Genomic DNA, 144179 nt, shown 5'->3' on the forward strand with positions numbered 1-144179 from the left:
CGAAACACTGTACTTCGAATCCCAATCCTGACTCAGGTCCCAAGTAGACAAATCCTGTTCTAGCTAAAATATGCGAAGAAGGTAATCTTTTCCAATCCGTAGGCCATGCTTGAAACGTGTCCAATCGACGGGCACAATCACAATAGTCAGGCAAGAAAACCGTTAAATGGTATGGTTTGAACTTGGAGTTGTCATCGGTTTTCTCACTCGATTCTTGCTGTGACGAAGTCATCCTTCTGGTGGGTGGCTATCCGCTTACAACCAATGTTTTATACCAACATGTTCATACGGCAAAGTAAAGTGGTTGGGCAGTCGTACTCGCTTCTGGTACACGATTTGATAGACTTTTTCCAAGGGTCGACTGACGATGTGGTGAGTGGGTAAACGTACAATCTTGTTGGGTTGATAGGTGGTCACTTTAAAGTGTTCATCCTCTCCAGATTGCAAGGCTTCTTTCAATACCCCAAAGTTGACCACACGACTGATACGATAATTCAGAGTCAATCCTTTCACTTTACACTGCGTGTGCACTTCTCCTTGTGGGTCCCGGTATTCGTAACCGTAATTTTTAGGACCACCACTGACGAAACTTAGAATCTTGTCGTCGGGATGCTCGTCTGTCCAGGCTCCTAAACGGTCTCCTTCGATGTCAGGGTGCTGTTGACTCGGGTGATGGATGTAAATGCAACTGTCCGTGTCAAAGTACAGGACGCGTTACCCTAACAGTTCTAAAGCTTCGTACAATTTTAAGCGAACATGGGCTGTCACGAAAGCCGCAATGATGACATTTCCAAAGGGGTCGTCTTGTACAAAGTCCAGATCTTCTTCGTAATTGACCAAGATCAAATCCTCGCGAACGACGTCCACGTGTTTCATGTATTTGGTTTTGTCGTGAATCATCTGGAAGTAGCGGGAAGGTTCTGTCAAATATTCCGTCTTGGGTAAACACGGTCGTTGTGCCATTTTACCCCACAAGCAATTTAACATCACTTTGGCAAACGATCGCCTGCCTTCGTTTTTCTCGATGTGATCTAAAGTGATGACTTCTTGTTCATAGTATTTCTCTTTGAATTGTATTTGGTCTTCGGGAGTGTGACACCAGGAAGGATAGCCACTGGCTTCTTGCTTCAGTTTCAAAAAGGCATCAACGTAGTCGGCGAAAATGCCTTTCTGAGTGGGGTCACCCTTGTGATGTTGTTGTGTCTTGGGAAAGTGACAAATTTCGTACACTTCTAACAGTTGGTATCCCATGTCCAGAGCTTTTAACAATTCTACGCTGGCCCAGCTTCCCGTCAAGACCCGTTCTTCCTGGGTGTGCTGACAAGGCTGATCTTGGTTGCACGTTTCGGCACAAGTACGGCACAATGGAAACATCAGTTTGCCTTGGCAATGGTGAGGTAAGACGGGATGGTACAAGTCCGTGGGAGGCAAAACTTTACACTTGATCAGACTTTCGTATTGTCGAATGTTTTTCAGGTCGATGTGTTCCGTCAACAATTGTGGGTGCCCTACAGGAAAGCGACAATATTTGCACACGTAGGGATACAGCGAACACACGTCCAAGTATTTGATTTCTTCTCCTTTCTCTTCGTCGGCTTGGTACAGCAAACAGGTGGCATTAGTCCTTCCTCCGTACAAACTATCCCTCGGGTGCAGCGGGTCCACCCACTGGTAACTTTCCACGAGGCGTTTAAACTCGGGATCGGATTTCAAACGGTGATCGTACTCGTGTTCCCACATTTCCACCACTTGGTATCCTTCCTGTTCTAACTTTAGGCGACGCTGACAAGTGGCCTGGTACAAGTCTTCCATGGTTCGTTGTAAAAACCGATTTTTAGTGCCACAGTCAGGATAACAGACGGGACATCCGTGAAATAAGCAACCGTTAAACTCGTACACGATCTTGGGGTTTTCTAAGTCTCAGCCATCGACCGAATGCGTTCCGATGGTCTTTTCACCTCCTATGTTGCGGGCATGCTGAATCCATTTGTCTTCCTTGTCGCACAAGTAATGTAACCAACGTAGGCCTTTGACCGAGTATTGACGTTTGACATAGTTGGTCGTTTGAGGACTGATGACCGCCACGGTGTTTTCAGGCATGAATCGTTGCCGATACACTAAGGAACACGCTTTGGCAATGGTGCAAGCTTCTTTGAAAGGATCGACCCCTCCGTGTTCCATGAACAGTTCTCGAAATTTTCCACAGCAGCGCCGTAAAATGTCCACGTCGGAACGACAATACTTTAGCATTTCTTCCTGAAAGTCGAAAGGGTCCGAGGCGTGAGCCTGGTACCAAGCGTAGAAAGCTTCTCGTTGTTCGGTACGCATGTTGTCGGGGTCGTAATAATGAGCCTCAGGCAATGGGGTAGAACGGCGTGTTGATTGGCTTCCGTATTGAAAAAGTGTGGAAAGTACCCTTTAGCCATTTCTGTCATTCCAAACGTTTTAGGCATTCGACTCAAAGGCATGGCCAAATAACTCATCGAATCTTTAAACTGCACTTGTCCCACTTGCATGAAAATGATTTTGGCTCCGTTCAAAGTCACTTTAGGACGCTCGGTGCCTTGTTCCGTATAGTATCTGAGAAGAAACTGTCCATCGTATCCGGAGAAATTGTGAGCCATCACCGTGGCATGACGATGACAATCTCCGTAACGTTCGATGTCCTCTTGGCTCCACGTCTTGTCGATGGGGTCTAAGACCCATTGGGCAAAATCGGCTAGCGTGTTCGGTCCCCGAAAGATTTTTTCACGTCCTCCAGGAATCTTGCTGCAGTGAAAGCAATGACTGAAAATAGGTTCTTGAATGCACTTCTCGCACGCTCGATGAGCCACGCAGAAATTAGGAATGTGAATGCCGGTCTCTTGCATGCATTCGAAATCGAAAAAGATGAAATTGCCTTTCTTCTTGTGACCATCCTCTTTCCCTGTTGGCGGTGGTATTTTTGCACGTAGCATTGGTGTTCCAAGTCCACGATGTGATGACAAATGTGACATTTTTCTTGCCTTGACAGTATTGGTACATATGCCTTGTCCACAGGTAGGGCACAATCTCAGGTGTTGACAAGCACATTTCTGCTGTGAACCTTTCGCCTTCAGATGTTGTTGGTAACAGGCAGGGCTGACAAACATGCGCAGACAAGCAGGACAATGCATTGGTTCTTGCCATTCGCTCAGACAGGGTGGAGAGGCCAAACATCCTGAGCATTTCAATCCGCAATGTTTGTGTTGCTCTCGATTATCATAACCATGGTCACATTTCTCACAGTAATAACCGTATCCCAGGAATGCAGTGATACTGGTAATGGTATCGAAATGTTCATCGTGATAATAGACATGAATGTATTTTCCGTCCTTAAAGTCTTGGCCTCGAAAGAACAGAGGCCCAAGCACTTCTTGAGGGTGCACTTTCAAGGTTTAGCGTGGAGCTAGGACATCTTGCAATTTTTGCATTTCTGGAATGCCGCAGGGTGTGTCTTTGGATAGGTCAGCTTGTTGCAACAGGAGTTCTGCTTCGTTTCGTTGTTTGGCTCGGTCCGATTGTTGAATAGTTTTCCAGGCTCTTTTTCATTCTGTCGTATCGTTCTTGTTGGCATAGGTTCGTCCCACCACGATGGCTCGGGCTAAACACATCTGGTCTTGAGAATTGTGAATTTGGACGAGACTCTTTTTGGTGCTGCGAAGGTAGTTCACCAGTAACACCTTACTGCGTTGTCCGGTTCCTTGAGGAGGAGAGACGTAAGTCATGTCCAGTGTGGCTTTTCCATCGGTGATGTCAAACTGGTCATTAGATTGTTGCACGTGTTGAATCTTGTCCATGACTTTGGAAGCAGTTAGTTCTGCGGGTCTGCTAAACTCGATCCAAACAGGGGATTTCAAACCGTCGTGTTGTATGGAAAGTCTCAAGCGATCGTCTTCTTTGGGTTGACATTGTCGCTTGAGTGCGGTGAGCAAAGAATCCCACACCCCACTGATGAACCCTTCTGCTTTCTCTAACGGTACTTCAGCCTTGAAATCTTTAAACTTCACTGTGTATTTGTAAGCCGTGGTTCTAAATTTTCTAGAGGAGCGCTTTTCCGTCTCTCGAATGGAATAGTACTGTTCAGGGTTGACTAAGGGTGGTGAACTTTGTTTAGAGGGTTCGGATTCTGGTTCACTCATGTCCTCTTCAAAGTCACTGGCATGAATTTGTGCCAAGACTTCAGCCCTGGTACGAGGCGATAGATCACGTTTCTGCCCCTTACTTTCTTCTTCTTTCTTCTCGAATGAATAGGATCGTTTCATCTTGAGTGCAAAACGTCAAATGACTCAAGTTTAAACACCATGGGCTAATTTATAGTCATGGCAGACCAGCGTATATAAAAGGGTGTGTGTCTTGTCCTTTCACTATTCATTTCACTCTCTAACCGAGCACAACGATGGAAGAGACTAGCCAAATCGAACGTTTCATCAGAGCTTTGCGAGGGGTCATTAGAAAATTCTCTTCAGACCAGCCGACGGACTACTCTCCTTCCTTTCAAGATAAAAGTCAAGATACTTGCTATATATGTCAGAAGAAAGGGCGTTGGTCTTCAGAGTGTCCAGACCGTCAAAAAAGAAAAAAAGGGGCTAGAAAGGACAAAAGTCAAGATACCTGTTATTATTGTCAAGAAAAAGGACATTGGTCTCCAGATTGCCCAAAAAAGAAGCAAGAGGAGTCAGAAGAAAAGAGGGATTCTTCAGAAGAAGAGAGGGATTCTTCAGAAGAAGAGAGGGATCCTTCAGAGGAAGAAAGCAGCCAGGTAAAGAAAAAGAAACAGGAGAAGAAAAGAAGAAGGGAAGAAAGTGAAGAGGAAGAGGAGGAAAAGAATGTGACGGTGAAGAAATTTAAAAAACAGAGAGACTAAACAATGAGACAGAAGGAGTGTAAGAACTTTTTAAAGAGCTCTGTTGTGAATTGTGAATTGGATTGTAAATATTGATAAAAGAATAAATTAGGTATAAAAATGTAAGTGTCTTTGGGTTTTGATTTTAAAATAAGAACCTACACTCACACACTCATACACAGACACGTACTATAAGGGTAAAATGGTTATTTTTCTTTTTTTCTGTGTTATCGGCAATTGAAAGTTTATCTCTTTTCGAGAGACGTGGGTGGCCTTGAAAAGGGCCTTTTTGGTGTAGGGGTGAGTTTAAGCGATCAACTTTAACTGCCTTAAGCCTTTGCCACGGCCAAGGCCTACTTCTGGACTGCGTACTGTTGATGATGATGATTGGGTTGAAATCACTAAGGGTGGTACGGTAGGCTTAGTCACAGGGTTGACGTGTTTAGCTCGGGAAGGTCGTATTCTCTTCGGTCGTAATAAAGAAGTCTGATACATTTGTTTCAGACTTCTTAACTCCGCTAAAATGTCCAATAGTACCGTGACCGTTTGATTTTCACCCTCTTGTTTCTTTGCTGCTACTTCTTCTTCTTCTTGTTTTTTCTTACCTCTTCTTCTTGCTGCTGTTGCTGTAGGAGAAAAACTTGTTCTGCTTCCTTTTGCCGCTGTATAAATTTCTCCAATTCTTCTTTCTGTCTCTGTCTAAAATTCTCCACTTGCGGTAATGAAGAAGGAGACGAAGGTTCCGGAACAAATTCTTGCGAGGTAAGAAAATCCACAAAATCCCAATTTACCTCTTCTGAAAGTAAGTCCGGGTTCCCTTGGGCGGTCTCCACTGCTGGTGCGCCCCAATGGATCGTTTTCTGAGTTTCCGTCATGTTGAATCACTGTCTCGCATCGATTGACTGCACACAGGCGCTAGCGAATGTATATAGACCACGTGACGTCACAGACTGTTCTTTTCGGATTGGATGCGGGCTGACTGAATTTTGTAACGCGTGTTTGGATCCGTCAATGAACTCATTCCGTTTCAATCCTTCCTCTACCTATAAATAAGTGCAGTTCACTGCATTGATTCACCTGTTCTCGGTGCCTCAAGATGTGGACCGATGTGCAATCTTCTACGCTTGTGTCTTCAATGATGTTCCAGACGGACGTGCCCATGTATGTCCGATCCAAGTGGACAGTTGTCCACAGGACAGACACCAGTCTGTGGATACGTAGGATCTACGTAGAAAGACAAGGATGCCTCAAAAGAGTCCTGATTTACGGTCCTACAGTGAAACGCAGCCTAAGGACAAGAAGAAGACAAATGCGGTGCCCTTTATGTTAATGGATACATTAACATAAACCCAAAGGCCCTTTTCAGGGCCACTCATAGGTCTCGAAAAGAGATTGACTTTCAACTGCCTACCCTTTTTTTATTTCTATTTTTTTATCTTTTTTTTTATAAAAGAATCCCGTGTTAAATTTCCCTTGACGCTATACAGTCCCACCCTGTTTAAATTCCCTTGACGCTATACAGTCCCACGAGTTCTTCTAATGTTAATTTCCCTTGACGCTAAACAGTCCCACGAGTTTTCTCCATGTTAAATTTACATAGACGCTAAGCAGTCCCAGGGGTGTTTTTAATGGTAAGTCCCATTGACGCTGAATCGTCCCTATTTACTACTTATATCTTACAAATTGTTCCAATTCGGAAGCGTATCATTTTTCGTTACATTATTTCAGTTATCGTTCAGTTATTTAAGTCGGTGCGCATCACTGTTAAAACTCCAGTCTTGGAATTCATGAGCACAAGTTTGGTATGGATATTTGTAATGTCTTTAATTACCTATAAATAAACATCTTATTTTCGTTTTATCATTCTTATGTCTTCATTGTAATGTTACCCCAACCAGGTTCATCTTGGTACACACTGCTATCAGATATATCATTCGAAATTGGCCTAATTTGTGTCTGCAAAAATGATTTCATACTGAAAGATGTTTACAGGTGGGGCAATACAGCTGAACGTGCTTCAGCCGTAAGTGGCTCATTAATGGAACCTCTATAAATATCACGTATCGGTGGATAATAAACTTGTATCAAAACACGCTGTAACTCGCACAATTCGTATGCAACATTCCAAAAATATTTCCCAATTTCAATATTTCTTGTTTTCTTAACCTTCCCCCAACTTTGATAACACGAGGTGTACCCTGATTATCCTTCATGCCTACTATTGTTCATTTACAAAATAGAGGCGCCATAGCTTTATTTGTAAAGCATCACACTTCCAATCCGAAAATAGTCGATTGGGTGGCTTGGTTGGCTGCCTTAATGTGTCCTTAGTAAAGGAACTTGCCTACTATTTCTTTGTCTTCTGCTTCTGTGACAATGTACCGCCAAAGAAATACTAATTTCCCGCTACACGACAAAGGTAGGAACTCGGGTGTACCAGTTTAATATGTACACGCATACCTCTTCATTATTATATTATTGTTGGGAGCTATTTCACATAATCCTAGATCATTTTCAATACATGTCTGGTAGCTGAAGTAAATCCTTAAGGAGAAACAAAATGGCACTGCGTGTCACACGTGATCTCTGCGGTACCTTGCAAGATGTATATCTTTGTCCAACACTATTTATGAATGCTTAGCCGGAAACGACGAGTCCCGGATATGCACAAAAGGTATCTCTCCAATTTTCACAGACTCTTGTTTCCAACCAGTACAAATTTTCTGCGACCAGCGTATGCCCGGTAATAAAATAAGCGACGTATCAGTGGAGGACTCGCGATTAGTATCATGCTGATCACTTAACATGACTTAATTCTTCAACTATTTGTTAGTATTTGTCCTAGCAATTATTCCCGTCGCCGGACTTTTCCATCACGAATAAAAATACATGCTACGATGTAAACACGAGCGAAGACTCAAATCTTAGTTCAAAAAACCCAAGACGACCTATAAAGTCAGCTGGACAAAAAAATTGTATTAGATGTAAATTAAATGACAGTGTTAGTTATATTGGACAATCTTCTTGATCTATTTGTTTTATCGGGGACTAAAATTGACACTTCTTAAAACCTCGGATTTATTTAAGGTTGAAGGTTTAGATCTTGAGTTTAAAAAATTCAAATTTTAATGGTGTAGGTTTACTTATTTACATTATATCTGGCCTACCTTTTGGACGAATTGAATGCTTAGAATGTAATCAAACTAAATCAATATTCATGGGTTTCCGCCACAATGAGTCTGGGGGTTTCTTTGTTCCTTCAAATCCTCAAGGCTAGCTAATGCTGCCTTTGATTCTGATAAAGATTGCTAAAATTAAATACTATTTTTACTAAGCATTAAAATGTGTTTAATAGGCGATCTCACTATGATTATTTAAATACGGACAAAACCTTCGTAAGTCCAACTATCTGAAGCTAAAATGCATTAGTCACAGCACTAAAGGAATACTATGTTTCAAACATACGTGAGAAAATTGCGTTCAGGAGCTGAACAAATTTTGATAAGAAACATTTCGGTGATGCTTTTAATAAAATATTTTATTCACGCCATTGACGTTTTTGATGGAAAAAAACAAAAATACACCCATGATGACCCAAATCCTAACTGAACAGTGAGCTATTCAAACTCATATGTCCCATAAAAATTAAAAAATCACTAAAACATTTTGCGAAACTTACAAGCTCGGAAGAAAATCTGATTCTTTATTTCTTTGAAGGGCGTAGTAGTGGACCAAAATATGCAGACTTTTGACCTGCCATTAAATGCTTTAAAAATTCAGACTAGAGCACCATTCTGGTGGAGTGTGATGGATAACGGCAACAAGAGACTAGTCAGCATTTTACCTTGCACTTCCTTGATTTTTTTATAAGCGTCTTTGTAATTAGCTCCAATTACGTTTTGATAATATTTTCCATAGCTTTCTATCTTCTTTTAAAAAGGATATGGATGTCAAGGTCCAGTACTGGAACTGGTGGATGTCAAGGTCCAGTACGAGAACTGGAGGGACGCCCTGGACAAGGAATCCGATCGGTGTGCAATGCCAATGGACCTGCACAAGGCCTGACTGTTGAAGTGAAAACGTATAATGTTTAGCTATTGTGTAAAAACTTCGGGATTGTCTATATAAATCATTTTTACCATTATTTGAATGGGATCATATTGTTGGAGTCGTTAATCTTTGTTTCTTTAATTTTTCTCAGTGCATTTTTCGTTTGAATTGGAGCTCTTTCCAGTAAAGAACCGTTTTATTTATATCAGTTATTTAACTCGGTGCGCTTTGTTAAATGTCTAATATTTGGATCTTTTGCGCACGAGTAAGATGTAGGTATTTTTTCTAACTTTAAATCATCATTAAATAAACAACGTATTTTCGTTACCATTCTTAGTGTCTTCATTGTAATCTGACCCCATGCCGGTTCGTCTTGTTACGTGCACAAGTAAATACAATCAAGTGAGAGAAAAACAAACTTTTTGTTCTGAGATAATGTTACAATATGGAAAAGATAACACATGGCGAGAATTTTGTTTTAATACTAATCATATACATCGAATAAACGAAATATCCAAAGTGCAAGTACACTATTATTGTTTACTTGTAATGCATCACACTTCCAATACGAAAATGGTTGATTGGGCGGCTTGGTTGACTGCCTTAATGTGTCCTTGGTAAAGGAACTTGCCTATTATTTCTTTGACAATGTACCGCCAAAGAAATCTAATTTCCCGCTGCATTATCATCAACATCACCTGGCCTCCCTCACCCCTTTCTAAGTGTAACGCGAGTTATCCAATAGTCCAATATACATGATACGTTGCTTGCTCATGTTTTGACTGGTTCGTTTTGTCGTGCCTCCTAATATTTTAATCTTTTTCAATCGGTATAACTTCCACTAACCGCTATTATATACACAAGAGGTTCCAAAGGGTAAACTTTTCAATCTCTATTTTTCTTTTTTGACGTCTATTAAAATCATGCAGCTAAATTCAGTGCAGATAATCGATACATTTGACACTGCTTTAAAACCAAATTTTTAATTTCCAATTAATTCTAGTAAATTCCAGTACTAGGATGAACTTGAAATTATTTCTTAAAATACACGTTCCTTGTTATTTAGTTCTGAGTGAATCCCACATTATCCCCAATATAGTTCTCATGGGATACTTTAAATGTCTATGCAAGCATTAGCAACGTTCTGCGACTAAAAGAAAATTATGGGTAAGCTGGTTTGCTTTTAATTGACTAGCTGTTAAAATATACCAACTTATTTTGCTGCTATTTAAGTCAGCACTGCACAGCGGTTGAAAAGAAATCATTTCTGTATAAGGGAAGGCGGAACAATACTTTATAATGACGAGTAAACTTTGGGAAAACGTCCTATTCGATTCATTATTCTACTGGTACTAAATAAAGGCCAACTCTTTGTGCACATTAAAGCGGTCATTATAATTGTAATCGTGATATTTGATACCTCTCAATATTGTATAGGTTGTGGTTTACAAATATTATCTCATGATTTTATATATTTGCATTATTCACGATTTCATGATAGGTCGGATTAATGTACATTATACGTTAGCGGGAAGCCATTTTTCCGCCATGGGTGGCAGTTGCCCGTTTGTCTTTTGACCTTGCTTTAAGGTGACTGAAATTTGCGTGAAGATTTTGGTTAAAGATTTTCATTTGCAAGTATTTCCTAAATAAATTAATGGGTTCTGTTCTTAACTGAGATTAATTAAAGGCAAATCATTCAAAGATAGGCTTTCACGTCTCTTTAAACTTGGGGTCAATGATACTTAACAGAAAATCTGCGTTAAGATTTAGTTTTTAAAAAAATCTGCATTCGTTTATATTTCATCAGTACCTTGATAGATTGTGTTCATACTTGAAATGGGTTAGTTTAATTTTAAGGCGATTCATTCTATATTATGTCATTTTGCCCCCATGACCTTGATATCAATATAACAATTAAAATGTATTGCATTACTGGTTTGGATAAAGTTATATATTTTCTTAAATCTGCTAACACCTCTAATGGATTCCTGCCCGTCTTTGGGATGAAAATGATTGCAAACAAAACGTGACGATTCCTTCTGCAAAATGCTCGTTTAATCCTTTAACATTGTGATCAGGGTCACATTAATTGCTTTAAGGGTTTGGATACAATTTTTAATTTTCTTATTGTTTGCATTCTGAACATTTCTTGATGGATTTTATTCATACCAGCGATGAATCATCATAGAATCAGACCATTGACTATGCAACATAATTGCTCAATCTTTTGACAATGAGATCAAGAAAGCACGTTTGAAAGCGTTGCCTAGATTGCGAGATTGACAAGCATGCCCCTTGTCGTCTTGTTTTAAATCTATCCTTAAGCTTGCATGCGAAATCATCTGTCCGTCTGATTGTTAAAACAATTTTATTGACTTTCTATATGGAAGGGCAATAAGACTGGAGGACAAGTTTTCATAACTTATCAACTATTATTCAAAGATATCTAAGAATATAACAGGTACCAATAAACATGTGATGATAACAATAACATGCAAAAGTAAAAGTTATATCACTATACATAAACAATTGGCCAGCAATAAAATGTAAACATCACAAGAATAATAAGAGAAAGAAACTAAAGGTGAAATAAAGACGAACAATTGACAGAAGCAAATAAAAACAGAATGACGTTGAGTACACAGCAAACAATAGTGACAGCTTCAGACGAGTTTTCTAACTATAAATTCGACTTTTTTCAGGGATAAATTTAACGTCAGTGAACTATTATTTAGTGCCACCATTTGCAGGATGATAGACAGCGACAGGCAGAAACGATTTAATATATCAACACATTTTCATTCTTACTTGTTGAAGTTTCAAGCTGGAATTTGCATAAACAGGAGATGCGTGTGTTAGGTTTGCTAGTGATAGATCAACTTTGAAACTACTAAAGTTTCTATGTCAACTTGGTTAAATAATGTAAACTTCCATGTCGCTTGTAGAACAATACTGCGGTGCCTATTCAATATTCAATCGAATTTGTCTTTAACAAGCCCAAGGACTGTGATTTAAGGGATTTCAGAGGGAGGGTATCTCAGCATTTAATTGTGCTTTGTAAGAAATAAGTGAAGAGTTCAAGCGTGGACAACACAGAGTTTGTTCCTTCTATCAGGAAGAGAGTACTTTGGTAGAGATTTATAAGAGGATGCATTTAGCTCGAGGTATATCACTTACGAATTTATTGTACGTAGATAGTACTTAAAACTTTCTATATAACGCTTAAGTTCCCGACCCCGTTTCAATGTAATGGGCATTGATATCAACACAGACTGGCAAGCCTATAATTAGGGCACTTCGAGTTGAATGTTTTTATAGACCACGTGAATAAAAAAGATAGAGAGAAACAGAGTAAAAAGAAGAGAGATTATGCCACACTTCGTAATCATCTTTATGCATCAGTTTAATGAATATCCAGGTTTTCTATTTAGACTTAATCTTAATAGGGTATATTTAAACTTTCAAAACAAAGGCAGTTACTCGTTTGCATTATTGCTACGAGTATGTATATGTACTGTCCAAACAAAATTTGATCCCTGAGAGATATGCCCCACTGAGCACTGACTTCACGTTGTTTAGATCAAATTTATATTCATTTAAATAAGCCAAGTGATCTGTTTCGCCTTTTCAAACTATTCTTTGTCCCTTCCATGTTTTAATAAAGACTGGTGACGCAATTTATCGATCACTTCGGAAAATTACCTATAATCACAATAGACAAGGGCCACAGGTGTTTTAAAGTGTGTGACGACATTGATCAATATATTAAATTGCTTGAGGTTCCCCACGGGTGTACACCAATACATTTGTAAACATTTTTGCGTGCAATTTACTTGACACTAACTTGCCAGTCTGTACAATACTTCCTCGCGCTTTTAGCAAACGCAAATTTATGTATATTTCGGATATGAAAAATAAAGTACTTAAAAATACAGCTTTAGTACTTTTAGCACTAAACTCTATGAAAGAGATATTTATATTGATCAAAGATTTTAACATAACCTGTATAATCGCTTTCTCTACTGTGGTATCGATCGATCTTGTAGGCAACGATTCTAAAAGTATGTGTATTGGGGATTTTAGGATGTATTAGCCTTTGAGGTAACATTTGACATACTTTTGACAGTTAAACAATATTTTAACATTAAAACTATATTTGTAATCCTAATTAACATTATCTTCAGCACAAACATCGTTCGTATGTATGTATGTATGTATGTATGTATGTATGTATGCATGCATACATGTATGTATAAATGTATGCATGTATGTATGTATGTATTTGCATCTACTGCCCGCATTTCTGTATATGTTAGGTAAGCGTGTGTGTAAGAAAAAAGTCGGAGGATTTATTGTTGTTCTACTGTAACAGGTTTCAGCAATGATGTAACCAGTCCTACTTAACTCTGATGTGTACCTGGACAGATCAAGATGGCTGATGAAATTCCGTCGAGTAAGATTTTTTTGTTTTACTTTGGTATTTATATCAATAATTTCTATACATTTTATTCATGACTGTAAATTGTAGTGATTATCTTTTTTTGAAATTTCGTACGTGCACAGGTTCAGTTTTAAAATATCAGGAACGTAAACTTGTACAGGATCTATAAATATATGAATGTTTACAGTTACTAATAGTCAAATTATTAGTAAATATGTTGACAAGTTTAGAGCTGTTTCCCACTGGATAGGTTCGTCAGGTGGAGTCTTAGAATAATTTAATTAATTCCCTTTGGATGGGTTAGATCATGTGAATGTTTTTACGATGATTAGGTTTTGCAATTTGTCACGGTACAAGTAGGGTCAAAATGTATTTCACCTTTTATGCCTGTAAATAAGGACCTGTTGTTTGGACGATTTCGTGATTCTTATTTCTTGTGGTCTATCATCAAGTCTGCCGACATATTTTTATGTTGTATTTAGATATTACTTTTAGGAAACAATAGTTTCAATCATTCAGTGAAAATATTAAGTGATCATTGGACTATACTCTTATTCTGGGACCATTGTGAATTATTCAAAGGAGTTCTGGACAGTGTCATTTGACACGTCAGGGCTGTTGGCGGACCATTATATTCGTGGATCTGAAATTAATACGGAACATTTGACTAGTTTTGTACTTTAATAGACCTTTTTACAGGATTAGTTTAGATTCAATTCACAATACTGTAAAATCCTCTTAAACTTCATTGTTTTAAACTTTGATAATTAAATTGTTTAGTAGATTTTACAAAACCTGTTAGTTTTACTTCTTTCTGTTGCTTAGTTTATAACCAACGAGTCAGTACACCTGGTATTCAGAAACTATTTCTGCGTCATTTTTTGAAACTTTTTTAAGGAGAAGAAACCCGCAAAAATAAACATGTTTCGACAGTCAATTATGGTTAAATTTATGCTGATGCTGAGAACTCCTACGGTATTAGATAAAAATCCATATTTCTAGCATGGGTATCATAAAAAAATATTTCTTATAAACTAATTACATATATTCTCATGACATTTATAAATCAAATAATCTGTCAATTTCGACACACTAGTGTTTAATGCTTATGTAAGTTAGAGTTTAATGTTAAATTTCCTTATACATTGTGCATGCAATAAATAACATCAAATTTCTTTACTCATGAAAGTTTCAACCTTTTTCGAAAAGCATTTCTTCTTAAAAAATGTTAAATCTAGAGTTTGTATAACGATATATTATCCTGCTCCTTTGAAACATCACCATCTCTTTCGTCTTCTTTTCCTTCTTCATAATCATCTTCGTTTTTGTGAAAAGAAGAACAAATTCGTGCATGGATGACATACAGGTAGTTAGTAAGGCACAGTTAATAAATAATGAATCATAAAAATTATAAAAGATTTATCTACCTGCAACGGTAAAAATGAATTTTACATATGGCTGTATTTCAAGAAAGGTGTGTTCTGTAAATGACATACTGCCAAATGTGTGGGTGCGACAAAGCCGTATATTTCGACAAGTCGCCTGTTTCCATAGACACCTTCATGTTTTAGATTTTCTTTGCTTAATGCACACCATAATGAATTCAAGTATGAGATTGTCCCTCTAAGATCTGAATCCATCTAGGTGTGCATTAAGCAAAGAAAAACTTACGTATAGACAAAAATGTTCATAACTCTTGCATGAGAAGTCAACTTTCACCTGCTTTGACACGTGTAAATTGACATCAATTTGGTCAGATTTATTCCTGTGTATCCTACAAGTCACATAATGATACATGTTGCAAAATTATGTTGTGTTAGTCCGTAAAATATTAGGATTTGGAAATAAGATCAACTCTACTTCATTTTGCGGATGACAGTCTCTTATATCTAGTAGTTTTCTCTCATAAAGATGGCTCCAGATTACATTCTCTTCTGGACTGATCATAACATTGGCAGATGCCCTTCAGTCGCTTTACGTTGTATGTCCCGGTGACGTAAACAGCAGACAAAAGAGGTAATTTTTGACTACACAGTACTAAGATACATGTCTGAGGTAGTACAGAACATTGCATATCTCGGCGTGGAACTGTCCAGCAAGCTACCATAGGGTCAACATGTAAACACAGTTGTGAGCAAGGCAAATAAATCACTCGGCTTTAATACATGAAGAATAGTAAACAGATATAGTTGCTATACAGGCTGGGATCATGTGGCACAGTAATAACCTTCTTGAAGCCGCTGTGACTACCACTATATGAGGTCAAATGAAAAATCTCCAGAATATTTTAATTCCACACAAGACCGTGCACTATCCTATTATTATATCAATACTAAATGACATCACAAAACTAACAAAACTCTTCAATTGCACCACAGAGGGCTTGTTCTTGAAGAATCGACAGGGATTCAATGTAAGTACAAGTTCGTTAGACGACGCTCGTGGGAATGGATCAGACTGTCATGGGACATCTTTGATGTTGAGGAGATTGAGACTTTTAAGACCGGCCTGATCTCATACTTCACACAATACTTATGGAATATATTTAGTGTACACATTTTAATTCGGTTGTAAACTGCATGTAGTGGACCATCTGTAATCTAAGTACTTGTACGATGAGATAAATTCCATTTTAAAGTAAACCAGCAGACGCAGATGCACCGGATGTATGCTAAACAAAGGTGGCGGAGCAGGCTAATTCCTTTTACGATCAACAAGCAAGGTTTAAAGTAATTTCTTACCCTTATGTCTTTCAAAACGTCCACGTTTATTTCTAATGACACTAAAAGTTCATAATCTTATATATGTAACTGAATGCTAAAATTGACACTTTACTTTATGTGGCACAAAAGTTATAGATAATGCCTAATTGATAATTGCGCCTGCTTAAGTCCCGAAGATTTTCTGGATACTTGCTCTGATAAATTTCTGGACTTTTGTAATGATTTTATTTTCTTTGTGCAAAACGCTCAAAAGAATCGTGAATGTTGTAAAATTAGTGCAGGAGTAACACATTGCCAAGGAAATGTAATGCATATGTAAAAATGTGAAAATCTACCCCCACACGTACAAGAAGTTAAAGAATTTTTATTGCCACCATCCAAAAACAACTTGAAAGGGAAACTCTATTAACGTACATTGAAGAACTAATTTGAATTCAATTACAGCTCTCAAATGTCAATGTGGTGATGGTAATGGAATATTTTGAAACCTCCGAGGATAGAAGCTACAACGACATGCTATTTGCTACGGTTAAATTGCATGAGAGAGGAAAATGTCAAGACACAAAACTTCAAGTCCCTCAGCATACACTTCTGTACACTATAATTGTTTTCCTATACACATTAATTCAGAGCAACAAAATCTAATACTGTAAAGGTAAAATAGCCTTCGTTGTCATTGTTGGTCAAACACTATGTACTACAGATGCTGCTTCTCTGCTTTTCTTAATATAAAGATGCGATTATTTTGTTCAGAATGGCCTTACTGGGAAAGAGCAACGAGGCACTTTTATCAAGATCCTGTACAGGTGGTGAAATCAACAAGAGAAACATATATGGAAAAAGCAAATTCATCCGAGGTACAATTTTGGATAATATGATTGCTCTGAAAACAGATGTACGGTAAAAATCGTATTGATCATTTCCATATTACGAAATGATACATATTCCCTATTGTTTAATCAATCAATTTTAATCAAGTCATCGTTTTCTTACTTTCAAGTTCTTCGCATTACTCTCCTAAATAAATAACAAATAATATTTTGCCTATATGACACGCAAATGCGACATATTTTCTTTGATTTCTTCCAAAGCACATATCTGTAAAAAGCAGAAGATTCTATGCTAGTGGGAGAGAAGTATAATAATAGTAACATATCCTTAGCTCATTTTTTTCCAATAGAAGGAAATTAACATATTCACATACATATAGTATTTGAAACTAAATCCCCAGATGATCTTCAAAGTTCATTCATGAGTCCAAAAGTATAGACGTGTTCCGAATTAATTCCAATCTTGAATGTGCTGAGGTGCCAACAATCTTGATATATCACAATGATAATATCCAGGATATTCTTGAATGAATTCAAAATAATACCAAAACAGGGATTTACTCCTACAGTCAATGAGCACTAGTAGTTATGTGGGGCGATACAGGGTCTAGGGGTCTCACCATTACAAACCATCCTGGGGTGATGTAGGGTCGATGTAAATTTAACATGGGGAGCACAGGATATGGAATATAGGGTTTATGGGAATTTATCATGGGAAATGGGTCTGTTGAGGGTCAAGGGGAATTGAACATGGGAGAAATTGAACATGGTGGATCTGTATAGCGTCATGGGAAAAATGAACAGGGGAGAGGGATAGAACACACACACACACACACACACACACACACACACACACACACGACAATAGACATTTGTTTTAAAAAAATTAGGCTATGAAAGTCAATGACTTTTTGAGACCGATGAATGACCCTGAAAATGGCCTTTGGGTTTCTTCTTTTTCTTCTTCTAATGTCTTCTATTCCTCCGCCAGCTTCTTATTTTCTCTCCTACACTTTTTCTCTTCTTTTCTTTTCTTTCTTCCTCCTTTTTCTTCTTTTTCTCCTCTTTCTGCTTCTCCTCTTCCTCTTTCTTCCTCTTCTCATTTTCTTCTTCCTTTTTAATTTTTATTCATTCCAAGCTCTCATCCTTATCCTTACCTCTTTATCCTCCTTCTCCTCCTTTATTTCTTTCAGCAGATCACTAATTATTTCCTTTAGCTTTTTGATATTGTTGATCTCCATCTTTATTCTATGTGGACTATAAGAATAGCGATTCTCGTCCAGTCTTACTAACATTTGCTCCATTATTCCTAAATTGTCCAAAACGTCTTGCAATTTTTTCATTTTGTCAAGGTGGTTCGAAGCCATCTTCTTTATTATTCTTTGTAGAATGGTGCGAACGACGAACTTTGTGGGTTCTTATATAAAAAGCGCGGACGTGAAGGAAAACATCCCCTACTTTTCTCTTCTCATATTATCTACTATTCACACAGTAATGACTAGATAAAAGAGTGCGTGCTGGGTCCAATCCCACTCACCTCCGCCATACATCCAGATCGCTAGGAACTAAATAGTACCTCGATCTGACAGCCTAATTAACAAGTGTTCCATGAACACATAAAAGCCTGGGGGATGTGGCTCTCATTCCTTCCCCCAGGAGTAATTAAATAGCACGATGTGCGTGCATTAAACAGTGATACGTGCTCCACTAGAGCGAAAATCACTTTAATCCAAGTAAGTAAGTAAGTAAGTGACTAGATAAATAACATAACCATAATCTACTATCCACACACACACGCAAAGCAGCCAAAATCAAACCCAACCTATACTATCCACACACGCCAAGCAGCAAAAACATATCCATAATCTACTATCCACACAAACGTACTTGAGCACTTAGAAAACCCAATAATCTACTATCCACACAAACGTACGTGAGCGCTTACAAACACAAACACATACACTCACACTAGGAAAAAAGAGTCAGTGTTTATATTCACACTACTCAACATACACACATTGGCAAATCGATTACTATTTCTTTTCTAGAGTATGAGGTAGCCCTGAAAAGGGCTGTTTTTTTCAACTCCACAGACACCTGTAAGTGGTTGCACCTCCCCGGCCTGGCACCGTAAACGCATCTCCTACCCCAGTCTCCTTTCACTCTTTTCGGTGGGAGTGCAGAGGCGGGATGATCGGCTTCAGAATCCCAATCTTCTGTCTCTGGGATTCTGAAATTTCCTTGTTCTAGCTGTGGTACAGCCATTCCTCCCTCCTTTTTTTTCTCCTCTTTTTTTTTTCTTCTCTCCTCCTCTTTCATCCTTCCTTCTTCCACTATAGCCTCTGCGGCCAGCTCATTCAGTATGAGCCTGGCATATTCCAGGTGCGCATGAAGTTCAAGAAGTTTCTCTAGCCTCTGCTCATCTTGTAGTGTTGATCAATCAACAAGGGTAGCTAGACTGCCGAGCGATTTTTCAAATTATACGAAAAGCACGGACGTGAAGGAAAACATCCCCCTAAAACCCAAAACTTATATTATCTAGATCATGACCCAAAACGCGCTGACCTTAAAGAAACACTCACTCCCTTTTTTCATACTACCCATCATTATTCTAAACATTTTGACAAGCCGCTTAAAGAAAATACTTACACACACACGCACACACACACACACACACACACACACACACACACACACACACTTTCCAAGCAAGACAAAGAATTCATGTGCTTATACACGCACTTCTAATTTTTTTAACTTATTATAGGCAATCGATTGTTATTTATTTTCTAGAGGTTGGGGTAGCCTTGAAAAGGGCTATTTTTTGTGTGTGTGTGAACTTGAAGCTATGGCAATCTTTTCGGTTCTAAGTTTGCGACGTTCTCTGACGATAGGCTTTCTCCCAGGATAAGGTCTGTTTCTTCGGAAAGAGAAGAAGAACTCTTTGGTGTCGATACGACAGTCGACAAAGCCTCTGTCAGGTTCAGGTTGCTGCTGCTGCTGTTGTTGATGTTGCTGCTCTCTCTGCTGTTTCTGAAGTCTGTACTTCTCTGTCCATTCTTCTTTCTCCCTGATAATTTCTTCTCTGAAGAGCTCTTCTATCAGGTCTTCAGTGACTTTTAACATTCTCACATTCTCTATCTCTTCAGGCTTTGGTAGCAGACTGTGTCTGACCCTATGCAAATTCACGTAGGCTCCGTTTAGCTTAGCTAGTCTGGAGCACATCTTCGTAGGAGGATGAGTCGACAATGGATGGTTAGACTGGGGACGACACCCGGGTTTATGGTAAAAGCGCGGACGTGAAGAAAAACATCCTTACACGGTTTTCTAGTTGGAACGTTCAATGAGTGTCATGGGAGGGATAGTAAGAAGTCAAAGAGCATAAAGCAGGGTACCTATAGCCAAACAAATTACAAAGACATGTGTTTCTTCAAAGCACAATTTTTTTTAATTCAAAATCACCTAACACTAACAAACAACTATAACATTTTTAACAATAACCATCCAATATAACATTAAATTTTTTCTCTTCAAATAACAAAGATTTTTTTCTCAAATCACTAACACTCTATTTTGGACAGGGCTGACAACGTTGTGAATGAAATTGTGATTTCCACTGTTGGAAGTCATTAGGCCATTGATGGACACTACGTTTCCTAGCTTGAGACAAAAGATAAGTATAATGGTCACAAAACCATCGATCTACTTTCACATTGTTTCTAGAAGAAGAACGAGGATCAAAATGAGTCACTAAATGTTCTAAGGAATAGCCCAGGCTGCGATGTTGCAAAAAAACACACAATATTGTCCACACACCAAGGAATCTATCCCTTGTAATTTCACATTATTGAATCGTGTGGCATGAGCATTTCTTCTCATAAAGTCAATGATATCGTCTTCCAAAGGAAGCAATCCATACGAATCAAAATATTCCACACATCCTTCTTGAGGAAAGTAGACGGCTACCCAATGGGTTCCTGGGAGATGAATGTCGTCCGTGTTGATCACATAAGCTTGATGGTCTTGAGGTTTGCGATGAGGGAGTTCATCATTAGCACAGACGACAGGATTCCAAGAAGCAGTGTACGAACTGTGGTTCAAAAGGTAATAACATTCCCATTTATTTGTTGGTTTTTTTCTTCTTCAAAGGTAATGATAAGTGAACAATTTGATCCTGACTTTTTGCTTAAAAATGTCTGACAAGTAAAAGGCGTTTAGCTCCGACTTCTTACTCTGGTCAAAGTAAGATTCGATGCAACGGCTCTCCAGAGACGTTAATGGAGGAGAAGAATGTTTATCCAAGCCTTTATACCACTCATTCAACACGAATTCTATCTCGATGAGACCCCAAGCTTTGTCCAGATACTAGTCCAAGTTTTCTTCTTGACTCAACATCAGATATTTGTCGTGTTGAATTTGACTGGGATGATCTTTGTGACATCCATAGCACTCTTCCTTGATCAATTTTTTCATTTTATCTGCCAGGACTGTAGCAAAAGAGGAGACTGATTGGGTTTCTTGTTCTGGTCATCGGGACTTCATCATGACTTCGTGGTCTTTGTCTTGGGATTCTTCTTTTTCCATGGTCTCCTCACATTCCATGTCCAAAGTTTCTCCACTAGGTAAAGAGGGATAACAGTCTTCCATGGCTTTTAATAGTCTAGAATGACTTCTCTCAAACTGTTGATTTCTATGGTATTATCGAATTCTGTATACAGGTTGACGTTCACCGTTTTATCAGGGGCTCGGTTTGCAAACTGAATTTCCACACGAATCTGGGTAGAAATGTCCCTCGTCGCTGCCTTGGTCTGGAGTGAAATCAAAAGCCCACAAAGCATAGCCTCCTGCATAATCTTCGTACGTAATACAGTGACTGGTGTTGGTTCCTAACTGTCCGGTGGCTTCGTACAGGGACAAGTACGATCTCAAGTAATTCTTCTTGTCAAAGTTAGGTTCGAAGGGTCGGGTACACAAGGTTTTGCCATCGCGACTGACTTCAATCTTGGACACGCCAAAGTGTTGAAAGTAGAAAGGACTTTTAGTGATGGCTGCATTGAAGGTTGTATTCTCGACGATTCCAAGGATCAAACGTTTGGGTATTTGTCCTTGGAACAGATGATCATCGATCATCGATCGTTGTCCCTTGGGAATGGTGGAGTATAACGTGGTGGGACACACCTCCGTACCGTTGCTGCGTGTCATTCCTTTCAAAGTGGATTCTGCCACGCTCGCTGACGAGGAAGGTGGAAACACTTATCACGTACACCGAGAATTTGTACATCCTCATTATTTGCCTGTTAGCAAGTCTTATTTGAACACGGTCAACATTGCTATAAAAGGAGATCGGGGACAAATTATTCCATTCACCAAAGGGAAAGTCACGGTGAAACTCCATTTTCGAAAACGGTTCTCTAACCACTCGTAAGTCATGTATCCAGTGTACCGAGGCGTTGCTCGACAGCGAGGACACGGTTTAGGGGATATTTTAAAATCAGCCTTTCGTTCGGTGGCCCCGGTGTTGAAACCGATGGTGACCCGCGGATTGCACGCCTTGAAAGATTCGGCATTGACAAACGGTAAAGAATTTCTCCAAAATGTCATCATCGACAAACAAAACCCTAAAGAAGCCTTCTTGAGGGCAGGCAAAAATGTTTTGTTGCAAATGGGCAAAGACCTATTGGGTCGACGGGAAACGTCTATAAATGCCCTGCACGCTGCCGAGTCAGGCATTCCTACTTCCCTGACACCACAACAAGGACAAGGTAGAAAGAGACGAGGAAAACACCCTTTTACCAGACTTCACACTTCTAAAGCTAGAAAGACAAAGAAAAGAAGAACCGTTTTAGCCTTAGACGTCTTCGATTATCAAAGTATTGTGAAACAGAAAAATGATTCACCGAGAGTGTTGTGCCTGTTCCACGTCGGAACTGGATCTGTTTGCCTTGCCCCCCAATATGATGACCATGCAAGAATCCCAATGGGTGGAATTTTATCCCGTCTCCTCTTTGACAGCCGCAGCTCCCATCGAGTTTGAAATCAAAGGACAGCCCGGAGATTATATCGATCTGAACAATAGTTACTTGTACCTGAAAGTCAAAGTTGTAGATGAGGACAACTCGAGCCTAGATGGTGATGAGGAAATAGCTCCCATCAACAATTTCATGCATTCCTTGTTAGCGGAGTGGACTTGTACTTGAATAACAAACTAGTCAGTAGCAGCATGGATACTTACCCTTAACGAGCGTACCTGGAAAATCTCTTAACGTACGGAATAGACGCCAAGAACACTCATCTCAATGCATGTGTGGTATGGAAACATGACGATGCGGGCCAGTTTGAAGAATTGGAAATTGATACAAAGAAAGACCACAATGAGGGATTTGTAGAACGAAGAAACAAAATCATAGGAGTCAACAAAAGTTTAGAACTGATGGATCGTTTGCATTTGGACATGTTGTTGCAAGAAAAGTATTTGCTGAACGGGGTAAATGTCCGCCTGAGATTGAATCGTAGTAGTACCACTTTCCATTTGATGGCTAATGCTGCTGCTGCCACTTGGAAAACTTTCGTCTAGGAAGCCAGCCTCTACCAACGCCGTGTGGAAGTGTTACCTAAAGTGGGAAGCGACATCAGTCACACGTTGAGCAGAACGACCGTTAAGTATCCAATACGAAGCGTGGAAATGCTGGCCAACACCTTCTCCATTTTTGTTTGTTTCTTAATGAGGCACCCACTCTTCCAGGATGCTACTTTGGGCGGGACGAATGGGTGGTTTGGAAACGGATTTACATGTCCGATGGGCTACGGGAGTAGAAGTCGAAGGTAGCGGTGGAGGTGGCAATGGAATGGCTTTTCTTCTTCTTTTCTTTTTTCACTTCTGGTTTCCCTTCTTTCTTTTTCACTTCAGTCGAAGAAGGATTGGACATCATCTTTTTAACCCAAGCTTTCATTTCTTCTGGTTGGGGTGTGGGGGACGGGGTCAACAAGGACGCTGCAATCTTACTAGAAAGGGGAGTTGATGACGGTGTTTGAAACACTTCTCGTATCTCTTCTTCCTCAGACCTTCGTGGGGTAGCGTCTCTGGTGACCCCTGGGGATGGCAGTAGTGGTGGTAGTGGTAATGGTGTGGGGGATGAACTTTTCATCAAGGTCTAAAAATCTTTCAGAGTGGGAAGAGCTGTTTCGTTTATAGATTTTTGGTGAAAGAGTTGCAGTCGTTGCAAGAGTTGACTGTACCTTTGCGATTTTTCTGTTTCGGACAAATCGTGGCGATCCATCAAGGACTACAATTCGTGCTGTAACTGAGACGTCTCGGTCAAATGAGGATTGGGAGGTAAATGCGGAGTGCGTTGTTCTTGACAAAGATGATATTCAATCCATCGTTTGTAAGGCACTAAAGCTAGTTTTCGTCCTTCCATGGGATGTCAAGGGTGAATTCTGAGATCAAGGGTCTCCAGAGGTCCTTTTTATCTTGCTCCCACCAGTCCTCTCAGCATGGTTCCCAAGACTCCTTTCAGCAATGGGCCTAACAAGAGGGGTAAAATTCCTCCACGTTGGACCAACATCTTCTTCCTGTGGCGAAGGGGGATTTTCTTTTGAACCATTTGGCGAAGAACGTGACAATGTTTGCCTAAGCATTGCTTCTGGTGTTTGGACAAAGGGATCGTGCCTTTCAAAACGTTCAAACAACATTCGCACACGGTATCGATGACCTCTTTGGAGGCAGTTTGAATAATTTTTTTTCCGTAGGGGTGGAGAAGATTTGGACAGGACATATAACATGTCCCCTTGTCAGGAGGCAGTCCTTTCCTTTCCTTGGGGTTTAGAAGAGGGATGTGTTCTGGAGGGTGACATGTTTGCTTGTGGGTTTCGGGACATTCACCAAACATACATTAACGTCGATGACTTACCACGCGCCATTTTGTCATTTTTTGGGACTATCGCTTTGTCATAAAGGTGACAATGTGTTTTCCAAAATCGCCAAGAAATCCTCCCCTTTGTTCACGCCTCTTTTTCTTTGAACGACTATATCTTTTCTTAGGGTAACGCCGATTTTTGGCTAAGCGCTTTGTCGGATGACTAGTCTGCCTTTGTCTCTTTCTTTTTTTACGATAGTGACGGTGTGCACTTCTTTGACGTGACATCTTTTGGAAGTTCACTGATACCGCTACTTTGTCGCAGGCCTTTTTTATACTGGAACACATCGCCACTGATTGTCTTTACGTCGTATCAACTTGAGGACATGCATGACACGGCCTGCAGGGGTACGTAACGGACTAAATCGAGCCAGTTCTTGCTTGGACAAATCCAGTAAACTCTGTAACATGCCCGATTTTTCTTGAACTTTGATTTTGGGAGCAGGTACTTTGTAAGCAGCGGCCACTGTCACTAGATTTGAGGGTCCTGCCACTGGAGAAGTTCTTGAGGTCATCAACGGAGAAGTTCTTGGTGTGATCAACGTCTCCAAGTATTCTCAGTTCTTGGTGTCATCAACGGAGAAGTGAATGAACCTGAGGCTACTGGAGACGCGGTCACCGTCCTTGCAGGTCGTGGTTTGCGAGTGTAAGGTTGCGTCCTGGCCGAAGTACCTCTCTTGCGACTAGTTTTCTGTGGGCTTTTCTTTTTCTTGGGACTTTTTCTCTGTTTCTTTTTCTGTGGGCTTTTCTTTTTCTGGGGTGGTGACCGGTAAGAGGAGGGTCCCTCCACTGGATAAGTTCTTGGAGACACGGGTCTCCTTGGGGCCCTGGTCTTGACACCGTGGCTCTTTTTCTTCTTGGAGCCTCGTTTGGCTTTTTTCTTGGGACGAACGTTGGGAGCATTAGGATCCCATCTTAAGAGAGAGCGAAAGATGACACCTCCTAGGTACCGCTTCCTCCAGGTTTCAAAATGATTTGTTTTTTTTTGGTTTGAGTGTCGATGCGGAGATCGGCCAGTTGGGTTAAAGCGACGTTGTTTCGATCAAAGAAGCGTTTGGTTTGATGAGGAATCTGAATGATCCCTTGCAGTAATTGACGTGCGGTCACCGTGAACCATCGTAAGACTTCTTTGAGACTAGCTTCTAAGACACGAGCACGTATTTGTGGATTTTTTTCGCGACTGATGCCATACAAGGCACGAATCAGTTTGACGGGAAGATGCGACTGAAGGGACGTCATGTTGAGACTGTGTGAGACAGACGAAAAGTGCCTAAGGCTTTTATAGATTTTTTGTGGGGTTACGTCTAAGACGGAGACGTGTACAGGACAGGCCCTCCGTCTTGACACCAGTGGTGAAACATTTGGGTACGAAATCGCAAATCATCGGAGGTAGTAGGTTTTAAATCGACTAGCAAATAGGCGTGTGGAGTTTGAGTGGCATCGTCGTACGCCTGAGTAAGCCAAGGCGTTCCTAACTGTTTGGCTAAGACTTGCACTTGCGATTTATCTCTAGGACTTTTAAACAAGACAACGTAATGAGCATTGAGACTGATGGTGCGATGGGCTTTACTTTGTTGAAATAAGTTTTGGATGATGTAAACGACACTGGCATTACGATGATGCCCTTTGCGCGTAAACTAAAGTTTAATTTCTTCATCGTCTTCTTCTAACATGTCGTCGAAAATGACCAAATGGGTTTGACGGGAGTCAAACGATGCGTTGAGTTGGCCGATCGATCAAATGATGTTTATGTTCGATCAAACGTTTGACGAATTCGGTTTTACCTGAACCGCTAGGTCCAGCAATGATCATGATAAAGGGATGGCGAAGATACAAAGCCTCCCAACTGGCACCATCTAAGTGTTCGTCGATGACTTTGACAGTGGAGGAAGAAGAAGCAGAGACAGCTGAGGTAGCTATATTGTTAGGAATGTCACTTGTGACACGAAAACAGACAAAACAAGAGTTTTTATACTTTTTAAGGACACGTTTATTGAGGTTTTAAATATGATCACGAAAGTCAAAAATACATAAAATGCAAAGACTTAACTACATCGTTAAAAGGCACATGAAAACCATCAACGTGGAATAGAAACAAGTTTCTGTACAACATGTTTTGGTTAATGTTCTGACCAGTTCAACGGGGGGAAAGGTCACACAAGTGTCCTCGCGAAACGTTCTTTCAGGAATGTCCACGACAGTTCTGTCCTGAATGACGAATTCTTCTTCTGGTACGGTCAATAACACACTTTGAAAAGTGTCTTTTTTCTTTGGACGTTGAAAGGAAGGATCACAATGCTCGGGCATACTGGGCCACTTCTTGGGTCCAAGACTCAAATCCCCCCTTTTTCCAGGCATGTACATCTGTCCAATTGGGGTGTAAGTCACAAGCTACAGACACATCGTCATACACGTCTTCAGTAGCTAAAAGTTGACGAATCTGTTTTTCCCGTAGAGGTCGAGAAGTATCTAGATGAAAACGCAAGGCTTTGAGCAAAATGAGTCTTTCCTGAACATTTAAGGTCATTTGGATCGTAAGTACTGTTCGTAAAGAGTCCACAAGGAATCGGAAGGTAAACGAAATCCCAGAAAACATGTCACTAACACACACACCACTTGTCGACCAAAATTGAACGGAAACAGTTCTTGTAATAATTGATGGTAATGATCCACGGTTTGAATATGGTCACTGAGTTCCTTCCACGGAATCTGTTCAATCACATGTGATAAAAGTTGTGGCATGGCAGCTTGTTTTTATAGTCTCATTGTTTCCGAAGCAATACACATACTTTCTAGCCAGAGATCTTCGTTCTCCAGTTGGAAATTTGAATGCTCCAAACTGTAACCTACAGTTCAAACTTCGTTTAGAAATTTCCTCTTCCGCTAAGCAGATTTCACGTAATAGACCTATGTAATACTTTACCTCGTCTTCCTCAATGCGTTGCACTAGGTGAATATCGAAGTAACCAAAATGATGAACATTTCGATCATTCACTAACTCAAAGTTTTGAACAAGGTCTGACCACTGAAACAATTTCTGATCAATCAGTTCTCTTATAGCATTCATGTACCAGTGGTTTAAACACCGGTGTCGTAACGGATGCAATTCATCTTTATGTTTGACTTGTATTTTGACCGTTCTTGATAAATGCGTTCTCTCAAGTCCACAGGCAAGGCAAGAATGTTCTTTTGTAAAGTATCCATTTAAATATATTGTCCTACTAAAGGTAAATAGTGGCAACAGGGAGACCATCGATCATGTTCCAGGTAAGCTGAATCTTGCGGTTCCCAGTGATGAAGTGACACACCGCAACTGAAGCACTTGACTTTATCCCCTTCGCCCAAGTAGAAAAATCCGGCTCTGGCTATTTCTTCAGGGGTTGGTCCTCCCAGATACTTAGGCCATTTTCCTTTGAACGATTGAAAACGATTTTGATAGTTACAGTATTCAGACAAATGCACAGGAAACGAATATTCGTCTTTCACATGATCTCGATGAGGGGAGGGTGACATGAACAGGAGTCTGCTCAGGGCTGGATGGCATCCGTAGGGTGGTAGACATGAAGGTTGACATCCACATTTAAAATGAAACCCAGTAAAGTGTCCAAGAGGACGAGTGGTATCGCTATCGCATCCCTGAGGTTTGACACGCACATCATCACTTTCCATGATAGTAGTAGTGAGAACAAAGTTCCCATGATGCTTTACGGCTTCACTAAGTTCACAACGTACAGCATCACTCCCATCGCAAGACTCACAATCGCACACGTCTGCGAACTCCGTGACGCAATTACAATGGTAATCGCATGGACACTTGCAGTTTCCTTCCGGACATATTCCGTTGCAATGCATGGGTCTTATCCATCCAATATTAGTCACACTAGGGGAAGATACAACTTTTTTACAATCCCCAAACTGGAATGTTGTCTCGTTCAAAGGATTCATCTTGTTCGCTTGGACTTGGTAGTCACAATGAACTATCGATCTTGGACATTGTCCCTTTTTAGATACAGACCAATACCTACATGTCCGTACGGCAACGTAAAGTGATTGAGAAATCGCACTCGTTTCTGGTATACGATTTGATAGACTTTTTCCAAGGGTCGACTGACGATGTAGTGAGTGGGTAAACGTACAATCTTATTTGGCTGATAGGTGGTCACTTTAAAGTGTTCATCTTTTCCAGACTGCAAGGCTTCTTTCAATACTCTAAAGTTCACCCCTCGATGGTACGATAATTCAGAGTCAATCGTTTCACTTTACACTTCGTGTGCACTTCTCCTTTTTTGTCCGGTATTGGTAGCCTTAAATTTTAGGACCGCCACTTGCGAAACTTAAAATTTCTCGTCGGGGTGCTCGTCTGTCCAGGCTCCTAAACCGTCTCCTTCGATGTCAGAGTGCTGATGATTCGGGTGATCGATGTAAATGCAACTGTCCGTGTCAAAGTACAGGACGCGTTACCCTAACAGTTCTAAAGCTTCGTACAATTTTAAGCGAGCATGAGCTGTCACGTAAGCCGCAATGATGACATTTCCAAATGCGTCGGCTTCTACAAAGTCCAGATCTTCTTCGTAATTCACTAAGATCAAATCCTCACGAACGACGTCCACGTGTTTCATGTATTTGGTTTTGTCGTGAATCATCTGAAAGTAGCGAGAAGGTTCTGTCAAATACTCCGTCTTGGGTAAACACGGTCGTTCTGCCATTTTACCCCACAAGCAATTTAACATTACTTTGGCAAACGATCGCCTGCCTTCGTTTTTCTCGATGTGGTCCAAAGTAATGCCTTCTTGTGCCCAGTATTTCTCTTTGAATGTCTTTTCGTCTTCGGGAGTGTGACACCAGGATGGATAGCCACTAGCTTCTTGTTTCAGTTTCAAAAAAGCATCCACGTAGTCGGCAAAAATGCCTTTCTGCGTGGGGTCACCCTTGTGGTATTGTTGTGTTTTGGGAAAGTGACAAATTTCGTACACTTCTAACTGTTGGTATCCCATGTCCAGAGCTTAGAACAATTCTACGCTCCCCGTCAAGACACGTTCTTCCTGGGTGTGCTGACAAGACTGGTCTAGTTGCACGTTTCGGCACAAGTACGACACAAAGGAAACATCAGTTTGTCTTGACAAATGTGAGGTAACACGGGATGGTACAAGTCGGTGCGAGGTAAAACTTTGCACTTGATCAAACCTTTATATTGTCGAATGTTTTTCAGGTCGATGTGTTCCGTCAGCAATTGCGGGTGCTCTGCAGGAAAGTGACACTATTTGCACACGTAACGATACAGCGAACACACGTTCAAATGTTTGATTTCTTCCCCTTTCTCTTCGTCGGCTTGGTACAACAAACAGGTGGCATTGGTCCTTCCTCCGTATAAACTATCCCTCGGGTTCAGGGGGTCCATGAAATGGTAACTTTCCACGATAGGTTTAAACTCGGGATCGGTTTTAAAACGGCGATCGTACTCGTGTTCCCACATTTCCACCACTTGGTATCCTTGCTGTTCTAACTTCAGCCGTCGCTGACAAGTGGCCTGGTACAAATCTTCCATGGTTCGATGTAAAAACTGATTTTTAGTGTTAAGATCAGCGTGTTCGATCCTCGAAATATTTTTTGCGCCCTCCAGGAATTTTACTGCAGTGAGGACAATAACTGAAGATAGGTTCTTGAATGCACTTCTCACACACTCGTTGAGCCACGCAGAAATTAGGAATGTGAATGCCGGTCTCTTGCATGCATTCGAAATCGAAAAAGATGAAATTGCCGTTCTTCTTGTGACCATCCTCTTTCTCTTGTTAGGGTTGGTATTTTTGTATGTAGCATTGATGTTCCAGGTCCACGATTCGGTGACAAATGTGACATTTTTTCTTTCCTCGACATACGTGTGCCTTGGCATTATTGGTACATATGCCTTGTCCACAGGTAGGGCAAAATCTCAAGAGATGACAAGCACATTTCTGATGTGAACTTTGTGTCTTCAAATGTTGTTGGTAACAGGCAGGGCTGACAAACGTGCCCAGAGAAGCAGGGCAATGCACTCGTTCTTGTCCTTCGTCTAGACAGGGTTGAGAGGCCAACCACCCTGAGCATTTCGATCCACAATGTTTGTGTTGTTCTCGATTGTGATAGCCATAGACACATTTCTCACAGTAATAACTGTATCCAAGGAATCCAGTGATACTGGTAATGGTATCGAAATGTTCATCGTGATGATAAAGGTGAATGTATTTTCCATCCTTAAAATCTTGGCCTCGAAACAACAGAGGCCCGCGCACTTCTTGAGGGTGCACTTTCAATGTGTAGCGTGGAGCTAGGACATCTTGCAATTTTTGCATTTCAGGAATGTCAGATGGTGTGTCTTTGGACAGGCCAGTTTGTTGTAACAGGAGTTGTGCTTCACTTCGTTGTTTGGCTCGGTCGGATTGTCGAATGTTCTTCCAGACTCTTTTCCATTCTACCGTGTCGCTTTTGTCGTCATAGGTTCGTCCCACCACAATAGCCCTGGCTAACCACATCTGGTCTTGAGAATTGTGAATTTGGACGAGGCTACGCTTAATGCTGCGAAGACGGTTCACCAATAACACCTTTTTGCGTTGTCCGGTCCCTTGAGGAGGAGAGACATGGGTCATGTCCAGTGTGGCCTTTCCATCGGTGATGTCAAATTGGTCTTTGGATTGTTGCACGTGTTGAATCTTGTCCATGACTTTGGAAGCGGGCAATTCTGCGGGGCTACTAAACTCGATGTAAACAAGGGATTTCAAGCCGTCGTGTTGTATGGAAAGTCTCAAGCGATCGTCTTCTTTCGGTTGACATTGTCGCTTAAGCGTGGTGAGCAAAGAATCCCACATTTCGGTGATGAATCCTTCTGCTTTCTCTAACTGTTCTTCGGACTTGAAATCTTTAAACTTCACCCTGTATTTGTAAGACATGGTTCTAAATTTTCTAGAGGAGAGCTTTTCCGTCTCTCGAATGGAAAAGTACTTTTCAGGGTTGACTAAGGGTGGTGAAGTTTGTTTAGAGGAAAAGTCTCTTGGTTTGAATTCTAGTTCACTCATGTCCTCTTCAAAATCACTGGCATGAATTTGTGCCAAGACTTCAGCGATGGTACGAGGCGATAGATTACGTTTCTGTTTCTTACTTTCTTCTTGTTTCTTCTGAAATGAATTGGATCGTTTCATCTTGACTGCAAAAAGTCGAATGACTAAAGTTTAAACACCATGGGTTACTTTATAGCCATGGCAGACCAGCGTATATAAAGGGTGTGTGTCTTGTCCTGCCACTATTCATTTCACTCTCAAACTGAGCAGAACGATGGAAGAGACTACACAGATCGAACTTTTCATCAGAGCTTTGCGAGGGGTCATCCGAAAATTCTCTTCAGACCAGTCGATGGACTCCACACGCTTTTTTCGAAATAAAGGTCAAGATACTTGCTACATCTGTCAGGAGAAAGGTCATTGGTCTTCAGAGTGTCCAGACCATCAAAAAAAACAAAACAGGGGTTAAAAGAGACAAAAGTCAAGATACCAATTATCATTGTCAAGAAAAAGGACACTGGTCTCCAGATTGCCCTAATAAACAACACGAGCAAGAAGAAAAAGAGGGGAATGATGAAGAGGAAGAAGAGAAAAAAAGAAGAGAAGGAAGTGAGAATGAAGAGGAGGAAAAAGCTGTGAAAGTGAAGACATTTAGAAAAACAGAGAGATTAAGACAGACAAAGAAGAAGCCTATGAACTTTTTAAAATGCTATGTGGTGTTGTGAATTGGTTTGTAAACTTTGTACCAGAATAAACAGTCTATAAAAAGTAAGTATCTCTTGGTTTTGATTTTTAGAATAAGAATCTACACTCATACGCACTCAATCATTCACACGTACTATAGGGGTAAAAATGGTTATTTTTTTGGTTTAATTGATGTTGGCAAATTGAAATACTATCTCTTTTTGAGAGACATGGGTGGCTGTGAAAAGGACCTTTGGGGTATTTGTTGGTTTAAACAACAAAAGTTAGGAAGCAATCAACTTCAACTGTCTTAAGCCTCTGCCACGGCCAAGGCCTACTTCTGGACTGCGTCCTGTCGATGATGATGATTTGGTAGAAATTATTAAGGGTGGTATGGTAGGTGTTGTCACAGGGTTGTATTTTTTTCTCTTTGGTCGTAATAAAGAAGTCTGATACATTTGTTTCAGACTTCTTAACTCCGCTAAAATGTCGCACAGTACCGTCATGGTTCGACTTTCACCCTCTTGTTTCTTTGCTGTTGCTTCTTCTTCTTGTTTCTTTCTTACCTCTTCTTCTTGCTGCTGTTGCTGTAGGAGAAAAGCTTATTCCGCTTCCTTTTGCTGTTGTATAAATTTCTCCAATTCTTCTTTCTGTCTTTGTTTAAAATTCTCCAAGTGCGGTAATGAAGGTGACGACGGTTCCGGAACAAATTCTTGCGAAAGAAAATTCACAAAATCCCAATTTACCTCTTCTGGAAGTAAGTCCGGGTTCCCTTGTGTAGTCTCAGTGACCGGTGCACCCCAATTCATTTTCTTCTGAGTTTCCGTCATGTTTATGCTCACTGTGTCGCATGGATTGACTGCGCACAAACGCTAGTGTCTCTATATAGAGAATGTGACGTCACGGACTGCTTTCTTCCGATTGGACAAAGGGTGACTGAACTTTGTAACGCGTGGTTACTGAACTCAATTCGTTTCAATGCTCCCTCTCCCTATAAATAACCGTCGTTTGCTACATATCTTCACCTGTTCTCGTCACCAACGTGTGGACCGACGTGGAATCCTCTACTCTTGTGTCTTCCATGATGTTTAGAACGGACATACCCATGTACGTCCGATCTACCTGGACTATTGTTAGAATGACAGAAACCTGTGCGTAGAAAAGAAGAATCTACGTGGAGAGGCAAGGATGTATGTTTAAAAAGGCTTCTCATTTATGGCCCTAAAGTAAGACTAGTTTGAGGACAAGAAGAAGACCAATACGATGCCCTGTATGTTAACAGCATGTTATGTTAACATAAACCCAAATGCCCTGACTTTGATTGCCTATTTTTTAAAAACAAATATCTATTGTCTATTGTCTGTTGTGTGCGTGTGTGTGTGTGTGTTTGTTCTATCCCTCTCCCCTGTTCATTTTTCCCATGACGCTATACAGATCCATCATGTTCAATTTCCCCCATGTTCAATTCCCCTTGACCCTCAACAGACCCATTCCCCATGTTAAATTCCCATAGACCCTATATTCCATATCCTGTGCTCCCCATGTTAAATTTACATAGACCCTATATTCCATATCCTGTGCTCCCATGTTAAATTTACATAGACCCTATATCACCCCAGGGTGGTTTGTAATGGTAAGACCTCTAGACCCTATATCGCCCCACATAACTACTAGCACTGTAATTCCAAAGAACAATTAAAACATAAATCATCTCAAATTATAACTGAGCACAACCAAAAGACTGATTTTATTAGACAGATGTTATTTGATCACTCCGGTGGCCTAGTGGTCAGTGCGTCCACCTCGGATGTGGGAGGTCGTTGGTTCGATCCCAGGCCGAGTCATACCAAAGACTTACAAAAAAATGGTACTAACAGCTGCCTCGCTTGGTCCTCAGCATTAAGAGGTTAGTGTTGGGACTGGTCGGCCGGTGTCAGGATAATGTGACTGGGTGGGACATCATGCTACATGTCTGCGGCATGATGCCCCAGTGCTAGACACCACTATAAACTGGCACATTGCAGACATCGTAGCGATATGACTGAAAAATTGTTAAAGCTACGTTAAAAATCCAAATCACATCACAACACATATAAGTGTTTGACCTCTAGTCAAATAAACATTGTACTATTTAACATTTTATCTATATACGAAAAATGAAATATATAAATGTGGAATGCAATTAAGCATTACAACTATAATTTGGATATTCCAAATAGTTTTTTTTCTTCCGGAATGTCAAATTTTACAAAATATATCATCAAATTCAAACTTTAGAATAATAACAATAAAATAATGAAGACTTTGTACAGCGCCTAAACGTTAGAAGCTCTAAGCGCTTTACAACAATAGACAACACCTATAAAACACAAAAAACAACATATATAATGATATGATTAAAGAATCCCACGATGAAATTAGAGAACATAAACATGCTAAGAATATTTCAGGTAAGGAAATATTATTATCACCCTAACTACAACTTCCCGATCTATTCACCTAAGCTAAATTACGATGATCGTCGAAATGTAAGCCATTCACAAATAAATTAAACATCCTCACAAAGAAGAGAAATGTACATTTTATCATCTAAGATAATGACACAAAACACGTGCGAGTTTACTTTCCGAAAGATTCAGACATCTAATGTGATTTGATACTATCAGCGACTCGAAGTTTAATTTACATTTTGCAGGTGTATCAGATGAGGAAAAGAATACACGGTAGGTGTCTGCTGTTGATGAACGCCAAATTTCCGAAGAAACTGATACACGACTCTGGCCAAGTGGCAGATACGTACTATAATAAACGAATAGGAACTTATCCGGAATGGCAACATATGAGTCAGCTTTTCCAGCAACTTGGATTTATCGTTGTCAGCAGAGTCAATAAAACAGCGATGGTAAAAAAAACGATTTAAATTAATATATCTTACTCTTTTACATGGAAACTCCTTAATCAATGATTTTATCCTTATCTTTCAAAATTTCATTTTTCGTTTTCCTTGACGTCCAGTTGTCATCTATAGATTAATAACCGATCGTACAATATGCTAGAAATTAGAATCTATCCATATTTGTCTATATAACTGTTCATCTGTCTGTATATCAGTATTTTTATGCATGGGTGCACTAATTCAGACATGCTGGCGGACTCATCTGATCTGTGTCCAACACTTAAGGCTTTGATATTTATTATATGTTTATATCAAATATTTATTAGGAAATGAATGAGTATCTGGAAATGGAACGACACCATTCCTACCATGAAGTGGCAGAATGTTTTGTGTGTGTTATATCTACTTATGGAACTCAACGACACGTCTTTGGAACAGATGGGGGAAAGATGACATATAGGTCTATTCTGCAAAAGTTTGATGACTTTCATTGCCCTGCATTGAAAGGAAAGCCAAAGCTGTTTTTCATTCTTTCAAGTTCTGGGGGTAAGCTGAATGATTAACTTTAATAATAATAATAATAATAATACACTGTTAAAGGACAAAATATTTGTTATAAGTAATTACTGTTTGAACTATACACATCAAACTGTCTTAATATGTTCGAATGAAACCTTTCTATAATTGCAAACAAACCTAGGTGAATTTAATCGTTCAGCTACATCCATTATTTCACCTGACTTGGTTAAGAAAATCTACCCTAATATTTTATGGACAGCTACAATATGCACATTTTACCGTACTACAGCCTTATAATGTTTTAAGGAAGATATAATGAATGTTGTAATCCTATCTTGGCAAAGTATACAGTACATATATATGCTGGACAAAAAGTAAAGTGGTATTCCATTTTTAAAGTGCAATATCTCAGCAAGGATCAAAGCGCAAATGTCACTGAGGATGAAGCACAGAGATATCTTGGGTTTGTTCCCTGGATCGAATTGCCACCCGACATGTTTCTACTCCTGCCAAACATACCAGGTATTACTTACATGAAGTTTCTGAATGTCATTAACCTGTAAGCATAGCTAAAACTAACGAAACCAAAGCAAGCGATTTTCTATCGGGATTCTATAGGTAAAAGAGTTCATTTTATGGATCTTCCTTGAAGTTTTTAAACACCAATAATAGAAATAAGAACGCAAGTTCATCTTTGTAATTAACACTCGTTTATAAATCGTTACAAACTTTTATGGTATTGTTTTGTAACATTCCTGATTTGTTAGGCATCAGATAAATAGGAAAGTACCTTAATTTGAATTATGTGTTTTCCCCTTTAATCTATATGTTATTTGCATTTGATCCAGTTAGTATGAGCCGATTAATACTTCAAAGAAACATAATTTCTATTCTGATGGTCACTAATTAAGTTGTAACTGTCACAGGATGAAGCCGGGTTGGGACTGGATTAGGGAAGACACCAAAAGCAACTGCGTTTACAAGATGTTTATTTATAAACGCAATTTAAATATAACAAATCTGACACCATTATAATCAAAAGATAAGGAAAATTATAAAGTTCCCAACATGGAACTATCAACAATTAACTCAACGAAGAAAACAAAACTTCACATTAATTTAACAAATGGAATTTCAAAACAAACGTGAATTCCTATCACTGATCAACAAAATAAAAGTGACCTACACCTCAGTATAAAAAGTCTTTAAGGTATCGTTAAAATAACGATTTACAAAAGAATGTAATTAAATATCGTTCAAATAACGATTCAGAAAAGAATGTAATCATGTATCGTTCAAATAACGATTTAGAAAAGAATGTAATCATGGATCGTTCAAATAACGATTTAGAAAAGCAGTGTAAATTACTAACCTATCGTTCATAAAACGATATTGAAAAGCAGTGCAAATTACGAACCTATCGATCGTACCCAGATATTGAAATAGTAATGAATGAAATGATGAAACCTATCAATCGTTCACACAACGGCATTGCAGTAGGAATGTGCAACATTATAAACCCATCTATCTTTCATACAACGGCATTGCAATAGGAATTAACAAACCTATCGATTGTTCATATAAAAATATTTTCATATAACGATATGAATGAATAAAACTATTCGCCTATCGATCGTTCGCATAACGATATAGCAATACCTGTAATTACTCTCCTATCGATCGTTCACATAACGATATAGCAACACGTGCAATTACTCGCCTATCGATCGTTCACATAACGATATAGCAATACGTGTAATTACTCTCCTATCGATCGTTCACATAAAGATATAGCAATACGTGCAATTACTCGCCTATCGATCGTTCACATAACGATATAACAGTATGTGTAATTATGAACGTATCGATCTTTCATATAACAATTTAATAGGGATGAATGACATGAACCTATCTATCGTTCATATAACGATAGTAATGAATGGATTGATGAACCTATCGATCGTTCATATAACGACATAACAATAGGAATGAATGATATGAACCTATCGATCGTTCATATAACGACATAACAATAGGAATGAATGACATAAATGCAATTGTGGGAATAACATGGAACACTACAACTATCTTGGCGCCCATTTGACGACCAAGATGTAACTCCGGTTCCACGCGCTCTAGTAATGGTCAGAGAAGCACCCACGCATGGTCCGCTCCTCTCGGTCTGCTGAAGGATCCCTTACCTCACAGACCCGTTGGTCGCTAAGACCTGGTCCCTCGCACAGAAGAAAACCAGTCACCTCTTCCGATCCAACGTCACCAAACACAGCGCATACGTCACAGTAACCCTCACAGAGTTCTGTGACTCCACATCAAACGATGTACACGGCATGGCATTTAGGCAGCTCTACAGCTGGAGATTTGCTCCTGTAAAGGGGTGAGCGTCCTGACAAGACTTGGCGTAATGTGACAAGACTTTGCTCTATAAGTACACTAGCTGTGACAGATGCGCAGCTAGGTACTTAGTTTTCCCGCTGCAAGCCATGTGTTCGTGCAGCATGGTCTGAGTTTCGCTCAGGATTTTGAAATAACTAAGCCAAAAAAATTATACCACCCTCAGGTGACGCTGTACGCGGCAACGAAACCACAGTACATTTTTGACATCATATACATATTGATATAACTCCTACCCAATTCCGTGACAGTAACACCAGCGGATAATGCGAAAGAAAATGTTATCTGGCTTGTTTTTTGTTTTTTTATTATTTTTCTGTTTGTCTAGAGAACCAACAGTTTCCATTGGATAGCTTCAAGATGACATTTATTTAAAAAAGTCAACAGTTATTGTTCTTATCGTTTACATATATCATTTAATATTTTTACATCAAATTGAAGATGGAAAAAATTGTGGTCTGTTGTAATTAACATGTCTTTATGACTGAGGATAAAAATGATAAAGTCTAAGATTGTCATCGTAAAGTATTTCGATCTTTATGCAAGCTTCACTAAGAAATACATTTTATCGACGTGATATCATTATTAAAATGAAAGCGCACACGCAAGTATATAAAAGTTCATAAAAGTTTTATTATCTTACAGATTAAAAAAAAAGCAAGCTCGGTTTATAATGTTTAAATTAATTAAACCGCTTAATAATAATCAACAGGTTTTCATTGCAATTTGATACTGTATATATTTGTACTACATGAATCTTATTCCGAAGGGATGATCGGATGTACTGTTTCCACGAATCTATCTCACTAAGCAAAAACACACATTTATCAAGAAATCCAAGACTATGAAATATTTATTTTGTTCCCCGATCTTGATATTATTGGAGTTCGAATGTACGTAATGACAGAATTGGACGGAGATTTATATATATATATATATATATATATATATATATATATATATGGAGCAAAGTTTAAGCTTGATTAAAACTTCTGCAGCATTAACTTTTGGAGTGCTTCTTTTTCGATGATTCGAATGTTGTTCCATCTCTGAAGTGATATAATATACAACGTTGGAGTCCTAGCATTTTGTCCACGTAAAAAAATAGATCGGGGCCACATCCATCTATTCGCCCATCTTGCCATTGCATCTTATGATACTTTTAGAGTGTTATCATCTCCTCTTACAGACTGAAACGCACAATCTTGAAAATTTGTCTAATTATTACGGATATGACGGATGGTTTAGGCAGTAGGTTTATTTATGAAAACCTTTAAAACATTATTTGAATTTTGCCGTTTTCCAGCTACATCCCAATATAATATACTGTTCCTATAGTTTTCAGTACATTGCATTGAAACATTCAAGAATAATGGAAATGTATATGATGTATTATAAAAGAATTAAATGCCTTTTATTTTCCACAAGAAAAATATAATACACTGAACATTTATTTTCGTCCGTCCTTCCACCGATAATTAAACCTTCGGTTTTCGCTGTGTTACCTTGAAACCTTGTTCGGTTGTGGCACTGACAATAAAAACGTGCATGTATCATTATTCGTATGCTATATAAATTATTAAAAGATACGTTTCTAACTTGTTCACATTTAAAGTGTCAATCACATCCTAGCATCCTAGTATAAGTAGTTGGCCCTGCTTTGAACAATTTTTGCGGATATAACGAAGATGAGGTTTACGCATTTCGAAAATTATCATGATATCAACTTTCAAAAATAGGTCTTGAAACTTAGGCTTCATAATCTAAATCCATTCTTCTTTACACCTCACTTTGTTCTTTACTCGGATCACTCGAACATCCAGCTCGCATTGTCATTTCAAGCCGTTATGTAAATGGCTGATTTGATCCATTTAACCTTTATATACACACATCTATACATAGTCATACATGTAGCGTGGTCTTTGGGTGTAGGCACCTATGTCCCATGAAAACATTCTTCAATCAATTTTTATCAACTTGATCTTATCGTCTTTATATATTTATGCATATATGCTTATAGCTGTGTTTCTGCCACAGTTCTTATTTTGAATGTACACAACTTGCAAAATAAAATAAAATGGGAGGTGGGAGGTACCCATGTGTTATAGACCCATAATTTCTAGTTACCTTAGAGTTAATTTGGCATTTCTGTTCCATTTGATTATCTCTCAGGTTTCAGGATATGGAATTTTCGATATGGAGGTTTACTTGGCGAGACAGTTGTTTACATCTTTGAGAGATGGGCCCATACACATCACATACAGACTTTGATTAATGCGGTATTGTCTTTCTCTTCCTCTATTCTTGAGTAATCTTCTTCTCAAACGATATGCGCTAAAGAGAATTGTGCAAGAAAACAAATATGTTTTCTGGAACTTTTCTGAAATAATTATATAATTTATGACAAAATTAGAAAAGTAGATTCCCTTTTACATGATGATGTGCATCCCACATGAAATAAAAATGGGAACAAACATGTCACTGTACAAAGTTTGAAAGCCACTTGCAATTTGTGAGGAAATCAGATCGTTTTATACACTCATAATAATATAGTAGATTCGTTGATGGTTATAATCAAGCTAATTTCTGGAACAGGATTCTAAGAAGATTAAGTATTTGTTTACTTTCCTGGAAATATTATATTCGTACTCTGAAATCAGCGTATTGATAACATATATGTTTCATTTACAAGGTTGCAAGACTTGCAAGAAAATACGAGGATGGAGCATGGTTCCACTTTGGAAGACGCCCCTTCCAAATTCCGACATATTTTTCGACGATGAAAAGAAAACTTTATTTCTTTCCAGGGCAATATGAAACCAAGACCATCGGTATTTACCTTTATACTATTGTTTTAATACAGCAGTAATACTAAAAGGACAAAATATGCACTTTTTATCCTATGCTTGCTATTATTGATTGTAATTACAAATTGTTTCTTTCTGGATGTAGAAGCATTTAGAAATTTAAAGAAATCTGAACCTCTAGACAACACACTGTCCAATTAATAGACAGCAATTTACAACTTCTCATTAAATGAGTCTGGACTTGTCTCATAATACGGAATATATATAGCTAATATACCTGCACAAATCCGGAATTTCGTAGTAATTAAAAATACAGTCATCGATGCTTAATCTCTTACAAAAATCTTGATAATGCACGACTGAAATAATTCTATGGAAATATGCGAAGATTTATGTCACCTGGAATAGTGATCTGTTTAATTATTTTAGAGCTACACGCATCTATTCCGGAGGAGATTAGACACATGCCTCCAGATGCTGTCGATTTATATTTAAAAATTCTGGAGACAGGAGTTGAGAGAAGAAACAATATCCGCTTAATGATGGTTGGTTTGTATGCCACTGGAAAGACAAGTCTGGCTAGGCGACTGATGGGGCAAGGCATTGAAGACGTGGAGAGCACTGATGGAATCGAAATCCACAAAGGAAGATGCACAATATCGCTAGAGGATGGGGTATGGTCAACAACGATGAGCTCTGGTAAGTTTGTACGGCATTCTTTCTATTCTAGTAACGACATCATTGAAATATTAGAAAGCAAACTTTAAAAACTTTTCTGTTGAAGATAATTCATATCACAAAATTGACAATTGAATATAATATAATTATCTTTGCTTGCCGAAGGATGGTGGTGTTCTTTATATTAATGTATGCGTAAGAGAACACGGCCTTATTTCATTAATTTGGATCAACTGTTCGCCTATCATGCTTTCGTTCTGTATTCATCGAAAACGAGTGTACACCAAGTTTCACAGTAAGAACCCACTAAAAGTGACCTGTTTGAAACGAAAAGAGATCCTATTGCTCTTGACATCATATGAAGTTAAATATTTGGTCTCATCATTATGTGGGATAGTCAATGATAACAATCCGTTTTAAAATGGGCTTCTTGATTCTACTTTGCAAGAAACTTTAACTTGTAGATATCACTGAAGCTAGTGGATGGTTATTTTTGCCATATGCGTTAGTATGGTGAGATTCAATGCAACATTTTAAGTGTCGCGTTACGGTTTTTGAAATCTAAAACAGTGGTTATATACCGAGTTTACAGAGACATGTTAAAAACCTGGTTGTGTGGGACTGTAAAAAGTTATCTTTGCGTTATGTTGGAAGCTTTGTAGAATCATGCCCTTGTATTTGAAGTAAGTTAATAAGATTTTGACCAAGTACAGTAACAGGAAAATATACTGGACCAAATCATGCAATGCATCCACACTGGGAGACACATAAAGGGTACATAATAATGATCTTTCCTTTAATACCTCGCTGAGATCGACGTGTGTTGTATGTGCCACATGACATTCTATTTAACAGTTACCTCTTTGACCTGCAATTACATGAAGTCAAATGAGTATTTAATAGTTATTTCAATTGGATTAAGTATTTAAAATTTGTCAGTTAGCCGTGATTTGTCATTTAATTTTTATTTGCATTCTTTTACGTGAAGAACATTATTTTACTGGTAAATGTCGTGCATTGTTAACTACAATAAAGAACATGCCATAGTTCAGATGAATCGATTGTGATGATGTGGAATCGTTGATTTGTTGAATACGTTGTAACAAATGACTTAATGTTTATTTTATATATGGATTGAGAAATGCTGTACACAATGAAAATTTCAAAATTCACAATCTGTCAAAGATACCAAGACGAATGTTATAACAATATTCTTTCTAAGAATAGCACAGAGGGCTGATTATTCACTCCTATTTTAAATACCAATTGCCCTTCTGTATTAACTCTTTTACATATTTTGGCACATTGCTCTCGTCTTAAGTGAGTTCACTAATGTTGTGTTATAATGGACAAATACTTGAATCATTTAGTGTTCATAAACATGTTGAAAACATATTCGTGTCTTTGAAATAGAGACAGAAATAGATCCGTCATCAAGGTTAGCCGCATTAGTGAGAGAGAACCCTAAAGATGGTCATTCATCTGAGAGAGGAGCACCTGAGGGCCAAAGCAACACATTGAATGAAGAAGTGGTTCCACCCAGTGCCTCATTACCAGAAAGAAACCTGCTTGATAAAATATTTCAATATTTGGACATATACAGATTTCAATTTGCTGTTGCAACTGTACTAATCGCATGTCTGGTAATGTCGATCTTTATGCATCAGAGTACGGGTTGGTGGATTATACTTTTCCTCGGAGTGGCACTGGTTGTTGTACGTACTCGATAATTTTGTTCAATATTCTGGAACTTATATACACCACTCCCTCGATAACTCGCGAGCCCACTTTAAACCAGAAAATACCCCAAAAATTGATCCCTATTTGTTGAACTTGAAGAAAATCGCGATCAAAATTGGTAACGGAAACTTTGATATATGGCTCGTTTTATCGTCGAAAACGGTAGATAGGACCAGAAAATTTTAATCAACACTAGAAAATATCAAATTTAAAAATAGAACATACATTTTTGTTACATTTTCTTTCCAAACGACATTCCTAGTACGCCGCAATTAATGATATGTAAGGAAATTTCGATTAATGAAAATGTCACTTTCGCCAATTGGAGGCAGTACTTTAATAAATAGAAATTAAATTTAAAAAATTTGTCAATTGAAATTTGTGTTCTAGTTCTATAATTTAATTCCTTTTAAGTGTAATCGTCATAATTGCAATGTGACCTCTTGAAATTAAACGTGAAATGCGTCAATCTACCGTAACAGCTATGTCTGCGAGCGTTTCTCTGAGAACCTAGTTATGTGCCGACCGTGTTTTGATAAGTGACTTCCTGAATTATTTGTTGTATTGCTGCACTGAATTAAAAGCTGGACTCCTTTGTATTATCACGCTAATTATGTCTTTTGAATCAAATAAAGGAGGCGGAATTATATTAAAAAAAAGTTTAAAGGAACGAAAATCCAACAATTTTAAAATCTAGCGGCCACGGTGTTATATCAAGAGTAGTATATGGGGACACTTTACGTACAATGGGAATTAGCATTAAAAACACCCTTGGGACACTTTACGTACAATGGAAATTTAACATGGAGAAAAATCGTGGGACACTTTACGTACAAGGGGAATTAACATGGGAATAAATCGTGGGATACTATACGTACAAGGGGAATTTAACATGGGAATAAATCGTGGGATACTATACGTACAAGGGGAATTTAACATGGGATTTTTTTTAAAAAAAAGTTTTTTTTAAAATTTAAATTTAAATTTAAATTTAAAAAGGGGTAGGCAATTCAAAGACTATCTCTTTTCGAGAAATATGGGGGCCCTGAAAAGGGCCTTTGGGTTTTATGTTAATGTATTCATTAACATAAATGGCACCGCATTGGTCTTCTTCTTGTCCTTAGGCTGCGTCTTACTGTTGGTCCGTACATCAGCACTCTTTTCAGGCATCCTTGTCTTTCGACGTAGATCCTACGTATCCACAGGCTGGTGTTTGTCCTGTGGACAACGGTCCACTTGGATCGGACATACATGAGCAAGTCTGTCCGAAACATCATGGAAGACACAAGGGTGGATGACTCAACTGTAGTCCACATCTTGAAGCGACGAGAACAGGTGAATCAATGCATTGAACGGCGCTTATTTATAGGTACAGAAAGGATTGAAACGGATTGAGTTCATTCACCAATCCAAACACGCGTTACAGAATTCAGTCAGCTCTCATCCAATCCGAAGAGAGCAGTCTGTGACGTCACGTAGTCAATATAGATTCGCTAGCGCTTGTGTGCATTCAGTCTATGCGACAGTGATTCAACATGACGGAAACTCAGAAAACGATCCATTGGGGTGCACCAACAGGGGAGACTGCCCAAGGGAACTCGGACTTACTTTCAGAAGAGGTGAATTGGGATTTTGTGGATTTTCTCTCCTCGCAAGAATTTGTTCCTGAACCTTCGTTACCTTCTTCATTACCGCAAGTGGAGAATTTTAGACAGAGACAGAAAGAAGAATTGGAGAAATTTATACAACGACAAAAGGAAGCGGAACAGGCTTTTCTCCTACAGCAACAGCAACAAGAAGAAGAGGTAAGAAAAAAACAACAGCAAGAAGAAGTAGCAGCAAAGAAACAAGAGGGTGAAAATCAAACGGTCACGGTACTGTTGGACATTTTAGCGGAGTTAAGAAGTCTGAAACAAATGTATCAGACTTCTTTATCACGACCGAAGAGAATACGACCTTCCCGAGCTAAACACGTCAACCCTGTGACTAAGCCTACCGTACCACCCTTAGTGATTTCAACCCAATCATTATCATCATCATCAACATTACGCAGTCCAGAAGTAGGCCTTGGTCGTGGCAAAGGCTTAAGGCAGTTAAAATTGATTGCTTAAACTCACCCCTACACCATGAAGAAAAAGGCCCTTTTCAGGGCCACCCACATTTCTCGAAAAGAAATACAATTTCAATTTGCCAATAACTCAAAAAAACTCACCCATGTTACCCTTATAGTACGTGTCTGTGTATGAGTGCGTGAGTGTAGCTTCTTATTTTAAAATCAAAACTCAAAGACTCTTACCTTATATCATTCATTTATTCTTTTCTCCATTTTTTACAATCCAATTCACAATTCACAACACATCACTTTAATAAAAAGTTCATTGATTTCTTCTTTTCTCCTTGTTTAGTCTCTCTGTTTTTTGAATTTCTTCACCGTCACACTCTTTTCCTCTTCTTCCTCCTCGCTTTCTTCCCTTCTTCTTTTTTTCTCCTGTTTCTTTTTCTTCACCTGTCTTCTTTCTTCCTCAGAAGAATCCCTCTCTTCCTCTGAAGAATCCCTCTCTTCTTCTGAAGAATTCCTCTTTTCTTCTGACTCCTCTTGTTTCTTTTTTGGGCAATCTGGAGACCAATGTCCTTTTTCTTTACAATAATAACAGGTATCTTGACTTTTGTCTTTTTTATCCCCTGTTTTTTTTCTTTTTTGACGGTCTGGACACTCTGAAGACCAATGCCCTTTCTTCTGACAGATATAGCAAGTATCTTGACTTTTATCTCTAAAGGAAGGAGAGTAGTCCGTAGGCTGGTCTGAAGAGAATTTTCTAATGACCCCTCGCAAAGCTCTGACGAAACGTTCCATCTGGTCAGTCTCTTCCATCGTTGTGTTCGGCTTGAGAGTGAAATGAATAGTGAAAGGACAAAACACACACTTTTATATACGCTGGTCTGCTATGACTATAAAGTAGTTTATGGTGTTTGAACTTGAGTCATTTGACTTTTTGCTTTCAAGATGAAACGATCCCATTCATTCGAGAAGAAAGAAGAAGAAAGTAAGAGGCAGAAACGTGATCTATCGCCTCGTACCAGGGCTGAAATCTTGGCACAAATTCATGCCAGTGATTTTGAAGAGGACATGAGTGAACCAGAATCCGAACCCTCTAAAACAAGTTCACCACCCTTAGTCAACCCTGAAAAGTACTTTTCCATTCGAGAGACGGAAAAGCGCTCCTCTAGAAAATTTAGAACCACGGCTTACAAATACACGGTGAAGTTTAAAGATTTCAAGGCTGAAGTGCCGTTAGAGAAAGCAGAAGTGTTCATCACTGAGGTGTGGGATTCTTTGCTCACTGCACTCAAGCGACAATGTCAACCCAAAGAAGACGATCGTTTGAGACTTTCCATACAACACGACGGTTTGAAATCCCCTGTTTGGATCGAGTTTAGCACCCCTGCAGAATTGACTGCTTCCAAAGTCATGGACAAGATTCAACACGTACAACAATCTAATGATCAGTTTGACATCACCGATGGTAAAGCCACACTGGACATGACCCACGTCTCTCCTCCTCAAGGGACAGGACGCAAAAAGATGTTATTGGTGGACGACCTTCGCAACACCAAAAAGAGTCTCGTCCGAATTAACAACTCTCATGACCAGATGTGTTTAGCCCGTGCCATCGTGGTGGGACGAACCTATGCCGACAAGAACGACACGGTAGAATGGAAAAGAACCTGGAACACTATTCAACGTTCCCATCGAGCCAAGCAACGAAACGAAGCAGAACTTCTGTTGCAACAAGCTGGCCTGTCCAAAGACACACCCTGTGGCATTCCTGAGATGCAAAAATTGCAAGATGCCCTAGCTCCACGCTACACCTTGAAAGTGCACCCTCAAGAAGTGCGCGGACCTCTGTTGTTTCGAGGCCAAGACTTTAAGGACGGAAAATACATTCATGTCTATTATCACGATGAACATTTCGATACCATTACCAGTATCACCGGATTCCTGAAATACGGTTATTACTGTGAGAAATGTGACCATGGTTATAACAATCGAGAGCAACACAAGCATTGTGGATCGAAATGCACAGGATGTTTGGCCTCTTCACCCTGTCTGAGCGAAGAACCAGTGCCTTGTTCCACTTGTCTGCGCACGTTTGTCAGCCCTACCTGTTACCAACAACATCTGAAAACGCAAGGTTCACAGAAGAAATGCGCTTGTCAACTGCTGAGATTGTGCTCTACGTGTGGACAAGGCATACGTACCAATAGTGTCAAGGCACACGTATGTTCAGGAAAGAAAAAATGTCACATTTGTCACCACATCGTGGACTTGGAACACCAATGTTACGTGCAAAAATACCAACCCCCACCAGAGAAAGAGGACGGTCACAAGAAGAAAGGCAATTTCATCTTTTTCGATTTCGAATGCATGCAAGAAACCGGCATTCACATTCCTAATTTCTGCGTGGCTCATCGAGCGTGCGAGAAGTGCATTCAAGAACCTATCTTCAGTCATTGCCCTCACTGCAGCAAGATACCCGGAGGGCGTGAAAAAATCTTTCGGGGACCCAACACGTTAGCCGATTTTGCCCAATGGGTCTTAGACCCCATCGACAAGACATGGAGCCAAGAGGACATCGAACGTTACGGAGATTGTCATCGTCATGCCACGGTGATGGCTCACAATTTCTCCGGATACGATGGACAGTTTCTTTTGAGGTACTATACGGAACATGGCACCGAACGTCCTAAAGTCACTTTGAACGGAGCCAAAATCATTTTCATGCAAGTGGGACAAGTACAGTTTAAAGATTCGATGAGCTATTTGGCCATGCCTTTGAGTCGAATGCCTAAAACGTTTGGAATGACAGAAATGGCTAAAGGGTACTTTCCACACTTTTTCAATACGGAAGCCAATCAACACGTCGTTCTACCCCATTTACCTGAGGCTCACTATTACGACCCCGACAACATGCGTACCGAACAACGAGAAGCTTTCTACGCTTGGTACCAGATTCACGCCTCCGACCCTTTCGACTTTCAGGAAGAAATGCTAAAGTATTGTCGTTCCGACGTGGACATTTTACGACGTTGCTGTGGAAAATTTCGAGAACTGTTCATGGAACACGGAGGGGTCGATCCTTTGAAAGAAGCTTGCACCATTGCCAAAGCGTGTTCCTTAGTGTATCGACAACGATTCATGCCTGAAAACACCGTGGCTGTCATCAGCCCTCAAACTACCCACTTTGTCAAACGTCAATACTCGGTCAAAGCCCTACGTTGGTTACATTACTTGTGCGACAAGGAAGACAAGTGGATTCAGCATGCCCGCAACGGAGGGGGCGAAAAGACCATCGGAACGTATTCGGTCGATGGCTGGGACTTAGAAAACCCCAAGATCGTGTACGAGTTTAACGGTTGCTTATTTCACGGATGTCCCGTCTGCTACCCTGACCGTGACACTAAAAATCAGTTTTTGCAACGAACCATGGAAGACTTGTACCAGGACACTTGTCAGCGACGCCTAAAGTTGGAACAGGAAGGATACCAAGTGGTGGAAATGTGGGAACACGAGTACGATCACCGTATGAAAACCGATCCCGAGTTTAAACGCCTCGTGGAAAGTTACCAGTTCATGGACCCGCTGAACCCGAGGGATAGTTTGTACGGAGGAAGGACCAATGCCACCTGTTTGCTGTACCAAGCCGACGAAAAGAAAGGAGAAGAAATCAAATACTTGGACGTGTGTTCGCTGTATCCCTACGTGTGCAAATATTGTCGCTTTCCTGTAGGGCACCCGCAATTGCTGACGGAACACATCGACCTGAAAAACATTCGACAATACGAAGGCTTGATCAAGTGCAAAGTTTTGCCTCCCACGAACCTATACCATCCCGTCTTACCTCACCATTGTCAAGGCAAACTGATGTTTCCCTTGTGCCGTACTTGTGCCGAAACGTGCAACCAAGATCAGCCTTGTCAGCACACCCAGGAAGAACGGGCCTTGACGGGAACCTGGGTCAGCGTAGAATTGTTCAAAGCTATGGACATGGGATACCAACTGTTAGAAGTGTACGAAATTTGCCACTTTCCCAAGACAGAACAATACCACAAGGGTGACCCTACTCAGAAAGGCATTTTCGCCGACTACGTGGATGCCTTTTTGAAACTGAAGCAAGAAGCCAGCGGCTATCCTTCCTGGTGTCACACTCCCGAAGACCAAATACAATTCAAAGAGAAATACCGGGAACAAGAAGGCATCACTTTAGACCACATCGAGAAAAACGAAGGCAGGCGATCGTTTGCCAAAGTGATGTTAAATTGCTTGTGGGGTAAAATGGCACAACGACCGTGTTTACCCAAGACGGAATATTTGACAGAACCTTCCCGCTACTTCCAGATGATTCACGACAAAACCAAATACATGAAACACGTGGACGTCGTTCGAGAGAATTTGATCTTGGTCAATTACGAAGAAGATCTGGACTTTGTACAAGACGACCCTTTTGGAAATGTCATCATTGCGGCTTACGTGACAGCCCATGCCCGCTTAAAATTGTACGAAGCTTTAGAACTGTTAGAAGAACGCGTCCTGTACTTTGACACGGACAGTTGCATTTACATCCATCACCCGATTCAACATCACCCTAACATCGAAGGAGACCGTTTAGGAGCCTGGACAGACGAGCATCCCGACGACAAGATTCTAAGTTTCGTCAGTGGCGGTCCCAAAAATTACGGCTACGAATACCGGGACAAACAAGGAGAAATGCACACGACGTGCAAAGTGAAAGGACTGACTCTGAATTATCGTACCAGTCGAGTGGTCAACTTTGGGGTATTGAAAGAAGCCTTGCAATCGGGAGAGGATGGAAACTTTAAAGTGACCACCTACCAGCCGAACAAGATTGTACGTTTACCCACTCACCACATCGTCAGTCGACCCCTGGAAAAAGTCTATCAAATCGTGTACCAGAAGCGAGTTCGACTTCCCAATCATTTCACCTTACCGTATGGACACGTTGGTATAAAACATTGGTTGTAAGAGGATAGCCACCCACCAGAAAGATGACTTCGCCACAGCAAGAATCGAGTGAGAAACCCGATGAGAACTCCAAGTTCAAACCCTACCATTTTCCAGTCTTCTTACCTGACTATTGTGATTGTGCCCGTCGATTGGACACGTTTCAGAAATGGCCTACGGATAGGGAAGGATTACCTTCTTCGCATGTTTTAGCTAGAACAGGATTTGTCTACTTGGGACCTGAGTCAGGATTGGGATACGAGGTACAGTGTTTCGCTTGCGGACTGAAGTTACGAATGGATCTATGTATCTATAAAGATTCAGCTATTCTGGAGCATACTCGATGGTCTCCGAATTGCCCTTACCTTTCTATGGCCTTTCCACCCATCACACTACGGTACAATGTTGACGGTACCTTAGAGACGGTACCTTCCAGAACAGGACATAAAAAACGTAAAAAAGGAAAGATGTACAAGTTGGAGACTGCATTGAGACTAGTATAAAAAGGGGGCTATGGTCAAGATCGATAGTTCATTGTGACTACCAAGACCGAGCGAACAAGATGAATACTTTGAAAAAGACATCGTTTCAGTTTGGGGATTTTAAAAAAGTTGTATCTTCCTCTAGTGTGACTAATACTGGATGGATAAGACCCATGCATTGCGACGGAAAATGTCCGGAAGGAAACTGCGATTGTCCATGTGGTTACCATTGTAATTGCGTAACGGAGTTTGCAGACGAGTGCGATTGTGAGCCTTGCGATGGGACCGATGCTGTACGTTGTGACCTGAGCGATGCCGTAAAGCATCATGGGAACTTTGTTCTCACTGCCCCTGTCATGGAAAGTGATGCTGTGCGTGTCAAACCTGAGGGATGCGAAAGCGATGCCGCTCGTCCTCTTAGACATTTTACCGGGTTTAAAGGGGAATGTTCACCTTCACGTCTACCCCCCTACGGATGTCATCCAGCCCTGAGCAAACTCCTGTTCCTGTCACCCAACCCTCATCGAAACGAACCTGTGAAAAACGAATATTCGTTCCCTGTGCGTTTGTCGGAATACTGCGACTTTGAAAATCGTCTTCAATCGTTCAAAGGAAAATGGCCAAAGTATCTGGGAGGACCGACCCCCGAAGAATTAGCCAGAGCCGGATTTTTCTACTTGGGCGAAGGAGATAAAGTCAAGTGCTTCAGTTGCGGTGTGTCACTTCACCACTGGGAACCGCAAGATTCGGCCTACGTAGAACATGCTCGATGGTCACCGAATTGTCATTACTTACCTTTAGTGGGACCGAGACATTGAAGTAACTTCTTACCATAATCATCTGTTCATGGATACTTTACAAGAGAACATTCGTGCTTTGCCTGTGGAGTTGAGAGAACGCATTTATCGAGAACTGGTCAAAATACAAGTGAAACGTAAAGAACAATTGCATCCGATACGTCACCGGTGTTTGAACCACTGGCACCTGAAGGCTATACAAGGACTGATTCAATTGAAAGTGTTCCATCGGACAGACATTGATCAACGATCCTCTAGTTTTAAAAAGGATTGGTTTGGTATGGACGATTGTAGTTACATCATTGTAAACGTACTGCATCGAATTCCAGAGGAAGAGTTAACGAATTACCAACATCTTAAACACAATGTCAACTTGGTGAAAGAGGAAACTTCTGAACGAATTGTAATGTGTAGATTAGTGACTCAACGATTTAAATTCGACACTGAAGTGAAACCATGTTTGTGCAAAGAGTACATTTCTTGTGTCAGACCAAAGAGGATTTAGTATGACCTATTTATGGATACTTTACAAGAGAACATTCGTGCTTTGCCTGTGGAGTTGAGAGAACGCATTTACCGAGAGCTGGTCAAAATACAAGTGAAACGTAAAGAACAATTGCATCCGATACGTCACCAGATCTTTAACCACTGGTACCTGAATGGTATAAGAGAACTGATTCGTCAGAAATTGTTTCAGTGGTCAGACCTTGTTCAACACTTTGAGTTAGTGAATGATCGAAATGTTCATTATTTTGGTTACTTCGAGATTCACCTACAGCAATACATTGAGGAAGACAAGTTAAAGGATTATCAACATATTTTACGTGGAATCTACTTAGAGGAAGAGGAAACTTCTAAACGAACTCTGAAGTTTCGGTTACAGTATGCAAGATTTAGATTCCCTACTGGAGAACGAAGATCTCTGGCTAGAAAGTACGTGTATTGTTTCCGAAACAAAGAGACTATAAAAACAGGCTGCCATGCCACGACTTATGTCACATGTCATCCAACAGATTCCGTGGAAGGAACTCAATGACCATATTCAAACCGTGGATCATTACCATCAATTATTACAAGAACTATATCCATTCAATTTTGGACGAAAAGTGGTGTGTGTCTTAGTGACTTGTTTTCTGGGATTTCGTTTACCAGCCGATTCTTTGTGGACTCTTTACGATCAGTACTTACCACCTCCATGGCCTTAAATGGTCACGAAAAACTCCTTTTGTTCAAAGCCTTGCGTTTTCATCTGGATACTTCTCGACCTCAACAGGAAAAAAAGATTCGTCAACTTTTAGCGACCCAAGACGTGTATGACGATGTGTGTGTAGCTTGTGACTTACACCCTCATTGGACAGATGTTCGTGATTGGAAAAAGGGGGGTTTTGAGGCTTGGACCCAAGAAGTGGCCCAGTATGCACAAGAGTTGTTCAAGGAAAAAAGTTACTTTTCAACCTGTGTTAGTGACGGTGCCAGAAGAACCCGTCACCGAGAACAACCACTCGCTTCAGGACAGGACTGTCATGGACATTCCTGAAAGGTCATTCCGGGAGGACACTTGTGTGACAATACCTCATGTAGAGACTGTAAGAACATTACACACTGTCCCTAGGACATCTTGGTTACCCAAAACATGTTGTACAGACACTTGTTTATATTTCACTTTGATCGCTTTGCTGTGTTTTATATTCCTGTACATCACTATTTGGGTTGTATGTATTTTTGTCTTTCGTGTTCATATTTGAAAAAAAACCATTCAATAAACGTGTTCTGAAAAAAGTATATAAACTCTTGTCTTGTTTGTTTTTTCGTGTCACAAGTGACATTTCTCATACCATGGCTACCTCTGCTGTCTCTGCTCCCTCTTCCTCTACTGTCAAAGTCATCGACGAACACTTAGATCGTGCCAGTTGGGAGGCTTTGTATCTTCGCCATCCCTTTAACATGCTCATTGCTGGACCTAGCGGTTCGGGCAAAACCGAATTCGTCAAACGTTTGATTGAACATAAACATCATTTGATCGATCGGCCCCCTCAACGGATCGTGTGGTGTTACAAAGAGTGGCAATCGGCGTACAGCCTCTTGCGAGAAAGTCAAGGCGATTCCATCGTGTTTGTGGAAGGCATTCCTAAAGAAGACGATGGCATCGTCTCTGACTCCCGTCTAACCCATTTGGTCATTTTCGACGACATGTTAGGAGAAGACGAAGAAGAAATTAAATTGTGGTTCACGCGCAAAGGGCATCACCGTAATGCCAGTGTCGTTTACATCACCCAAAATTTGTTTCAACAAAGTAAAGCCCATCGCACCATCAGTCTCAATGCGCATTACGTGGTCTTGTTTAAAAGCCCTCGAGATAAATCGCAAGTGCAAGTTTTAGCCAAACAGTTAGGAACGCCTTGGCTGACTCAGGCGTACGACGATGCCACTCAAACGCCACACGCCTATTTACTCGTCGATTTGAAACCTACGACCCCCGAGGATTTGCGATTTCGTACCCACTTGTTTCACCACTGGTGCCAAGACGGAGGGCCTGTCCTGTACACGTCTCCGTCCTCGACTTCATTTCACTCCCCATGAAAAAAATCTATAAAAACCTCAGACCCTTTTTCGTCTGTCTCACACAGTGTGAACATGACGTCCCTTCAGTCTCATCTTCCCGTCAAATTGATTCGTGCCTTGTATGGCATCAGTCGAGAAAAAGATCCACAAACACGAGCCCGTGTCTTAGAAGCTAGTCTCAAAGAAGTCTTACGATGGTTCACGGTGACGGCACGTCAATTACTCCAAGGAATCATTCAGATTCCTCATCAAACCAAACGCTTTTTCGATCGAAACAAAGTCGCTTTGGTCCAACTGGCCGATCCCCGCATCGACACTCAAACCAAAAAACAAATCATTTTGAAACCTGGAGGGAGCGGTACTCTAGGAGGGGTCATCATTCGCTCACTCTTAAGATGGGATCCTAATGCCCCCAAAGTTATCCCCAAGACAAAAGTCCAACGAAGCCCCAAGAAGAAAAAGAAAAAGACCAGGTCCCCAAGAAGAATAACTTCTCCAGTGGCAGGACCCTCCTCTTACCAGACACCACCCCGGAAAAAGAAAAGAAGCCCCCAGAAAAAGAAACAGAGAAAAAGTCCCCAGAAAAAGAAAAGTCCACAGAAGAAAACTAGTCGCAAGAGAGGCACTTCGGCCAGGACGCAACCTTACACTCGCAAACCACGACCTGCCACAACGTCTCCGGCAGCCTCACGTTTGTCCACTTCTCCGTTGATGTCACCAGGAACTGAAGAGTACTTGGAGACGTTGATTACACCAAGAACTTCTCCGTTGATGACCCCCAAAAGAACTTCCCCAGTGGCAGGACCTTCCCATTTAGCGGCAGTGGCTGCTGCTCACAAAGTACCTTCTCCCAAAATCAAAGTTCAAGAAAGATCGGGCATGTTACAAAGTTTACTGGATTTGTCCAAGCAAGAACTGGCTCGATTTAGTCCGTTACGTACCCCTGCACGACGTGTCATGCCTGTCCTCAAACTGATAAAACGTAAAGACAATCAGTGGCGACGCGTTCCAGTATAAAAAAGGCCTGTGACCGAGTAGGGTATCAGTGTTTTTAGGTGCTCCTAAAGACTCAAAGATGTCACCCTCCAGAAAACCCCAAGGAAAGAAAAGGAAAGGACTGCCACCACGTTTAGCCAAACATGGGGACCTGTTATCTGTCCTGTCCAAAGCTTCTCCACCCCTACGAAAAAAACTCATTCAAACGGCCTCCAAAGAGGTCATCGATACCGTGTGCGAATGTTGTTTGAACGTTTTGAAAGGCACGATCCCTTTGTCCAAACACCAGAAACAATGCTTAGGCAAACATCGTCACGTTCTTCGGAAAATGGTTCAAAAGAAAATTCCCATTCGTCAAAAAAAGAAGATGTTGGTCCAACGTGGAGGCATTTTACCTCTCTTGTTAGGCCCCATACTGAAAGGAGTCTTGGGAACCATGTTGGGAGGACTGATGGGAGCAAGATAAAAAGGCCTTCGGAAGTCCCAAGATCTCAGAATTCACCCCTGACAACCCCATGGAAGGACGAAAACTAGCTTTAGTGCCTTACAAACGATGGATGGAATACCATCGGTGGCAAGAACAACGCACCCCGCATTTACCTCCCAATCCCAATTTGAGCGAAATGTCCCAGTTACAACACGAATTGCAATCCTTGCTGGATCGCCAAGATTTGTCCGAAACAGAAAAATCGCAAAAGTACGGTCAACTCTTGCAACGACTGCAACTCTTTCACCAGAAAGCTTTAGACGAAACAGCTTTACCCACTCTGAAAGATTTTAAGACCTTGATGAAAAGTCCAGCACCATCACCAGTACCAGTACCAGTACCACCAGTACCCGTGACCAAGACAGAAAAAGGGAAAGAAGAAGAAGAAGAAGGGTTTCAAACTCCACCAGAAAAAGTACGCAAGTTAACAACACCACCTACCTCCAGAATTGGATGGATTAAAAAGATGATGGCGACCCCTTCTTCCTCACAAGAGAAAAAGAAAATGAAGACAGAAGTGAAGACAGAAGTGAAACAAGAACCGATATCCCCCGCTCAGACATCCTCCTCCTCTTCGACACCTATTGCTGGCCGCACACGCAAAGCCTTGCAATCCAAGAAAATACCCCAAGAGAAAAAGAGTACCCTCTTCCAAGAGTGGGTGCCTTATTAAGACACCAATCCACACAAAAAAAAAAATGGAAAAAGTCTTAGCTAGCATTTACTACGATCCCTCCCATCCTGCAGGTTACGCAGGAGTTCAAAAATTGTATCGTGCTGCCAAAACGCGACTGAAAAGTCTCCGTTTACCTCAAGTGCAACGATGGTTACAAGAACAAGCTACCTACACTTTACACAAACCCATTCGACGCAAGTTTGCCAGAAGTCGCACCCGAGTGGAAGGCATCGATCATCAATGGCAAGCCGATTTAGCCGATGTCTCTCATTTGGCCAGCTACAATCGTGGTTACAAATATTTGTTTTGTGTCATCGACGTCTTTTCCAAATTTGCCTGGGTCGTACCCTTGACTTCCAAATCCAGCAGCGAGTTAGTGCGAGCCCTGCAACGGGTGTTGAAACAAAGCGGTCGTCGCCCTCTTCGATGGCAAACGGACAAAGGCACCGAATTTCTGAACCAAGCTTTCCAAAAAGAATTAAAGAAACGTGACATTCATTTTTTTACCACCGAGAATCCCGAAACCAAAGCCAGCATCGTGGAACGTTTTCAACGCACTTTGAAAGAACGCATGTGGAAATATTTTACGCATCACCACACTCTGAAGTACATCGACATCTTACCGCACCTGGTGCAAGCGTACAACCAATCTTACCATCGAAGCATCGGACGTGCCCCGCAAGACGTGACTCCCGACAACGAAGTGCTGGTGTTCGAGCGCCTGTTCGGTACGTCCCCGACGAGGGCTGTCCCCAAGAAAAGTGGAGAGTTGACCGTAGGAGATTGGGTGCGCATTGGCAAAACCAAACGCACTTTCGACAAAGGTTACTTACCTAACTGGACGACCGAACTGTTTCGCGTCACTGGACGAGTACATGGCCGTCATCCTGCCATCTATAAATTGGAAGACATGAACGGAGAAGTACTCAAAGGAACGTTTTATTTGCCCGAGTTACAACGTGTCACCAAAAAAGAAGACGACGTGTACGACATCGAAAGCATTCTCGAACGCAGAACCCGTAAAGTGGGCAAACGACGTGTCAAAGAAGTCAAAGTACGTTGGAAAGGATATCCACCCAGTTTCGATTCTTGGATCGACGCTTCGCAAGTCATCGACTATAAAAAGAAGAAGTGACCATCATGCCCTTTCACACATCAGACGCAGCTACGTCGACCAGTCCTTCTTCCCCTAGTTCTTCTGTGCAAGATTTACAAAAACAACCCTTGTGGGTGTGGTGTGGAGAACGTGTGCCTAAAACGCAAATCGTCTTTTTCTGCCAAATCTTCGTGGTGTATTGTGTCATCGGGGCAGCCATCGCCAATTTGAGTTTGCAACAAGGAGACAAACAATTGTGGACCATTTTATTGAGCAGTTGCATCGGTTACCTGCTTCCCAATCCCTCCCTGAAATTCTCCTCGAACGGGAACGTTGTGTCCAGTGCCAGTGTCAGTGCCAGTCACCACTCCAACCACAACCAGAACCCCATTTTGGGCGGAGACACGCCTCTGACATCCAGTAATATCCCCTCGGACAGCCACAGAACTCTAGAATTATGAGTCACCAAAACCAATTTTACTTAACCTTACCCAGTGACAGTTCCATGGAGGTGTTTCCCAACAACACGTTGTGCTGTTACACGGCCAAATTACCTCAAGCCATCCCGTTAGATCACGAAACCCATTGGGAAGTGGCTTTAGTGGAAATGATTCACCCGACCCAAGTCCTCAATGTCATTCCCAATCAAAATTGTTTTACGGTGGAAGTTCATGACTCACATTTGCAACAAGAGTTGGATAAGACTAGTAGCACATATACCAATAAAACCTATAATGAGAAAACTAAAACGTGGACCTACAACTTTCTGATTAACCCAGGCTATTATTTCAGTGGTCAACATTTGGTCAACACCATAGCTACCAAGTTTAATAGTGTGTTTGGGGAAGCTTTTAAGAATGCCAATGTCAATGCCAATGTCAGGAACAAAAGTGTCACCATGGAGTACCACAAAGTAGCTCGTCGCTTCTTGATGAAATTTGAACGGCCTAAAATCGTAACCATTGTATTTTGTCCTGGATTGTTTGACATGTTGGGTGGTGACATGGAGATGAGGAAGCAAGTAGAACAAAAAATACCACCCGAATCATCAGGCATTTTCGACAACGATTCTTTTGTTAAGTATTTTCGTACCCCGGTAGAACTGAACCAAGGACTGAATTTGATGTTCGTGTATTCCGATGTGGTGGAGTACAACGTGGTGGGACACACCTCCGTGCCGTTACTGCGTGTCATTCCTTTCAAAGTGGATTCTGCCACGAACGCTGACGAGGAAGGTGGAAACACTTACCACGTCCACCGCGAATTTGTCCATCCTCACTATTTGCCGGTCAGCAAGTCGTATTTGGACACGGTCAACATTACTATAAAAGGAGATCTGGGACAAAATATTCCATTCACCAAAGGAAAAGTCACGGTGAAACTCCATTTTCGAAAACGGTTCTCTCACGACTCGTAAGTCATGTATCCAGTGTACCAAGGGGTGGCTCGACAGCGAGGACACGGTTTAGGAGACATGTTAAAATCGGCCTTTCGTTCGGTGGCCCCAGTGTTGAAACCGATGGTGACACGCGGATTGCACGCCTTGAAAGATGCGGCACTGACACAAGGCAAAGAATTTCTCCAAAATGTCATCATCGACAAACAAAACCCTAAAGAAGCCTTCATGAGGGCTGGCAAAAATGTCTTGCTGCAAACGGGCAAAGACATTTTAGGCCGACGAGACACACCTATAAATGCCCTGCACGCTACCGAGTCAAGCATTCAGCAAGGACAAGGCAGAAAGAGACGACGAAGAAGAAAACACCCTTTCACCAGACTTCAAGCAAGAAAGGCCAAGAAAAGAAGAACCGTTCGAGACTTAGACGTTTTCGATTATTGAAACACAGAACAAAATGATGCACCGAGAGTCTTGCGCCTGTTCCAAGACGGAACTGGATCTGTTTGCCATGCCCCCCACCATGATGACCATGCAAGAATCCCAATGGGTGGAATTTAATCCCATCTCCTCATTGACCGATTCCGCTCCCATCGAGTTTGAAATCAAAGGACAGCCCGAAGATTACATCGATCTGAATAGCAGTTACTTGTACTTGAAAATCCAAGTTCTAGATAAGGATGGTAATGAAGTAAAAGACGATGACGAAATAGGTCCCGTCAACAATTTCATGCATTCCTTGTTCAGTTCAGTGGATTTGTACTTGAATAACAAACTAGTCAGCAGCAGCATGGATACATACCCTTACCGTGCCTACTTGGAAAATCTCTTGACGTACGGAATAGATGCCAAGGATAGTCATCTCAATGCCTGTGTGCTGTGGGTAGCTGACGAAGCGGGCAAGTTAGAAAAAACAGATACATCCAATTCCAGCTTTGAGGCAAGAGCAGACAAAATCATAAACAAGAAAAGTTTAGAACTGATGGATCGTTTGCATTTGGACATGTGGTTGCAAGAGAAATATTTGCTGAACGGGGTGAATGTCCGCTTGAGACTGAATCGCAGCAGTACCGCTTTCCATTTGATGGCTGCTGATCCAACTAAGCCTCCTAAAAGCATAATCCAAGAAGCCAAACTGTACGTACGACGCGTAGAAGTGTTACCCAAAGTGGCAAACGACATCAGTCAGACGTTGAGCAGAACGACCGCCAAGTATCCCATCCGACGCGTGGAAGTGAAAACGTTCACCATTTCTGCTGGACTGCAATCCATAACCGAAGATCATCTGTTCCAAGGACAGTTACCCAAACGTTTGATCCTTGGTATGGTCACGAATTCAGCCTTCAACGGAGCCTTCGATCAAAATCCTTTCAACTTTCAACACTTTTTAGTGAAGAAAGTCGAAGTCAGTCGTGATGGCAAGACCTTGTGTACCCGACCTTTCGAAACTGACTTTAGTGACAAGAACAAAAATTACTTGAGATCGTACTTGTCCCTGTACGAAGCCACCGGTCAGTTAGGAACCAACACCAGTCACGGCATTGAGTATGACGATTATGCAGGAGGCTATGCTTTGTGGGCTTTCGATTTCACTCCAGACCAAGGCAGCGACGAGGGACATTTCCACCCTATAAAATCTGGCCAGATTCGTGTGGAACTTCAGTTTGCAAATAAACTGGACAAGACAGTGAACGTCATCCTGTATGCAGAATTCGATAATACCATAGAAATCAACAGTTTGAGAGAAGTCATTCTAGATTATTAGAAAGCCATGGAAGACTGTTATCCCTCTTTACCTAGTGGAGAAACTTTGGAGATGGAATGTAAGGAGACCGTGGAAGGAGAAGAATCTCAAGACAAAGACGAAGAAGATATCATGATGAAGTCGAGATGGCCAGAACAAGAAGCCCATTTAGTCTCCTGTTTTGCCAAACACTTGGTGGACAAAATGACGGAATTGATCAAGAAAAATTGCTATGGATGTCAAAACGATCATCCCAGTCAAATTCAACACGATAAATGCCTGATGTTGAGTCAAGAAGAAAAATTGGACGAGTATCTGGACGAAGCTTGGAGTCTCATCTCGAACGAAGACGTGTTGCACCAGTGGTATAAAGACTTGCGTGAACATTCTTGTCCAGCATTAACCACTCAAGAGATCCATCGTATCGAAGCTCTCCTGAATCAGAGTGAGGAAACAGAACGAATAACCGTTTATTCGTCAGACATTTTCAAGCAAAAAGTCAGGATCGAATTGACGACGTATTATTACCTGTGAAGAAGAAAACAAACACAAAAAATGGATACCTGGGAACTTTATTACCTTTTGAACCACAGTTCGTATACGTCTTCTTGGAATCCCGTCGTCTGTGCTAAAGATGAACTCCCTCATCGCAAACCTAAAGACCATCAAGCTTACGTGATCAACACGGACGACAGTCATCTCCCAGGAACCCACTGGGTAGCCGTCTACTTTCCTCAAGAAGGATGTGTGGAATATTTCGATTCGTACGGATTGCCCCCTTTGGAAGACGATATCATAGACTTTATGAGAAGAAATGCTCAAACCACCCGATTCAATAACGTGAAATTACAAGGCACAGATTCCTTGGTGTGTGGACAATATTGTGTGTATTTTCTGCATCATCGCAGCCTGGGCTATTCCTTAGAACATTTAGTGACTCATTTCGATCCTCGTTCTTCTGCTAGAAATGATGTGAAAGTACATCGATGGTTTTGTGACCATTATGCTTATCTTTTGTCTCAAGCTAGGAAACGTAGTGTCCATCAATGGCCTAATGATTTCCAACAGTGGAAATCACAATTTCATTCACAACGTTGTCAGCCTTGTTTAAAGTAGATTGTATTTGAAGAAAAGAATGTTAGTGATTTGAAAAAAAAATTGTTTGATGTTATCATGTTGAATTATTGTTAAAAATGTTGTTGTTTAGTGTTAAGTGATTTTTTGAATAAAAAATGTTGTGTTTTGAAAAAAATGCCTTTGTGGTTTGTTTAGCTATAAGAATGTTGGATTGATGCTCTTTCATTTCTTACTATCCCTCTCATGAACGTTGCGGCTCGAAAACCGTGTGGGGGATGTTTTCCTTCACGTCCGCGCTTTCACTTTAAGAACCGGGTTGTTCCCAGTCTAGCCATCCATTGTCGACTCATCCTCCTAAGAAGATGTGCTCCAAACTAGCTAAGCTCAACGAAGCCTACGTGAATTTGCATAGGGTCAGACACAGTCTGATACCGAAGCCAGAAGAAATAGAGAATGTGAGAATGTTAAAAATCACTGAAGACCTGATAGAAGAGCTCTTCAGAGAAGAAATGAACAAGGAGAAAGAAGAATGGACAGAGAAGTACAGACTTCAGAGACAGCAGCAACAGCAACAGCAGCAGCAACAACCTGAAGCTGACAGAGGCTTTGTCGATTGTCGTATCGACACCAAAGAATTCTTCTTCTCTTTCCGAAGAAGCAGACCTATTGCCAGAAAGTCTATCCTCAGAGGACATCGCATTCTTAGAAACTAAAAAGAATGCCATAGCAAAACAAAAAAAAACAGCCCTTTTCAGGGCTACCCAATACTCTAGAAAAGAAATAACTATTAATTTGCCAATGTGTGTAGGTAGAGTAGTGTGAAAATAAACACTAACTCTTTCTTAAAAAATATGAGGGTATGTGTTAGTGTGTTTGTGTTTATAAGTGATAAAGTAGGTTGGTGTGGATAGTAGATTAAAATGATGTTTGTTTTTTGGGCTGCTTGAGGTGTATATTTGGGGTTAGATTGGATTGCTTTGAGTATGTGGATAGTGTATTGAAGTGATGGGTAGCATAAAAAAGTGAGCGAGTGTTTCTTTTAGGTCCGCGCGTTGTTGGTGTTTTTTTTGGTCATGATCTAGGTAAGATGAATTTTATGTTTTTAGGGGGATGTTTTCCTTCACGTCCGCGCTTTCAGTATAAATTGAAACTCGTTCGGCAGTCCAGCTACCCTTGTTGATTGATCAACACAGCCAGAAGAATGACTAGCAGAATAGTGAAACTGTTAGAACTCCAGATGCACCTGGAATATGCCAGGCGGATAGTAAACGAACTATCAGCGGAGGCTATAGTAGAAGAAGCAAGAATAAAGATGGAAGAAGAGGAGAGAAGACAGAGGGAAGAGAAGGAAAAGAAAAGAGAAGAGAGGATGTCGTTTAATATTCCTGAAACAGAGGATTGGGGTGCTGAAGCGAATCATCCTCCCTCTGCGCTCCCCAGAAGAAAGGTGAAAGAAGACTGGGGAAGAAGATGCGTGTGCGGCGCCAGGCCAGGAAGGTGCAACCATTAGATAGGTGCATCTGGAGTTTAAAAAAACAGCCCTTTTCAGGGCTACCCAATACTCAAGAAAAGAAATAACTATTAATTTGCCAATGTGTGTAGGTAGAGTAGTGTAAAAATAAACACTAACTCTTTATTAATAGTGGAAATGTATGTGTTTGTAAGAGCTAAGGTACGTTTGTGTGAATAGTAGATTATGGGTTTCTTAGCAAATGTGAAGAGTATAGTTAGGGTTATATTATATGAAATGAGAAAGTAGGGGGATGTTTTCCTTCACGTACGCGCGATGTTTGGTCATCATCTAGGTAAGATCCATTTTATGTTTTTAGGGGGATGTTTTCCTTCACGTTCGCGCTTTTCGTATAAGAACCCACAGTATTAGTTGTTCAAACCATTCTGCAAAGAATACAAAGAAGATGGCGTCAAACCACCTTAACAAAATGGAAAAATTGCAAAACGTCATGGACAATTTAGGAATGTTTGAGCAAATGTTGGTTAACCTAAACGAGGATCACTACTCATATAGTCCCCATAGAGTGAAGATGGAGATAAACAATTTACGAAAAATGAAGGTAATCATTAGTGATCTGTTGAAAGAAATAAAGGAGGAAAAGGAGGATGAAGAGGAAAGGATAAGGATGAGAGAATGGAATGAAAAAATTGAAAAAGAAGAAGAAAATGAAAAGAGGAAGAAAGAAGAGGAGGAAGAGAAGAAGAAAGAAGAGGAGAAGAAAAAAAAGAAAGAGAAGAAGAGTGTAGGAGATAAAATAAGAACTTGGTGGAGGAAAAGAAGAAATTAGAAGAAGAAGAAAACCCAAAGGCCCTTTTCAGGGCCCCCATATTTCTCGAAAAGAGATAGTCTTTGAATTGCCTACCCCTTTTTTAAATTAAAAAAAAAAATCCCATGTTAAATTCCCCTTGTACGTATAGTATCCCACGATTTATTCCCATGTTAAATTCCCCTTGTACGTATAGTATCCCACGATTTATTCCCATGTTAATTCCCCTTGTACGTAAAGTGTCCCACGATTTTTCTCCATGTTAAATTTCCATTGTACGTAAAGTGTCCCAAGGGTGTTTTTAATGCTAATTCCCATTGTACGTAAAGTGTCCCCATATACTACTATCAAGTGAACTCACTTTATTTGATCAATCGAACACTTATAATGTTATTGTGTATGTTACATAAACTACCTAACATTAACCGACTCCTTCATAACTGTGATCAAAGATAACAAGACAGCCAAGCGAAATAAATGCTTCATAAAATAAAGAGCTTGATTGCACAGATAGAGTTCCATTGTCGGCAAGCGAATTTCCGATAAATCTTGAACTGACACTTACACATATCCTTAAGGATGATAAGAAGTTTCATTATTACTTCCAATGAAATCACGACATCAATATTGTATTAAATGAACAATGCAAAAATTGAGTTTCGACGCAGACGATTGTCACACGAAATAAATGTCGCGTGTTTTTGAAAAAAGGGAATCTTGTTTGGTGGTGTATCAACAGTTAGTCTAGTTCCCTGCTCTGTGGACTCCTGATTTGGCAGGATAATATGAAACACCAATACTGGAACCAGACTCATCAGGAAAACAAAAAGCAGTGACATAATACACTGTTTTGTTTCGTGTACACGTGATGGTTGTTGAAACCAGTTGAAATGATTTTTCATATTTTGGACATTTTGAAAATAAATGTTATTTAAACAGAATAACGAACAACTTCATTAGAAAAGCGCGTTATTAAAATTCATTATCAACGTAATTGTAAAATGAAGATTCAGTCAATAAACAGCCCAGTTCCCTAATGCTGCTTCCTCCCCCCTCCACGGTTTTCTCGATATCAAAGCTACATTTTCCAATTTTTGGAGGTCCCTCGGTAACTCGCGCCTCGCTTATAGTGCGGTCTGTTTGTGAACCCCGTTGTGCGCGAGTTATCGAGGGAGAGGTGTATATATTTTTAAACGGAAATGAATTAATCAGTCATTTTGAAACTTCAGTCAAGTCAAGGATTAACTGATACAAAATGGTAAATCACTGCAGTAATACGTTTGCTGAATAAAGCAGCAGAATAATCTTATACTTTTACGATTGTTTAAATTTCCTACCCGTTCTTATAAGCACATAATACATTCTTTACAATGTCATTTCTGTTACAAGCGTAAACCTATACTCGGGAAAAATTTATTTAGAAAGATAAGACGAAAACAAATTTTACCTAGGCTGAATAAATATTTAGACTAGAATTTGGTCACAGGACTCACTCATAATTTGTGTTCCGCAGGTAATGGGAATTTTTGCTTGGGCACAGATTGTATATCATCAGCTTGAGAGTGAATTGGAAAAGAAGATCGAAGAATATTCGGTAAGGTTTGATTCAGATAAATAGAGCAAATACCTGTATGTAGCCGAACGATTAACCACTATTTCACAAACGAGAAAGGACAAATACAAATCTCGGCAATAATAGAAGTAGGCAACCATGAAACAGAACTTAAAATAATACTATTGAATTTATATAGAAATTTTCGTAAAACTTGAAGCGGTTGAACTTCTTTTATTTATGCTTGAAAATATTTTAATAATAATAATAATAATAATAATAATACACCAGATATTACTTGTAGAAAATTAAATTTCGAGGAAGCTGTATAATTCAAGGCACGTATAATCGATTGATTTGATTTGATTTGATTTCTCACCTTCTTCGGTGGTAATGTTTTATCCCATTTCTTCTATGCAGCAGATAGTCTTGACTCTGTCAAACTAAATGTATATCTATTTGATTTGTCTTACCATGTCACGAAAAGGTATATTCCATAGAACATGGCGAGTTGTATTTCTACTCACATCTTTTATACAGGATTACATCAAAGATGCGCTTAATAAAATACGTAAATTTTCAAGATTTTAATTGTAAACCTTTCTACAATATACCCCAGATCTTGCATTTATAAAGTAAACTGTAATACCCCGTGTGTTATTTATCGAAAATACCAGAGTTCAAGACTACAAATTATTTTTAGTAAATAATAAAGGTGATATAGAACATGATTCTCAATATGGCATAATAACTTTACATAAACACAGTGTCCATCACAACACTATCGGCTTTTGATAATATAAATCAGACTTAATTGTCTAAATGCTAAAAGAAAATAATACACGATATTATAGTAAAATGAATTCTATTATTAAATTCCTGTGTTTATTAACAGCTAAATATTGGATTTACTATGATATATTCTGACATGGTAGCGTGATCTCAATAAAAACTACAATTTAGGTACTAGTGTACTTGAGCAGTGTGGTGGGAGATAGCAGCAGCTTTATAAAGAATTATATAGTAATTCTTTAGTGTTTAAATTCAATGGCAATCATGCAATAAATCTATTTAAAACTTCTCATAACAATTTGATTCAGCTCTGGGATTTCAAAGTGCCAAAGTTAATATCGGTTGTGTAAAAATATAGATAAGTGACGGTTTGCGGAAATTCTTTTCTACTTAGACGTTCATACTTTGCCGCTCTGACAGCTATCTGCCACTGTACTGTCTGCACTCATATTTATAGACTCCTATTTAGGTCACATGACCTTAGTTAGCCAATCAATGTTTGTCCTTCTCAGTGTTAGCCATGGCGGTAACCGAGCCAACTGTTCAAGCTGCATGGAAAAATCCCTCTGCACACAAAATTTAGACAGAAGTAAGTTGTCCTCTCAATGTCCGTGGTGTGCGTTTTTACTTTTAATCTTATTTATATATTCATACCTATGATTAAGTAGAACAGAACGAAACGGACAAGTGAATTTCGATGCGAGTCGAGCGAGAGTACAACGTACTGCTGATGCAATGAGTCGTAATACGGTCGGAAATAGTCCCTATCAAATGCATACTATTTCGCACATTAAAGTAAAATGACAAATTCTACATAACCAAGAACTTACAATAATGAACAGTAACATTAGTTCTAACTCATTGTTCAAAAAAAGTCTGACAATTGTGATTCTTTGGCTGGGCACATTGATTCCGTTACTCTCCTGCATGTCCACTGTTCCGGCAATGAAACTCCTCCGGATGGTTAAGTCTCTAATTTATGGACTAGCATCATATTTTTGGCTTTGATATTCCAAAAATCATGGAAGGTAAGATAATTCATTTCCTAGACCATTTATGTGAGATTGCAGCACGACACACACATGGTCCTTCATAAAAATGAATATGGCACAATGACTACTATTATGCGAACTTCTTTCCACTTAATGTTGATATCACAGGGCTTGTAGAACTGTTGATGTCTTTAAGTGAATTTCTTGACGAATTCATTAATACTCATGAAAACAGCGTGTCATTCCGGGTACAATAGCAAGGTTTTATACTGATATTTAGTATAAAACACAGAGTACATATTTATAAGAGATGCAGATGGCGGTCTAAACAATGGTGGGTGGGTGGCATGCGTTCAGGAACGGAAGAAGGAATGTAGCTTTTAATAACATTTTGGTGTGCTGAGTTGGGTATTACAAAACTGTTATAAATAACGTTTCTTGCAGTGGAACATTTTGGTGCTATTTCAGAAAATGAGTAAGTGCGATTTGCGATCAGAAATATAGCCAGCAAGTGTGTATTTAGAACATTTTATTTTAAAAGATATAATAATTTGAAAGATATCAATGCTATTTCAGGGCAATACAGATTTAGGCTTGTATATGGAGTAAAAAAGGCTTCCTTGATTTTAGCAGCAGAAGGTCAAAGATTAAGATCATGGTGATTGAAAGAAGAAAAATGATTTTTTTTACACAGTTTGTGATTTTCTTGCATTTTGTAAAAGAAAGACGGCTTTCGATTTGAGGTCAAAAATTTAAACCCAATGTCACTTTCACTAAACGAAGAAATGTTTGTTTTGTCTATAATAACTATGGTACCATGGCCAAACGGTTGGAGGGCTTGCAGATTGGTTATTTAGGAGATCTGTTGATTTATGGGTCAAAAGATCAGGGTCTTTGTGAATCAATGAATAGAGTTCTTGCACAATACATTTTTTTCTACAATGTATTGTTCAATTGAACATTTGCGAATCATTTTCACTTATATTCATAAGAAAAACGTATAGATTCTAAAGTCTAACGGTCAGAGATGGTCATGGTAAATATATTTAAAGAGTCAATGTTTATTTTTAACAATGCATGCCTTGATCAGAGGTTGAGGTCAATGAAACCCCTTGGTCAAAACTCTTCCTAGTCAATCACACCGTACTATTGTCTACAGAAAGGAATATTAGACATAAAACGGGCGTAAATGTGCCTTTCACATTACTCTTTTTATTATTTTAGTTTGCCATATTTTGGAGTTTTAAGATAAAGCGATTTAATACAAAACTTGGTTGTAAATTGACACGAGTTTAAAGAAACACAAAATGTAACGAGTTAAAGATCATGCATTCTTCAAGTCATTAATAGCACTGACGTACAATTTGTCGAAAACCAGGTCGCAGTTCGCCTTATTTAAAAAGTGTTGTAAGTTTATCCACGCCATTTTAACTGTGTTACCTTATTACTTTTTGCTTTATATCCATGAAAATGTGAGTGTTCAAGAGAAATAAAAGATTACTTCTTTGCAAATATGAATGATATATACATGGTACATACATACATACATACATACAGACAGACAGACAGACAGACATACATACATACATACATACATACATAATCATCGTTGGTAAAATCGTTTTTTTCTTAACTCTTGAATCAGAGAAAAAATATAATAATCCAGAATGAAAAGTGGACCGATAACGTTTTCCGTTGTGACAGATTATATTTATTTATTTATTTATTTATTTATTTATTTATTTATTTATTTATTTATTTCTTTATTTATTAGACCAGGATGGTAAATATAGTACCTTAGATTGTTTCGGTGGCATCACATTTGTGTTCTAATAGTTTCAGGTACTTCATAGGAGCCATAATTACTTTTACTACTGCGACGAATTAAACATTTTAACTTTTTGTATGTAAATATTCATAGTTCTATCCTACATATTGTATAACTTCATTTCTTAAAACTACCAAACATGCTGTATTATTTAAGTATTTGTTTCAGGAATCAGCCATAACGGAAGATGATTTTGGATGCATACAATCAGTGGGCAAAAAGGACTCAGAGCAGCTAAAAAACATGAGAAGAATAATGGAAAAATCTTCATTGAAATTACCTACCACAAGAAAGAAAGTGACGGTCAGCATTTGGGATTTCGCTGGACAGTTTGTTTACTACTCAACACATCAACTTTTCCTTTCTCCACGAGCAATCTACATTGTTGCACTGAAGTTGACGAATGATCTAGTTGACTGTATTACAGACGACATCTGGTTTATGGATGCAAATGGCAAACGAGATCTCCACGTACACGGTGAGTAATATGTAACACAATTTTAACTTTACGTAATTTCTCTTTTAAGAAAACGTGGGTTATTTACCCTTGCTGAAAAATCTTCCATGCCATTGAAATGAGGTAGTTATATGCATAGCTATTTAATTTTAGCTTACCCGGCCATATGACCAAGTCAGTTGATAATATGGTCCTGCGTCTAGTGTGCCTTACCTGTTGTACATCAACCTGTGATGTTTTTATCTTCGTAGAAATACACTGGACTATTTTCCCCTAAACTTGGATTAAACTCTTCATTGAGAAAGAACTTTCAATTCTGAGCAAAGGATCCCGATTTTCCATCAAACTGGGCCACTATTACTAAAAACGGGAAAAACCTTCTCCTCAGTAAGTGCTCAACCTAATTAGACCAAATGAGACATAGTGTATTTCAGCATATCGATCTTTAAAGTTTTTTTTTTGTTTCAATAAGCGATTTTGATCATTCATCAAATATATATCGGTCGTCATAAAAATCGGTGACCTTCAAACACCCTCTAGAAAGAGACCCAACAAAACGCGACCAAACTTTACTGAAAACACTCCATCTCCAGCAAATATTTACAAATGATTCTGATTTGCTTTCAGATATGGCTGTATTGTCTGAAAGTAGAAAACCTTTAAAACTCTTATTAAAAATAAATCAATAAAACGTGACCAAATTTGACAGCAAGCATCCTGGTATCTGGTCTTTAAAATTCGCATAAAGAATGCTGATTTGTTATTTGATAAGGATGCTGTTACTAAAAATGGAAAACACAGAATGGGCTTACTCCGATAAGCCACTAGACATAATCTGAGCAATTTTGAAAGAAATATTAGAGCATAAAGGAAAGTAATGACAGTCACGTTTAAAATTATATAATTGATGCCGATCTGCCATTAAATGTGACTGCCATTACTACATATAAAAAATATTTCAACGACTTCTTCTCATAAGTGCTGAACAGAACTGAATGAGATTGTTGCTCAACATTTTCTGGCATTATGGAATTTGAAATTTGAACAATCATTAAAACTGTACACTTTTAATGAAAATAGAAAGCTCTCTGAACAGCTCCGGTTTAGATAAGTCTGAACATAATTTCGACCAAAGTTTACAGAGGTTAAAACCTCATTGCTTACACGATATTTAAACTTATGCAAAATAAAATCAACAGGCTATTAAATATGGTCAGTTGTCCTACACATTTTGTACCGCTGGACATATTATAACCAGATTTGACAGAAAATAATACTTTTATTGACTCATATGGCTGTAAGGCCAAGTGACCTATGATGTGACCTGTGTTGTGCATTTTTCGTTTCACAACATTTCCTTGTTTAAACCTTTAACAAAACAAATCCACCAATTTCAACCAAAATGTGGCAAAGAGCATTTTGAACTAAAGTTTTCAAATGTGAACAAATTATGGTCGTCTTTAAGAAAGGAAATAAAGCCTTCTAACGAATTCTCAAAATTCGAAGAACAGAATTTAACCAAATTTGACAGAATGCAACCTGAATGTAGCCTTTGAACATTGTACATGTAGTGCGGATTCACCATCAAATATGGATAATGATACCATAAGGCAACAAAACATAGATAAGTCTTGAAACAATTGATTTTATAAGCAATCAAAAGTTTGAGTATATTTTTTTAATACAGAAATCATCTAATATTCCAGCTTTCATGGTTAACTGCTACTCGGCATATGTCCGGCACACGGGCGATCTCAGGCTCACTGGAGATTCTTGTCATGTCTGATGAAATGCTATGTAAGGAAAGTATGAACATTTTGGTAATGATGTGAATAACAACACAAGCAAATATACACCTCGCTTTGTAATATATTCATCACGTAACCACTGATCATCGTTGAGTCAATATGTGAAATACCATGATGAATCGATTGTATTTTTGCATGAAATAACTACGTTGAGGTACATGTTCTGGCATTAATGGGGAGAAGTAACCCAATGTAAAAATGATTGAGATCACACTTTCCGTCAGTGACATCGTATATAATGCGAAGACCATTGTCTTTTGACTTTGGTAGACACTAGATTCCACAAACAGGAGAATATATATTTTCACTGACTTTTCAAACCACTTGTATCTGCTTCTTAGTTTGATGTGTAATCACGTGTCAATCCTCATCAAGAAGCATTTATATGTAATGTACTGAATGAAGCAAACCCAATACTTACCTGTCATTGATAAACAACATTCCGCAACACAATGGATGTTTTGTGGTTTTCACCTGTGTCAACTGGATTCTATTAAAGCTAGTCAAAGCTATAAGAAAAAATAAATGTGGCATCAAAATAGGGAACTGAGAATGAAAAATCTCTAATACAATTCATATCTTGATTGTCACTGACAACTGCCATTTCGTTTGAAAGCTGACCGCATGAAACACAAAGAACATATATCCATTTTTAGAGAATGAATTTCTTGGTAAGATGTAGATAAATATCTTCTGCTTATATTTGCCTTACGAATTGTAGGCGAAGAAAGGCATACATTTTGAAATTTCTTGGCAATATTGTTCTCCATTTCATCAAAATGAAAATCAGAAAGGGTTCAGTGCCGATGTGTGGAAGGTTGACAAGTCAATGGCTATATATTCTGTGACAAGCTTACATTATAACTGTGCACATTTACAGGAAATAATATTTGGCCAGGTATCTGGTTCTGTGTGTTTTCCAAATCCCCCGCACTCAATTTGTCCCACCAACAGTGAATCAGTGGCTTTCCCAAGCATCTGATTAATTTCAAAACTATGTTCTCTTCGATAGAAATATTTCGCAGGATATTCAACAACTGTGGCTTCTATATGGGTCAATTCTCTTGATCTATTCTTTGTTGTACTCGTAGATGTCATTAACGCCGAACAATTTGCACACATAATACATAATACAGTTTTTGTTCTTCTAAAATCTATAACTTGCATCTCAAGTGTTACAACACAGCGACGTTCCTTATTTTCCATTTTGACATGTTTTCAGCTGGATACAGATTCTGGTTACGATCTCTGTATAGTTATATTGGTGGATCTTCTGAGCATCGGAATGTAATTCTTGTTGGCACTCACAAAGACAAGATCCAAGGGGTAAGATTCTACTTTCATTTCATGCCGGAATGTGACACCTTTCCGGCTTATGGACTAATGACATCTGTCTGACTGCTTTTTATGGCTTCAAGTCTCAAGTTAGAGTTTCTATTTATGTCATTTTCTTAGACATTTGTCAATGCAGAATCACGTTAGTAGGTATTTAGATACGTCACGTAGACTACTATAATTTTCAATGAAAAGAAGATTAGATTATTTCGGGATCCAGTGATTTTTAAAAAAAACTTTTGCGTTTAACGTATTGCTTGTCAAGCCACACAACATGGCATGTTAATACGTCGTGCGGAGAACAATTAGGTCAATGTGTACATTATTTCTTGATTCAGTGATTGTACTTACTTTTTACTTTAAGCTCAGCTTCTCTATGATAGAACTTGCGCTTGAGGTTTTTTCTCAGGTACCCATAGATTCACATAACCTGGTACATATGAACCAGTTTATGCGAAAAGCGGCCTTATGACATTGAGCGAGAAACGCTGGAAAACCTCACTCAAAGTATGAGGTCAACAGTTTCGTAAGTCGCGATTACGCGGACGTGATTTGCCATTGTCTAGAGTAACCAGTACTGGACTCAAGAGAAATTCTTTGCCAGTTTTTCATGAATTCTGGAGATGACAATGAATTTATGGTTAATTTATCTCAAATATGCAAGTAAATATTTCGAAACAATGACAAAATGACTAAGTGTAAATGTTATAATTATTCCTGTATTTATCGTATCCGATCAATTTGTTTATTCTTGCTTGTAGACAAATGAATCCAAACAAGTATTAAAATGCTGGAAAACTGCGCGCCATTATCGTCGCCCCGGACGCAATTTACCCTTAGTACCCCACTGATCCAAACCTTATAAAATATATGAATATATATTATATTATATCCTATAACTCCTTAGTAAATGGAAAATTATTAAATCTAAGAATTTTTTTCATGTATTTGTTATCACTTATAGTTTTTCTGACCTTGATATAAACAACCAGACGTAAAGTTTTGTTCCGCAAAATAGTGTAAAGTGGGTACAAGAGTTAAGTAGGAGAAAGAAACGATTGTTTGCAACAATGCAGGTTCGGTGGTACAACCAGTGGAACTGTCGGTACATTTTTAATATTTTGACATGGCTATCCGAGCGATCCCAGATCAAATGCCATTGTCGCTCTTTCCGCACCATTTTTCTTTATTCCTTAAACTAAATTGTATCTTCAGAAACATGTTAATTTTAAAAGAAAAGAAGATGATGGAATTAATATGTTTATATTTGGTTTTATAATGAAGCTTTTAATGCAGTGAAAATGTATAAAAGTCCATTGAATCCTAAAAATAATGACAAGGTTTAATTTAAAAAATCCAAGAAGAAACAGAAAGACGTAATTTCAAAGTATATTTTACTATAGGAAACTGAAGTAACTTTGCAATGTAATGCAAAATTTTCAGGACACTTCAATATAAACTTTTTGAGAGTTTGCTTCAATGGGTATTTTTAGCGGGCAAAATCAAATACATTTTAGTATGTCAATCGGTATTAACTTTTTTGTCTAATGAGAAGTAGTCAATCCTATGATCTGGACTTTTGGGGGAGGGGGGAATGCCAACGACCTTATAATATAAAAATGAGAGAATCATTAACTGAACGGTGATTTTTTATATTTAACAAAATTATTTTTGGAAACCTTTTGTGTATTAAGTGTAAATTGTGTCTGTGCACATGGTGGATCCATGAAAGGTGGGTGTGGTCAATACAAGTGGGTCAACCCAATTCAGGAGAACTGTGTGCTGTCTGTACGTATGTGTGTGCAGGTATATCAGGCTGTCTGTCAGGCCGTCTGTGTGTCTATATGGGCATGGAAGACGATGTAACCGTCAAGGCCATACAAAGACGAAACCGCTAATTTGTAAACTCTTTCATTACATGAGATTATTTGAATCTTATTTTCATTCCATGTGTTGGGTTATTTGGATTTTTAACGTAACTTTAACAATATTTCAGCCATATCGCTACGATGTCTGCAGTGTGACATTTTATAGTGTTGTCTCACTTTCATTCCATGAGACTATTTGATCTTATTTTCATTCCATGAGATTATTTGAATCTCACTGTCATTACATGACATTACATGAGATTATATGAATCTTACTTTTATGATGTGAGATTATATGAATCTTGCATTCATACATTTGAATATATGAATCATTTTTTTTGTTTGTTTTCCTATTCGTGAATGTTTGGATAAAGCAATTGAATGAGACTATGTTTAGAGCGTGAAAGAATCACTGTATTTGTAGAATATATATATATATATATATATATATATATATATATATATATATATATATATATATATATATATATATATATATATATATATATATATATATATATATTAATTCATTTAATAAATTTCCATCTTTCATCACATTGTGTTGTGTTGTCATTTGATCCAAGCATCCAGGTCTATCCTGTTACAATTATTTTAACATGTATTCAAAGATATATTTGCGGAACTCATTCATGCATCGATTCTCGCTTGTTTATATGAGACGATGTTGGTGCCTCGTATAATAGGAAAGGGCAATAATATTTATTCATAATGTAGAAAATATGAACTCCGAGAACCCCGAATCCAATACTGAGGCGGAGGTCATTATTAATTACTCTGAAGACGTAGTCTTTGAAAATAATACAGAAATGGGGTCAATAAAACGATAGTGGGTAATTTTACCAGAAAGGATTACTGTTGCGAAGAAAATTGTTTATGCCATTTACAACCAGTATGCCATTTATGACCACATCTTCAGCATGAGGGGAATGCTAAAGGATGAGAAGGAAGCCGAGCTGATAGGGATACTACCTGACAGTGGAGACACTGGAAGCAATAAATCGGCCGGTTCTCGAAGCCCCTGCGAGGCAGACGGTACTCTATTTATTAAATTGTATATAATCGTTCTATATTAACACAATGCATCACAATGCCTTACATTCAATATAGCAATGCTGATATTATTCAAAATGAAGGATTATGAAATCTCTTTAATTTTTTCACAGGCAAATGTTATTGGACAGAATAAAGGTTTTAATTATTTTGCATACGCTTTTATGCAAACGTTCGTTTATTCCTTTTATTTTTCTCAGTGATTGAAGAAAAAAAGAAAATATGAAATATGACATTATTATTTAGTCATGCTCTCTTTGTGTTTGTGAATGTGCGCGCTCGTGTCTGTATGTGTGTGTGCATACAAAAACCAGTATTTCCGAGTAGTTGCCCACGCACAGGATATATCATTTGGGAGAAAGTCTCGCAGGGCCGGCCTTAGGCTGATTGGACCGATTAGGCCCATACGGACCCTGGGCTCACAGCGGCCCAGCGCGGTAGTTATTTGAAAAAAAATATATCTATATAGAGAAAGTAATTCTAAAGCGATGAAAGAAAATTTTGATTTCAGTATCACATAAAACTTATTTAAAAGTTCATTTCAAAGGACCCGCGCGTAAATCCAATTTGCCCCGCCAAAATGATCCAAATCGGGTTCCGCGTTTGCTAAGGTCGTTAGTGAAGCCTCGGATCAGGAGCAGATCCCAATTAATATTAAGAAGGTCCCGGGAAAGACGATCGAGATCGACAAGCGTCCAGACCTGATGCAGAGTGCAGAACTGAGTAGACATTATCAACAATGTTTGTTTAAGAATGTGACAGGATTTGCCAGATCCTGCTGTAAAAGCGTCACATGGTAAAGACCCCCAGTGGAGTGAGGAGTTTAATGCATGTCTTTAGCATAATTTTAGTGGTTCTATGCTATAATAATGAGGTATCATTTTTGTCATCGCCATATATTTATTGCCATCATTTGATTACGTTCATTTGCAAACAAAGTTGTTTCGCGCGGAAATATTTCACAACAACATTATTCCATCCCTAACTCGGTTAAAACTTATACATGCCGATCATAAAAGCTGCATGATAAATATTGAACACAGTTAACTAAAATTAGGTATTCAATAACAAAACATCATTTCACGCCATGAAAAAGTTTTAATGAGAAATTGCAGGTGGCTCTATTTATTTAACCAATTCAACAATTACGTTACGGTTTGTACAACGGTGCCTTAACGTCATGACGTTCCACTTTAGAAACGGTATTCATTGCGTATCAAGCCCGTGGATGCAAAAAGTAGACAAACTAAGGAACTAAAAATAGCAAATATGGAAATTTTATGTCATAGGCTGGTTTCCAGTTAACTGGCTCATATATATATATATATATATATATATATATATATATATATATATATATATATATATCCTTGGCATCCATCGGTCTGCGGGACACGATGGTGTAGCTCCAGTGTAACCTTTTGTTTCTCCTTCTTTCTAGCTCTCTTTTCAGCCTGCTTTATGTTTCATTCTTCCTCGGCTTTTTGAATGCCCTGTCTGACAGCTAGGCGCCAGGTGGAACGGTCGTTAGCACAGCTCTCTCAGTCGTTGACATTGATGTTGGCCGTCTTCATGTCCTTCTTGCAAACTTCTTTGTAGCGCGGACGTAGTCGTCCAGTCGGTCGTGTATCGTCTGCTAAACTCCCCATATAACAGGTCCTTAGGAATACAGCCTGGGTCCATTCTCTTGACATGGAGGGTGCCAGCGAAGGCGTCTCTCGCTGAGAATGGAGAACATGCTGTTCATGTTGGCACGTTCTAAAACCTCTGTGTTGGGTACTTTGTCCTGCCATTGGATGTGCAGAATGCTTCGCAGGCATCTCAGGTGCAAGCTGTTGAGTTTCATCTCGTGTCTCGCATAGGTGGTCCATGTTTCGCTGCTGTAGAAGAGTGAGCTGAGCACGCAGGCTTGGTAGACACGCAGTGTGGTCTTCTCGGTGAAGTTGGGGTTGTTCCAGACCCTCTGGTTAAGTCTGGCCATCACTGCTGATGCCTTGGCAATCCTGCCGTTCACCTCAGAATCAATGGAGAGTGAGCTGGAGATGTTGAACCCGAGGTATGTGAAGTTCTAAACTACTTCCAAGTTGTACCCATTGATGGTGACGGAGGGAGGGGAGTCTGCGTCCTGCGCCATGACGTTCGTTTTCTTCAAACTGATTGTCAGTCCAAATTCCTTACAGGCGTGGGAGAGGCGGCATACTAGCTGCTGAAGTCCATCTTCCGTGTGTGATGTCAAGGCTGCATCATCGGGGAAGAGCAATTCACGGATAAGTACCTCTGTGACTTTAGTCTTAGCACGGAGATGGGCGATGTTGAACAGCTTTCCGTCAGCCTTGGTATGGATGTACACTCCCTCGCTGCAGTCCTTGAAGGCGTACTGGAGAAGCAAGGAGAAGAAGATGGCGAAGAGCGTCGGCGCAAGGACACAGCCTTGTTTGACTCCGCTGATGACTTGGAAGGCCTCCGATGTTGAGCTATTGAAGCACGCTGTGATGTGCATGTTCTGGTGGAACGACGTGACGACAGCATGCAGTCGTGGGGGGCAGCCGATCTTCTGCAGGAGTCTGAAGAGTCTACTCCGACTGACCAGGTCAAATGCCTTCGTCAGGTCTATGAAGGCAATGTAGAGGGGCATCTGCTGCAAACGACACTTCTCCTGCAGCTGGCGTGGTGAGAAGATTATGTCTACAGTTAATCTGCCGGCTTGAAATCCACACTGGGACTCTGGGTAGACGCGGAAGGCCAGGATCTGCAAGCGCACCAAGGCAACACGGACGAAAGCCTTTCCGACGATGCTGAGTAGGGAGATGCCCCGGTATTTGTTACGGTCGCTACGGTCTCCTTTGTTCTTGTACAAAGTGACGATGTTGGCGTCACGCATGTCATGTGGGATGTATCCCTGTTCCAAGCAGAGACAGAGGGGTATGTGTAGGGGCTGAAACAGTGCTGGTTTCCCGCTCTTGAGGACTTCAGGCGGAATTTCGTCGCTTCCAGGAACCTTCCCACAGGCAAGGCAATCGATGGCTTTTCCGAGCTCTTCCAAGGTGGGCGGTTGGGTCTAGTTCCTCCATGACAGGCAGGTCTGGGATGGTGTCCAGGGCGGCGTCAGTGACGATGTTTTGGGTTGGATACAGCTCGAGATAGTGCGCAACCCATCGCTGCAGTTGTTTCCCCTGGTCTGTGATGACTTCGCCCGTTTTGGACTTGAGGGGGGCGGTCTTAGAGGTGGGGGGCCTGTCGCCTTCTTGATACCCTCATATATTCCTCTTGCATCCCCGGTGTCGGCAGCTGTCTGTATACTGGTGCAAAGGTGCAGCCAGTAGGTGTTGCCACAGCGGCAGGCGGTCTTCTGGGGGTTGTTCCTGGCAGTCCTTTGGGCTTGTAGTGTTCTGGGGCTAGGTTCAGCCTGAATGCCAGGAGGGCATTCCTCTTTGCCTCAGTCACAAGCTCCATCTCCTCCCAGTTGGCCTCCTACCAGTCGACATTTTTTCGCTCCCTCGTCCCGTAAGCAGTGATGGCTGAATTGTACACACAGTCACGGAGGTGGGACCACTTGGAGTCGATGGTGCCATCAGGTGTCCCATTTTGTGTGAGCTTCCTGCAGTTTGCTGATGAACTGCTGTGTTTTCTCTGGGTTTCTTGCATAGCAGGTGTTGATGAGTGGGCGACCCTTCTTCTTGGCGCGGTGCAGCTTCTTGGGTAATATTCGCATCTTGCTGGCCACGAGGGAATGGTCCGTGTCGCAGTCGGCACTGTGGTAGCTGCGGATGAGGAGGACACTGGCCAGTTCTGCATGCCTGGTGATGACAACGTGTAGCTGGTGCCAGTGGCATGAACATGAGTGTCTCCATGACACCTGGTGGATCTCCTTGCATTTGAAGAAAGTGTTGGTCACACATAGGCTGTGGGGGCAGCACATCTCCAGCAGTCGCTGGCCATTCTCGTTGATCTTGCTCCTTCCGAAAAAGCCGAGACAGGTGGACCAGGCCTAATGGTCAGCTCTCACTCTAGCATTGAAGTCTCCTAGTAAGTAGAGGCCTTTATTGTTGGGGATACTGGATATTGCCTGATCCAGAGCCTCATAAAACCTGTCTTTCTCCTCGTGGGTGGAGCTGAGGGTTTGGGCGTACACGCTGAAGTTGTTGACCAGGCCTAAGGATGTTGACAGCCGGAGGGCAAGGATTTTCTCAATACCTGATGACGGAGGTTCAATGAAGGCGACTAGCGTGTTCTTTACGGCAAAGCCTACACCGTGCTGCCTAGGTTCATCCGAGGGCTTTCCTTGGAAAAAGAACGTGTAATTGGCTTCCCTGATTGTGCCGCTGTCAGCCAGGCTGGTCTCCTGGAGGCAGGCACTGTCGATGTTCAGTCGGGAGAGTTCTCTGTCAATGACGGCAGTCTTCCGTGCATCGTAGATCTGCTGTAGGGCCGCGGTCAATCCAGGACACATGGTTCTGATGTTCCAGGTTGCAAAACGAAGAGCTGGAGTCTTCTTATTTCTTCTTTGAGTCTTTCCTGGTGCGGAGTTTGTAGCCCACTTGTCGAGATGGTTCTCTAAGCTCCACGCACCAAGTGAAGCAGGCGGGCCATGGCGGGCAGCACCTTACTGACTGGGGGCTGCCAAGCTTGAAGCAGGCGGTAGCTTTCCAGTGAGACATGGTGATCTCTCCCACCGTCAGAAGTAACCCCTGCCAATCAAGCTTTGACTTAGACTTAGGTTTTGACTTGTGTGTCTGTGTGTGTGTGTGTGTGTGTGTGTGTGTGTGTGTGTGTGTGTGTGTGTGTTATGTGGAACACAACAAAGGTTTAGTGAAAATTAGGTCACTATTGACTTGTATTTCATGATCCAAGGATTTTAGTTAACCTTTGCAATGAGCTCTTTTCTCAGGTAATATTGACAGTGTATTCATACAATATGGTATATGAGGAGTGTTACAATCTTCAACTAAAACTAGTCACTGTAATCTTTACTTCATGTTTCAGCGGTACTCGCCTTCTCTTTTAAGTTAAGTTAATGGTAAAGTTCTTCTTGACTGATATCAGATGGTTTAACTGCACAGCAGTATTTAAGTGCATTCCATATCTGACACAATCTGTTTGAGCTTATCGTTCTAGGCCGTTTTTACAGGAACAGAACCACGCAGGTACTGTATTTCCTTAATTTATTTGTGGCGGAAAGTCTATTTGCGTTTTTGGCATTTACAGTTTCTTGTTATAACATGTGCACGAGTTGTCAGCGATTTTCCATCTCCGCCAATACAATCCCAAAGTCGATCATACTAATTATGTTATCCTCGTTAGCCAACGAATACAATTTGCTGATTAATGATGTTACTTGGCTCCATCTACTGTGATAACCGGATATAGTTATATAAAAAAAACGATTCAGACTCCCACGCTGTTTAGATGTTAGATTTAGGTTATCAAATCAATTTCCATTAAGAAAAATAATTTGACCATTTGTTATTTTATATTCAGTTGTTTCTACTTCTTTTCTAGTCAACGGTTTTTGCTACGTTGTAAACGAACTTATTACACGTGGTGTTGCGGGCAAGTGAGCCATTTCTTCTTGCACGTATTGTCTTATTGCAATATTAGCTGCATCACCATTGCCCTTGATAAACGCAACCGACACGCCAACGTCTCTGGTCCCCCCGTTTTCCGTGATCTCACCCATGTTTTTTGCGACATGCCTTTCAAATTGACGATACTATCTTGAATGTCAACATTAGACGTTTCCAGTTTGCCAGTTTGATCTTGAAAAATCACAAGCTCACGTGGGTTGACGTCATCTACACGACAAGTAAACTCACCAAATCCGCTTTAGTGGTAAATCTGCTTATGTCTACGTAAGCAACGCGTCCTCAGTCTGAGTAATGTCGGTAAATGTTTGCATACATTTTGTATAATATTACACGTACTTTAGTGTGAAATCAATAGGTACTTGCAGAGTTGGTGAACGATCCAGTGCAAGCAACGCTTCATCGACAATATGACCACATATGGGACAATCCAATCAAGCTTGTACTGGTGTAGTCGAATAAAACTGGTTGTCGTCCGTACCAACTGATTGGTGCAAGTCCATGCGAGTCCAAATGCAAATGATACTGAGGTGACATTACGCATGCAACCCAGTGAGTGCCAGGTCCTTTTGTCAAATCCAGACTGACAATACCGGATTCGCGTGTAAGTTCATTTTGAATAAGACAGGACGAAAGTGTTCGACTGGTTTAGATTTGACAATGGACGGGTCAACGGCGTGATCTTCTGAGACCGGGTAATTAAAGGCCTCTGCCCGATGATATTGACAACTTGTTCTTGGTAATTTCAGGCCTTTTCCTTTTTTAAACGACCGCCAACTGCCTTTTTAAAAGCCATTCCTGGTGCAGTTCCGACAGGTCCTAATGCCGCCGATTTTTTAACCGCTGCTGAAAACAATGCTGGTATCGCTACAAGAAATGGATATATTCCACTAGTCTTTTTGTATTTGTGTCACCTCTTACTAAGATAATTTTAATGTTAATGAGGTGAATTTGGTTTTGGCCGAATTAAGCTGAGTGAGTTGTGTTTAGGTCAAACACACCGGGACATTTCCGGTCAAGTTTGCTAAATAAAACCTTTTAGTGTGACCCTGCAGAGTTTTATTGCATTTTTTCTTTTCGCAAGTTGATTTTCAGTACGGTCGAGCTTCACTTTATCATAGGACATTATCATTTAAATACATAATAGTTCAATTATGTATATTATGTATTTCCTCAGGTGCATTGATGACCCTTAGCGGTAATTTTCTATATCTGCATCAGCAGCGTCAGCAGCTGTTCGAGGTCGTCTAATAATATTCGGTCTTTATTCCGCGTGATCAGTTACATTTTTGACAAACATCGTTGGACCAGTGGTTCTCACTGAATCATCACTGTATCTGTTAAGTCCCAGAATACTCGTCGCAACATCGGCATGGTCAAGAATTGATTTGATTTCCTTTCCATTGATGGAATAACTTGCACTATTAGACTACGCCACGACATCCAGTACAAGGTTTCCCTCAACTTCGAAGAACGCATCACATGGAGGAAGGAACATAGACGTGTCTGCACTTGCAATTCTATTTTTAATTGATTGTGGTCTCTGACCGGTACGAGTAATACTGAAAATCTCCTTTACTTTGATCACTGACACAGGCATCCCCATGTCAACTGCAGGATCAGAAATATTTTTGAATTGGGTCATTGTTTATACATTATTAGTTTAGTCTAATACCTTTTGCGAGGCATCCGCAATCCACTTCCCATTGCCAGATCTGCAATCTCTGAATCTGACAATCGTTGCTGAACGGCTTCATCCATAATTTGTACTAACACAGGCGGCATTGTCTCTATTTATGATAGTGTAACTGGAACCATTGTTGCTTGAGTCACTAATCGCCGTAGTCGCACTAGAAGTGATTAAGCCGCCGGCGAGTCTAATTGTTTCATCCGATATCAGCACTTTTAATGCAATGAAAGACTTGTATTGCATCTTGTTTAGCGATTGGTACGGCGTGTAAATACAGAGGTCAAACACATTTGGTGATCCTGTGAATAATCCACGAACAGCGTCACCGAGGCCAGTTCCATAAAATGCGCGTAAACGGGTTTTCTTAGGTTAAGAACCCGCCCGGGTTTCACATGTACACGTACGACTGTTTTATTATATTAAATGTCAGGTCTATCTCTCATGTACATTTGTATCGTCAATGTTTCACTCCGCAGATCAACAAAGTGCGCGTCCTGAACCACAAAAGTGTTAACCGTGGATGGTATGGAAGATTTACAGTTGCCTCGGGCGTATACGATATTAAATCAATTGGTTCGACAGTTGGTGAAAATCCAAACAGTGTTTAGCCCTGAACAACTACACATGTCGTTTCGTCAGCATATATTTCACGCAAGACGCAGAATGTCTCAATCGTTTCAGAACTCATTATCGGTGTACGAACTTGGTCCGTCGTAAACACCATTGATATCTTCAAAAAGTTCATACATGCCTGCGATATGCATTTCTGTCCATGATGTGATTGGCCAGTCGCTAGGAAATCGATGTGGCTTCGTTAATGACGTATGGTACATTTCTGCCCGTACCAACTGATCCCAAAAGTGTTCTAATCGATCAACGAGGTCGTTAGGGTCACACAGTCTACCGAGGCCGCTTCCTTTCTTTTTACTTCTTCCTTTGTGGGTGTTTATTTTGGAAACTGTTTTTGATGTCACCTCTTTGCTTCTTCTTTTATCTAGTAAAGGTTGTTGTTCCTCTAATCACTTTTGATTTGTTTGTAATCTTCCTATGTGGGTACAGGTGTATGATTTGCTTATTGATTTTATTCCTCCTGAGCTTCATTACTCCATGCTTGATGTTCTTGATATTTTGTCACTTCACGTTCAAATTCATTCATCTCTTCGCCTGTTGCCCTAACCATTATTAAACCTTTCCCGATATACCCACTTGTCCCAAATGACAGCTGCTGTCTTTTTATAACGAACCATATAATTTAACCCTACATAGTTTGTCCAGTCCTTTGGAAAATTAGCTGCAAATGCTAGAATATCCTTTTCGATTTGTTGACGACATCCTCGTGAAACGTTTCAGCACACGGTAACTTAAACTTATATTTGGATAGTGTCGTTGCCTCGGCCTCCTCATCTTAGATATATGGATCTAAAGGGCACACTGGTAACTTTTTAGTAGTCTCTGCACTTTCTCTTGTTCCTTTTATGATCTTAGTGCTCTCAACTAACTTACTAATTTCACCCGGTTCTTCTTCTGTTTCCGTTCGCACAGCTTCTTCTTGAGTGGTTGTTTTAATATCATTGGTATGTTCTGCAATACCTTTACTTGCTTTAATTAATAAAGTTAATGTTTGTTCAAAACCGGCTGTGAGGTCTTCTCATGCAGTTTGTTGTGAACTGTAACACCTCTTTCACTTTTTGTGGCTTTCTACAACATTACGAATCAGTTCCTGCTATTCACGAGCATCTTTACGAAGTCGCTTTTTATACGCTTCTGTGACATCACTGGCATACATTTTATATGATTGTTATGGTTGTTACATTGACGCGTTTGTTTCCATACCCTCGCGTATTTAACCGTGCATGTTCAAGTCAAATTAATAAAGAGAAAACTATGCAGGTAATTTGTGATCCGCGCAAACATGTCACAAAATTCATTCCACGAATGATTGGCAGATCACCAAGTCCACTTAATATTTCCAAGGCCATGCACGTCAATGCCACGAAATATCATTAACATTTTACAGTTGTCTCGGATCACTTTAGGCACATGTTTGTGTCGCTGGATTCATAGATTACATCGGTGTTTATGTGCCGATAACGTGAAAATATTTGTGTGGGATTGACATGATGTCGAACATCACATCATCGTACACTACAAGATTGTTTTTGTTTGCATCCAAATCGTCAATGGTAGGTGCTTCATCGATGGTGGAAAAGAAATCGACGATGGCGCTGCCACTCTTGTCACTCAGCAATTTTCAAAGTCTTATAAAACGTCATAACAAAGCCGATATCAGCCGACGGTGCAATCACGTACAACCGATGCCACTTAAACCTTCGTAAAATCATATCCAATAAAAGTTGTTTTTCCTGATCCAGCAGGGCCAATGATGAGTGCACGAACTGAGTTTGGAAATACAGACCCTCCAGTTCCATAACCATGCTTGGACGGTTTGCGTGTTGCCTGCGCAGAGAAGTCAATGACGGTGGAAACATCTGCGAATATTCTTATTCGTGACACCATTGAATAATACAGCATTTAATACAATCAAGTCTTCATAGTGTGTACGATGTCGGGTAAAAAATACCTACCGCAAATAAAACTCGAGTTCAAACACGTAATGGACGAGCAGCGTTCGCTGAAACTTGTGGAGAAAAACGTTCACGTTTATGAAAGCTTCTAGTTCCAGACATTCCATATATATCGGTTAAACCCATAATGGATGCGAACGCGCATGGTCTGGCTTCAAATGTCGGCAGTGATATCGCGTCTGCATGAACAATGTTACCAAGAACGCCATCAGATCCTGGATTAAATATCACGGTGAAAGCACACTCCTGGATAAAATTACTGTGGGGGTGGTACACGGCTGGATATATGATTCGATTCTAACAATCAACCAAAGCCGTTTGAAGCACCAGTAAACCGAGTTGAAGCAGCTTGTAACCGAAATGACTATGCTTATAAGGCATGAAACGATATCCGTTCACCTCAATGGGGCGATTTTGGTTATCCATGATTTAAATGCGATTGCTGGACCAGGTGCTGCAGCACGAATCACAAGATTGGTCATCAAAGGAGGTATGAAAATCAAGGTTGCACTGAGAGGCTCTCACTGAAAGTAAATTATATTAATATAAACAATGGACACAACAAGTCGAACTTTATCAAATAGAATCTACAGTCTGAGTGGTTATTGGATAGGTGAAGCAGCCGTGGAAACGTTAGCAAGTGCAGTAATGGTCACACTTTGAATTGCTCAAACATGGTTGCCGAACAAGTGTTGTGGCAAATTTACTTACCAGTACCAATACAAATCTCACATGCTGGGTTGATGTCCAAGCACCAAATGTTGTTCAACTGGAAATAGTAAAGGCGGATAAAAGCCTTTATGGCTAGTAAACACATTAACACCGACACCGGGGTTAAGTGTTTCAAATTTGTTCAGAATAGCTTTTGTAATCTTCACAGGAAATTTGATATTACCAAAGGTAAGTTCACAGAGATGCTGCCGGTATTTTCGAGGTATGTATCGGTGATCGCTAGCTAAATATAACACGGCCAAAATCGCCCTTGAAGACATCGAGTGTCAAAGCTGTGTACATTTATAACTGACCGTGGCGGGACCCACTCTGGTGTTTGAATGTTACTGGACCCATGAAACGGTTGATGGTGAGACTTGTACATGGACCTGGATAGAGCTTTTGATACTAAATCCAGTTCCTACTTTTGTGTATTTCTCCAAAGTCTTAGGAATCTTTTCAATAACATTGTCAATGTCATTATTGATATCAGTTGCGTCGCTACAGTTTAGGATTGTACGAGCGCCGTTGTGAATCCACGGTGTAACATAATCGTAATGGCTGGGTTTTGTATCGGCATAACCAAATATGCATTCCGAACAATATCTACTTTAACTGCAGACTGGTCAAAGTTTTGTAACAACGATGTAATTCCTGAATATTTTGTTTTACAGTTTCCGAGAGTCTTTACCCAGTTTGTATGTACGTGGAATAATTGTCACGTGATTTCTAAGTCATCACAACGGGTATGAAGTTTCAATTCAGGTACTTGTGATTGTTGTGCTCGGTCAAGAACATACTCAGCATATGCATAACGTTTTTGTTTGCCCTTAATACGACGACAGTCTTTTTAATCCTCATCATGGCAACGGGTTTGTTCAAATGCATCTACTATCTCAAGCATGTCACCTATTGCTATTTCAATATTACGCTGACGTGCAAATTGATTCAGTTCTTGAACAGTTACTTTCGTATTAACGACCAGTGGTAGATTAGTAAGCGCTGGTGGATTCAGTGTAAGTATGGGTCTTAATAATTCAAGTATGTAGGCCTGTGGCATACAACTTAGTACGATTATTCATATGATTGTGCGATTTGCTTAAGCTGAAGCACGGTTGGCATGCTTATATAAGGGGAAACCTTCTCTAAGAAACCGTCAAAAACATGTTTTGATTTTTGTATTTTTCCATGATCAGTAACTTCAATTGATTTGATCCTAGCTATTATGTCATTTTTTTCCGTATATGTCTGTGCAATCACAAGTGTTTTTGTTTAACGCGCCTGAAAATATTCACGAACGGATCCACATGGCCGGCAAAGCTGATTACGTGATTTGATTCCGTTTAAAACATGGTGGAGTACATGGACTAGTACGTAACAATAGCATGTGTGTTTTACAGTATTTATAGTGGCATGTTATGCCGCAGTATTCATATTTTCCAAGGTATACACCAATGTCATTGGTTTAATTCCTGTAGAAACAGCCATGTAAAGGTTTGTAAACACAACAGTTTTTGTGTTTTATTTGTTTGTTAAGAATATGTTTGTATTTGCCTTTGAAAAAGACTAATAAGGAGTCCAAAGCTCTCAGACTAGTTTGCATTTATCTTTTGTCCAAGACCGATAGCTTATTGTAACTACCAGCACCAAGCCAGAAAGATGAAGCCTAACAAACAGACAAATCTTTGTGGTGTATTGTGTCATCGGTGCTGCCATTGCCAATGTGAGTTTGCAACAAGGAGACAAACGGTTGTGGACCATTTTACGGAGTAGTTGCATCGGTTACCTTCTTCCCAATCCTTCCCTGAAATAGCCCTCTAACGGCAACAACGGGACGTTTGCGCCCAACTTCAGTCACTCTCCTAACTGTCACCACCCCAAAAACAACCACAAGTACAATTCTCTTTTCGACACTCCTCTGAGCTGTGACCCCTCGGACAGAACTCTGGAATTATGGAATTATGAACAACCAATTATATTTAATGTTACCCCGTGTCAGTTCCATGGATGCGTTCTCGAATAACACATTATGTTGTTTCACGGCTAAATTACCTCTGGCCATCCAATTGAACCAGGAGGCCCATTGGGAAGTGGCTTTAGACGAAATAATTCACCCTACATAAATCAAAAACATCGTTGAAAATCAAAACACTTTCATGACGACCAATTGCAACAAAACGTAGACGAACGCGTCACTGCAGGTGACTCTATGAAAACACAGGACTCCAAAACCAAACAGTTCACTATCTTTGAACCATTCCTGCAGAGTATTATTTTAGCGGTCAACATCTGGTGAACACAGTAGCTGCCAGGATCAATGCAGTGTTTGGCAAAGCATTGGACAAAGCCAAACGAGGTGTCATCTTCGAGTACCATGCTAATAAAATTTTTGGCTATGACATTTTGTCCTGAATTGTTTGACATTTTGGGTGGAGACCCCAAGATGATCATGACTAAAAACCAAATACCAGCCATTACCGGTAACGTGAATTTTGCGAAATATTTTGGATTCCCTGTAGAAATGACCAAGGACTAAATCTGATGATTGTGTACTCCGATGTTGTGGAGTAAAATGTGATGGAACACACCTCCGTACCGTTACTGCGAGTCATTCCTTTCAAAGTGAATTCTGTCGTGAGAGCTGACGAGAAAGGTGGAAACACCTATCACATTCATCGTGAATTTGTACATCCTCACCATTTACCCGACAGTAAGTCTTATCTCGACACTTTCAACATTGCTATAAAAGGATATTTGGGACAAAATATTCCGTTCACCAAAGGAAAATGTCACAGTGAAACTCCATTTTCGAAAACGATTCTCTAACAAATCGTAAGTCATGTATCCTGGGTACCAAGGAGTCGCGGACATAGTTTAGGACATATGTTGATATCTGCCTTTCGTTCTGTGGCCCTCGTTTTGACACCGATGCTGACACGAGGGTTGCACGCCTTGAAAGATGCCGCTATGACTCAAGGTAAAGAATATCTCCTTAATGTCATCATCTACATCCTCTACAAACAAAACCCCAAACAAGCCTTCTTGAGACCAGGTAAAATTTTCTTGCTTCAAACTGGCAAAAACGTTTTGGGCCGAGGAGATACTCCTATAAATGGCATGGACGCTGCTAGGCCAGACATTCCTGCTTCCCTGACGCCACAGCAAGGACAGCGCAGAAAGAGACGCAGAAAGCACCCCTCCAGAGGACTTAATACCCCAAGAGCTAGAAATACTAAGAAAAGAAACGTCAGAGAATTAGATATCTTTGATAATTATATCAGAGAGACAGAAAAAAGTGATGCACCGAGATATCGTGCATGTTCTGAGTCGGAACTGGATTTGTTTATTATGCCACCCACTATAATGGCGATGAAAGAATTCCACTGGATATAATTTCATCCAGTCTCCCCTTTGACGGATTCAGCTTTCATCGAGTTTGAAATCTAAGGACAGCCCGAAGATTACATCGATCTGAATAGCAGTTACTTGTACCTGAAAGTCAAAGTGATCAAAATGGACGACAAGGCTCCAGGAGCCGATGCTAGGGTAGCTCCTGTCAAGAATTTCATGCATTCCTTGTTCAGTGAAGTGGATTTGTACTTGAATAACAGACTGATCAGCAGTAGCATGGATACTTACCCGTACCCAGCGTACCTGGAAAATCTCTTGACGTACGTAAAAAGAGGTCAAGAACACTCTTCTGGGTGCTTACGTGGTATGGAACCTGACACATCACTCGATAACAAGTTTAACGACACCCCCCTGACAGTAGATGACGATCCTCATAATGCGAGCTTTAACGACCGTCGAAGAAAATCCTGCAAGCAAGTAGTTTATAACTGTTGGATCGTTTGCATTTAGACATGTTGTTACAAGACAAGTATTTGCTGAACGGAATGGATATCCGCCTAAGACTGAATCTTAGCAGTTCCGTTTTCCATTTGATGGCTCATGCCAACAAGTACAAAACCATAATCCAACAAGCCAGACTTTACGTGCTCCTCGTGGAAAAGTAACGTAAGTGAGAAACGACATCAATCGCACTTTGAGCAGAATGACCGCCAAGTATCCGATACGACGCGTGAAAGTGAACACTTTCACCATTGCGGCTGGTCTCCGATCCAAGATCGAGGATCATATGTTCCAAGGACATTGATTTCACTCCAGACCAAGGCAGCGACAATGGGCATTTCCACCTGTAAAATCTGGTTAAGTGCGTGTGGAACTTCAGCTTGCAGAAACTCTACCCTTACGCGGTGAATGTCATCTTGTATGTCAAATTCGACAATACTGTAGAAATCAACAGATTGAGAGAAGTCATTCTCGACTATTAGAAGCTATGGAAGACTCTTAACCTCTTTGAATGATGGAAAATCTTTGTCAGTGGAATGGTAGGATATCATGGAAACCGTGGAAGACAAAGAAAACATAATGATGAGGTCCAGATGGTAAGATCAAGAACAATATCTGGTGTCCTGTTTTCCAAACTCCTGACAGATAAAATTACAGAATTGACAAAGTAAGATTGCTAAGAATGTCAAAACGATCACCCCAGTCAAAATCAGCATGATACATGTCCAATGTTGAGTCAAGAAGAAGAATTGGATGAGTATCGGTAGGACGCTTGGGGTCTCATCTCGAAAAAAAACGTGTTGCAGCAGTCGTGTAAAGACTTATATGATCATTCCACTCTTTCTCTGATTGCTCTAGAGATCCATCACATCGATGCTTTTGGCTCAGAGTGCAGAGACGAAGCGAAGAAACGATTACTTGTCAGAGATCTTCAAGCGAAAATTCAGGATTGAATTGATGACCTAACATTACCTTTGAAACCAGGAAAAACAAAAATTGGATACCTGGGAACGTTATTACCTTTTAAACAATAATTTGTACACTGCTTCTTGGAATCGTGTCGTGTGTGCTAAAGATGCACTGCTTCGTCGCAAGTCTAAAGACCATCAAGCTTATGTCATCAACACAGGTGACAGTCATCTCCCAGGAACCCAATGGGTATTCGTCTACTTCCCCGAAGATGATTGTGTGCAGTATTTTGATTCGTGTGGATTGCCGCCTTTAGAAGACGACATCATTGACTATATGAAAAGAAATGCCTGGACGACACTACTCAATAACGTGAAATTACAAGGCACAGATTCCATGGTGTGTGTAAAATATGTATGCATTTTCTTCATCAATTCAGACTTGGATATTCTTTAGAACATTCAGTGACTTTTTGATCGTGACTCTTCTAGAAACGACGAAAAGTTGGTCGATGATTTGTGACTATAATGAATATCTCTTGTATTTAGCTAGAAAATGTAGTGTACATCATTGGCCCAATGACCTCCCTTAGTGGAGGTCTAGCTTGACCACACAACATTGCCAACCTTGTCAAAAAATGTGCTTTTTGAAAAGTTGTTTTATTATTAGTTGTTGGTTGTTTCTTTGTTAAATAACAATGTTCTTCAATGTTATATGTTGGTTAGTTGTTGCTCTTTGGCTTCTCTCCTTCCCTCAACATGAAACCAAATATCATAGTGTTCCGACGTTAATAACCGTATGGATGTTTTCTATCGCGTCCGCGCTTGAGCAATATAAACAGTGAAGTCTCCAGTCTGACCATGTTTAAAGTTAAACAGCATAATATTGGATCCCCTGCAACATACCCAGAATTCTTGATGAACACAAATCCCAATATTAATCTAACATTCGAAAATATCATAAGTTTTATACACGAATCCAATCTAAACAAAAAAGCTAAGAAAGTAAATCAAAGACGAGTCAAAAATATTACAAATCACTGTTTGGGAATTATGACGGCCGGCTCGGTCTCGTGAGTTCACAGACTGACACAGCCGTTCATAGCCCGAATAATAAAAACCAGTTAAGGACCAATATTACAAAATCACTGTTTGGGAATTATGACGGCCGGCTCGGTCTCGTGGGTTCACAGACTGACACAGCCATTCATACCCCGAATAATAAAAACCAGTTCAGGTCGAATCTAATGAAAAAAAAACAATTTTTAAAAATAAAAAAAAATCACTGTTTGGGAATTATGACGACCCGCTAGGTCTCGTGGGTTCACAGACTGACACAGGCGTCCATAGCCCGAATAATAAAAACCAGTTAAGGATGAATATTACAAAATCACTGTTTGGGAATCATAACGACCTGCTAGGTCTCGTGGGTTCACAGACTGACACAGCCGTTCATAGCCCGAATAATAAAAACCAGTTAAGGACCAATATTACAAAATCACTGTTTGGGAATTATGACGGCCGGCTCGGTCTCGTGGGTTCACAGACTGACACAGCCATTCATACCCCGAATAATAAAAACCAGTTCAGGTCGAATCTAATAAAAAAAAAACAATTTTTAAAAATAAAAAAAAATCACTGTTTGGGAATTATGACGACCCGCTAGGTCTCGTGGGTTCACAGACTGACACAGGCGTCCATAGCCCGAATAATAAAAACCAGTTAAGGATGAATATTACAAAATCACTGTTTGGGAATCATAACGACCTGCTAGGTCTCGTGGGTTCACAGACTGACACAGCCGTTCATAGCCCGAATAATAAAAACCAATTAAGGCCACAAAAAATTAAAATAGGAAAGTATGAATTAAAACAGGACTCCATAATAACATACAAACAACCATAAAACAAGTTTTCACTCCAAACCAATAAGATAAGGAATCAAAATAAATAAGGAATTCAAGACTAAAAAAGAAAAAAGAAAATTAAAAACAAAAATTAAAAACAAAAAAACAAAAAAGAAAAAAATCTTTTTAAAAATCTTTATCTATACTGTCTTCCTGATCTATTATTAACCGTCTCCTTGTCTCTTAAACAACATCTGGCTAAAATTTTAAATCAAGCTTCCACAGCTATTTCTACATACTCAGCCAAATCCAGGCAATGTTGGCAGACGACCCGGAAGAATTTGAAACTTCCACGCTGGCAGCGGCCCTGGAAGTATCATCGTCCAGCGGCGATGAAGCTGAGGACCATGCACCACCTAAACAGAGTGGAAGAAAGGAAGGCTCTGTCTACCGGAATATGGGACTGGGAAAGGCAATTGATGAGATCAAAAAAGCGGGCCACTTCGTCAATGCAATCCAATACATTAATTGGCGCTCTATTATGAAGCTTACTCAGAGTTCTCCTTACGCCAGGTGACCGAGGCGGCTAAATACATCGCTAAACTTCATGGTTATGCCTTTCCAGGAGAAACTAACGAAGAAAGCAAACAGCCCAGCTATACAGGAAAGCAGAGGACAGACGGAGAACGTTTGCCTAAAAACAAAAGCCCTTCTTAGGGCTACTAAAATTGCCTGTAAATATCTAATAGGGATCCATTAATTTTTCAGCCATATTGCTACTATGTCTGCAGTGTGACAGTTTATAGTGATGTCTAGCACTGGGACATCATGCCGCAGACATGTAGCATGATGTCCCACCCAGCCACATTATCCTGACACCAGGCTGACCAGTCCTAACACTAAACTCTTGATGCTGATGCTAAGATCTATATCTGAGGTGAAGCCTATGGCAAGTAACCTCCACAACTACTACCAGCACCACAGCCACTACTGGCACCACAGCCACTACAAGCACAACAGCCACTGCCAGTACCTCAACCAACGAGAGCCGCTGGCCCCCAGATGGAAAAGTGGGAGGAGAAGTTAAAGGGGTTCGAAAGATAGCAACAAGAGTGTGAGCCGCAGCGCAGGCAGGAAATAAGTAGACTTCATGATCGACTTCATGATCGACGGGTGTGGAATAGAAGAAGAAGGCAGAGAGAAGCCTTGACTATTCCAAGTTTGTGTGTTTTTGTATGCTTGTATTTTATCTTAACGATAAAATTTGTTCCTACACTATGTGGATAGTATATAATGCGTTTTTTCTTCCCTTCTGTGTTGATAGTAAATAATGGGTTATTTTCTTCCCTTCTGTTTTGATATTAGATACTGGGTTATTTTCTTCCCTTCTGTGTTGATAGTAGGTAATATGTGAAGTTATTGTAATGGTTCTCTTCCTTCACGTTCGTGCTTCAGGAATATAATTCGGAGCGTTCGTCATTCGCGCGTTTAAAACTTTAAATAAACAAAGATAGCTTCTAACCACCTTGACAAAATTAACACGTTGCAAGAGCCAGTAGACGATTTGGGTATGGTGGAGGAGATATTGGTTAGTATGGAGGATGGAGCGTAAAGTCCCCACCGTCTTAACAATCAACAACATAACGATGACGAAGTAAAAACTAAGAGAGTTGTTGAAACAGGAAAAGGAGGAGAAGGAGGAGGAAGAAGATAAAAAGAGAATGAGAGTCTTGAATGAAAACAAAAATAAAGAAGAGGAGAATGAAAAGAGCAAAATAGAGGAGGATGAGAAGAAGAAAGGGGAGAAGAAAAAGAAGAAGAATGTAGTAGAGAAAATAAGAAGTTGTTGGAGGAAAAGAACAAATTAAAAGACAAAGAAAAAACTCAAAAGCTCTTTTCAGGGCCACTCCATTGCCCCGAAAAGATAGCTGTTAATTTTGCCCTTTTTGTGTTTGTGTTTGCGAATTTCTTTTGTTTGTGTGATATGTCTATGTCTCTCTCTATAAAGAAGTTTTATGTCCCGCCCCACCAAGCGTTCTATAAAGTTATCTGGCCCGCCCCGCCAGCGTTCTACCTTTTATCCGCTCTCACTGTTTGGTCCGATTGAGGTCAGCCACTTGCTGTATTGTTGCCAATGTCCAGTACCGTGACTTCACCCCACCTGTTCCGTTCCTATCGTCCCTATACAAACCCAACCTATACTCAACTTTCCCTTGTCCGTAAAGTGGCCCAGGAGGTCTTGTAATGGACATTCCCATTGTTCATATAACTTTCGTGCGTAAAGTGGCCCGGGGAGTTTAGCATGGACATTCCCATTGTCTGTAAAGTGGCCCACTTCACTACTAGCGCAATGGTATCATTTATTTCTTGCGGGAAGGAAAGTTTGAAACTTGATTACAAAATTCGGTAGGGACATGCTTCTTGGAGACAAAGTTCTTGTACAGAGAGGCATTATTCACAAATAACCCAAACATTGTCCATTATTTCTATGAAGCTGTAAAAGTACTAATATAGAAAAATGAAATTTTAAATATTATTGAATCATTAAGACGTCAAAAAGAAGAATGGTTTTATTTGATTTTAAATAGTCATCATACTTTAACTCATTTTGGAGAAAAAAATCCAAACAATACAAAACTATCTGCAATGACTTTACGTTTTCCTTTGTTCTTTATATTTCTTGCTGAGTATCATTGAGCATATTTTTTATTTGTTTGTTTCCTGGGAATGAAGACAGACTGGAATGAATATATATCACACGAAGACAGAGCAAACAATAATATATACCGCAGTAGATGCCTAATATATATATATATATATATATATATATATATATATATATATATATATATATATATATATATATATATATATATATATATATATATACTAATAAAAAAACTGCTAGTTGCATACGTGTTTAGTACACGAACGTAAATTAAAACCAAACAGTTTAAATCATAGTTTTTAGTGACATTAACTTTATCGAGGTTTGAATGTTGGCATATTGGCACGGTGTAATGTTAGCTGATTTCCATTTTGCAAATATAATTCTTATACACACCGCCTCCTAAGATTGCGGGGTATTAAAGATTACGTTTGTCTTGTTTCTGGATGATAACTAAAGTCCTTCGAAACAGAATTTACACAACTTGAGACATATATGTCCCTCAGTCCACAGAAGAACCATTTCAGATTCGGTTATATTAACTCATAAAACAAGGTCACTGATGCCTAAAAATATATTCTACCTGTGCATTACTTATTCAGACGATACTTTAAGTTATAACGAACATATCTAAATCCGAAAATTGTATGTGGATCCCATGGCGTAAATTATAACCCTCTTGACTTTGTGTCCAAAACTTCAAAGTTAAGGATTTTTCTATGCATTTCGTTTCCAGATGATAGCATAAATTCTCAGGAACGCATTCGGATGTAACTTGGTACACTTTTTCCTGTGAGTCAAAGAAAATATCCTGTTACATTTCAGAGCTCGAATGATCCAGTTAACGGTTCCTAAAATAAATATTGTGATGATAACTACTGGTGAACAGATTCAATGCAATGCCATACATGCATTTATCTTGGCATAAAAATGAACACAATTATTGCCACTTACTAAACAAAATAAAGGTTTTGCTTATGCATTTCATTTAAGTCCAGTGAAACTCCCATTGATTGTAGGATTGTTGATCAAATGACAAGGTCATTTTTCAAACTTAGATTTTGTGTTATTCGATTTCTAGATTTCAGAATTTAACAAATTTAAAATATTTGTTCTCATTTTTACCTAGGAAGAACTCCATTAATATGGGTATCATTTCCTCTAAGGTTAAGTTTTCTTTCATAAAATAGATGTATGTATTGTGTATGTATGTATTGTGTTTTGTTTTCGGTCAAATGAAATTATCACTATATAACGTAGTTTTGTCAAGATTTGTAAATGTATTCCCCTCTTCAACAGAAAGACCCCTAATAACTTTATTGTCCCGAATACTATTATTAAAAATAGACTTGAGCTTCGCATTTCATTTTGCATTAGAAGTGGAGTCCTATTTATCAAATTTTAGAAAAACTCCGTACATGTATTGTGATCCTTTTACTTCTTAAGAAGGAACCCTATCGATCTGAGAGACTGTAGCTTGAAATTCAAGGTTTGTGTTATTTAAAAAAAAATCCGTTGCATTTTATTACCGAAAAATAACTAAGCTTCTCTATAACTAAAGAAAACCTAGGACATATATTACTTTGCCGAGAAAGAATACCGAATTGCTCAGGTCTTTGGAACTTTTAGGCCAGTAGGAAATCCTAGCTGGCTGAAAATTAGCCTAGGAGTTGGACGTCTGTACTTGACTTTTCTTGTGATGCAAGTATACTGAAGACATTATATTTATCCAATTAACTTTATGCTGACGTTCGCGGTACATTTCTTGATGCAATGTTTTGCGATTTCATCTTCTTGTCTGAAAATAGAATTGAAAAAGCATGGTCCTATTTTAACAGATGTTGAGTACTTCCACAAATTGAAAATTATGAGTAGTCATAGGCGTTTGTGTTATATATTAGTAGTAAAATGTCGTCATAAAATCTGTATCGTGTTTAAAAATTTAGCAAAAATTTGTCGTCTCATTAAATTTTCTAAAATACTATGCTCGCTGAAATTTTGTGACTTAAATCATACAACAGAATACAACAAAACAACTTGAAACTACGGTAGAATGGATTCTATACTACCACTGCTACTACTGCTACTACAACAACTACTACTGCTACTACTACTACTAATAATAATAATAATTATTATTATTATTATTATGATGATGATGATGATGATGATTATTATTATTATTATTATTATTATTAGAGTGAAGAGGACAAAGCCAATCAGATTCAACGTCAATTTGATGGAATAAGTGAACTCCTTCAGGGTAACGCAGTTGCTGGGATTGTTAACGAAAAAACTTTTGCTGTCAGCAATCTTGAGGAGGATCCAAATATACCTGAACTTCGTCAGACAATTCTCAACATAGCCAAGTCACAACCTTACTGGAATGAGGAACTGCCAGCAAAATGGATTCAATTAGAAGATCGTTTAATGGAGGAACGGGAAAAGGGGAAAGTTATAATAACTTTTGATGATGTGGTCAAGATAGACAGAACCTGCCCGGCACCAATATATGACCTCAGGCAGCTCAAACTCTTTTTGACATACCAAAATAGTATCGGAAATCTGGTTTATTACGACCAACAACCGATACAGGACACAGTCGTTCTTGACCCCCAGTGGATCGTAAATGCTTTTTGTAGCCTCGTGGCGGACGTAAGATGCTCAAAAAAATTTGGAGAAATTGATGATAAGTGGATTCAAATGACAAAGACAGCCATCATGACTGATTCTTTAGCAACACAGATTTGGAAAACAAGGAAGGACGATTTGTACATCAAGTACCAGAAAGAGCTCCTCAGTTACATGGAAAAATTGGGCATGATTGCAAAAGCAAGGATAGTATCGGAAGACGGTCAAGAGGAGGAGGAATTGTCTATTTACTTCATACCATGTCTTCTGAAGACGGTTCCGGATGAGAGTTTCTTATCTTGTGGCAAGAGAAAAGATTCGACATGTTCTCCGATACTGTGCTTTACGTTTGAGAAGAACTTCCTGCCACCATCAGTTTTTCACCGCCTTCTAGCTACATGCATTGCTAAATGGCCTGTGTCCAGGCAAGGCAAAAAGTTTCTGATGTTTTGTGGATGTGGCATATTTGATATATCGACTGGGGCATCTAGACACCGACTGACAGTACTTCATCTCGGTGACGTAATTGCTATTAAAATTTCCCTGGTGTCTTCTTTTATGAAAAATCTGGATGGAAGACTTTGTGATCAAGTACGACGTTTTGTCGACAGTACGCTGAGGAAAGAATTCAGCAGATTTCTGTCACATACTGAACGAAAGGAAACAATGTCAAAAAATTATAAATGTGAAGCTGAAGAAGAGAAAAGAACTATTCCATTCAAGTGTCGAATTCTCTGCCCTGACTTTCAGGATATCTATGTCGTCTCTGAAAACGAGGGTCTCATAGACGTTGAGGAATTGTTGCTGGCCCACGAAGAAGGGCAATATAGCTGTGTTGAACATTCTGACAGGCACGAGCCACATATTATTGACACAAGAGATGTCCTGAAAGATTGGTTTCCAGACAAGGTAAGGATCGGCTAGACTTTACACACACACTCACACACACACACACACACACACACACACACACATATGTATAGTGGGCAAGTTTAACATTTGAAAATATATGCTTTACTATGCCGAGTCACTAAGTTAGTTTTAATTCTTTCCTTTTCATTTATTTTTTTATTTTGCTGTTTATTTATTGCAGTTAATTAAATGTTTCATTCTGATTTGAATAATTATGTTTCAATTAACTATTTATTTTGGCATATACATATTCCATGAACAAAACTATGTTAATCTTCATCACGTTCTGATAAAGAACATCTTACACTGAGATAAATTATTCACGGAATTTTTATTTTATTTATTGTAGATATGATAAAGATTAAGTCTCACTTTTGATTGAATCAGTGAAAACAAGTCATCGTCATAAAGAGATTATTACTATGTCTTAACATAAAATCAAACTCGTCTTTCAGGTTGGAAGTGGATGTTCACCTTTCGGTAAGAATACACATTAAATTGCTTTTCACTTGTCTGTTATAGCTAGTATGGTGTAACATTCGTATGGCTAGTACGGTGTAAAATTCTTATGGCTAATATGGTGTAAAATTCTTATGGCTAGTACGGTGTAAAATTCTTATGGCTAGTACGGTGTGAAATTCTTATGGCTAATATGGTGTAAAATTCTTATGGCTAGTACGGTGTAAAATTCTTATGGCTAATATCGTGTAAAATTCTTATGGCTAGTATGGTGTAAAATTCTTATGGCTAGTATGGTGTAAAATTATTATGGCTAGTATGGCGTAAAATTCTTATGGCTAATATGGTGTAAAATTCTTATGGCTAATATGGAGTAGAATTCTTATGGCTAATATGGTGTAAAATTCTTATGGCTAATATGGAGTAGAATTATTATGGCTAGTATGGTGTAAAATTCTTATGGCTAATATGGAGTAGAATTATTATGGCTAGTATGGTGTAAAATTCTTATGGCTAATATGGTGTAAAATTCTTATGGCTAATATGGTGTAAAATTCGTATGGCTAATATAGTGTAAAATTCTTATGGCTAGTACGGTGTAAAATTCGTATGGCTAATATGGTGTAAAATTCTTATGGCTAGTACGGTGTAAAATTCTTATGGCTAATATGGTGTAAAATTCTTATGGCTAATATGGTGTAAAATTCTTATGGCTAGTATGGTGTAAAATTCTTATGGCTAATATGGTGTCAAATTCTTATGGCTAATATGGTGTCAAATTCTTATGGCTAATATGGTGTAAAATTCGTATGGCTAATATGGTGTCAAATTCAAACTCGCTTATGAATACGAAAACATCTAGTTTATGAATTCAGACAAAATTGCTTCTGGCTGTATTGTCCGTTTGTTTAGCATTTTATTAAAACATACTGGAGATGAGTCTCTGAGTCACAAATGAAATTCTCTGGATGAAAACAATATGATGCATTTAAAAAAAGACCTGCACATAAAATCTTCTTTCATTTTCATTGCAGAAACCATGTGGGGACGGCTGGGGAATGTGACAGAACAGGAACACGACGAGCCCCTCTCAGATTTACAAATGTCTAGAATTGCAAGGTGCATCGGAATTGGGTGGAAGGAGCTGGGAATAGAACTCGGTTTGTCAAGTATAGAGATAGACCACGTCGAGGAGGATTTCCCGAAAAATGTGTGTGGTAGAATCTACCAGGTGCTGAAGATATGGGCACAAAAGTCTGGAAGGGAGGCAACTTTCGGAAAATTAATTTGCGCAATTAAAGACAGTGGGTGTAGAGTAGATGAAGAGCAATTTAAAAATGTCATGGAGGGAAATGTCTAAATTTCGATGAAATGCTTCGCTTGCTTTCTAGGGAACGGTGTATCCATGTACAAATCATGGAAACTACAGTGATCAAAATATTTTGCGAACTAGAAAAATGTTTTGTTTGCCGAGAGCATATCCCTGTATGTGTGGTTATATAAATGCAAGCGGTATATAGAGACACTCCCTGTGATAAAACTATGAAGCCTTTTCTAATGGCGTACTTTAAATGCTCAAATGATACACTAAAGCTGTTATTTATTTTAATAGACATTGAAAATAAACTTATTATCGTATAACATGCTTAACTGCAATCGGTATCCAAAACCTTTCAATATTTTAAAGGTTATGGAAAAGAGATTTACTCCTTAAAATACAAAATAGTGAAAATTACATTCAAATTAAATAACCAACTATTTCTTTTTCGAGGCTAACTGTTTCAACATTTTTCCTGCTATCATTTTCAGTCTCTTAAAATTCAGTCGTTAATGACCTAAAATATTTTTCTAGCTGAACTAGAGTAGTAACATGAGGTAGGGTAGTTGCAAAATATATGACAAATAATACAACCATAATAAGGCTTCATTCCGTTAGGAAAACGGTCATACCAAAAGACTTATAAAAATGGTACTAACAGTTGCTAGGCGCTCAGCATTAAGAGGTTAGTGTTAGGACTGGTCTGCCTTGTGTCAGGATAATGTGACTGGGTCGGACATGATGTTACGTGTCTGCGGCATGATGCCCCAGTGCTAGACATCACTATAAACTGACACACTGCAGACATCGTAGCGATATGACTGAAAAATTGTTAAACCTACATTACAAATCCAAATCACACACACACACGCTGTTCTGGAAACGGTTCAGGAGTGGTGCACGTCGAAATAGCATGGTAATTACGAATCATCGAATTGTTTTTAGGTATTTGTTGTTGTATAGTTGTAGGGTTTAACACCATTTTTCAGTACAAGATAGGCTATATATAGCGGCAAGTTTAAATGGTGGAGGAAGAACCCGGGCAGTGGACGGCAGTGATCCGTAACGGTAAGCGCTTTAGACCACTCGGCCAATCGGGGCCCCTTCCAGGTTATTGTCAACGTTTGTTGTATGTTTTTCTGAGATCAACCAAGTTTTAGGTTTCGTTTGCTTGGTTCGTTAATTGGGTATAGCAGGAAAAATATAAATGTGTCGTTCCTCGGATCATATATTGTACAGGGCCTGTTATTATAATCTTTCGCGTATATACAATTTGATTACCTTGCAGAGAAAAGAGTATAATTCTATTTGTCATCTCTGCATGGAAACTAGCTGTGGAAAAGGATTTGTCGAAAAATGAACTAATCTTCTGAAAGATTCAGTTTTAGTTGCTATATTTTAACGTGAACCTGGAAGGCACATAAGCCAATAGTTGACGATTCTGAATATTTTGAGTAGAATCTAAGGCTTCATCGCATTATAATTTCAAGTCTAATCAATTGTAATATAATTACAATTAGCTAAGCATTGAATTATGTACAGTTTCTTCCTAATTTTGATTTGTGCTTTCTTAAGTAGTTGCATAATTAGTACACGTCACCTTTCTTCACAGTTATATAATATATAATACAATATATACTGCCAAACTGTTTAGTTTAATTGTAAATTAATTACATTTATTTCCTTCAATTATTAACATTATACAAGGATACATTTGAGATCTGTCTTTGAATGGACTTCGCGCAATATCTCAACGTTAAGTAATAATTACATAGTATCTGATTTTCATATTTCAAGGAGAAATATTTGTAAAGTCACAAATTGTATCACATTCTTCTTTATGTCATGCAATATACCAATTGAATGCATATTTATGTTTTTACCATGACAGAATTAATTCCTTACTTTGATTTAAATTAATATCTTTATTAATGATTTCCTTACCCTGCTTCTTTGCACCTCCACCCAGACCATCAACCCTTTAATCTCTACAGAAAGAGCAGAGTCACACAAAACTCCAGAATGCTAAGAAAAATTGGAAACGGAACTGGCTAATCATGCAATCGCGTTCCAGATATATATATATATATATATATATATATATATATATATATATATATATATATATATATATATATATATATTCCAATATGCATGTTACTTATAGATTCAACATTTGCATTTTATTACAACTTACAGTAATTAATTTCTTTACTCATTTGACAATATGCGCATTCTTTTATCATTTTAATGATTATTTTCTCTTATTACCACTCTCTTGGTGAAGAATAATTCGCTATATACATGTATGTCTTGCTTTCAAATGTATTAATTGCTTTCTTCATATAATGTGCCACTTTTATGTTTATGATAACAGAGTAATGGTTGTGCTTATCAACATGTAGTATAAATAAAAGCATTGCGGTTATTCTCTCAAGCGGTTTTTTTTTTTTTTTTTGTTTATCTGTAAGCATGCAATACAATCACCTTCTTTAGCTGTTGAATAGGATTAATCAAACTATAAAAGTTGTCATTTTCATTTATTTTACCAACTGTCTCAAGGAACGAAATGCTGCTGCTGACGATGCTGATGATGACGACGATTCGAGTAAGACACTCAGTTTCATTTTAATTTCTTCTTCAAATAACTAGCAGCAGGGGGGGGGGGGGCGAATCGGACAACTTTTTCGACAAAATTTGATTAAGGTTTTAAAACGACAAATAGAGCCTTCCTTCGAAATCTCACTTTTCGAACAAAAAAAAAATAAAGTCTCCGTTTGGCAAATGGAGACTTAGCGTTTTTTGCTCGAAAACGCTATATTTCGCGACAACATCTCGTTGGTGTTTTCCCGTGGTAATCATCGGGCGTCCCGCGTCGATGTCATCGCCCCCCCTGCTGCTATGATCTTACAAACAGAGTGATCACTAACTCCTCCTCTTGTAGATCAATTAGGTTACTTGACTGATCGGTAAGTCTAAAATTAATTCTCGTTAAAAACCGATTATGGCATCTCATATAGACCGGATTAATCGGACTCTCAACGATTAAGAATCCCGGAGGGGCTGTTGGTGAAAATGAATAAAGGATATACCCCTGTTGAGCCTGATTTGATTGCTTGGTATCCACCTGGTAACTCCCTTCGATAGCATCACACACTAGATTGATCGCTATCACCGATGCGATATTTACGTTGTATGGAGCAATATGCCTACCATCATCTCCGTTATCGTGTTTGAGGATAGTTGATGGGGTGAGAAAATCATTAAGAGACTTTCTTAGTTCTGGTGCGTTGTATCCTGGAAACTTGAAATCGGGTAAATTGGCTTCTGTGATATTATACTCGGTTATGAATTTTTGTTTATTATCATCGCTGCTATCGGATATTGTTTTAACGATTCGTTCATTGATATATTCCATGTCTGATATAAGTTGATTTAACACCTCAACGTGTTTTTGTGCTTTTGTTTTCCGTAGCTGTTCTAGTTGTGATTGGTAAATACGATTAATCTCGGCAAACGCATCAGTGATATCATTTAAACCAACTGTGGTCGACGCGAACAATTTAGGAGTTTTCTTATACGGAAACTCCCATTGCATGGTATTCCTGTCTCGAAATATAAACTTGCTGGGTAATAACGCGCCTTTTATAATAGACCAATCAGGTCGATACCGGGGGGTAATCTCATGAAACGATTGCTTATTCGTGTGCAAGTCCGCGGGGATTTCATGAGGTGGATTCTTAGGCCATCCTAGTATGGTTCTTATTGAACTACCATAAATATCAACCATATACCCCGGTGTGCTTATTTCAATCGTCGACGATAACGTCGGTTCATGAACCGTAATAGCGATTTTTGATTCTTTTCCTGTGATCGATTTTATCCTGCGTTGAAATTCTTTATTGATTTGCTCTATTTGGTATGACCCAGTTGGTATTGTAACCTCCTTCCAGTCTGGGGTCCCATCGGGTTTATTTGTCCATGCAAAAACCAGCGAGTTATTAGGTTGTTGTCCGTTAAATGCGTCCGCTCGGATATTAGGCCAACTGTGATATATTCGCAATTTTGCCAGCGCTATTTCCTTCACTGGAACCGGTGATGGAAAGTTCACACTGAATTCGGGTTTTGTTGACGTTATCGATATCATATTTGTTTGTACCGGAGTGGTATTCTCCGCGATCCGCTGAAGTAATTGAAACCCTTCGGGGTTCAGCGACATTATTATTATTCGTTGTTTTTAGTGTCTAATTTCAACAACCAGAGCCCATTGAAGTGGTTCCGGCTTCCAGTTGAAAATCCTCAATTTTTGACATCGCGGAGCTGTACAACTGGACCATCGTGGAGAATTCAACATCGGATATGAACAAATTATCAATCGACAACGAGATCAACCCGGATAATTTCGAGTACGCGTCGGATACTATTTGATGTTTTACTGTATACTCGTCGAGTTTTTTCTGAAAACACGATGATATCTTTTTAGTGATTGCGTTGGCGACTCCAGCAATTGTTGTCATCGCGGAGATAGCGATTGGAACAGCGATCGGGGCTATCGTGGTCACCGTGGATAAAATAACACCGGTACCGGCTACTATACCCGACACCGAGTACACGACCGCGTCGATGGCGGTTATTTTTCGGCGGTATTTTTTTATTTTTGCGCGGTATTGTTCGGAAAGCGTTTTCAAATTCGCGGAGAATTCTTTTGCGGTATCGAATCGATATTGATGTGACGTCGGTGATACCTCTGATTCAATTACCCTGGTGGTCATTTTTATTTTAAAAGAGCTAGTGTTTTTAATTAATTAGATTCGCTACAAATTCCACATACCATGTGATGTTTGCCCCGGCTAAATTTCCATCAACGGCATAAATTGTAAACTGTTCAGTTGCGTTCTTGTCTATAATTGTTGATATTGTATTGTTAAACCCGGATGAACTCGACGATAATATATTAAACTGCATCATTGAAACCAGTGTCAATCGATAAATGCCCTTAACAGTTGCGGTGATATTTACTGTATTCTGTGTAGGAGTCCAATCGAATGATCCATGCCGAATTGTGTATACTGTGTTGATGATGTTCTCATGAGGGGTTTTTATTTTTTCGAATTGCTCTGCTACTCTCGGTAGTCCGTCTTTAATCGCTTCAACATCAGTTCTAATTATTTCTATTCTCAGCAAATTCGCGTCCATATTATTCTTGTTCGCTGCAACATCAAGTTTGATTGTTTCTATTTCCCGTGTATTCTCGGTCATACTTTTTTTGTTCGCTGCAACATCAAGTTTGATTGTTCCTATTTCATATGTATGCACGTCTATACCTTTTTTGTTCGCTGCAACATCAGTTTTGATTATTCCTATTCCCCGCCAATACGCGTCTATATTTTTTTTGTTCGCTTCAATATCAGTTTTGATTGTTCTTATTTCCTGTGTATGCGAGTCTACATTATTTATGATCGTTGCAACATTAGCGCCGATTATTTCTATTTCCCGTTCATGCACGTCTACACTCCTTTTGTTCGCTGCAACATCAGTTTTGATTGTTTCTATTTCCTGTCTATACGCAGTGATATCATTTATAGTTGTTGTAATCTCATCCAGCTTGGTATTTTTTTTACCAAAGAATTTATCAAAGTTGTCATCGATCCTGTTAACATTTTTTCGTAACGTGTAAAATTGGCCCGACAGCGTTGTAAACTCCGAAATAGTAGTTTTTATCCCCGCAAGATTCGGTTCGGTTACCGTCGGGGTCCCAAAAAAACTAGCGGTAGTGAGTTGTATATCGGTGACAGATTTTTTCACCTCGGTGACAGATTTTTTCACCTGCGCGTCAAGTTCGGTCACCGATTTATCCAACCTTATAAAACCGTCTTTGACTAATGTTACCGCCGATATATGTTCACCCGGTTTGAGTCGTCCGTCGCCGGTATACAACGCGATAGTGCCCTCGGCGGCGTCACGCTGTCGTATTAAAACGTCATCAAGCGACACATTACTGGATTTCAATTTACCCTGGCGGTCCTGAAATACGACTATTTCACCTGGGTCAACACTGGTTAAATTCAACGTATCAGCGATTTCATCCTCGATTAGTTTTTTTATGTCATCGGTGGCGGGCGTTTCCGTGGATTTTTTCAGCGCCGAAACCGGTCGTCCCCAAATATCAATCATCGTTATTGTAAAAAAAAACGGCGTTTCTAATTAACCCGCCGGGCCTCTACGACCCCACTAGTGTATTCGTTTACAACCACATGAGGTGGTTTCCGCGATGATGAAATCGCCGCGAGTACGTTCAATACCTCACGGCCGCATATCGGTGGGTCGCTTAATCGCTGTGTTGGCAGCGTGGAATAAAAAACCCGGGCTGAACACGCCCGGGCTGAACACGCCCGGATATACCGCATAAACTCGGTCGGCGGAGCTAACCCGTATGAATCAAAATAGACGATCGCACGCGGATCAATCGCGTATGTAACCCAATGAGTTCCCGCTCCGGAGGACCCATCGAGGTTAATTATGCCTGTTTCAATATTCCTTGGTGCCGCCGGTAATTGATCCCTCATAAAAACACCTCTGAAGTTTTTTATCGCTAACGCGTTTGCGGCGTCTATTAAATCAAAATTAGACATGGGAGTCATTAAACGGTTCCCGGTAGTCTTAGACCCTTTCCCGAGTACCATGAATACGGGGTTCCCGGTAGTCTTAGACCCTTTCCCGAGTACCATAAATACGGGGTTCCCGGTAGTCTTAGACCCTTTCCGGCTACGGGTTGTTTTTTTTATAGCCTTTCCCGGTTGCCTTTTTCAGTGCCATTCCCGCCGCGGTACCAACGGCTCCTAACGCTGCCGCCTTAGCCACTGCTGGTGCGGCCGCGGCAATCAACGCTGGAATCGCAGCTAACAGCGGAAATATCCCACCGGTCTTTTCCATGTTTTAATCGCTGCGGCCGAGAAATCTATTTGAACACCCTTTTTATTCTTCATCGCATTATTGAAATGTTTTATTTGACGCGCCGTCAACGATATCTTATGATTACCACCCGCCATCTGCGACGGCTTCAGCGTTATTGTGGTCCCGCATTGTTTAGCCGACTTTGATCGTAATTTCTTGACTTGACCATCAGTCAACTCTACACTGACGACACTATACGACATTTTATTGTAAACGCGTTTGTGCTTTCAATTACATGTTTTCTACTGGCGCATCAATGATTCTCATTCGTCCGCCAACACCTTCCAACAGCATTGATTTATCGCTGAGAATGACAGCAACCGCTCTGTAATTAACACCACCCGGGGCTATACGAGCTCGGAAGTGTATATCAACGACGGATTGTCTCGTTAAATCAAGATGTTCCAGCGAAAAATAATAAATCGGATACAGTTTTTTAAAATTAGATTGTGATATTTGCAAACCAGTGTCGACGTTTTGATCACGACCCATATATGACAGCAATCGATGATACACACGTGCGATATGGTTGTCGCCGTAATTAAGCTGTATATCCTCGGATGGTTCCTGTTGTCCGTTTATTCTCAGCGAAACATCCCTGACTCCTAATTGATCAAATATCATATGGCTGCGTTCTTGATTACCCAATCGTTCCCTATTCTGTAGCGCTATAAAAATATGACGCGGGGCCGAAACGCCTTGTTTTGACGCCAAGTGCCATGTAAACGTATCGGCGACGTTATCCTCTTTAGCATCAGTTGTTACCGCTAGCCAACTCAACAACGATTTCCCTCCCTGTTCCATAAATGATAACAATCGTGCTTCCGTGGTAACTGATGGAGTTAACACCGGCATCCACAATGCTATTTTAGTTAAAACAACCTTACCGGCAGCGACACCAGCAGCACGCCATATTGCATTGTTATCATCGCCCCTTCGCGTCAGCGCGATTGTATGCTTAGCCCCATAGATAACTTTTCTAACATTTCTGCAGAATCCAAATATGTGATGGAGTGGAATCGCGCATGAAAACTTTCGGCGTGGTCTTTGCAACATTGTTACTCGTGCTGCGAATCCCATATTGTAATTATCGTTAAGACTTTTTATAACAGTGAAATCAGCGCCTGGTTTTGCTCTGCGATCTGGATTGGCTGCTTCAGCCTGGTCAGCTGCGGTATTTTCTTTCGTCAGCACGTTAACGTACTGAAGATGATCAGCGTTATCGGTGGAGTCCTTTGCGAACATCATAGATGGCCCCGCCGATCTTGTGTAATCATCCGAGTATCTCGCTAACCCAATTATCGTCGTTGCAACATCAACCTCGCGTTCTATTGATTCAATTTCTCGCCCGTCAATAAGATATCTGGCGCTCTCAAATAACGCCATGATACCGTTGTTGACGAAGCCAACTCGAACACGATCGTCATCTGCGTATGGTGCATTATCGGCAGCATTTGTCACGAGTTCTCCCTCAATTTCGATAAACGCTTCACACGGCAAAAAATATTTACTGGTATCTTGGACTTGAAGTTCAATTCGCGATCGTAGGTCAGGTTGCGCTGCATAATAAGAATAAAATTGATAATCACGGACAGAATCATCCCTGCGCACTGGGGCATCCATATCAAACGTGGGATCAGCGGTTCGCGCAAACATTTTATTATTATTCATGTCGGTGTTTTCAATTGCGATTTTTTCGTCGTAAATTCTTTGAATTCTGTTTAAGACCACTCCCCCGCTATTGCGTTCATGGGCGCGTTGGTGGATGACTGAGCCGCCAACGACTCTAGTTTTTCTTCCACGGCGTTATTTATTACTTTACTGACATTTGCAGGCATCACTGTCGTTGATGGCATCTGTTTTCTTTTTGAAAATCCCCTGGATTTCACCAACGACATTAGTTTGTCCCGCGCGGCTGAAAGCGCCTTTCCGGCAACATCTCCAATAGCGCTGATTCCCTTATCACGAATAACATCAATAGCCTTCATTCCTAATTGTTTGGCTAACGGCACTACTTTTGGAGCCATTCTTGTAAATAACCCCGCAATGGTATTACCGAGACCATCTCCATAGTACGCGCGGTAAACATGCAATCGCGAGTTTACCACGTAGACGAGTACTGGTTTATCGTGGTTGTAATGTATAATCATCTTTATTATAAAAACACCAGTTTTCCAATTAGTGATTGATCACCCCCTTCCCACCGCCGTGTGGAAAACCGGAATAAATTTTGTCAAAATTTCCTTGGGTTTTTGCCCTCGATAAAAATCCGGTTTTTTTCTGGTTTTTTCTTGATATTTAGTCATTTTTGGTCGTTTTTTGTTGCCTATAGTCGTTTTTTTTCGATTTTTCAGCAAAAACATCGATTTTCTCTAAATGATTTCCTGGGGTTTTCACCCGTAAAAACCGACCAAAAACGAAAAAAAAAAACGACCAAAAACGACCAAAAACGACAATTTTATAATTTTTTTAATCATCCACTAACTCGTCTATGAGCGTTCGATACGCACTAATGTCCATGATACCGCCCGTAAATAACCGCTTGCAAATATCAGCGGCCTCATTGATTATTTCCGGAGAGTTATTTCCGGCTCGTTTTCCTCCGATTAGTACCTCTAGCCGTGATATATCACTGAGAACACTGTTAGGACAGGTAACGCCGTAGGATTCTTTACCAACAGAGTATCCTTTTCCTTTTTTTAGTTTTACCCTTTTTTCAACTTCCTTGTGGAATGCGTCGTAATCGGGATTACCACGATGTGGTAATGCATTCTCGTGTTTACTCGCTAAATACACTATTCTTGTCCAATCCTTTAACGTCTTTATATTTTTCTCGTAACCGCTATTGATATGCTCCTTATCTCGTATGCTCTTAGCAAAATTAGAGGCAGTAAAATCAACTAATTCTTCCCTGCTGCTGAAGCCTCTAATTTGATCTATTGTGCTCTTCTTGAGTACATTACGGGGTATATTCCCCCCTTTCTCTTTTTCTTCCGGTATTTCTTCCGGTATTTCTTCCGGTATTTCTTCTTCTGGTTCTCTTGCGGTAGCACCTAGTTCTTCTTCGTCGGCCATTGTAACATAAGGTTCTTGTGGGTCCATTATAGCGAGTGGTTGCCTCAAAGACCTTTTTGTTTGTTCGGTCTGAGCCGCTATCTTTTCAAGTACGCCAAGCAGTGACGCCTTTTTCTTTCTTTCTTCGTCGGGAATATCCCCGTATATCGCTGTTTTCACGTCTTTGGTTGCACTCGTTATCGGAGCGAAGAGTTGTTCGCTTCCAACGGTAAAATCAGTTTGTAGTTGCTGCCGCGTTTGAAGTTGTTCTCGGACCCTGTCTCGTAACGGTATGAACTTTTTAAGCGCCGCTAGCCGCTCTCTGGCTAGCCGAGTAGTAAGTGATTCGCCTACCATTATTGCAATTGCGAAGCAATTTCTAATTTCCCGCCGAGTGTACCATCGGGGGCTCCACGGAGTTTTCGTCTATAATCCTTCTAATGTTTTTGATCTTGCTAGAAATCTCCCGGCGTCGTTCATAAACACGTCCAAGTTTTTTTCGTATTATTTCAACGGCAGTAAATAGTCCAATGGATGCATTTGCGTCATTGTGGTACAAGTTTTCATTAATCGTATGTTGTAATCGTTTTATAAAAAAGTACTCGCGGGCCAGGGTAAAACGCCCCCGTTTCGATTGCTCGTTAATAATCTCATAATCGGATAATATTTTTTCACTGTCGAGACCATCAGATAATTCAATTCTTTGATTTTTTAATTTTGAAATCTCGGCTAATATATTATTGATGTCTTCGATATTCATTATTCTTATAAAACATCTTGTTTTTAAATTAAAAAAAAATTATTTTACAAAATGAACCCGCGCGGTGTGTTATTTATTACTATTGATAGTATTTAAAAATAAAAGAGGTATTACAGACAATTCGTCAGCGCCATAGGCGCCGGTGGCCTTATTTACATATGAAAATCGAATTTTGCGTCCGGTCTTTTTTGAGATCGCTGAATTCTGTATTCCTTCTGCAACAAATCGTATTGAGGCGATACAAATGTCAAAATATTTTCCTGCCTCATTCATCGACTGAAATATTTTTTCCTCGTGAGTTGTTGTATCAAATGACTTTATGGGTTTTGCTTTCTTTGGGTATTTACCAGTTTCGCCTTTTTTGGTATTCTGACTTTGCGAGATAGCTTGCAAGTTTATAAGAGAATTATCAGTCTTATTATTATTAATATGATCATCACAAGTCCATTCTCGATTAATCCGTTGAATACCTCAAATACCGCCCTATGAACATAGTACTTCTTCTTTCCGGCACCAAACATCAAATACCCCTGATTATTTACGGTACCAACCGGCTTCTTCAGTCTGCGGTTTCTGACAATGCCGTCGCGAGATGCCTCGTAATTAGCGAGCACAGGGTGAGGTCTGAACTCTTGGTCCATTTATATAATAATACTACTTGTCTAATTTATTATTTGGTTTAATTATAAATCTTTCAACGTAGTCTTGGGGGGTTTTGATGACGGAGTCAGCGGTGGGGTCAATGACAGCGTTTTTAATTCGCTTGTCATAATAGCGTTTTAGTTCCCTGTATCGCTTTCCGCCACAATTAATACACAACTGCGATTTTCCTCTTACACCAACGTGGCAAACCAAGCACGGGAGGAGGCCAAGAGAACCATTACGAACGCTTTGTAAATGATACCCGCAGAATTCACCTCTACATGATTTATTGCACGGGGTTGTCGACCCAATCATCAACCATTTGCATTTATTCATTATACTATATTCTTTCATTTAAATACTTGTTTTAATTATATGGATGAGTTCGAGAGATTAGCAGCAATTAAGCCCTGGAAAAATATTAAGTTCAATCTCGATAGAGTCCTCAAGGACGCACCAAAAGCGTTAATAAACGATAGAACCCTGTTGAGTAAAATACGCGATTGTATCAATGAATTCAAGCGTGATGGCGCATCTCATAGTTGGTCAACATTTCGAATTGATGGCGTTGTTGATGCTACCATGAACGACAAACGCGCAGCAACGATAATATCACAACTTGGCTCCAGCGAGTATTTCTTCAGAGTAAAATTCATTGTCCGGGTGGAATCAGGTGATTGGATCATACGTGATAAATTTGAACCAGTTCTCAGCGACAAGAAAACAGTCATTGTTAGCCGCGACTCCAAGCCGGGGTTGTTAACCGGAATTGACAGACCATACTATGAACGAGCGTATCCTGAAACAGCAGTTGTTTATGGAATATACCCGTTAAATAAGAAACCTGATATCGGAAAACTAGCGCCGATGAAACAGTCAACGGGGATAAATTGTGTAGCAGAACGAATAATAGAGCATTTTACAAATGCATGTCGAGGAAACAAATTGACTGATTTACGACGTAGCAAAATCAACCAGTGGGAGGAGACAGTGCGCGAGCGTGGAGCAACCATCAGCGACATAGCGAGATTAGAAACGTCGTTGAGATTTCCAATAACCGTTACAACGATAACCGGTGAAGTATTACACGAATCAAAGTACAAATCGAAGGGAGCCCCAATCAAAATTATTGATCATAACGAACACGCGTGGACGCCCGCGATCACAGTGTTTCCACGGGATAGAACAGTAAAGTATATACCCGAAGAATTTATACAGGATAGTTTTCTCGCGGAGAGGAAACTATTTGATGCTATTGCTTGTTTGTGTAAAAACGACCCTGTATCAGTGTGGTTACTTCGCAGCGCTGAAAACGATGCGGATACCTTTGATCAGTTTGTAAGACCAAACGGTGAATTATACCGCACTGAAGCGTTTCACAACAAGATGAAAAAAACCGCCATAGAATTTGAAGAGCATGATGAACAACTGCTAACAAATTGTTTTACGATTTCATCGGTTGCGGCTCATGTCGCAGCAAGGAAAAATTCGTGGAGTCCAACACGCAAGGAATTTCTACCAGATGTACAATCCAGTTGTTTGGAATATTATCACGGTGGACTATGGAACACTGAATACAGCCGCGATGCTATAATTTCCGTTGATATGGTTGCCTGTTATCCAGCGAGTTTTCTCGGGTATGGATCCGCCGCTGAGTATTTCAAACGATTTGGACACCCCAGACATGAAATGACTCGTGTTGCTATTAATGGACCACTGCCTGATTTTGATTTAACCGGATTCGCTCGCGTAGTATCATTTGAGTTCGCGGCAGGACTTCATCGCTGTTGCTATATTTGGATCGGTAGGCACATGTCTGAAAAAAAGTGGTTGCCAATAGCGCTGCTACGGTATATGATTGATTGTAAAATGCTAATTTCGTTGATTGTCAGTGACGCGATTATATCATACCGAGCGCAGACTGAAGTCTGGTTACCAGAACCGGAGCGTCTAGATAGCATAATTGACGAGTCCAGAAAACAGATTGATGCCGACGAGGAATATATCATCGAATGGTCCAAAAAGATATTCAACCAACGAAACCGCGAGGCAAAAGATCTCGGTAGAAGAATAATCGGTAAGTTCACACAAGGTGGAAAAAACTGCGACTACAAACGATATTGCTCACGGCTGATTATAGATGACGCAGAATATGATTTCGTAATCAAGGACGCAGTGGCGAAAAATAGATACGTGAACTGCGAAACAGCTTTCTTGTCCAATGGAACAAGGTTGGGTACAGTTGTTACCTACAGCGATGGAGACAGCCCGGCATACCCGCATTTGAGGGCGTCTATGCTGGGTTATGCTTGCATAAATTTATTCTCGATGATAAATAGATTTCCCGACACCGCGGTTAGAGTAGCCGTTGATTCATTTTATATTGACGTAAAGTATAAGGAAAACATAGCCGAGTTTACTAGTCCGGACGAGAGTTGGGGCACATGGAGAATTAAAAATGAAATACGACGCGATTATTCCCCGTCAGCAGATGTCACCGTTGAAAACAATTACCTACGCGGTAATGATCTATCAGAATGGTCTAATGCACCACCGTGTTCTGATCCAATTTGTAGACACAAAACAATTTATTTAAGCGGCTGTGGCGGGTCAGGAAAGACGACTCGGGCAATTGAATTATTTCGAACGCGGGCAAGTATAATCGTGCTTAGACCGACCCATAGACTAGCGCGAGAGATAAAACAACGAAATGTTGACGCCGTTACTTATCACAGCTTTTTTCGATACAGCGGCGGTGAGTGGACTCCTGATCGAATGGGTGAAAAATTTATTCCTGAGGTTATCATCTGGGATGAAATATGTACTGTTTCGTTAGACGTTTTACAAATGTTTCTTGATTGGTTGCTGCTCGCGAATACAGCGGTGATCATGTGTGGCGACCATGGCCAACCACCACCATTTGTCGGCGAGGGTCCACATGATTTTTTTTAAAGGGTTTTGTGGACTATTATGAAGAAACCGATACTGATTACCGGGCACTTGATGAACAACTGCGCGAGGTTAAAAAATTAATCAGATTACAGCCGGATAGAATTCAATGTGAAATAATCCGCGAGGTGATTCCGGAAACGCCGTTAAATGAATTTTGGGAAACATGGAGACCAAACGATTTGATTGTAGCGAGTAGAAAGATAGTCAGAGACACACTTCAGCGGAAGTTGTTTACGTTGCATAAGGAAAAGTTTCCAACGCGTCCAGTGCCGTTATGCTATAGACCCGCGGATACACGGCGGCAGAACATTGAAGTTGAAATCCCGGCCCCGACAGCGTCAGGGACAAAAAAACAAATTCTCGTGCTGAATGATATCGTGCTCGTTGATATCAGCGTCGTCGAGGACGCGCTACTTGCTGATAAATCCCCGTGGACGCTAGGATACGCAACAACAATACATTCCTCGCAGGGACTGACTATCACGGATACAATTGTTTGGATGGTTGATAATCGCATCGAATGGTCAAATCTAGTCTATCTTGCAGTGTCCAGAGTACGAAGGATAAATCAGCTTCGAAGAATTGTTGTTGACGGAGTCACTGACGAAGTCACTGACGAAGTCATCGATGCAAGCGTCATTGATAGAAAACTCTCGGGTTACCGCCAACAGGATAAAAAAACACAACGGCGTTTTGATATTGATGCCGAATTAATAATTGCGTTACGACAACAACAGAATAATCACTGCGCGAGTTGTAATTGTGTAATGCGTTGGCGTTATTCGGATAAAGACGCTCGCCAATTTACCGTGGACAGGATCGATAACAGTCTCGGTCATGTCAAAAACAATGTGAGGTTGACCTGTCTTGAGTGCAATAGACGCAACGGCGCTAGTTAAGACCACGCGGGGGTAATTGAGTATCGTCAGGTATCACTTGTAGTTGCTCGCGTGTAAACCCCCGCTGTGGGGCAGTTGGATCCAGTCTATAGATCGGTGGTCTACCAGTTGATCGTGTTATCGTTGATATGTTATGTGTGGTAACACTCCAGATAGGATCAGTAGCTCTTTTTTTACCGCCTTCAAGCTCTCCTGGTTCATATAGATATCTAACAGTGACATCGCCGAGAATCGGCTTGGAAACGCTATCTATTTTTGATCTTCCGGGTATATACTTTTTTTTAATCGCGTCGCTGGGCTTCATGTTGATTGCTCGGGTAATCTCGTTATTTAACGCGGCAATTACGCCTGGTAACCTTTTGACCCATTCACGAGATCGTTTTTCTTGGATGAATTCCTTCGCGTATTGATATCCAAATAACCGTTCAGCAACAGCCCGATTGAATCGTTCAACAATTGCCTGATCACGATGTAGCGCAGTATGACCTCGTCGTATCGCGACGCTATGATGTTTCAGCGTTGATAAAACAGCTCCGCGAAATTCACTACCAGGATCAACTTGCAATAGATTTGGCCAGCGCAGAGGACCTCTTCGATAAATTCGCCCAAACGCATCGGCTACTTCAGTTGCTGACTTTGTTTTTAATGGCTCCGCTTGTTTGTATCGACTCGCAACATCAACTACGGTTAGCGCGTATTTGTAACCGTTGTCATGCGGCAGAAATAGTATATCAGCCTGATGAACTTCATTAGGTACGCTAACATCAAAGCGCGAGAAGTTGATTTGTTTAGGCTGTGGTAGATAAATTTGCCATATAGCCTGTTTGGACAACCAATTAGCCGCAGTGGCCTTTGTTACCTTTGCAGCGCTTGCAAGCTTACCAATTGCGGCCTTCCCCTTCCAGTATCCTCTCGGAGAATAATAGATGGATTCCATGTTGTTATTATAAACGCTAGCGTTTTCAATTACCAGCGCGAGAAGCTCCGCTTCCAATCATTAATTTACCTTTCATAGCCGATTTTACCAACCATGAGGCCAATTTTTCTTTGAAGGATTTATCAGGAATAGCATTTAGCGCGTGAATTAATTTTACGTCCGCGATATGACGCTGTTGCAGATCGCTACTTTTGTAAGCAACATCATGAGCATGACACGCCTTATCGATAGCGTTTATTGGATACTCACCGGGCCGGGGTTGATTTTGATCATCGAGTCTGATATCTAATCGCGTTCCGGGGCCACAGTAGCTATATCCTGGGAGGTGTTTTTCTCCTGGATACTTTGCCCACGGGGTTCCGGGGAGTTTTGATAACTTGGCTGCAATATCACCTCCTCGCTTTTTTTTAAAACATCTCCGGGTCTAATAGAAATAAATCTAAATTTCTTTATACCGCATTGTACACACTTGCCAGTAAGTGCCGATCTGTTATTTCTTGTTGTAACGGTTGTCATATCATTTGTGCCAGTACGCACTCTACACTTTACCCAATATAGATCCATAATTTATGTATAGAGACATGAATATAATTGACTTTTCAGCGACTAAAACAAGAGAACCAGTTAAGCATGTTGCAGCGTTACCAAACTCGATCCGGATGATTATCATCGGACCATCTGGATCCGGCAAGACGCAATTGTTACTCAATTTAATAATGAGATGGATGAAATGGGATAAATTGTATTTAATCGCCCCTAGCGTAGATGATCAACGATGCTACGAGGTGTTGAAAGATTTCAACGAGAATGCATCAGCGATCGCTAAAAAAAATGTCATCGAGTTTATTACGGATATCAATGATGCACCAGGTATTGATGATATTGATGGCGACGTTAACAATCTAGTCGTGTACGATGATGTTATGTTAGACAATCAAAAAAACCCAGCTAGGATATTTTCCAGAGGCAGGCATAAAAACACTGACGTGATATATGTCACTCAACGATACACTCAGATTCCAAAAGTAATCAGAGACAACTGTAATATTCTTGCTGTATTTAACGGCGTTGATACACACACGCTACGAAATATTTGGCAGACATGGTGCGGCGGTGACATGGACTTTAATGTTTTTCGAAACTTTTTTAGTCATGCTCAGTCGACCCCACATGGATTTGTAACGATAAATTTACATGATCCTCGGACACGATATCGTATCGGACTTGACCAAATATTCGGTTAAATTGTAAATAACCACTTAGCAGCAGGGGGGGGGGCGATGACATCGACGCGGGACGCCCGATGATTACCACGGGAAAACACCAACGAGATGCTGTCGCGAAATATAGCGTTTTCGAGCAAAAAACGCTAAGTCTCCATTTGCCAAACGGAGACTTTATTTTTTTTTTTGTTCGAAAAGTGAGATTTCGAAGGAAGGCTCTATTTGTCGTTTTAAAACCTTAATCAAATTTTGTCGAAAAAGTTGTCCCATTCGCCCCCCTGCTGCTTAACTGCTTTGAATGAGACTACAGGTTGTTGCAGAGCGTTGACTGGAAATATCAGAATTTTCTGACGATTTGGATTCAAATTATGTAACACTATTCCGGATACTTACATGATTAATATAAAACAATGGAATGCAACAAAGACCCTCGCAATCCTTAAACCATCTCCAAAGTCCAAAATGAACACCCATAGTCTTGAGATGACATGTACGTGTTGCATAGTAGAATTGTATGGAACACGATGTAAAACTAGAAATGACAGCCATATTGAACTCATTAAGACACATGTTATTGATAAACAATGAATGTATTTTAAATTTGAGTATGAATTTAGGTTGTCTTTGTTAGACTGTTTCAAAACATAGGAGACAGGATCCAAGTTAGACACAGCTTCCTCCGTCTTGTAATTCGCTTTATTATTTTGCTATCACAGTACTAAACCAAAGGAGAGACAGTGAGAGAGAGAGAGAGAGAGAGAGGGTCGTCCATATACACTATGTGTTCAACTAATAGCAATTTATTTTTACAGTCCTTTTAAGTACTTATCCCATTTGAAATAAAATATCGCTTCCATTTCTTCTATTTGCATCTTTCGTCAAAGCTTTCATTTCTTTAAATAAGTGGTGGTGTCTCATAGAATATCGGATATAATTACTCTCTCTCTCTCTCTCTCTCTCTCTCTCTCTCTCTCTCTCTCTCTTAGACCAAGACAAGTCAAAACTTAGCTGCCATCTATAAAAATTGCTTATTATCGAGAACAGTTAATTAGTTACATGGCCTCGAATTCTCCTTGAGACATTGGCCGATTAAGCACGACAGCTGATTGTTTACCTATAAGTTAGTTTAAACTGGCTGTAAAGTTGTGGGGTGGGAGGTTTAGGTTATGTTGCCTACAAAGTCGTACGCTACACAAGATCAATCAATATATGTTAGGTTATTCATACTTTGCGTGAATATTGATACATATTAAAGTTGGTGAAAAAACTTTGTACATACAAGACGCAAATCATATTAAAATTTATATGAAAGTAACAAGACAGACATTTGATCGAACACTCAAAATATTGCGCTCACTACACGTAGTTTTAAACATGGCAGAATTTTACTGCTTGCTCTCTCAAATTGATTTAAATTTAAAATGCAGAAGGTTTTTCAACATGCGACCACTCTAATCCATGGAAACAAGGAGCTGTGGTGTTGTTTTCAACTCGGTTGTCGTTCTTGTTGCTATTGTATATTTTGGAACTATGTTTTGAAGAAGACTCCAGTACTGAATTCATTACTTCATGGTCTGAACTCATCTTCCTGATCCAGCGCAAATTACCTTAGGCCGAGTTTCAGATCACTCAGCAGTGATAATCAATACACCTCAAAATTGGTTACCTCCCCTCGCACATCAATAATACCGCTGAAACCACAAGTTGAGGACAACAATGATAACAACAACATGACAACTCCGTTTTCATAGACTTGAATGGCAGCATGTTGAAAGTGATGTACAAAACTTTTATATTCTAAATTATTTCAGTTTGAATGAGTAAGCAGTAATATTCTGCCATGTTTAAAACCATACTTAACACTACGTGTAGTGTGCAAAATAGATTGAGTATTCAATCAAATGTTTGTCTTTGTACTTTAATATAAATGATTATATGATCTACGTATTGTTTGTAAGAAGTTTAGTCACCAACTTTCGTATGTATCAGTATTCACAGAAAACATGAAGAACCAAACATATGTTGAATGATCTTGTGTACGATTTTTCAGACAATATAACCAGAGCCGTAGAGAGCGATCACAGGCCCTGGGGTAAGAAACATCCGGGGCTCTCCTACTTCTTGTTCCTAAAATTTTTTTTTATATAAAATTAAAAACTGTAAAGCACAACTTATATACTAGTGAGCGGTAGACAAAAACTGCCTCTCAATAGTATATAAATCGTGGTTTACAAATAGTATCTCATGATTTTATATATTTGCATTATTCACGATTTCATGATAGGTCGGATTAATGTTCATTAAATGTTAGCAGGAAGCAAGACATGACAGTACGTGGGTGGGTGTTGCCAAGAGTTTGTTAAGGCCGGTTAAACATTTTGATTTTTGTTTGCACATATTTCCTAAACCCGTCGATGGATTCCTGCCATATTTTGTATGAATCATGATGAATCTAAGGTAATTTATTCTGCGGCATGCACATTTGCCTTTTGACCTTGTTAGAAGGTGACAGTGAAAAAAATTTGCGTGAAGATTTTGCTTCAAGATTTTCATTTGCATGTAAACCCTAAACCTGTTGATGCGTTCTTTTCTAAACTTGAATGAATTTAAGGCAATAAGTTCAAAGATATGCTCTCGCACACATCTTCAAACTTGGGGTCAGAGTCACTTAACAGAAAATCTGCGTTAAGATCTCGTTAACATGTTTCTTCATTCATTTACATGCCATAAAATCAGATTGCAATAAACCGGTTTGAGCTGGCTTGATCCAGAATAATATAAATTCAGTCGGATGGAACCGGTTCGAACCGGTTCGAGCCGACTAAAGCCGGATAAAAAATGTCGAATCGAGACTTAAGCCATAAAATCGGATTGTAATGAACCATTCTGAATTGGTTTGAGAAAGGATAAACCGGTTTGAACTGGCTTGGACCGGATGGAACCGGTTTGAACCGGATTGAACCTGTTTCAACCGGTTCAAACCAATCCAATCGATTCTTAAGTCATAAAATTGTTTTGTAAGAAACCGACTTGAACTGGTTTGATTAAGGATAAGCTGGTTTGAATAGGTTGGAGACGGCATGAAGCGGTTGAAGCTGGTTAGAACCAGTTAAAACATGTCCAATCAAATCTTAAACCACAACATCGGATTGTAATTAATTCGTTTGAACTGGATTGATGCAGGATACACCGGACTAAACTGATTTGAACCGGATGGAACCGATCGGAAACGGATTGAATCAGTATGAACATAATAAAGCCTCTTCAAATGAGTGCAATTGAGTCTTAAGCCATACAATTGGCTTCTAATAAACCGGTTTGAACTGGTTTGATCAAGGATAGACCGGTTTGAACAGGATATAACCGGTTGAAACCTGTCTAACTGACTCTTAAGTCATAAACCCGTCTTGTAAAAAACCGGTCTGAACTGGTTTGAACCAGGAGAACAAACTTGCACTGATCTGAACCGGATGGAACAGGTCTGAACCCGATTGAGTTGGTACGAACATTATAAAACCGGTTGAAATCTGACCAATCGAGTATTAGGCCATAAAACTTAAAATCGCCTTCTTATTAGTAATAGCCTTCTAAACAAGCGGTTTGAACCACTTGGTCCAGAATAAACTAGTTTTCACCGAATTTAACCGGTTCGAACCGGTTTCAAGCTGTTTAAACCGGTTAAAGCTTGTCGAATCGAGTCTCAAGCCATAAATTCGGCATGTGATAAACCGGTTTAAACTGGTTTTATCCAGGATAAACCGGTTTGAACTGGTATGAACAGGCTGGAACCGATTCGAACCAAATTTAACCAGTTAAAGTCCTTTTGAATCGAGATTAAATACATAAATATTCCTTGCAATAAGCTGGTTTAAATGGTTTGATCCAGGATAAGCTGGTTTGAACCGGATGTAACCGATTGGAACCGGATTGAACCATACTAAGTAGGAGAAAACCGGTCAAAACATTTCAATCTAGTCTTAAGCTACAAAATTGGTTTGTAATAATTCGGTTTGAACTGGTTTGATCCATGATAACCGGATGGAACCGGCATGAAATGAACAACAAAACCGGTTCAAGCGAGTCTTGAGGCATCGGCTTGTAATAAACCAGTTAAAAACTGGCTTCTTCCAGGATGAACCGATTTGAAATGCGTTGAATCGGATGGCACCGGTTTTAACCGGATTCAAATGTATAAAACCTGTAAAAACCCGTCCAATCGAATCTTAAGCCATACAGTCTTCCTCTGATAAATCGGTTTGAATAGGTTTCATCCAGGGAAAACAAGTTTCAACTGGCTTGAACTTGATTTAACCTGTTAAAACCTGCCCAATCGCGCCTTAGGCCATACAATAGGCTCGTATTAAAGCGGTTTGAAGCAGTTTGACCCAGGAGAACCTGTCCAACAGAATCTGAATAATTAAAATTGGCTTGTAATAACCCGGTTTGAAATGGTTTATACAGGATAAACCGACTAGAACTAGGTTGAAACGATTGGATAGGTTTGAACCGAATCGAAGTGGCGTGAACTTGTTTAGACCGGTTAAAATACGTCCAGTCGAGTCTAAAGCCATAATAACAGTTTGAAATAAACCAGATTCATCTGGTTTGATCCAGAATAAACCTGATTGAACTGGCTTGAACCGGATCAGGCAGGTTTTTGAACTGGACTGAACTGGCGTGAGCTTGCTTAGACCGGTCGAAACCTGTCAAATCGAGTCTGAAGCCATAACATTCCTTGTACCATGATAAACCGGTTTGAGCTGTTTTGGAACCAATGGAACCGGTCTGAACGTATTGAACCGGTTTAAACCCGTTAAAACCGGTAAAATCCTGTTCAATTGAGACCTTAGACAAACAAACCGGTTTAAAATGGTTGAATCCAAGATAAAAGGTAATAAACCGGTTTGAACTGGTTTGATCCATTATAAACTGGTTTGAACGGGATGGAATCGGAAAGCTCGAATCAGATTCAACTGGACTGAACAGGTGTAAACCTGTTTAAACGAGTCTTAAACCATAAAATCGGCTTATAATATACCGTTTTGAACTGGTGTGTACCCAGGATAAATTGGTTTCCAAAGGATGGAACCGATTCAAGCCGGATTGAACCGGTTTGACCTTGTTAGAATCTGTTCAATCGAGTCTTAGGCCCAAAAATCGGCTTGAACTGGTTTGATCTAGATGGGACCGATTTGAAACCAATTGAATCAGTTTGAAGCGGTTAAAACCAGTTGAAACCTGTTCAAATGAGACTTAAACCATAAAATCTGCTTGTAATAAACCGGTTTCAGCTGCTTTGACCCAGGATACACCGGTTTGAACTGGCTCGAACTAAATGAAATCAGACTGAGCCGGTCTGAACCAGATAAAACATGTAAAAATCCGTCCAATTGAGTCTTATTCTATAATCGGATTTATCTTAAGGAGTTTAAATTGGCTTGATCCAGAATAACCTGGTTGAAACTTGATGCACGCAGCTCAAACCGGATTGAACCGGTCTGAAACAGTTAAAACCAATAAAACTTGTCCAATCGAGTCTTAAGCAATAAAAGATGCTTTTAAAAACTCGAGTTTGATATCTTTTGATCCATGATAAACTGTTTAAGCCGGATGGATCCTGTTCGAATCGGATTCAGCAAACCTTAACCTGTGACAACCGGTTACAGTTTGTCAATTCGAATCATAAGCCATTTAGTCGGTCTGTAATTATCCGGTTTTAATTAGTTTCATCCAGGATAAACAGGTTTGAACTGACATGAACTGGATGGAAGCTATTTGAACCGGTTTCAACTGGCTTGAATTGGATAAAACCGGTTAAAACCTTTCCAAAGGAGTCTTAAGAGACGAAATCGGCTTGTAATAAACCGGTTTGAACATGTTTGATCCATGATATCCTGGCCATAACCAAAAAATAGGATTGAACCAGTTTGAACCGGTTAAAACTTGTTAAAATGAGTTTTACATCACAAAATCGACTGGTAATAATCCGGTTTGAAGTGGTTTGAACCAGGAGAAATTGATTTTAAGCTGTTTATTCTAGGGGCAGTGTAAGGCTTAAGACTCAATACGGTTCGTACCCGCTTCAACTAGTTTCGAAGCGGTAATAACCGGGTTTACCTGTCCAATCGAGTATAAAGCCATAAAATCTGCTTGTAGTAATTCGTGAGTGAACCAGTTTCAACCAGGATAAACATGTTTGAACTGGTTTGAACCAGAAGGAAGCTTTAACAACCGTTTATAATCCGGTTGAATTTGATAAAAGCGGTTAAAACATGCCCAATCAAGTTTTAAGTCATAATATTGGCTTGTAATACACCGGTTAGAACTGGTTTCATCCTGGAGAATCTGGTTTGAACCGAATGGAAAAGGTTTAAACCGGGTTGATATGGTTTGAACTGGATAAAATCTGGTTAACAACTGTTTAATCCAGTTTTGAGCCATAAAATGTGATTGCATTAAACTGATTTGAACCGGAATTAACCAGTTAAAGCCAGTACAAACAAATGATTAGGCCTCAAAATCGGCTTGTAATAAACTGGTTTGAAATGGTTTTATTTAAGATAAACTAGTTTAAACAGCTTGGAACCGGTTCAAATTGGTTTGAGCCGGCTTAAACCGGTCATAACCTGTCCATTCGAGTCTTCAGCTAAAAAGTCTGCTTATAGTAGTCCTGTTTGAACTGGTTGAACCAGGGTAGATTGGTCTGACCTGGCTTGATCTGGATGGAGCATATATGGAATGGATTGAAGGGGTTAGAAACGATTAAAACTGATTAAAACCTGTCCAACTGAGTCTTAAGCCATGTCGGATTTTAACAAACTGGATTGAAACGGATGGAAAAGGTTTGGACCGGACTGAAGAGGCTGGAACCGGCTAAAATCGGTTAAACCCTGTCCAGTATTCAGCAGTAAAATCGGATTGTACTGAATCGGATAATACCTCTTAAAACCAGTGCAATCCATTCTTAAAAATTAAAATCGGATTTTAATAAGTTGGTTTGTATGCTTTGATGAAGGCGAAAGTTGTATGAACTGGCTTGAACCGGTTTGATCCGGACAGAATTGGTTAAAACCGGCTGAAACCTGTCGAATTTAGTCTTAAGCCATAAAACCGGTTTGTATTCAACAGGTTGGAACTGGATTAATCCATGTTAAACTATTTTGAATTAAATGGAACCGATTTGAACCGGTTAAGGCAAGACAAAACCTGTCCAATTGAGACTTAAGCCATAAAATCAGCTTTTAATAAACCAGATGAAACCATTTCGAACTGGCTTGCACCGGAGGGAATCGGTGTCAACTGGATTGAAGTGGTTTGAACCATCTAAAACTGGTAAAATCCTGTCCAATCTAGTATTGAAGACGAATTAGCCGGATTGAGCTGGCATGAACTGGATGAAACCGATTTGAACCTGATTGAACTGGTTTGATCTGGTTAAACTGGTTGAAACCTCTCCAATTTAGTGTTAAGCCATAAGCGCGGCTTGTAATAAAGAGGTTGGAACTAGTTGTGAAACAGGATGAACATGTTTGAACTGGTTTGCAACGGACGTAGCTGGTATGAGCCGATTGAGTCGGTTTGAACTGGTTATGACCAGTTAAAACCTGTCATATTGGGTATTAAGCCATACAATCGGCTTGTAATAAACCGGATTGAACAGGTTTTGAACCAGGATAAACAGGTTTACACTGGTTTGAAAATGATGGAACCCGTTTCAGCCAGATTGAGCTGGTCTGTACCGGTTAAAATTTGTTAAAGTCGTTTAAAACGTGCCCAATCGGGTCTTAACTCATAAAATCACGTTGTAATAAACCGGTTTGAACTGGTTTTGTACCAGGATAATGTTATGAAATGGACTGAAATGCTTGTAATATGTTTGAATCAGATGGTTCAATTGAGTCTTAAGCCTTACAATCAGCCTGGAATAAACGTGTTGTCACTGGTTTGAGCCAGGATAAACAAGACTGTTCGAACAAGACTGAACCGGTTTCAGTCGGTTAAAACCAGCTAAAACATTTTCCAATGGAGACTTAAGAAATAAAATCTGCTTGTATTAAACCGATTTGAACTCGGTTGAACCAGGATAAAAAGGTTTGAACTGCTTTGAAACGGATTGAACCAGTTTGAGTCCGTCAAAACCTGTCCAAACGAGACATCAGCCACACAATCGGCTTGTAATACACCTATTATAACTGATTGAAACCGGGATGACCGGTTTAAACAGGCTGAAACCGGTTAAAATCTATCAAATGTGTCTTAAGACATAACACCAGATTCAAATAAACCGAACTTAACTGTATTTGAACCAGGATTAAGAGGTTTTGAGCTTTATTGATAAAGTTAGAAACATTTTGAACCGGATTGATCCGGTTTGAAGTGAATAAAAGCAGTTAAAGCCAGACCAATTGAGACTTCAACCATAAAATAGACTTGAAAAAAATCAGTTTGAACTGGTTTTGAAACAGGTTAGAGAGATGTAAACTTCTTTAAAGCGGATGGAACTTCTATGTACTGGATTGAACCGGTTTGAAAGATGTAACAATTTTTAGAATCTGTCCAATGGAGTTTTAAGCCATAAAAATCAGCTTATAACATACGGGTTCGAACTGGTTTGATGCAGAATGAACTGTTTTTGGCCGAATGGAACCGGTTGGAACCAGATTTAGACGGTCTGAAGCGGTTAAAACCGCTCGGCATGAAACCTGTCCAATCGAGCCTTCAACGATAAACATGGCTGGTAATAAAACGGTATGAACTGGTTTTGAGCTAGGATAATAGGAATGAACTGATTTGAGACGGATAGAACATGCGTTTGAATAGGATTGAGCCTATGTCAGCCGGCTGAAACCGGGTAAAACCTGTACAATCGATCAGTGATCAGTAGTTACCATAAATAGGTGAGCTGTTTCGTTTGTCATATCATTTTTTTCCCCAAAAACTTACAAACTAAAAATTGTATAACGATGATTTTTTTCTATCAGTAAATCGTTTGATGAAGTAAAATCTTGAGTTGACGAGCTTGGACAATTCATGTATCCTAGCTTTATCCTTATTTTGGCACCGCAGTGTGTCACGGAAAATAAACAACATTAGGTCTACCGTTTCTTTTTTCTTCTCAGAAAGGCAACAAACACGTGACTTTTTAAAGAATAACGTGAGTGTCATTGCACTGTATAAGCCTACCTATGTTTAACTCTGAATTCTAAAACCAAAACATGCATTCAGAAACAAATTTACCAATGTTCGACCTATCTTCTCTGAGTTTAGACTGTCGATAGAGGACACACGTACTAATAGTATGGAAAAATGGGAACCAGCCTGCCTAAAATAAAGTATTTATATGGGTTAGGCTGACCAGTATTGGTTAATAATGTAAGTTATGTTGTAGGAAAAAGAACCTTTTGAGATGTTATCCTAGTTGTAAGTGAAAAAATAGAGAAGTTTTTTTATTGATGGAATATCAGACTTTTAACATTTTTGAGTTTGGATCACTCATTACTAAAATTAGCACCTGACTCTTTGCTGCAGAATTGAAAGCACATGTTTCAAACAAATGCAGGTCCAGAAAATGCCGCGGCTCATATCATTTCCTCTACACGGAAGCTGACATCCAGGTTTTATCTATACTGATAAATATAGGTTTGATCATGAGTACTCAAAAACTGTAAGTTATTGAACTTTGAAGATCATGGGGTTTGCATAGGTTTACTATGGGGACTAAATTAGTACCGTGACTCCTAGAACAGGGTGCGTTTTGGTGTTGCTTTTTTCCCCGCCCTTAGATTTGTGAAAACTCTTCAACTATCAACTACATTCTACCTACCTACCGACAGTAGCGCGTATTCAGGTCAGCCACTTGCAACACTGTTGCTATTTATCCCCTAGTGTCTAGTACAATGACGATAATTCCTGTTTTTTAAATGAACTAGCATTAATTACGTGTCTGCGGGCCTTGCTATTTTAAATTTAAATCAACAAATTTCGAAAAATAATATTTTGGCGTATTGTTGTTATTTAAACTCTTCTGAACCTACATAAATGCTAGTTAAAATTTAATTTTACACATTGTTACCAGACTATGCTCTTAAAAAAGTAACAAAAAAGAGTGAAAGTTTAGTCCCTTGAATACAAAGTGAAAATGAGAAGAATTGTCTTTCTTATTTATTTATTAAATCCCAAAACAATCCAAGAATTACTGACACAAGTCCTAATAATGTAATATCCTGAATAAAACTCAGTACAAATCCCTAAGAAATCCAAGACTGAAGGCGATGACATGTCTGTTATAAATTATTAAGTTTTTACGTGTCAACAGTCATTTGTTCAATCACATTAATATCATTTCAGGATTGAATTCAGTATAAATTGCAGTGAATGTCGATAGTCAAGGGTTTGACCAGAGCACTTTTGCATTTCCGGAGAAAATAATTACTTGAATTTAATAATTTGAAAGAAATGATTCATCCCAACTGGACACAACATAATACAACTTGAAAGTGCTAGATGTTAAAGCAAGAATTACCAAGTCCTCACAATTACAAAGCTATATAGCTGGAACCCGTGACCTCCCGTATCCGAAGCCGACGCTCTAAGTCACTTAGGCCACCGGAGCAGTCAGTATGTTAAGTAATTATAAAACTAATTTATAAGTAATTTCTATTGGCACCAGGATTACGTAATTCTTAAGGTTACACGACAATCAGAGACATCTAAACATTTTAATAAACTTATTAATTTGGCCAGTACTTTCGCATTAAAAGCAATTTGACTGTAAGGACTGCTAGGCATATGATAAAAACATAACTGGATAAAACTGTTGCATAGCTACTTCAATTAGAATATAGCATATTGTTCTCTACAGGTAGGAGCCTAAGACAGATCCGTCGCCGGCAGTTTTACACTGGTACATATATCTCCAAATGTCTTTATGTGGAGCAATTTCAATCTCGCTGAGGATTATTTAATTGCTCCATAACTTACAAATTTGAACCATACTTAGCTCCGTTCTAGCAAACTTATTATAATTTTTCGAAAAATATAGTCGACAATGGCGAGAGAAATGTTAAGTCTATGCTAATTTCCGGAGCTAGAGCAGTAGTGAATGGGGTCACCCTAGCCTCAATGGGAATTATCATTACAGAGACCCCTGGGCCACTCTAGCCTCAATGGAAAATTAACATGGAGAAAAATCGTGGGCCACTCTAGCCTCAAGGGGAATTTAACATGGGAAATAGTCTTGGGCTACTCTAGCCTCAAGGGGAATTGAACATGGAGAAAAAACCCTGGGCCACTCTAGCCTCAAGGGGAATTGAACATGGGATTTTTAATTTTTTTTAATTTTTTTAAATTTAAATTTAAATTTAAATTTAAAAATGGGGTAGGCAATGGAAAGGGTATCTCTTTTCGAGAAATATGGCTGGCCCTGAAAAGGGCCTTTGGCTTTCTTCTATTTCCTCCATTTACTCATCCAGCCCCTAATCTTTCCCCAAATTCTTTTTTTCTTCTTCTTTTCATTTTCCGGTATCCAGTCCGGGTGCCCCATGGCTCGGAACTTCTGTTGGATTTTTATCCAGTTATTGTTCAGTCTCTCATATTCTTCTTTTTTCTTTCTATTCTCTTGTTCTTTTCTATCTTTTGCCCACCTGTCCTTAATTTTCTGCACTTCTTCCTCTATTATCTTTTTCATCTTTTCTTCCGCTTTCTTTAGTTGTTCAATGCCCCTTTTCACGAACTTCCACTCTGACCATTTCTCTAGCTCTTCTAAATAGCATCTCACTGCTTTTACCTTGTCCATAGACTCTTTTATAGTCCCTACTCTTACATACTCTGGTTGAATCAATCCTCTCAATCTCTTAACTTCTTCCTCTATCATCTCCTCTATCATCTTCCTCGCTAATTGTAGTTCATTGACATAGTCAAGACTTTTTCTCAACCTCCATTCTCTTTCTATCCTTTCAATAGTATACTCTCCATCCATCATCCAAAAGTAAACATTTCTTAAGTCATTAAACAACGCCGACACTTCCATCTTGTATCTTATTCCGTAGAATGGTTTGAACGACGAATACTGTGGGTTCTTATACGAAAAGCGCGGACGTGAAGGAAAACATCCCCCAAAAACATAAAATTGATCTTACCTAGATCATGACCAAACAACGCGTGGGCGTGAAGGAAAACATCCCCTACTTTCTCATTTCATATAATAAAACCAAAACTATACTCTTCACATACGCTAATAAACAATAAACAAACCCATAATCTACTATTTACACAAACTTACGTGAGTAGTTACAAACACAAACACAAACACACAAAATAAACAATAAAGAAACCCATAATCTACTATTTACACCAACCTACGTTAACAGTTACAAACACAAACACAAACACATACATTCTCACTATTAATAAAGAGTTAGTGTTTATATTCACACTACTCTACATACACACATTGGCAAATCGATAGTTATTTCTTTTCTAGAGTACTGGGTAGCCCTGAAAAGGGCTGTTTTTGTGGAACTTCATGGACACCTGGTTAATGGTGGCACCTTCCAGGCCTGGCGCCGCATACACATGTTGTCCCCCAGTTACTTTTTACCTTTCTGGGGGAGAGAGCAGAGGCAGGATATGTGGCTTCAGAATCCCAATTTTCGGTTTCTGGGATTCTGAAATTTTTTCTTCTCTCCTTTTCCACCTCCTCCTCCTCTTCTTTGTTTCTTCTCTCCTCCTTTTTGTATCTTCTTTCTTCTTCTTCTTCTTTATATCTTCTCTCCTCTTCTTCTTTGTTTCTTCTTTCCTCCTCCTCTCTTATCCTTCCCTCCTCCACAATGGCTTCCGCGGCCAGTTCATTTAATATGCGCCTGGCATATTCCAGATGCACATGAAGTTCCAACAGTTTCGTCAGTCTCGTGTTCATTTTTGGTGTTGATCAATCAACAAGGGTAGTTGGACTGCCGAACGAGTTTCAATTTATAGTGAAAGCGCGGACGTGAAGGAAAACATCCCCCTAAAAACATAAAATTGATCTTACCTACATCATGACCAAAAGCAACAACGCGCGGACCTAAAAGAAACGCTCACTCACTTTTTATGCTACCCATCACTATTTTAAATTTTTTTTTATAAATCACTTCAATAGACTATCCACATACGCAAAGCAATCCAATCTAACCCCAAATATACAACTCAAACACCAAAAAAACATTATTTTAATCTACTATTCACACCAACTTACTTTAGCACTTACAAACACACAAACACATACCCTCACATTTTTTAAAAAAAGAGTTAGTGTTTATATTCACACTACTCTACCTACACACATTGGCAAATTAATAGTTATTTCTTTTCTAGAGTATTGGGTAGCCCTGAAAAGGGCTGTTTTTTTTTCTTGTTTGCTATGGCATTCTTTTTTTAGTTTCTAAGAATGCGATGTCCTCTGAGGATAGACTTTCTGGCGATAGATCTGCTTCTTCGGCAAGAGAAGAAGAACTCTTTGGTGTCGATACGACAATCGATAAAGCCTCTGTCAGCTTCAGGTTGCTGCTGCTGTTGTTGTTGTTGCTGTTGTTGCTGATGTTGCTGCTGTCTCTGAAGTCTGTACTTCTCTGTCCATTCTTCTTTCTCCCTGTTCATTTCTTCTCTGAAGAGCTCTTCTATCAGGTCTTCAGTGACTTTTAACATTCTCACATTCTCTATTTCTTCTGGCTTTGGTATCAGACTGTGTCTGACCCTATGCAAATTCACGTATGCTTCGTTGAGCTTAGCTAGTTTGGAGCACATCTTCTTAGGAGGATGAGTCGACAATGGATGGTTAGACTGGAAACAACCCCGGTTCTTGAAGTGAAAGCGCGGACGTGAAGGAAAACATCCCCCACACGGTTTTCGAGCCGCAACGTTCAGTGAGTGTCATGAGAGGGATAGTAAGAAATGAAAGAGCATCAATCCAACATTCTTATAGCTAAACAAAAGACAAAGGCATTTTTTTCAAAACACAACATTTTTTATTCAAAAATCACTTAACACTAAACAACAACTCTAACATTTTTAACAGTAATCCAACACTATAACATCAAACATTTTTTTTCAAATCACTAACATCTTTTTTCTTAATTTTGCAATCTACTTTAAACAGGGCTGACAACGTTGTGAATGAAATTGTGATTTCCACTTTTGGAAATCATTAGGCCATTGATGGACACTACGTTTCCTAGCTTGAGATAAAAGATAAGCATAATGGTCACAAAACCATCGATCTACTTTCACATCGTTTCTAGTAGAAGAACGAGGATCAAAATGAGTCACTAAATGTTCTAAGGAATAGCCCAGGCTGCGATGATGCAGAAAATACACACAGTACTGTCCACACACCAAGGAATCTGTGCCTTGTAATTTCACGTTATTGAATCGGGTGGTCTGAGCATTTCTTCTCATAAAGTCGATGATATCGTCTTCCAAAAAGGGTAATCCGTACGAATCGAAATATTCCACACATCCTTCTTGAGGAAAGTAGACGGCTACCCAGTGGGTTCCTGGGAGATGACTTTCGTCCGTGTTGATCACGTAAGCTTGATGGTCTTTAGGTTTGCGATGAGGGAGTTCATCTTTAGCACAGACGACAGGATTCCAAGAAGCCGTATACGAACTGTGGTTCAAAAGGTAATAAAGTTCCCATGTATCCATTGATTTGTGTGTGTGTTTTCTTCTTCTTCACAGGTAATAATAAGTCGTCATTTCGATCCTGACTTTTTGCTTGAAAATGTCTGACGAATAAACGGTTATTCGTTCTGTTTCCTCTGATTCAGGAGAGCTTCGATACGATGGATCTCTTGAGTGGTTAATGGTGGACAAGAATGTTCACGCAAGTCTTTATACCACTGGTGCAACACGTCGTTGTTCGAGATGAGACTCCAAGCTTCGTCCAGATATTCGTCCAATTTTTCTTCTTGACTTAACATCAGGCATTTATCGTGTTGAATTTGACTGGGATGATCGTTTTGACATCCATAACAATTTTTCTTGATCAATTCCGTCATTTTTTCGACCAAGTGTTTGGCAAAACAGGAGACTAAATGGGCTTCTTGTTCTGGCCATCTTGACTTCATCATGATCACTTCTTCTTCCACAGTCTCCTCACATTTCATGTCTAAAGTTTCTCCACTAGGTAAAGAGGGATAACAGTCTTCCATGGTTTCTAGTAATCTAGGATGACTTCTCTCAAACTGTTGATTTCTATCTCATTATCGAATTCTGCATACAGGAGGACGTTCACCGTTTCATCAGGGATTCGGTTTGCAAATTGAATTTCCACACGAATCTGGCCAGATTTTATAGGGTGGAAATGTCCCTCGTCGCTGCCTTGGTCTGGAGTGAAATCGAAAGCCCACAAAGCGTAGCCTCCTGCGTAATCTTCGTACGTAATGCCGTGACTGGTGTTGGTTCCTAACTGACCCGTGGCTTCGTACAGGGACAAGTACGAACTCAAGTAATTCTTCTTGGCAAAGTCAGGTTCAAAAGGTCTGGTACACAAGGTCTTGCCATCGCGACTGACTTCGATCTTGGACACGCCAAAGTGTTGAAAGTAGAAAGGATTTTTACCCAAATCTCCGTTGAAGGCTGTATTCTCGACGATACCAACGATCAAACGTTTCGGTAGCTGTCCTTGGAACAGATGATCTTCGATCATGGATCGCTGTCCCTTGGGAATGGTGAAGGTTTTCACTTCCACGCGTCGTATGGGATACTTGGCGGTCGTTCTGCTCAACGTCTGACTGATGTCGTTTCCCACTTTAGGTAACACTTCCACACGGCGTACGTAGAGTCTGGCTTCTAGGATTTTGGTTTTGTAACCGTCACTATCAGCCAATAAATGGAAAGCGGCACTGCTACGATTCAGTCTCAGGCGGACATCCACCCCGCTCAGCAAATACTTTTCTTGCAACCACATGTCCAAATGCAAACGATCCATCAGTTCTAAACTTGTGTCGACTCCCGTGATTCTCTTTCTTCGTTCTAGAAATCCATCATTGTTGTCTTTCTTTTCATCAGTTTCCAAATTTTCAAACTTGGTAGGTTCGTCAGCTTCCCATACCACACAGGCATTGAGATGAGTGTTCTTGGCATCTATTCCGTACGTCAAGAGATTTTCCAGGTAGGCACGATAAGGGTAAGTATCCATGCTGCTACTGACCAGTTTGTTATTCAAGTACAAGTCCACTCCACTGAACAAGGAATGCATGAAATTGTTGACGGGAGCTACTGCTTCATCGTCTATAGGACCTCCAGTCTTATCTAGAATTTTGACTTTCAGGTACAAGTAACTGCTATTCAGATCGATGTAATCTTCGGGCTGTACTTTGATTTCAAACTCGATGGGAGCGGAATCGGTCAGTGAGGAGACGGGGTGAAATTCCACCCATTGGGATTCTTGCATCGTCATCATCGTGGGGGGGGGGGGCATGGCAAACAGGTCCAGTTCCGTCTTGGAACAAGCGCAAGATTCTCGGTGCATCATTTTTTCTCTGGGTCTCAATAATCGAAAACGTCTAAGTCTCGAACGGTTCTTTTTTTCTTGGCCTTTCTCGCTTGAAGTCTGGTGAAAGGGTGTTTTCTTCGTCGTCTCTTTCTGCCTTGTCCTTGCTGAATGCCTGACTCGGTAGCGTGCAGGGCATTTATAGGTGTGTCTTGTCGGCCTAAAATGTCTTTACCCGTTTGCAGCAAGACATTTTTGCCTGCCCTCATGAAGGCTTCTTTAGGGTTTTGTTTGTCGATGATGACATTTTGGAGAAATTCTTTGCCTTGCGTCAGTGCCGCATCTTTCAAGGCGTGCAATCCGCGTGTCACCATCGGTTTCAACACCGGGGCCACCGAACGAAAGGCCGATTTTAACATATCTCCTAAACCGTGTCCTCGCTGTCGAGCAACCCCTCGGTACACTGGATACATGACTTACTTACGAGTCGTGAGAGAACCGTTTTCGAAAATGGAGTTTCACCGTGACCTTTCCTTTGGTGAATGGAATATTTTGTCCCAGATCTCCTTTTATAGCAGTGTTGACCGTGTCCAAATACGACTTGCTGACCGGCAAATAGTGAGGATGGACAAATTCGCGGTGAGCGTGGTAAGTGTTTCCACCTTCCTCGTCAGCGTTCGTGGCAGAATCCACTTTGAAAGGAATGACACGCAGTAACGGCACGGAGGTGTGTCCCACCACGTTGTACTCCACCACATCGGAGTACACAAACATCAAATTCAGTCCTTGGTTCAGTTCTACTGGGGAACGAAAGAACTTGCTAAAAGAATCGTTGTCGGAAATGATGGGTAATTAGTTTTTCTTGAGCATGGCCTTTCTCATGTCCATGTCTCCGCCCAACATGTCAAACAATTCAGGACAAAATAAAATGGACATGATTTTACTCCGTTCAAATTTCATCAAGAAGCGACGAGCTGCTTTGTGGTACTCCATGGTGACACTTTTGTTGACATGCTCCAAAGCTTTCAGAAACACGACATTAAACCTGGAGGTTATGGTGCTGACCAAATGTTGACCACTAAAATAATAGCCTGGGGGAATGAACAAGTGATAGGTGGTGTACTTTTGTGTACGGGTTTTCTTGTCATATTTGACATTGCTATCCATCCACTGTTGCATTTGCTCGTCATGAACTTCCACATCAAAAAATTTTGATTGGGAAGGACATTGAGGACTTGGGTCGGGTGAATGATTTCTACTAAAGCCACTTCCCAATGGGCTTCGTGATCTAAGGGGATGGGTTGAGGTAATTTGGCCGTGTAACAGCACAACGTGTTGTTGGGAAACACCTCCATGGAACTGTCACTGGGTAAAGTTAAGTAAAATTGGTTTTGGTGACTCATAATTCCAGAGTTCTGTGGCTGTCTGAGGGGTTACTGGACGTCAGAGGCGTGTCTCCGTCTAAAATGGGGTTCTGATTGTGGTTGAAGTGGTTACTGGCACTGGCACTGGACACAAGGTTCCCGGTGTTCCCGTTCGAGGAGAATTTCAGGGAGGGATTAGGAAGCAGGTAACCGATGCAACTGCTCAATAAAATGGTCCACAATTGTTTGTCTCCTTGTTGCAAACTCAAATTGGCAATGGCTGCCCCGATGACACAATACACCACGAAGATTTGGCAGAAAAAGACGATTTGCGTTTTAGGCACACGTTCTCCACACCACACCCACAAGGGTTGTTTTTCTAAATCTTGCACAGAAGAACTGGGTGAAGAAGGAGTGGTCGACGTAGCTGCGTCTGCTGTGTGAAAGGGCATGATGGTCACTTCTTTTTATAGTCGATGACTTGGGAAGCGTCGATCCAAGAATCAAAACTGGGTGGATATCCTTTCCAACGTCCTTTGACTTCTTTGACACGTCGTTTGCCCACTTTACGGGTTCTGCGTTCGAGAATGCTTTCGATGTCGTACACGTCGTCTTCTTTTTTGGTGACACGTTGTAACTCGGGCAAATAAAACGTTCCTTTGAGCACTTCTCCGTTCATGTCTTCCAATTTATAGACGGCAGGATGACGGCCATGCACTCGTCCAGTGACGCGAAACAATTCGGTCGTCCAGTTAGGTAAGTAACCTTTGTCGAAAGTGCGTTTGGTTTTGCCAATGCGCACCCAATCTCCTACGGCCAACTCTCCACTTTTCTCGGGGACAGCCCTCGTCGGGGACGTACCAAACAGACGCTCAAACACCAGCACTTTGTTCTCGGGAGTCATGTCTTGCGGGGCACGTCCGATGCTTCGATGATAAGATTGGTTGTACGCTTGCACCAGGTGTGGTAAGATGTCGATGTACTTCAGAGTGTGGTGATGCGTAAAATATTTCCACATGCGTTCTTTCAAAGTGCGTTGAAAACGTTCCACGATGCTGGCTTTGGTTTCGGGATTCTCGGTGGTAAAAAAATGAATGTCACGTTTCTTTAATTCTTTTTGGAAAGCTTGGTTCAGAAATTCGGTGCCTTTGTCCGTTTGCCATCGAAGAGGGTGACGACCGCTTTGTTTCAACACCCGTTGCAGGGCTCGCACTAACTCGCTGCTCGATTTGGAAGTCAAGGGCACGACCCAGGCAAATTTGGAAAAGACGTCGATGACACAAAACAAATATTTGTAGCCACGATTGTAGCTGCCAAATGAGAGACATCGGCTAAATCGGCTTGCCATTGATGATCGATGCCTTCCACTCGGGTGCGACTTCTGGCAAACTTGGGTCGAATGGGTTTGTGTAAAGTGTAGGTAGCTTGTTCTTGTAACCATCGTTGCACTTGAGGTAAACGGAGACTTTTCAGTTGAGTTTTGGCAGCACGATACAAGTTTTGAACTCCTGCGTAACCTGCAGGATGCGAGGGATCGTAGTAAATGCTGGCTAAGACTTTTTCCATTTTTATTTTTTGTGTTAATAAGACACCCACTCTTGGAGGATGCTACTCTTTTTCTCTTGGGGTACTTTTTTGGATTGCAATGTTTTGCGTGTGCGGCCGGCAATTGGTGTCGAAGAGGAGGATGTCTGAGCGGGGGATATCGGTTCTTGTTTCATTTCTGTCTTCACTTCTGTCTTCACTTTCTTTTTCTCTTGTGACGAAGAAGGGGTGGCCATCATCTTTTTAATCCATCCAATTCTGGAGGTAGGTGGTGTTGTTAACTTGCGTACTTTTTCTGGTGGAGTTTGAAACCCTTCTTCTTCTTCTTTTTCTGTCTTGGTCACTGGTACTGGTGGTACTGGTACTGGTACTGGTGATGGTGCTGGACTTTTCATCAAGGTCTTAAAATCTTTCAGAGTGGGTAGAGCTGTTTCGTCTAAAGCTTTCTGGTGAAAGAGTTGCAGTCGTTGCAAGAGTTGACCGTACTTTTGCGATTTTTCTGTTTCGGACAAATCTTATCGATCCATCAAGGACTGCAATTCGTGTTGTAACTGGGACATCTCGCTCAAATTGGGATTGGGAGGTAAATGCGGGGTGCGTTGTTCTTGCCACCGATGGTATTCCATCCATCGTTTGTAAGGCACTAAAGCTAGTTTTCGTCCTTCCATGGGGTTGTCAGGGGTCGATTCTGAGATCTTGGGACTTCCGAGGGCCTTTTTATCTTGCTCCCACCAGTCCTCCCAACATGGTTCCCAAGACTCCTTTCAGTATGGGACCTAACAAGAGAGGCAAAATGCCTCCACGTTGGACCAACATCTTCTTTTTTTGACAAATGGGAATTTTCTTTCGAACCATTTGGCGAAGAACGTGACGATGCTTGCTTAAGCATTGTTTCTGGTGTTTGGACAAAGGGATCGTGCCTTTCAAAACGTTCAAACAACATTCGCACACGGTATCGATGACCTCTTTGGAGGCCGTTTGAATGAGTTTTTTTCGTAGGGGTGGAGAAGCTTTGGATAGGACAGATAACATGTCCCCATATTTGGCTAAACGTGGTGGCAGTCCTTTCCTTTTCTTTCCTTTGGGTTTTCTGGAGGGTGACATCTTTGAGTCTTCAGGAGCACCAAAAAAACACTGATACCCTACTTGGTCACAGGCCTTTTTTATACTGGAACGCGCCGCCACTGATTGTCTTTACGTCGTATCAGTTTGAGGACAGGCATGACACGTCGTGCAGGGGTACGCAACGGACTAAATCGAGCCAGTTCTTGCTTGGACAAATCCAGTAAACTTTGTAACATGCCCGATCTTTCTTGGACTTTGATTTTGGGAGAAGGTACTTTGTGAGCAGCAGCCACTGCCACTAAATTGGAGGGTCCTGCCACTGGGGAAGTTCTTTTGGGGGTCATCAACGGAGAAGTTCTTGGTGTAATCAACGTCTCCAAGTACTCTTCAGTTCCTGTGTCATCAACGGAGAAGTGGACAAACGTGAGGATGCCGGAGACGCAGTCACTGCCGTGGCAGATCGTGGTTTGCGAGTGTAAGGTTGCGTCCTGGCCGAAGTACCTCTCTTGCGACTAGTTTTCTGTGGACTTTTCTTTTTCTGGGGACTTTTTTCTGTTTCTTTTTCTGGGGGCTTCTTTTCTTTTTCCGGGGTGGTGTCTGGTAAGAGGAGGGTCCTGCCACTGGAGAAGTTCTCCTTGGGGACCTGGTCTTTTTCTTCTTGGGGCTTCGTTGGACTTTTGTCTTGGGTATAACTTTGGGGGCATTAGGATCCCATCTTAAGAGTGAGCGAATGATGACCCCTCCTAGAGTACCGCTCCCTCCAGGTTTCAAAATGATTTGTTTTTTGGTTTGAGTGTCGATGAGGGGATCGGCCAGTTGGACCAAAGCGACTTTGTTTCGATCAAAAAAGCGTTTGGTTTGATGAGGAATCTGAATGATTGCTTGGAGTAATTGACGTGCCGTCACCGTGAATCATCGTAAGACTTCTTTGAGACTAGCTTCTAAGACACGAGCTCGTGTTTGTGGATCTTTTTCTCGACTGATGCCATACAAGGCACGAATCAATTTGACGGGAAGATGCAACTGAAGGGACGTCATGTTCACACTGTGTGAGACAGACGAAAAAGGGTCTGAGGTTTTTATAGATTTTTTTATGGGGAGTGAAATGAAGTCGAGGACGGGGACGTGTACAGGACAGGCCCTCCGTCTTGGCACCAGTGGTGAAACAAGTGGGTTCGAAATCGCAAATCCTCGGGAGTCGTAGGTTTCAAATCGACGAGTAAATAGGCGTGTGGCGTTTGAGTGGCATCGTCGTACGCCTGAGTCAGCCAAGGCGTTCCTAACTGTCTGGCAAAGACTTGCACTTGCGATTTATCTCGAGGGCTTTTAAAGAAGACCACGTAATGCGCATTGAGACTGATGGTGCGATGGGCTTTACTTTGTTGAAACAAATTTTGGGTGATGTAAACGACACTGGCATTACGGTGATGCCCTTTGCGCGTGAACCACAGTTTAATTTCTTCTTCGTCTTCTCCTAACATGTCGTCGAAAATGACCAAATGGGTTTGACGGGAGTCAGAGACGATGCCGTCGTCTTCTTTAGGAATGCCTTCCACAAACACGATAGAATCGCCTTGACTTTCTCGCAAGAGGTTGTACGCCGATTGCCACTCTTTGCAACACCACACGATCCGTTGAGGTGGCCGATCTATCAAATGATGTTTATGTTCGATCAAACGTTTGACGAATTCGGTTTTGCCTGAACCGCTAGGTCCAGCAATGAGCATGTTAAAGGGATGGCGAAGATACAAAGCCTCCCAACTGGCACGATCTAAGTGTTCGTCGATGACTTTGACAGTAGAGGAAGAGGGAGCAGAGACAGCAGAGGTAGCCATTGTGTGAGAAATGTCACTTGTGACACGAAAAACAAACAAGACAAGAGTTTATATACTTTTTCAGAGCACGTTTATTGAATTTTTTTTCAAACATGAATACGAAAGACAAAAATACATAAAAGCCAAAGGCTTAAGTACAAGAATAAAAGGCACATGATAACCATGAACGTGGAATAAAAACAAGTGTCTGTACAACAACCACATGTTTTGGGTAAAGTTCTAACCAGTTGTATAGTAGGGGGTAAGGTCACACAAGTGTCCTCCCGAAAGGGTCTTTCAGGCCTGTCCACGACAGTCCTGTCCTGGGTGACGGGTTCTTCTGGCACCGTCACTAACACAGGTTGAAAAGTAACATTTTTCCTTGGATAACTCTCGTGCATACTGGGCCACCTCTTGTGTCCAAGCCTCAAAACTCTGGTCTCGGTGATGTCCAACATTTGACTCCTAACCAATCTGGTTTCTTCTTCGTCAACGACATGGTAAGTTACTTCAATGAACAATGAACTATCGATCTTGCCTAGGGTTCCTTTTTATATACAGACCAATACCGACGTGACCGTACGGCAACGTAAAGTGATTGGGAAGTCGCACTCGCTTCTGGTATACAATTTGATAGACTTTTTCCAAGGGTCGACTGACGATGTGGTGAGTGGGTATACGTACAATTTTGTTCGGTTGATAGGTGGTCACTTTAAAGTATCCATCCTCTCCCGATTGCAAGGCTTCTTTCAATACCCCAAAGTTGACCACTCGACTGGTACGATAATTCAGAGTCAGTCCTTTCACTTTGCACGTCGTGTGCACTTCTTGTTTGTCCCGGTATTCGTAGCCGTAATTTCTGGGGCCGCCACTGACGAAACTTAGAATCTTGTCGTCGGGATGCTCGTCTGTCCAGGCTCCTAAACGGTCTCCTTCGATGTCAGGGTGCTGTTGACTCGGGTGATGGATGTAAATGCAACTGTCCGTGTCAAAGTACAGGACGCGTTCTTCTAACAGTTCTAAAGCTTCGTACAATTTTAAGTTTGCCTTGACAATGGTGAGGTAAGACGGGATGGTATAAGTTCGTGGGAGGCAAAACTTTACACTTGATCAAGCCTTCGTATTGTCGAATGTTTTTCAGGTCGATGTGTTCCGTTAACAATTGCGGGTGCCCTACAGGAAAGCGACAATATTTGCACACGTAGGGATACAGCGAACACACGTCCAAGTATTTGATTTCTTCTCCTTTCTCTTCGTCGGCTTGGTACAGCAAACAGGTGGCATTGGTCCTTCCTCCGTACAAACTATCCCTCGGATTCAGCGGGTCCATGAACTGGTAACCTTCCACGAGGCGTTTAAACTCGGGATCGGTTTTCAAACGGTGATCGTACTCGTGGTCCCACATTTCCACCACTTGGTATCCTTCCTGTTCTAACTTTAGGCGCCGCTGACAAGTGTCCTGGTACAAGTCTTCCATGGTTCGTTGCAAAAACTGATTTTTAGTGCCACGGTCAGGGTAACAGACGGGACATCCGTGAAATAAGCAACCGTTAAACTCGTACACGATCTTGGGGTTTTCTAAGTCCCAGCCATCGACCGAATACGTTCCGATGGTCTTTTCGCCCCCTCCGTTGCGGGCATGCTGAATCCACTTGTCTTCCTTGTCGCACAAGTAATGTAACCAACGTAGGGCTTTGACCGAGCATTGACGTTTGACAAAGTGGGTCGTTTGAGGACTGATGACAGCCACAGTGTTTTCAGGCATGAATCGTTGTCGATACACTAAGGAACACGCTTTGGCAATGGTGCAAGCTTCTTTCAAAGGATCGACCCCTCCGTGTTCCATGAACAGTTCTCGAAATTTTCCACAGCAACGCCGTAAAATGTCCACGTCGGAAGGACAATACTTTAACCTTTCTTCCTGAAAGTCGAAAGGGTCCGAGGCGTGAGCTTGGTACCAAGCGTAGAAAGCTTCTCGTTGTTCGGTACGCATGTTGTCGGGATCGTAATAGTGAGCCTCAGGTAAATGGGGTAGAACGGCATGTTGATTGGCTTCCGTATTGAAAAAGTGAGGAAAGTACCCTTTAGCCATTTCTGTCATTCCAAACGTTTTAGGCATTCGACTCAAAGGCATGGCCAAGTAACTCATCGAATCTTTAAATTGCACTTGTCCCACTTGCATGAAAATGATTTTGGCTCCGTTCAAAGTGACTTTAGGACGCTCGGTGCCTTGTTCCGTATAGTATCTGAGAAGAAACTGTCCATCGTATCCGGAGAAATTGTGAGCCATCACTGTGGCATGACGATGACAATCTCCGTAACGTTCGATGTCCTCTTGGCTCCACGTCTTGTCGATGGGATCTAAGACCCATTGGGCAAAATCACGCCCTCCAGGAATCTTGCTGCAGTGAGGGCAATGACTGAAGATAGGTTCTTGAATGCACTTCTCGCACGCTCGATGAGCCACGTAGAAATTAGGAATGTGAATGCAGGTCTCTTGCATGCATTCGAAATCGAAAAAGATGAAATTGCTTTTCTTCTTGTGACCGTCCTCTTTCTCTGGTGGGGGTTGGTATTTTTGCACGTAGCATTGGTGTTCCAAGTCCACGATGTGGTGACAAATGTGACATTTTTTCTTTCCTCGACATACGTGTGCCTTGGTATTATTGGTACGTATACCTTGTCTACACGTAGGGCACAATCTCAGGAGTTGACAAGCACATTTCTGCTGTGAACCTTGTGTTTTCAAATGTTGTTGGTAACAGGTAGGGCTGAAAAACGTGCGCAGACAAGTCGAACAAGGCACTGGTTCTTCGCTCAGACAGGGTGGAGAGGCCAAACATCCTGGGCATTTCCATCCACAATGCTTGTGTTGCTCTCGATTGTTATAACCATAATCACATTTCTCACAGTAATATCTGTATCCCAGGAATCCGGTGATAGTCGTAATGGTATCGAAATGGTCATCGTGATAATAAACATGAATGTATTTTCCGTCCTTAAAGTCTTGGCCTCGAAACAACAGAGGTCCCCGCATTTCTTGAGGGTGCACTTTCAAGGTGTAGCGTGGAGCTAGGGCATCTTGCAATTTTTGCATCTCAGGAATGCCACAGGGTGTGTCTTTGGACAGACCAGCTTGTTGCAACAGGAGTTCTGCTTCGTTTGGTTGTTTGGCTCGGTCCGATTGTCGAATAGTTTTCCAGGCTCTTTTCCATTCTACCGTGTTGTTCTTGTTGGCATAGGTTCGTCCCACCACGATGGCTCGAGCTAAACACATCTGGTCTTGAGGGTTGTTAATTCGGACGAGACTTGTTTTGGTGTTGCGAAGGTCGTCCACCAATAACATCTTTTTGCGTCCAGTCCCTTGAGGAGGAGAGACGTGGGCCATTTTCAGTGTGGCTTTACCATCGGTGATGTCAAACTGGTC

General features: G+C 40.1%; 1 protein-coding gene across 1 annotated transcript; it reads left to right on the forward strand.

Annotated features, from left to right (window-relative positions):
• The first annotated feature begins 10002 nt into the window (after window positions 1-10002).
• Window positions 10003-103509, forward strand: LOC149779659 (uncharacterized). Its single transcript, XM_089940479.1, has 16 exons — window positions 10003-10081; window positions 13290-13370; window positions 16835-16938; window positions 35238-35444; window positions 35765-35984; window positions 36357-36479; window positions 40542-40648; window positions 41062-41200; window positions 41606-41875; window positions 43268-43569; window positions 65721-65801; window positions 69540-69849; window positions 72859-72962; window positions 97952-99292; window positions 99751-99775; window positions 100789-103509. Exons 2-16 carry the CDS (start codon window positions 13349-13351, stop codon window positions 101112-101114), a joined length of 3681 nt encoding a protein of 1226 aa, XP_089796605.1. The 5' UTR covers window positions 10003-10081; window positions 13290-13348; the 3' UTR covers window positions 101115-103509.
• Window positions 103510-144179: the final 40670 nt, after the last annotated feature.

This window comes from Sinohyriopsis cumingii, chromosome 17 (genome assembly GCF_028554795.1).
Source record: "Sinohyriopsis cumingii isolate HCF-2022 chromosome 17, ASM2855479v2, whole genome shotgun sequence".
Lineage (NCBI taxonomy): Eukaryota > Metazoa > Mollusca > Bivalvia > Unionida > Unionidae > Sinohyriopsis > Sinohyriopsis cumingii.

Coding starts and splice junctions, on each gene's coding strand:
- LOC149779659 (XM_089940479.1), top strand. CDS start 13,349: ATGGCTGATGAAATTCCGTCGA. Junction 13,371..16,834: donor GGCTGATGAAATTCCGTCGA/GTAAGATTTTTT, acceptor TATTTTGTTCAG/AATGGCCTTACTGGGAAAGA. Junction 65,802..69,539: donor AGAAGATCGAAGAATATTCG/GTAAGGTTTGAT, acceptor TATTTGTTTCAG/GAATCAGCCATAACGGAAGA.